The sequence below is a fragment of the Salmo trutta genome, chromosome 22 (assembly GCF_901001165.1).
Source record: "Salmo trutta chromosome 22, fSalTru1.1, whole genome shotgun sequence".
NCBI lineage: Eukaryota > Metazoa > Chordata > Actinopteri > Salmoniformes > Salmonidae > Salmo > Salmo trutta.
In genome coordinates, this window is record NC_042978.1 from 32,284,997 (window position 1) to 32,429,175 (window position 144,179).

At 43.5% G+C, this 144,179-nt stretch overlaps 2 protein-coding genes across 5 annotated transcripts; one reads left to right on the plus strand and one right to left on the minus strand.

Annotated features, from left to right (window-relative positions):
• Nucleotides 1–14,975: 14,975 nt before the first annotated feature.
• LOC115158599 (pre-B-cell leukemia transcription factor 1) lies at nt 14,976–121,463 on the plus strand. Of its 4 annotated transcripts, XM_029707757.1 has the most exons (10): nt 14,976–15,636; nt 17,024–17,097; nt 104,489–104,736; nt 105,708–105,770; nt 108,838–109,028; nt 110,501–110,636; nt 111,644–111,803; nt 112,633–112,745; nt 113,208–113,297; nt 116,470–121,463. In XM_029707757.1, exons 1-10 carry the CDS (start codon nt 15,452–15,454, stop codon nt 116,560–116,562), a joined length of 1,353 nt encoding a protein of 450 aa, XP_029563617.1. In that variant the 5' UTR covers nt 14,976–15,451; the 3' UTR covers nt 116,563–121,463. The 4 variants fall into 4 exon arrangements, with proteins under 4 accessions (XP_029563617.1, XP_029563618.1, XP_029563619.1 ...); XM_029707758.1 differs by lacking the exon at nt 105,708–105,770; XM_029707759.1 differs by lacking the exon at nt 112,633–112,745 and having other exon boundaries at nt 116,470–116,601.
• Nucleotides 121,464–130,877: 9,414 nt separating this feature from the next.
• Nucleotides 130,878–135,909, minus strand: LOC115158603 (mediator of RNA polymerase II transcription subunit 8). The gene is made up of 7 exons (XM_029707764.1): nt 135,633–135,909; nt 135,321–135,442; nt 134,696–134,840; nt 134,371–134,511; nt 133,795–133,882; nt 133,388–133,624; nt 130,878–133,159 (listed from the first exon to the last, which is right to left on the minus strand). The coding sequence occupies exons 1-7, from the start codon at nt 135,636–135,638 to the stop codon at nt 133,092–133,094; spliced, it is 807 nt and encodes a 268-aa protein (XP_029563624.1). The 5' UTR covers nt 135,639–135,909; the 3' UTR covers nt 130,878–133,091.
• Between the last annotated feature and the right edge of the window lie 8,270 nt (nt 135,910–144,179).

Genomic DNA, 144,179 nt, shown 5'->3' on the forward strand with positions numbered 1-144,179 from the left:
ATCTATTTGTTGTGCTTGTCTCTCTGTGTATCTTTCTATCTAGTGCAGTACATCTCTTGTTGAAGTGCTTGATTACTTTAAACATATGACCTCCCAAAAAACAGCAACTAATTGATGCTAAAAGATGCTATATTCAGTTTTTTTTATAAAACAAGGATTTGAAACGTTCACATTGTTTTCACTCTACTTTTGATACTATGATAGACATAACTTACAACTTCTGAGGATGCAATACAAGGATCCAAATTAGCTTGACAGTTTTTCCATGCAGATGTTGTCGCACAAGGTTCATATGTTCAATTCTTTTGTTTTATTATTTATTGATTTTAGTTTGATAAAGTGTTGTCTTTCCTTTGGGATGTTGTTCGTTATGCTAACAAAGGCAGAGTAAGTCTTAGAAGTTTAGCTGACATGCTTCACAGCACCCTTGCCCAAAAAAACAAGTTTTTTCTTTAAATATTTAAGGCCTTACAAGCAAGGAGGAACACCTTGCGCTTTGAGCTGTCTTTCTGTCTGTCTGTCTGTCTGTCTGTCCTGATTTAACACGTGTTGCTTATGGGTAAATTAATTGGTTGGATCACACATTCTCTTTGTAACCTGATTCAACAGGAGTGAAATTATAGTTCAAGGTTATGCTCTTGAAGTTCTGTTCTGTGCTCAATAGTCTAAGCATTTATGAATGTGGAAATAAATAGAAAAATTGTAGAAAAGTCTAATATCTAAGCTTGATACACACTAGGTTCGAATTATTTTTGAAGTGTGTACTGTATTTAGTTAAGGAACCATCGGAAAGGTCACACAACCGTTATTGTTCACCAGTAAAATAGGCCTACAGTGCTGCCTTTTTCTGTGCATGTAATTTCTTTACGGGACATACTGTATCTCCACATTGTGTATTTTGCCATGTGCAATTCTGACTCACCAGAGTTCTCAAATTCAAAACACAATAAACAACTGAGAATTAATATTCAAACAACAAGACAAAAGTAGATTAGTTGTGTTGAGTAAATGGCTACATTTCATCATACGCATCCTGTGCTGCTGACAAAAATATATATTATTTCCCTCTATCAGAAACATATACATGTAAATTAATGTTCACTAGTGTACAATAACTGATTTATGATTGAATTCCATTTAATACTACATGCATACTGTGCATGGTAATATTGTATGTGATATTGTATTTTACATTATTCAAATTAGCTTGCTTCAGGGAAACTGGGACAGCTTCAAATTGCACACACACACACACACACACACACACACACACACACACACACACACACACACACACACACACACAGCAGCAGCGGGGCCTGCTCAAAGGGCATATTAGTGTTTCTGTTGCATATTAATTCATAGCAGCGTCTGCAATGATTCCGATTCTGACTGGACACACCGCACCCTCCCCCCATCATGCCTTTCTCCTGCCTCAGAGGGGTGAAATATTTCAGGATTATGCGTGGCCAAAATGTACTGGATGGAATCCTTTTAAATACTGAGAAAAGCTATTTTTCTTGATCATTTATACATGATAGTGTGTAACCCACTGGTTAATCCTGTTTGCTATATTTATACGTGCTCTCTTCTTCTGTCTCTTTCTTCCCCCTCTTTACGCTCTTTACATGGGAGAGTTAGAACATCTACGGATGTCTCGAACAGGTCTCTCTTGCAAAATGGCATACCTAACTGGTATAAATGTAAAAAATATATATACAGTATATTTATTTATTTAGCCTATATTTAACCAAATAAGTTATTGAGAACATATTATTTTTTGTAATAACAACCTGAAAAAAAACGAATCTGTCTTCTAGCCCTTCATCAATCTGTCCCTCAACATGTACTAATGAAACAGTGGGATAATTGAATGTATTGACATGTCCTGTACATGTTTATTGTGGTCCTTTTAGTGGTTGTAGAATCGTAACTGCAGTCATGACAATTGTAATTGTTTTTCACAATAACCCTAAATTGGCGATTCGGTTTATGCAAGGCCACTTACAAATTTGCAGGCCACACACACACACACAACTCTACATCACAAACACACAGCTGAAGCCCAGGTGGATTGAGAGCAAGCTGTTTTCACCAGCAGCCTCCCTCCTCCCTCCTCCCCCCTTCCCCCCACCCACCCCCAGTCAGCAGAGCTGTCAGACAGGCAGCACTCATAATGAAGGGTAAAATATTTTATTCAGATTTATTAATTTGAAAATGAAGCATGCCTGTCGACAGAGGGACAGTTCTTCTCAATCTGTCATCGCGGAGCCACTCGGCACTGACACCGGAATTCATTCGTCTTGTCGGCTCTGACAGTCAGATTCTCTCGGCGCTCCGAGGAGGGAGATCGCCCAGGGATTGTGTGAGCCGGATAAAACACATTTCAACAAGGAACAGCCTCTTTATTAATGCAAATGAGACCAGAAAAATGCTGGCTACTGCAGCTCCAGCAATAGCTACTTGGCTGCACACTCCTGGATCCGTCTGTGTTATTTTGGGTGGGAGGGGAGAGGGGGGGTTGTTTTAATAAAAGAAGTCCTGGGAGGGTATGGAGAGTGGCTCTTGGTGTAGAGCAGGAGGAGCCGTCACTCTGCAACTGTGACACTCAAACACAGAAACAGACAGCAGGACAAACTTCTGGAGCCTTTTTCTACTAGTCTATTCCAAGTAGGCTAGTGTTGCTTGCATATAGAGCAGGGATGGGCAACTTTGATGGGGGTGGGGTCACAAAAAATATGAATGCATCATGAGGGGCCGCAGTTGGTCGTGGGTCTGCGTACCCACATCCATACATTTTAGTGGCCACACTCTTGACAGCGCAGATTAGATTTGCAATTTTATAACTATTTTCATGGAATTCTACTAATTTTGCCATGGGGTGGAGAGACATTTCTACAGTTTTTAATCTGATATCTGAGTGAAACTGACTAACAAAAGCAATGTGGCCAGTAATTCGACCATGATAAGTTTAGATAGGTGGCCGAGAAACTAATTTAGCAATCTAAAAATGTTTAGCTGATATAGGCCCATTGACTAGCCGTGACCAACATAACAAGAGTGTAAGAGTGCGTGCTGGTGGCAGGGAAGTCAGGAGCAGGAGATCGAACTTGGTTTAAAACGAAGCAGTTTAATAAGTGCTCAAAAACTCAGAAAACCAAAATATACAAAATAATACAAGTTGGTACAAAACCCGTCGCACACCAGAACATATCTTGCACATAGCTTACAAACAAACAATCACCGACAAGGACATGAGGGGGAACAGAGGGTTAAATACACAACATGTAATGAATGGGATTGGAACCAGGTGTGATACAAGACAAGACAAAACCAAAGGAAATTGAAAAAAGGATCAGTGATGGCTAGAAGGTCGGCGACTTCGACCGCCGAATCCCGCCCGAACAAGGAGAGGGACCAACTTCGGCGGAAGTCGTGACAAAGTGAAAACTGCTGATGCACCAGCAAATTTAAAAATTGCACCTTGTGTATTCTAATTTTCTTTCATTCTTTTTTATTATTATATATATTTTTTGTATTCTACTGTTCTAAGTTTTTACCTTCAAAAGGGCCCTTTTCTTTTTATAAAAACAGGCCCTTTCTTGAGATAAAACACATTTATATGAGAAAAAAGCTCATAGAGACATATCAACTCCATAATATAACCCTTCAGACTATGCACACATTTCTCATGTCTCCCCCTTCTTCCTAACTGGCTGCCGATCCATTTCAATTTCCTTTTTTCCCTTGATCCTTGTTTACACTGTGATTTAATGTAATGTATTGTGTAATGTGTCAAGAGTTTTCATATAGCTGTGTCTGTGTGTCTCTATCTGCACCAAAGGGTAGGAAACTCAGAGGCTGTGGGTGAGTATACCTCGCTGTACAAGGCTGGATGAGCAGAGAGCAGTGCGAGTTGTTTTATTTCGCCGAGAGTCCTTTGACATTTATCTCTCTCCACCTGCTCTGTGCTGCTGATTCTAAGTGACAGGCTCCCCTTTCTCACCCCCTCTGTCTTTCTCTTTCCATCCTCTCTGTCTCTCTGTCCTTCTCCATCCTTCTCTCTCTCTCTCTGTATTTCTCTCCATCCATCCTCTCTCCCTCTCTGTCTTTCTCTCCATCCATCCTCTTTCTCTCCCTCTGTGTTTCTCCCCATCCATCCTCTCTCTCTCCCTTTCTGTATTTATCTCCATCCATCCTCTCTCTCTCCCTCTCTGTGTTTTTCTCCATGCATCCATCTTCTCTCTCTCCCTCTCTGTGTTTATTTCCATCCATCCTCTCTCTCTCCCCCTCTGTTTCTCTCCATCCATCCTCTCTCTCTGCCTCTCCTCCTCTATCTTATTTATTTATTTAACCTTTATTTAACTATTTAACTTTCTCTCCATCATCTCTATCTCTCTGTCTTCATCTTTCTCTCTCTTCCTCTTTCGCTCTATCCTTTTCTTGCCCTCTCTGTCTTCGGTATCTCTCTCTCTTCCTTCCTCTTCCCCATGTCTTGCTCTCTACCCCTACAACTTTCCCTCTGCCCCCATGGTTCAGCCCGTGAAGCTAGTTTGTACCTCTCAACCCCCTCATGCTCAACCCCCTCCACTCCAACTAGCCACTCACGTCACAATAACGTAAATTTAAGCTGGTGGGGCAATTGGGGATCGTTAAAAAGGGAAAGCTGTCAATCAAACGTGACAGGAGACAGAGAAAGTGTGCTTCCCAAATGGCACTCTATTCCCTATATAGTGCACTACTTTTGACCAGGGCCCATACAGTGGACTAGGGAATAGGTTGCCATTTGGGATGCAACCTCAGAGAAAATTGGGGATGGTCAAGGCGAAGACGTGCATGATGGGATTGCTTGAACTTCTCTCTCTCCCTTACTAAGGTTTTAAGTGGGATGGCTTTTCCAATTACCTAAATGGAGGAGATGGGAGTGGAGCGGGCCCTGCCACTGTGGCTATCCTGTAACGCTCAGATGGGCTAATTGGTTATCTGCTCAAACAAGGCCTGAGTCTCAAATGGCACCCTATTCCCTATATAGTGCACTACTTTTGACCAGTGCCCTTGATCAAAAGTAGATCACTACATAGAGAATAGGGTACCATTTTGGAGTTGGGACACAGTCAAGGTAGAGGCAGTATTTCACTCAGAGATACACAGGGCCTACACTCAATCAGAGGCCTCTCCCTGTCAATAACACACTCACTCTGTGTGTCTGGGTGATCTGTATGTATGTAATAACCCCAGAAAACATGATATTCTCCATGTTTTTTATTACATTGTGATCAGAGCCCTTTTCCAATACAGTGGCTTTATGAACATACTGTGCATGTACAGTACACCTATGTTACATGCCAACGTCCCAAAATCTATCAACGTGCATATTTTTTAAAACACGTGAAAGGAAACATATTTTCCAACAGGTTGAGTGTTTCACTCTGTTTTCATTGTGATGTGAACTTAGTGTTGAAAAAGTCATCTTAAATGCAACGGTCCTCATGCTGCCAAAACAGCACCCAGTCCGCCCATTCAAAAACCATCTAACATCCTGCTCCTTCTTCATACATTCCCCCATAGAGCCAACGCCTCCACTGGTCACCCACTTCATCTATTGCCTTCATAATTTTAAAAGCCTTTTTTATGTTGTTGTTTTTCCTCTCATATAGTAAATGGAACCATAATTTAATATTTGAATGCATGTTAATGTGTTGTTTAACCTTTTAGCAACAATCAGACGTCTCTAAAAGGTTAATCTTGAACTTGAGCCAATGCAGGCAACGGCACAATAACGCTTCAATCTTTGAAAAACATCTCTGTCTAATGGATTGGTGGTTGATTGCCCGGACCCATCTCAATGTACAGTAGATGCTGTATATATTGGCTAGGCATTAAAACCAGCATTTCTCAATTTTCTGCCTGCCGCCACTCAGGGTCAATGGATCGCAAAGGCAACAGAAGGCTGAGTCAGCTGTTCTGTACGTTTCTGTTGCCTCTGTCACGCCCTGACCATAGAGAGCCCTTGGTTATCTATGGTATAGTAGGTCAGGGCGTGACTGGGGGTGTTCTATGTTGTTTATTTCTATGTCGGTGTGCTTGGTATGGTTCCCAAACAAAGGCAGCTGTTTAGCGTTGTCTCTGATTGGGGATCATATTTAGGCAGCCATTTCCCCACTGTGTTTTGTGGGATCTTGTTTTTGTGTAGGTGCCTATTTGCACTTCACTGTCTTCACGTTTCGTTTGATAATTTCGTTTCGTTTGATAATAACTGGTTTCTAATGGTATACAACTGGTTTCTAATTGTATATAACAGGTATCTAATGGTACCCGTTCAAAGGCACTTCAATATTTTGTCTTGCCCATTAACTCCCTGAATGGCACACACACAATCCATGCCTCAATTGTCTCAAGGCTTAAAAATCCTTCTTTAATCTGTCTCCTCCCCTTCATCTACACTGATTGAAGTGGATTTAACCAGTGACACCAATAAGAGATCATAGCTTTCACCTGGATTTAGCTGGTCAGTCTATGTCATGGAAAGAGAAGGTGTCCTTAATGTTTTGTACACTCAGTGTATAGGGTGCCATTTGGGACGCAGACTGTGTGTAATCAACGTCTATAAGGTGTGAAAGGTACATGTGAGATGCCTGTGATACACTACCTGTGACAGTGGTAGAGCTGGTTGAGCAATGAGGCCTGTCGTGTTCTGGGGCCCCTGTCCAAGCACAGTGATGTATCGATCCTTTCAGACCTCCCTTCCCCAATGTACTCCACACTCCAGTTCTCTCTCTCTTTCGTTTTCCCACTCTGCTCTAATACCAGCTTCTGTCGTGTCTCCCCTTTCAGACCTCCCTTCCCCAATGTACCCCCTCGTTCTCTCTCACTCTCTCTCGTTCTCCCACTTCGCTCCAGGTTTTATCCTTTCTCAGTTCATTCTCATTCACAGTTCACACCCCAGCAGCCTTCCCCACAAAGGAGACCCCACATGACTTAACGTCCTCAAAGGGAGGTCCCCTGCTTGGTTTGTTTTTCTGCTCCACTATGTGATTGATGTGACTGATGTGCTGTATGTGTCAAGACTCCTGACAGTATGCAACGCTAGAGGAATGGTGGGTCTTCTTGATGTTATCAACAGCAATTACTGTACAGAAACTATTACATCACAGACTGTTAGACTTTGTTAGTTTCTGGTGACAGTCTGTTAGATTTGGTTCTGTTAGTCTCTGGTGACAGACTGTTAGATTTGGTTCTGTTAGTCTCTGGTGACAGACTGTTAGATTTGGTTCTGTTAGTCTCTAGTGACAGACTGTTAGATTTGGTTCTGTTAGTCTCTAGAGACAGACTGTTAGATTTGGTTCTGTTAGTCTCTGGTGACAGACTGTTAGATTTGGTTCTGTTAGTCTCTAGTGACAGACTGTTAGATTTGGTTCTATTAGTCTCTAGAGACAGACTGTTAGATTTGGTTCTGTTAGTCTCTGGTGACAGACTGTTAGATTTGGTTCTTATAGTCTCTAGAAACAGACTGTTAGATTTGGTTCTGTTAGTTTCTGGTGACAGACTGTTAGATTTGGTTCTGTTAGTCTCTGGTGACAGACTGTTAGATTTGGTTCTGTTAGTCTTTGGTGACAGACTGTTAGATTTGGTTCTGTTAGTTTCTGGTGACAGACTGTTAGATTTAGTTCTGTTAGTCTCTGGTGACAGACTGTTAGATTTGGTTCTGTTAGTCTCTGGTGACAGACTGTTAGATTTGGTTCTGTTAGTCTCTAGAGACAGACTGTTAGATTTGGTTCTGTTAGTCTCTGGTAAAAGACTGTTAGATTTGGTTCTGTTAGTTTCTGGTGACAGACTGTTAGATTTGGTTCTGTTAGTCTCTGGTGACAGACTGTTAGATTTGGTTCTGTTAGTCTCTAGTGACAGACTGTTAGATTTGGTTCTGTTAGTCTCTGGTGACAGACTGTTAGATTTGGTTCTGTTAGTCTCTGGTGACAGACTGTTAGATTTGGTTCTGTTAGTCTCTGGTGACAGACTGTTAGATTTGGTTCTGTTAGTCTTTGGTGACAGACTGTTAGATTTGGTTCTGTTAGTCTCTAGTGACAGACTGTTAGATTTGGTTCTGTTAGTCTCTAGTGACAGACTGTTAGATTTGGTTCTGTTAGTCTCTAGAGACAGACTGTTAGATTTGGTTCTGTTAGTCTCTAGAGACAGACTGTTAGATTTGGTTCTGTTAGTCTCTGGTGACAGACTGTTAGATTTGGTTCTATTAGTCTCTAGAGACAGACTGTTAGATTTGGTTCTGTTAGTCTCTGGTGACAGACTGTTAGATTTGGTTCTTTTAGTCTCTAGTGACAGACTGTTAGATTTGGTTCTGTTAGTCTCTGGTGACAGACTGTTAGATTTGGTTCTGTTAGTCTCTGGTGACAGACTGTTAGATTTGGTTCTATTAGTCTCTAGAGACAGACTGTTAGATTTGGTTCTGTTAGTCTCTGGTGACAGACTGTTAGATTTGGTTCCTTTAGTCTCTAGTGACAGACTGTTAGATTTGGTTCTGTTAGTCTCTGGTGACAGACTGTTAGATTTGGGTCTGTTAGTTTCTGGTGACAGACTGTTAGATTTGGTTCTGTTAGTCTCTGGTGACAGACTGTTAGATTTGGTTCTGTTAGTCTCTGGTGACAGACTGTTAGATTTGGTTCTGTTAGTCTCTGGTGACAGACTGTTAGATTTGGTTCTGTTAGTCTCTGGTGACAGACTGTTAGATTTGGTTCTGTTAGTCTCTGGTGACAGACTGTTAGATTTGGTTCTGTTAGTCTCTGGTGACAGACTGTTAGATTTGGTTCTGTTAGTCTCTGGTGACAGACTGTTAGATTTGGTTCTGTTAGTCTCTGGTGACAGACTGTTAGATTTGGTTCCTTTAGTCTCTAGTGACAGACTGTTAGATTTGGTTCTGTTAGTCTCTGGTGACAGACTGTTAGATTTGGGTCTGTTAGTTTCTGGTGACAGACTGTTAGATTTGGTTCTGTTAGTCTCTGGTGACAGACTGTTAGATTTGGTTCTGTTAGTCTCTGGTGACAGACTGTTAGATTTGGTTCTATTAGTCTCTAGTGACAGACTGTTAGATTTGGTTCTGTTAGTCTCTGGTGACAGACTGTTAGATTTGGTTCTGTGTTCCGGGATTAGTGCAATAGCTATAGTTCTATGTTCAACACAGTTCCAGTAGCTGCAGGGATATAGATCTGTCTCCCTCATACTGACTGGAGATGACACTGTTCCTATTTCTTGTTATCATTGATGGATGAATTACTTTCTTTATTGGCTGATGGATTGATACGCTCAGCCCCGTCTCAGTCTTGTAAAAGAATGTATCATGTACCAATATATATCTGTTACTGCCTCAGGGGAGGGTTAGGGAAGGGCAGACATCAATGTGTTCATCTCATGCCATCTATTGTTTTGAGAAATAGGGACAGTATCTGAAATGTAGCCTACTGTACCTCTGTGTCTATACTGCAATATTCATTTTAATATTAGTGTTGTTGAAATTGATATATTTATGCTTTACAGTGTAAAAGTACTGTGCAGTCATTAGAAATCAGAGCAGTGGTATGTCATAATATCATATTATGTTTTGCTGAACACAATTCCAGAGAAGAAAAGTCACAAGTCAGACAGAATATGACTTTGAGAGTCAGCAGCATTATAAGTCAGTCGTCTCAGTAAACATAGAAGCAATGAACAGCTGAGGCCTCATTCCCACGCTCACACTGTCACATGGACTCTCTCTCTCTCTCCCATCCCATGTCATTAAAAGGACCAATTAATATGAAGAACTGTAGAGTGGCTGTTCTTTCACGCTGCCTGATTAGATGTTTCTTACATACTTTGGGTGAGATCTCAATCCTTTCCCTTTTTTTAATCTTACAGTATTCTACATGACACTCAACAAGAAAAAAGAAAAACTAAGAATGTACACACAAAAATAACTTACATAGCTAAATAATGACCATAATATACTACAGGCAGTGAGTGCGGTATTGCTGTACCAATCCCCCTGACTGAAACAAAATCAGAGCCCAGACAGGTGGAGACTGGCGTGGGTGGTAGAGCAAAAGCTTGTGCGGCCATCAGAGGATGTGTGTGTGTGCAGAACTGGTCATCTAAATAGACCGCAATGGTACTACAGCCATTTCCTGCAGTCAAATTAACAAATTGTCATCTAGTGACCTCATGGGTGGAATGTTATTCATATTTTTCATTTTTTCATATTTAGTAAACATTATTTCAAAAACCCGCTGAAAATCCGGTGATTTTATGTCAAACGTTTTTGTTATATTTCAGTCTTATGTGATGTACACTGAGTGTACAAAACATTAAGAACGACTCCTAATATTGAGTTGAACCCCCACCCCTTTTTGCCCTCAGAACAGCCTCAATTCATTGGGGCATGGACTCTACAAGGTGTCAAAAACATTCCAAAGGGATGCTGGCCCATAATGACTCCAATGCTTCTGTCACGTCCTGGCCAGTATAAGGGTTAATTAGTATTGTAGTTTGGTCAGGACGTGGCAGAGGGTATTTGTTTTATGTGGTTCAGGGTGGTGTGTTTGTTTAAAGGGTGTTTGATTTAGTATTTCCGGGGTTTTGGTTTATGGTCTAGGTTTATGTATGTCTATGTGGAGTCTAGTGAGTGTATGTCTATGGGTGATTAATTGGGGTTGGGACTCTTAATTGAAGGTAGGTGTTTTCTCTTTGCCTTTGATTGAGAGTCCCATATATTGGGGTGTGTTTGTGATTCGTGGGTGATTGTTCTGTGTTTAGCCTTGTGCCTTACCAGACTGGTTTTTGTCGATCGTTCATTCTTTGTTATTTTGGTGTTCATTTTGTATTTATTAAAAAGAAGCAAGATGAGCATACACATAGCTGCTGCGTTTTGTTCCTCCTTCACCGACGACAACCGTGACAGCTTCCCACAGTTGTGTCAAGTTGGCTGGATGTCCTTTGGGTGGTTGACCATTTTTGATACACACGTGAAACTGTTGAAAGTGAAAAACCCAGCAGCTTTGCCATTCTTGACACAAACCGGTGCACCTGGCACCTACTGTACTACCATACCCTGTTCAAAGGTACTTCAATCTTTTGTCTTACCCATTAATCCTTTGAATGGCACACACACAATCCATGCCTCAATTGTCTCAAGGCTTAACAATACTTCTTTAACCTGTCTCCTCCCCTTCATCTACAATGATTGACGTGGATTTGACAAGTGGCATCAATAGGGGATCAAAGCTTTCACCTGGATTCACCTGGTCAGTCTGTCATGGAATAAGTAGGTGTTCATAATGTTTTCTATACTCAGTGTATATAAAATGCAACATTGCAATGCAAACACAAAATATTATATATTTCAACTCTATATCTCCGACATGGTACAGGTACATGTATATTAGTATTTTTAAGCCTATAACCATGTGTATGAGGTGTATACTTTTGTTTCAAAGTTTTGTTTAAGACTACCAAGAAACACTCTGTGTGACCCTGACAGCCCACTGCAGTATTATTGTAGGGTGATGAATCTAATTGGTGCAATATCAGCTATTGCTATCAGCTGATGCAAACACTCTGGTTTCCTGTCTGAACTGGCTTCGCTTAATAAGAAGCAAAGCAAAAGCCCCTCTTCACTTTAGTGAAACAGGGCGTATTCTATCCTTAGAGAGAAGGTCCTCAGATCAACAGTTCCCATCTGATGATCTATGTTTTATGATTCTAAAAGGAGCTGTGAGGGGCCAGGCCTGCTGCTCTGCCCCCACCATGGTGTGATATTTGACAGGACTATTAGCGGCTGCTGCTGTCATTACTTTTAAGAACTGGAATTATATTACAGATTACCGTATTAGCCAGGGCAATATTGTCTCATATGAAATTAACAAATGCATTGCCATGGCAATTTATATTGTACAACTGATCACTACTGCAAATAATGTAGCTAATTGGGTTATTAGCATTTTCTATTGTATTTCAGTTGGTTTGTGCAGCATGTACGATCATGTGGTCTTTCAAGACTACGGTTTTACCTATATGGCGGATCAATAGGTAATCCATATAACACACTTTAAATCATTCATTTGATTCAATAGTAATTTCTTGTTGGTTTATGTGTTTGGTGGCCATGAATAGAATTTAATAACATAAAATAGCATCAGCACATGTTTAGATGGCTGATAAGAGAGCTCAGCAGATGTTAGTCAGTGTAAATGTCTGGTGCTGAAACACACACCCCCTCAGGTATTTTCAGTGTAGGTGTATGTGTGTGTGTGTGTGCGTGCGTGCATGTGTGCGTGCGTGCATGTGTGCGTGCGTGCATGTGTGCGTGCGTGTATGTGTGTGTATGTGTGTGTGTGTGTGCGCATGTGTGCGTGTGTGTGTGTGCGTGCGTGTGTGTGCGTGCATGTGTGTGCGTGCATGTGTGTGTGTGCGCGTGTGTGTGTGGACAGAAAGAGCTAGGACCCAGCTCTGCAGCTTGCTGCCTTCACCAGGGACTGTGGGAGAAAGAGTCTGACATGTCACTGTCAGTACAGCTCAAACTCAATATGCTAAACAGCTGTATTCCAATGGGCCCAGCTCATGTGTATATTTTTTTATGTTGTTCTTGTTATAAAAATATAACACTTGGCGTGATTATATAAAAAAAGATATATGATACAGCACATTCATCTTAGAACACTGTTGGGTTTTAGGGAACATATATGATTTGATAAAAAATGTAAGTGCATTGCTACTCTAGACAATTTTCACCTACAGTGAGGGAAAAAAGTATTTGATCCCCTGCTGATTTTGTACGTTTGCCCACTGACAAAGAAATGATCAGTCTATAATTTGAATGATAGGTTTATTTGAACAGTGAGAGACAGAATAACAACAAAAAAATCCAGAAAAACGCATGTCAAAAATTGTATAAATTGATTTGCAGACACATCACATTTCGACAGTTATGTTTAGGCATTAATTCCAAAATGGTTAAGGTAAAGGTTAATGTTTAGGATAGGGTTAAAAAAAGAAATAAAAAACGAGTGCCTAGCACTGGGATTGAACATACAGCCATTGGAGCTGGCAGGGTTAAGCCCATCCACCATCTCCATCCACAACACCCTAGAAAGCCGTAAGCCTTCTTGATGGTAATAGCGCTCACCGTTGGTCCTAGTGGATGGTTTTGAAGGCATCTTCCGATGTTCTGTGAACCTGGGCAAACATCGAATATCGCCTTGGATCTGGAGTGACCTGGCTGCTCCCTCCCCTCTCCTAGCTGTGTATGCCCACTAAAGCAACAAGAACAGTGGTACTATTGACTGAGGGCTGTGATTTGGGCTGTGTCCCAAACGGCAAACTGTTCCCCATAGGGCTCTGGTTAAAAGTCGTGCCCTATAAAGGAAATAGGGTGCCATTTGGCACACAGCCGTGTGCTGTGCTGCCTGGGCCTGAAGGGCACTTTTCAGCCTGGCCAGACACACATGGGCCTTACTGCTTGGCTGCGCACCATGGGTCACCGGCTTACATTAGGAGCACCCAGCCAAACCCAGTCATGCGCAGCCCTCCAACATACAAACAACATCTAGGCCTACCTACCTGAAATAACATAAACAATGTGAGGGCAGTGTGCATTCTCAATGCACCACAATTCAAGTGTAAATATGCACTGAAATAAGCATGGTTATAGGCTATTCTAAATCAAATGTTACATTGTATCAAACTAAATATGAATAGCCTATTATTGTAATAATGTTGTTATACAATTTTTGCCTCTAATGTAATTCAGTGTGATCATTCTACTTTAGTAACTGGATTATTCTTCTCTGGCATACATTTTTAAATAAGTACCTTATCTATCTACACTGAACAAAAATATAAACACAACATGTAAAGTGTTGTACCTATGTTCCATGAGCTGAAATAAAAGATCCTAGAAATATTCCATCGCACAAAAAGCTTATTTCTCTACGGACAATGAACACAATTGTATTTTATCAATTGCAATTTGAATGCACAGAGATATCGTGATGAGATCCTGAGGCCCATTGTTGTGCCATTCATCTGCCGCCATCACCTCATGTTTCAGCATGATAATGCAGGGCACCATGTCATAAGGATCTATACACAATTCCTGGAAGCTGAAAATGTCCAAGTTCTTCAAGAGCCTGCATACTCAACAGACATGTCACCCATTGAGCACGTTTGGGATACTCTGGATCGACGTGTACGACAGCGTGTTCCAGTTCCCGCCAATATCCAGCAACTTCTCACAGCCAATGAAGAGGAGTGGGACAACATTCCACACTCCACAATCAACAGCTTGATTAACTCTATGTGAAGGAGATGTGTCACTCTGCATGTGGCAAATGGTGGTCACACCAGATACTGACTGGTTTTCTGATCCACACCCCTAACCTTTTTTTAAGGTATCTGTGACCAACAGATGCATATCTGTATTCCCAGACATATGAAATCCATAGATTAGGGCCTAATGAATTTATTTCAATTTACTGATTTCCTTATATGAACTCTAACTCAGTAAAATATTTGAAATTGTTGCATATTGCATTTATATTTGTGTTCAGTAGATAAATGAAGGAGATGGTGGATTGTTTTGATTAGTTTGGGCTACTGCACTGGGATAAGTCTGCTTCTTGGCAACAGGCAGAGGATTAAATGGACTGGTGTGGAGAGAAAGTGTTGATGCTTGTGTGGTCAGAGGGGAAACTACCGCAGACCTCTTGTGTCAACCCACTATTATTTATTTGTAGTTCAGGTTCTATCCATCACAGGGTTGCCACTCTGAACTGTCCCACTGCTTACAGCTGGCCACATCTCCTAGCTTTGCTCCTTTATGCCTCCTTCACACAGCGCTATGATTGACGTTTCACGAGAGGCACCTCAAGGTGGGGCTAAATGGTCTCTATTCCCAATCATGTCGCGTAGGCGGAGTCTGACTTTTATACTCTCGCTATGTGCTGCCTTCCAGTGACTGCCGTTCCGTACTGTATGCAACAAAAGCAAGCGGATGGAATAAATCGAAATAGCCTGCAATTCAGCTTTCCATAACTCACCTAAGATACGGCGCTGTCTCTCGGAGAAAACGGGATTGTGTTTCGGGAAGACACAGGCTCTGACACATGAAAGGAAGAAGCGTCCAGATTCATAGTTGTAGTTGAAGTCTGCTTATCTTTTACACGCAGTCTGATCTGCACAAGGCAGCATTTCAGATCAGATTTCAGATTCACTTCAGACCAGCTGGAAGAGCAGAGAGAGCGAGAAAGAGGGCTTCCCCTCTGACTCTGTGTGTTGGAGAACTCCGGAGCGCGATAGTGCGAACCAGAACGTGGAACCCCGAACCCGGGTGGGAAGGTCGGAATTTGGTCAAGGATTCTCTTTTGCGAGATTGACACGGAGGTGAGAGCTTATAAATAGATCGGAAGAAATGGACGAGCAGCCGCGGTTGATGCACTCTCATGCGGGAGTAGGGATGGCAGGGCACCCCGGCCTGTCGCAACACATGGAAGGCACGGGAGGAACGGAAGGCGATGGGAGAAAACAGGACATTGGAGACATTTTACAGCAAATAATGACCATCACAGATCAGAGTCTGGACGAAGCTCAAGCCAGGTAAGGTGCCAGATGTGCGCAGTAGCCTACCTTGTCAACATGGACAAGGAATGCGTGGCAAACTACTGTATGCATTAAATTACGATGGAAAATAAGACACTTCAAATCAGTCAGATTTCTAGTGAAAAATATTATATTGATGAAATGGAGAAGAATTACGCATTCGAGCCCATCAGCCAATAATGATAAGCGGGGGAGCGCGCATTTGGAGAAATAATAACATCCACAGTGCAGCAGACTACATTTCAACTTTGAAGTTATCTTATTATTAGTATAGTGGACATATCACTTTTTCCTAAATTTCCAGAAATTATATAGTATTGCAGCAGTAAAACGTATAACGTAGATTCAAAGTGTTTTCACTAAAGATTCAAAGTGTTTTCACACTTCTGACAAATCAATAACGACGTACAAATCTGACATCTCAAGTTTGTGGATGCGATTTGTCATAAAAATAACCAGCATCACATTGATTGAGAACATGATAATTTCGATGAACTTTTGTGCAAGCACAGCTCGCTCTCTCTCTCTCTCTCTCTCTCGCTCTCTCTCTCTCTCTCTCTCTCTCTCTCTCTCTCTCTGTGTCACTCCAGTCAAAATACAACAACTGATAAGGCATAGCCTAAATTGAATAGAAATCTAGAATACGCTATTATAGGCTATCATTTGTTATTTACATGGGCTATACAATGGGCCATTCATAGTAATTGAAGATAAATAATTTGCATCCAGTTATTAGATATTCAGTTAACTCAGAAGCTAAAGCGAAGTGCATTGATGCGCGGAGCGCGTAGGCTGTGTTTAGCCTTCACGGTGGAGGGCGAGCAGCAGAGAGGAATCTTTTAAAATACAATGAAACTCTTTGGACAACCTTTTCCCACTGTCCTGTGTTGCATTGCGAGGAACATGACTGTAATTTATACAAATTCAACAACAAACAAGACATTTAATCATTGTTGATAATACTTAACCATTCTAAACAGCAAAAATACATATTCAAAACTGTTGTATAAATTATTGTTGGTATTGTTGCTCAATCAGTCCAGAACATAAAAATGTGTTGCATTACATTTTTAGGCAGTAACAAGTACCTATATATTCCAGTTTACTTTCTTTACTTGCTTCCAATAATAATATAAATATTAAGATGTCATTTTTAAATATTACATATGCAATCTTACTTTCGAGATTAAGCACGCATATACAAATACAGCAGGTTATCAATAAAAGGTTGACGTGATCCGCAACATTTGCATCACATATTTACCTGTCTACATAATTTGCGTCATAGGCTACATGCTTCAATAAAACCATTATAACAATGTTATTATGCTAATGCTTTTAGGATTGATGTGAATTGTTGAAGTTACTTTATTTTGTTTTATAGGAAACACGCCTTGAATTGCCACAGGATGAAGCCTGCTCTCTTCAACGTCTTGTGTGAAATCAAAGAAAAAACAGGTAGGCCCAATGCGTTTTCTAAAGTTATCTACTGGGCTATTGAATGCACGTCAAATACAGACCTACACAATTTGAACGAAAAACTATAGGCCTACTAACTACCTAGAAAAACTAAAAGTGCCTTCTTCTTCGGCTACAGAAGCCCACGTAACGGGGACGTTGTATGCGCTCTGTGTAGGACTCATTAATATCTTCAGAGAAAGCACGTTTTAGCCTAAAATTCACAGCCATTCACATAGATGGACTTGCTGCAGCCAGGGTATGCATGCATGTTTTTCAATGTGCTTTGAATTACATTCTTATCTGAGAAGAGAAATACAAATTGGCCTATTTTTCAGACCTGTGTTTTTACAATTTGCACATGTTTTGGGAGTGCAATCCATTTTGTGCTATTACACAGCCCTACAGTCAGTGCTACTTCATTGGAAATCTTTTCCAATTATAGTGTCAAACATCTAAAGGTTTGATGGTGTTGATGATGGAAAGTGTTGAAAGGTAAATGACCGTCTTCATCATAATGTTTCCCCCTTGTGTGCTAGCTGTCAAATCTCTCTGCTGTGTGTCTCATTTCATTCACTTGTGTGTGTCTCTCCATTTGTCTGTGCTGTTGTGAGAGACCTTGTCGCCAGAATAATTGCACTAAGAGCAGATGTAGTGACATCAGACTTTGAGAGAGGCGTAACAAGCCTCGTCTTTCCAGAATACAAACCCCTTTTCCCTTTGACATTTCTGAAATTGGCACAGATAGAATTCAGAGCTGCTCAGGAACGATAGTGTGTATATATCTCCTCTATTATTTTCCTGTTCTAAGATATGGCGTCGAATGAGGACTCCTTTAAATTTGTACTTGTGAGATATTGAGATGCTATCGCTGTCTGGGTTTGATGTGGAAGCGACTCCACTGTGTTTCACAGTCATTAGTGCATGAAATAAAATGGGATAGATAGAGGATAAAAGAGATATCATTTTTATTATCTCTCCGCTCTCACTTGGTCCATACTTCATGCTTCACTGTTGTGGGGCTGTGTGTGGATGTGATGTATATTTTATTCCCTGTGTGTATGTAATTCTACTTTTCCATTATGTTTTCATTTTCAATGAAGTTCAACCCCCCGCCATCCTCCACCTCCACTCCCCAACGACCCAGTCCTCCTGCCCCATGTAGCGCACCCTCAATTGGGCCAGTGTCTAAGGGGAGCAGGGGGCCTTTTGAGGCCTGCTGGCTCTCTTTCCTTTCTCTGTTGTCTTGGTAGGGTTTTGGAGGGGGAGTGAGTGACACAGTTATGCATAGTGTTTTACTCCCTGGCGTTTTTCAGAGTTCATCCAAAGTTTGTCTCCACATGGAGTACAAAGTCACTTGGATCTGGTCCTGTCTGGGAGTGCTGTGCTTTCTCTCTCATCTCTCTCAGCTGGCTACGACTCGACCATCCCAATAGCCCAGGTTTCTGTTTCTCCTGAAGGAGAATGTCTCTGAGTCTGACCACCTCTTCTCAGAGGAGGTTTAGTTACACATACCTGCTGTGTTTGGAGGAAATGAAGTTCATTACATCAATTGAATATAGATGTATGATATACTACTGTATATGCAGCACATGGTTCTGAACATCTCTACCCTTTCATGTACCGTATGAGACAGCGTTTCATCCGCCCTCTAGTGTTGCTGTATAAGGTGTTAGAATTAACTTGTCAGAGGTAGTTTTGAAAATATTTGTGAAAAGGGTCAGCTGCTGAAGCCTAAAGCACATCTCTGTTAAGTAAACCTCGACTGGGTCCTCTCGTCTGGGTGCCAAAGTATTAAACACCTTATGATGATTCTCTCAGTAAAAAGTACAGACTAGCGCCAGGGAAGCTGTGTTGAGTTGAGCACGGTTTCTGTTAGGTCTTAAAGTAAATAAAGCTCAGAGCAGAACTCACTGACTGCACAGACCTCTGCTGCTGCTACTGCTCTGGAATCTGTCTTGTTTTTAACCATTAAATATGTGTGAATTCACCAGAGACATTAAGGCTATTTCTAGACTGTTTTTTACACTACATGATATTCACTTAGGATAACTGTGTTGTTAATTGCTTATTGTAATATATAGGTTTTTCTTTCTGATAAGACTATCATTTGCCATTTTTATTTATTTTTAGAATTTTGTCATAGCAACATTTGAGAGCTGTGAATTGATATAATAACTGCATATAGTACATTCAAATATATATATCTATTTTTTATTAGTAGTATTATTTTTATTAAATGAAGTAGCTTTTATTTCAAAACCTTAATTTACAGTTTTTTGTTTTTACAAATATATATATATATTTTTTGAATTTGGTTTTAGTAAACGGGATTATATCTCCACTACGCAATTTACGTCTCTGACTGTCCCCAGTACTACAAAAACTGACATCACCTGCGGGTGTCAGGAAAGAATATAATGCCATGCTCAGGCAGGCAGGACAGGCAGGCAGGACAGGCAGGCAGGACAGGCAGGCAGGACAGGCAGGCAGGACAGGCAGGCAGGACAGGCAGGCAGCGTTGAGTAACTCCTGAACTCCTGACCCACTCTGTGTATTTGTACGGGGATACTGTGGTGTGGTGAGCGATCGGTGCCCAGCAGAACGACTACTCACTATAAACAAGCACACTGCTGTGCACTGCTCGCACCCCAGAATAAAGGAGAAGGAACACTTTATTTCCACCCAGGGTAGGCATCTTTCTTTTCTTCTTTCAGACACTGGTTTCTTTTTTCTATCCTTGACTGCTTAGTTTCATCCCGATCATATTTTGGTTGTCTTTCTCGACTTAAAGGAATGTTACTTTTCACTCAGAGGCGTACGGTGTGTGTGTGTGTGTGTACAATACTTGATAAAAAGAGATTTACACCTCACCTTTATGGATTATTACATTTAAAAACAGTTCGATTTTGACACACACTCCTAAGGTTACTGTTGGATAAGTGGATTAGTGTTCACTGTGAGAAGAATAAGAAAGAGAAGTTGAACTCAGTGTTAAAGGTCTTGTCTGTGACAGTAGGCTACAAAGTATCCACCCTGAGCCACGTTATAAGAGGTATTGGCACAGGGTGCTTTCCAAAAATACACCCAAATAATTTGACTCCAATGCTACTGCGCCATGAAACCTTAACCTTCTGCAAACTTAACGCATTACAGCATATACGAATGTGACACAACTCAATCTTACATCATGTTTATAAAAATATTTCAAACTTTATTAATCATGAGATGAATGTGGCAAAATGGGAGATAAGTGTAATTAAACCCTAACCATATCTTCAACACAACATTATAAAACTAAATGTAAAGGATTGTAAAAAAAGATCTGTTTCAATCATGCTTCTAAAAACATTTCCACAGTTTGTTTTTGGAACTGGTCTAAAGGACCTTGCTTCTCCTTTTGATGAGAAAACTGTTGACATCATCCAAAATGGTGCTTAAGAAAATTAGCTAAAATGAATTGACTTCTATAAACACCTCATCAACGTCATAAATCTCCAACAGTGTCAAACATAACCTCTCTGTGACACTGAGACACTTTCTCAGTAAATGTAGGTTGTATCCCAAATGACACCCTATTCCCTATATATTGGATATGCATTACTTTTGACCAGAGGGCTATGTGCCCTGATCAAAAGTAGTGCACTAAATAGGGAATAGGGTGCTATTTGGGATGCATTCCCGCTGCTCTGACTGGCTGTTTAGTTTCTTTTCTCTCAACCTCAACAAAAGGCCAGTTTTCTGGTGGCCTTGTTTGAATAGTGTAAAGTTTCACGCCTGGGGGATGCTCCATTTCTAAAAATGACTAGCGGAGTGATGTAATGGTTTTTTTGAATGGTGAAATGTAGTTTTTTTTCAGAGGGCAGCAGAGTAATATTTAACACGGGTGAAATTAGCCAGAGATCTGATTACAGAGGATATGTCTCAAATGCCGACCTATTCCCTATATAGTGCATTACGTTTGACCAGAACCATATGGCCTCTGGTCAAAGTAGTGCACTACACAGGGAATAGGGTGCCATTTGGGACGCAGACAGATTGGGACGCTGTCAGAGAGATACAGTACACTACACTACATTGAGTTGTCAGTCCATTCAGATGGCTTGGAATCTGCATATTTTAACTCTAGAAAGTGCCTTCATTCCCCAGAGTCCAGTCAGAACCCTACAAACCACAGCACACCATCGTAATATAAACAATTTATGTTCGCCGTCATTATCCGCAGAAGAAAACCTGTTTTTAGCTTTGAACATAAATGTGGTATAGAAACCCATAGGGATTTACAGTTTGACTGTATATACAGTATATATATAGATATCTTTTTTAGATTAGCACAGGAGTGTATTTTGAGAGTGCATTGCCAATGCCAAACTGCTGGTAGTCAAAAGGCTAATATTGACATATCAGTTCGCTCTCTATCTAAATCCCTCTGGTGTCACTTTAGTGGTATGATTTTTGTAAGTAGCAGGGAACATTTACTATATAGTGCACTATGGTCCCTATGGGTTCTGGTCAAAATAGTGCACTATAAAGGGAATAGGGTGCCATTTGGGATGTAAGCATAGGCTAGGCCAGGGCCTGTTCAGAGCTAATGTAAACTATTCATTTCATTTATCCTTTATTTAACTAGGCAAGTCATTAGACCAAATTCTTATTTACAATGACGGCCTACCCCGGCCAAACCCAGACGATGCTGGGCCAATTGTGCGCCACCCTATGGGACACCCAATCACCAGGTACTGCAGTGACACCTCTTGCACTGAGATGCAGTGCCTTAGACCACTGCGCCACTCGGGAGCTGAGTGTAACAGCTTATTTCCATCAAAACAGGAGGACGTCTACTCAGATATAGAATGTTGTGTCGCAGTGATATGCGTCCCCCTCCTGTCCTTGTCTGTTAGTGCACTGACTGGGAGTGGTGATATTAATACATGCAACACCTTTTGTCTTTTATCCAGCCTGCTCCTCTATGCTGATGCAGCAGTATTCGGAGAGAGAGAGAGAGAGTGTGTGTGTGTGTGTGTGTGTGTGTGTGTGTGTGTGTGTGTGTGTGTGTGTGTGTGTGCGTGCGTGTGCGTATCTGTGTCTCTGTGTGTGTGTGTGTGTGTGTCTCTGTGTGTGTGTCTCTGTGTGTGTATGTATGTGTGTCTCTGTGTGTGTGTGTCTGTGTGTGTGATCTCCACAGCTGTTTCCCTCCCATCTCTCTGTTTAATCATCCAAATATCTCTCTGTTTAATCATCCCCCCATACCCTTGCAACCACTGCTGAAAAAATGAAAAAAATCCTGATGGTGGTGACCGTGAAATTGATCTAGCGATTTCACGTTGAGGTGTTGTTTTTCCCCACCATGTTTTCCTGTGATGTTATCCCAGTGATGATAACAGGGAGCAAGCGTCTATGTTGCGTGTGAAAGCGAGTAAGACAGAAAGACAGAGAGGACTGAGAAATAAGAAACACAAGAGGAAAGACCCATGTAAGTCAAATTCCTCTTTCATAGGCTGGTGAGCTAGCTACTAAAATTACTGTCATTTTTCCTGTTACGGCATCAGGGCAAAGTTAAATGCTATTCATTAAAAATGAAGATTATGCGCTTGTGGTCTCCAAAATAAAGCATATCCCAGTCATTGTGGTGAATGAAATGTATAAAATGGATAACTGGTTGTATTTAGCCCTCATGCCTCACCAGACAGAATTAACAGACCACAGCATCCACTGCTGTAAGATGGGATATGGTGGCGTACATCTGGCTTGCTTTTTTGACTCCTTTTTTCAATAATGATCTCTGTAAAGATGTGGTCTGCCTTGGCTCTTTTTTTGTGTGCTGCTAGCTTCCTCTAATATTTATTCAAATCCGCAAATTTGTTATGTACATTAAATTGAACATGCAACGGCACTTTTGAATGTGGTTGCCATACCAACCCCCCAGGAGTTCATTTTCCTTAATGCAGGGCTCTGAATCTCATTTCCTACACACTCCCCTGCTGCTAAGAGCTGCTCCGAGCAGGCTCTACCTCCAGGCTTCCACTGTACCGCTGACAGAGCACCGCTCCATCGACACAGCCTTCAAACGCTAGAGCTTTTATCAAGAGAGATGGAGAGAGGGAGGGAAAGAGGGAGAGCGGGAAAGAGAGGGGGAGAAAAAGAAAGCAGAGAGAGAGAAAGAGAGCAGGAGAGAGGGAAAAAGGGAAAGAGAGAGCGCGGGAGAGAGGTAGACAGAGAGGGAGAGGCCTCTCTCTGCGTAGTGGAAATGACACAAATTCATATACACTACTTAAACCAGACTAAGATTAATGGTTGCCTTTCGCGGCAGTTTAGTCCCACTGTCAGTTGCCGGGTGCTCGTTAGATAAAATCAACACTAATCAACATTTATTCCCCTTTTGCCCTGGGCCCTCAGGATTCTGGCGGGCGGCAGGACTGTGTTACCCCCCTCCTCCTCACCCTCTCTCTTCCCCTCGCCTCCCCCCGTCTGTCTAGCTACGCTTTTCACCTCCCATCCAGCTCCTCCATACATCACCCTGCTCCCTCCTCCCTCCCTGCCTCTTTCCGGCCTGGCTCCTCACAGGGGAGAGCCCACTCCCATCAGGACACATTACAGTCATGATAGATTTTCTCTTCTCATTTGCATCTGATATTTAACACTAAAGCAGTTGCTCTGGCACTTTACAGTACAGGAGCTGCGTGTGGTCTGCGTATGGTGTGTACGGTGTGTATATTTTGTGTGTCTGGGCATTATCTGTCCTCAATCTGCTATTGCATTACCACTAACAAGATATGTGTTGTGTTGTGTGAATGCATTATGTACATATCTGAGTGGGTTTTCCTGAAAGCAGCATTATGTATGTGTGTGGCCCATTACTAGGAAACTGAGCTCTTTCTCTCCCAATAGGCTTGTATTTCCTTCAGTGGGAAAGACAAGGCAATTACCATTGTATATTTTTGTCCTCATTTCAAAGAAACATAATATATTATACATTTCTGTGAAGTTTATCAGATTATGATGCTACCTTTTAAAGGAGTGTTGACACTATTGTGTTGTACAACATATTGTACATGTGTCATGCCCTGACCTTAGAGAGCCGTTTTATTTCTCTATGTGGTTAGGTCAGGGTGTGATGTGGGGTGGGCATTCTATGTTGTTTATTTCTTTGTTTTTGGCCGAGTATGGTTCCTAATCAGAGGCAGCTGTCTATCGTTGTCTCTGATTGGGAATCATACTTAGGCAGCCCTTTTCCCACCTGTGATTGTGGGATCTTGTTTTTGTGTAGCTGCCTGTGAGCAGCCCAGAATGTCACGTTTTGTTTTTCTCCTGTTTTGTTGTTTGGTGAGTTTCATTTTCATTAAAATATGTGGAATTCCATGCACGCTGCGCCTTGGTTTATTTATGATCGGAAGTTTGAAGATAGTGATCGTGACAACGTATGTAGACCTAGACCAAAGATCTGGCCGTGTTTGACTAAACTGGAATTATTGTAAGATTATTGATTGTTTTAGCATTCATTAGATTAACCGCAACCAGACTGCCCCTCACATCGCCTGTATCATTGATAATTGTACAGATAATATTGTTACTGTTTCATCTGTGTTAATGTGGAGCAAAGATGAAGAGATTCAGCCTAAATATCCTCCTTGGAAGAACCCACCCGTCTAACGTTATGCAAATCTCATAATTATACAGTCTAATGTATGTAATCAGCTTCTGTTGCTCATTATATCTTCCTCGACTCCCACTGTGTCACTGGGAAGCATTCTCACAAGGAACATTTTATCTCTACATTTCAGTCTGTAAATATGCTGGAGGATCATTTCAGTCTCTAAATATGCTGGAGGATCATTTCAGTCTCTAAATATGCTGGAGGATCATTTCAGTCTCTAAATATGCTAGAGGAACATTTCAGTCTCTGAATATGCTAGAGGAACATTTGAGTTTCTAAATACGCTGGAGGAAAATTTTTGTCTCTGAATACGCTGGAGGATCATTTGAGTCTCTAATTAGGCTGGAGGAACATTTTTGTCTCTAAATATGCTGTATTCGCTATAGAACAGAAAGGAATCCAAATGAATTAAGGCTGATAGTACACCTGAATGTCATTTTATTTACTTACACATTCTTTGATTACAAAATACGTTTCTCTAAGAAAATGACATACAGTGAACAAAAATATAAACGCAACATGCAATGAGTTACAGTTCATATAAGAAAATGGATTTCACATTATTGGGAATACAGATATGCATACTGTATGTTGGTCACAGATACAGTACTTTAAAAAAAAGGTAGGGGCATGGATCAGGCTGTTGATTGTGGCCTGTGGAATGTTGTCCCCACTCCCATTCAATGGCTGTGTGAAGTTGCTGGATATTGGTGGAAACTGGAACATGCTGTCATACACATTGATGCAGAGTCTCCCAAACGTGCTCAATGGGTGACATGTCTGTTGAGTATGCAGGCCATAGAAGAACTGGGACATTTTCAGCTTGCAGGAATTGTGTACAGATCCTCGCGACATGGTGCCGTACATTATCATGCTGAAACATGAGGTGATGGCGGCAGATATACGGCACAACAATGGGCCTCAGGATCTCATCACGGTATCTCTGTGCATTCAAATTGCCGTCGATAAAATTAAATTGTGTTTGTTGTCCGTAGCTTATGCCTGCCCATACCACAACCCCACGCCACCATGGGGCACTCTGTTAACGTTGACATCAGCAAACCGCTCACCCACACTACGCCATACACACTGTCTGTCATCTGCCCGGTACAGTTGAAACCAGGATTCATCCGTGAAAAGCGCACTTCTCCAGCGTGCCAGTGGCCACCGAAGGTGAGCGTTTTCCCACTGAAGTCTGTTACAACGACGAGCTGCGGTCAGGTCAAGACCCTGGTGAGGACAACGGACACGCAGATGAGCTTCCCTGAGACAGTTTCTGACAGTTGGTGTGTAAATTCTTCAGTTGTGCAAACCCACAGTTTCATCAGTTATCCGGTTGGCTGATCTCAGATGGTCCCGCAGGTGAAGAAGCTGAATCTGGAGGTCCTGGGCTGGCGTGGTTACACGTGGTCTGCGGTTGTGAGGCTGGTTGGACGTACTGCCAAATTCTCTAAAATAACGTTGTAGGCGACTTATAGTAAAGAAATGAACATTTAATTCTCTGGCAACAGCTCTGGTGGACATCCCTGCAGTCAGTATGCCAATTGTACGCTCCCATTTTAGAGTTGCATTTTATTGTGTAATGATCATGCTGTTTAATCAGCTTCTTGATATGCCACACCTGTCAGGTGGATGGATTATCTTGGCAAAGGAGAAATGCTCACTAACAGGGATGTAAACAAATTTGAGAAAAATATGCTTTTTGTGCGAATGGATTTCAGCTCATGAAACATGGGCCAAAACTTTACATGCTGCGTTTATATTTTTGTTCCGTGTACATTTTTGTATATGAGCCTCCGTTTAGGATTGTTTCCATGTTTCTGACAGTGTGCTGCTGGTATCTATCATTTCTATAGTCCATCAACACTACACCATACACACTCTCAGCTGTAGTGATATGATTGAATACAACCATACTCATTGTTGTGCCACCAGTTAGGATCCTTGTAGCGACACCAACCATGCGCTTCTCTATGGATATGCGCCAAATGGTACCCTATTCGCTATATAGTGCACTACTTTTGATGATGGCCCTGGTCGAAAGTAGTGCACTATATAGAGAATAGGGTTCCATCTGGGACGGACACTGTCTCCGGTGCCAATCTTGGCACCCAGAATAGATCAGCAAGCTTCATGGCATGGCCTCCTAGCAGGCGAGACGTTTTGTGTGTGTAGAAAAGTAGAAGGCGCATGTTGGTCCCCCTGAAAGGAAACAAATGTTTCGGAGCAGAAACGCAGCGCCGTGGTGGTTTTGGATGGCTTCCCTGTAACACAGACCACAGACACAAGTTACATTGTGGGTAACTTTTAGAACTGAAAGAGGGGGAGGAGGATGGGGGGGGTGCTCAGTGGAGGACTGGATAATATGGTAAAGGAGGTTTCTGAAAAGTGTGTTTGAGGATATGTAGCTCATGTAATCATAATGTAAAAATAATGTAATAATAATATAATAATAATGTAATCATAAAGCTCACTGACCAGGGAAGGCATTTTGGGCATTTTAGGCTGACCAATTTTAATTTTAATAACATATGCATGTCATGCAAGTGTATACCAACACACAGAATTGTACTACATTTCTGATTGTGGATTTTATCCAAAAGATTTTGACTGTGAACTTGTAGCCTTATAGAATCCTCAGAGGCCTTTTAAGAGACTCTTACATGAGCTACGTATACTGTACATTAAAACCTCTCTGATACTACGTATACTGTACATTAAAACCTCTCTGATACTACGTATACTGTACATTAAAACCTCTCTGATGCTACGTATACTGTACATTAAAACCTCTCTGATACTACGTATACTGTACATTAAAACCTCTCTGATACTACGTATACTGTACATTAAAACCTCTCTGATACTACGTATACTGTACATTAAAACCTCTCTGATGCTATGTTTACTGTACATTAAAATCTCTCTGATGCTACGTATACTGTACATTAAAACCTCTCTGACGCTATGTATACTGTACATTAAAACCTCTGATGCTATGTTTACTGTACATTAAAACCTCTCTGATACTACTTATACTGTACATTAAAACCTCTCTGATACTACTTATACTGTACATTAAAACCTCTCTGATGCTATGTATACTGTACATTAAAACCTCTCTGATACTACGTATACTGTACATTAAAACCTCTCTGATACTACGTATACTGTACATTAAAACCTCTGATACTACGTTTACTGTACATTAAAACCTCTCTGATGCTATGTTTACTGTACATTAAAACCTCTCTGATGCTATGTTTACTGTACATTAAAACCTCTCTGATGCTACGTATACTGTACATTAAAATCTCTCTGATGCTATTTACTGTACATTAAAACCTCTCTGATACTACGTATACTGTACATTAAAACCTCTCTGATGCTACGTATACTGTACATTAAAATCTCTCTGATGCTGTTTACTGTACATTAAAACCTCTCTGATACTACGTATACTGTACATTAAAACCTCTCTGATGCTATGTTTACTGTACATTAAAACCTCTCTGATACTACGTATACTGTACATTAAAACCTCTGATACTACGTATACTGTACATTAAAACCTCTCTGATGCTATGTTTACTGTACATTAAAACCTCTCTGATGCTATGTTTACTGTACATTAAAACCTCTCTGATGCTATGTATACTGTACATTAAAACCTCTCTGATGCTATGTTTACTGTACATTAAAACCTCTCTGATGCTATGTTTACTGTACATTAAAACCTCTCTGATGCTATGTATACTGTACATTAAAACCTCTCTGATGCTATGTTTACTGTACATTAAAACCTCTCTGATACTACGTATACTGTACATTAAAATCTCTCTGATGCTATGTTTACTGTACATTAAAACCTCTCTGATGCTATGTATACTGTACATTAAAATCTCTCTGATTCTGTAGCTTTCTAGATTTCTCCCAGTGCTGAGGAGTAATATTTGCTTGTTTAACAGGTATTGAATGTTATGTCAGAGGCCCTATACATTTAATGACAAAACCTACAATACTTGAGACAATTCATTTCTGCAATGTAGAATTTTAAATTTTTCTCAGGGCTGTGATTAGGCTTGGTGTAAGCTCTGCTTTGTCTAGAAAGCTGTTGTCTTGTTGTATTTTTCTGAACATGAGATTTTCTGAAATCAAATCAAATGGTATTACCTTACGGTATTGGGGGGTGGGGGGTGTCAATGTAAATAGTCCTGGTGGCCATTTGATTCATTACAAGCAAACCTTGCCCCTGTTAAATTATTTGACAGGTCTTTGTTATCCACACACGGAGGGCCTTGTACAGTAATATGAATAGTTAGTTTTACTGAAGTCCTCTTTGTGTTCTATAAATGGCCATCGTTTCCTTTCTGTGATGCTGTACAGTAATACACACTAGCACCTTTGGCCCGGAAGGAGAAAGAAAAAAAGCAGATGTATGATTTGATTGATGACTGAAGTCACATTCAGTGTTCGTCCCAAATGCACCCTATTCCCTTTATAGTGCACAACTTTCAACCAGAGGCACTGGACAAAAGTAGTGCGCTGTAGGGAATAGGGTGCCATTTGGGACGCACTCCCAGACTTCCTTGTGGGAATGGTTGGGATGGTGTGTCATATTTGGAGACTATCAGTTGGCACGTCTACAAATTGCAACCACTGCGGCCTCACCTCTTTTCCCCGACATGTGGCCTTGAGCGTATGATTCCTGTTAGAATTGAGGTAGCATCCCAAATGGCACCCTATTCCCTATATAATGCACTTCTTTTGACCACGGCCCATAGGGAATACAGTAGGTTGCCACTGAAGGTACAGGGAGTCAGACTGAGGGTCTGAAATGGAGGAAGTGTAGTTCTATAGCTATATCTATAACAATGATGACCAAAGGACTAATCATACAGACAAAGGATAATACTGCTCTCTGTCCCTGGGGACAGTGTGGACTGTCTATGTACTGTACTGTATGCAACTGTACTCTATGCCACATTTCATTCTACATACATATGAACTAAAGAGCTGGTCAGGGAGGTAGACTTTTTGTTGGTATCGTATGTCATAATGTGGATTTTGTTGTTAGAGTTCAGATGGATGGATCATTGGAATTTCATCACCCCTGCATATGTCAAGACATGGCATGTGCGGGTGTGGTGAGATTCCCAATGGGTTGGACAATATTCTTTTTGTCACTTATATTGAAGAAGCTATTACTTAAATACTGGAAGTCAAATCATACTCCAACGTTAAGAGAATGGAAGAATCAAATGCTTTATGATTTAAATATTGAAAAAACACAATTTAAAGTCATATGGGCAGAGTCCTACAAGCATTAGAAACAACATTGGGTGTGGATACCATGGGAACATGTGGGTCTGAGCAAGTGTGATGTCATTCATGTTTGTGAAAATGTATGTAAACGTTAAGCTGTTTATGGTTTTTGTCTACGTATGTTTTTTGTTGTTTGTTAACAACAAAACAGTAAAAAAAGTTAAATAAAATATAATAAAATGTTTTTAAAAAAGGCATTTCATCACCCCTGTGCTGTTTGTATTAATATTGTTTCACTCAAAAGTGTTCATTGACAACACTGTCATTGGTCGCTTGCTCCTCTGAAATTCACATCACAACTCCAGTGTTTTCATTTTTCCCTCCGCTGTGTAGCAATTGTGTTGATAGCCTAATATTCTGTCAACAGAGGCAAGATAAAGAGGGTTTAGGATAACCTTGAGTTTGGAGGATAGGATAACCTTGATAAAACGTTCATCTCCATCTGTCTTCATCCGTTATGAAGTATGCAAATGACCTGTGGGATGGGAGCGGATGGGAGTACAGTACAGTGCTGTAAAATGGGCCATTTCAAGTGTTCTGTGTACCATGCTGACTTCCAGATTTACCACCATCCAATCCAGTGCATACTCATGTTTTTCCCCTCTCTCTCTCTCCTACCCCTTCACTCTCTCCTTTATCCTTTACCTCTCTCTCTCTCTCCTACCCCTTCACTCTCTCCTTTATCCTTTACCTCTCTCTCTCTCGTTCGCATGGTCCGGTCTTCTCTTCCCCATCACGCTGTCTTTCCATCTCTCCTACTTTGCCTTGCTATACAAATTAGAGATGTACGGCACAGGTTCAGAGAGGCGACTCATAAAATATTAACAGCATGTAGATGATTGTGCGTTGCCACTTAGATTTTTTAACTGTGTCAGCACAAGCTGTGGCACAGCTATTTGTGTGTTCATCTGTTTTGATACTGGCTATATATGAGTCCATTGTTTTCTTCTACATTGTATCCATTCAGTGGTAAGACATTATATGTTATCTATTCATCAAAATGTGGACTCACTTCAGCTTAGCTGTTTAGTATTTTAGCATTTGAATTGGATTCCCATTAGCTAAAGCAGCAGCTGCTCTTCCTTGGTGAAAAGATTCCAATGCTCTCTAACTTCTGAACCATAATAAGCTTTATCAACATATTGGAATGTGTTAGCTTGTCCTTTGTCATTGTACAACATCTAGTTAGCAACCAGTTGGACAAAGAGACAGCTAATGCTATATATTCTCCAGTTATACTCCATATTTCATCACTTCTATTTACACCCATCTGATGAACATAAACTATATATATATATATATATATATATATATATATACAGTTGAAGTCAGAAGTTTACATACTCTTAGGTTGGAGTCATTAAAACTCGTTTTTCAACCATTCCACAAATGTCTTGTTAACAAACTATAGTTTTGGCAAGTCGTTTAGGACATCTACTTTGTGCATGACACAAGTCATTTTTCCAACAATTGTTCACAGACAGATTATTTCACTTATAATTCACTGTATCACAATTCCAATGGGCCAAAAGTTGATATACATTAAATTGACTGTGCCTTTAAACAGCTTGGAAAATTCCAGAAAATGATGTCATGGCTTTAGAAGCTTTGGATAGGCTAATTGACATCATTTGAGTCAATTGGAGGTGTACCTGTGGATGTATTTCAAGGCCTACCTTCAAACTCTTTGCTTGACATCATGGGAAAATCAATAGAAATCAGCCAAGACCTCAGAAAAAGAATTGTGGACCTTTACAAGTCTAGTTCATCCTTGGGAGCAATTTCCAAACGCCTGAAGGTACCACGTTCATCTGTACAAAAAATAGTACGCAAGTATAAACACCGTTGGGACCACGCAGCCGCCATACCACTCAGGAAGGAGACACATTCTGTTTCATAGAGATGAACGTACTTTGGTGCGAAAAGTGCAAATCAATCCCAGAAAAACAGCAAAGGACCTAAACAGGTACAAAGTATCTATATCCACAGTAAACAAGTCCTATATCGACATAACCAGAAAGGCCGCTCAGCAAGGAAGAAGCCACTGCTCCAAAACCGCCATAAAAAAAAGCCAGACTACGGTTTGCAACTGCACATGGGGACAAAGATTGTACTTTTTTTTTGGTCTGATGAAACAAAAATAGAACTGTTTGGCCATAATGACCATCGTTATGTTTAGAGGAAAAAGGGGGAGGCTTGCAAGCCGAAGAACACAATCCCAACCTTGAAGCACGGGGGTGGCAGCATCATGTTGTGTGGGTGCTTTGCTTCAGGAGGGACTGGTGCAATTCACAAAATAGATGGCATCATGAGGATGGAAAATTAGGTGGATATATTGAAGCAACATCTCAAGACATCAGTCAGGAAGTTAAAGCTTGGTCGCAAATGGGTCTTCCAAATGGACAGTGACTCCAAGCATACTTCCAAAGTTGTGGCAAAATGTCTTAAGGACAACAAGTCAAGGTATTGGAGTGACAAACACAAAGCCCTGACCTCAATCCTATAGAAAATCTGTGGGCAGAACTGAAAAAGTGTGTGCGAGCAAGGAGGCCTACAAGCCTGACTCAGTTACACCAGCTCTGTCAGGAGGAATGGGCCAAAATTCCCCCAACTTATTGTGGGAAGCTTGTGGAAGGCTACCTGAAACGTTTGACCCAAGTTAAACAATTTAAAGGCAATGCTACCAAATACTAATTGAGTGCATGTAAACTTCTGACCCACTGGGAATGTGATGAACGAATTAAAAGCTGAAATAAATCATTCTCTCTACTATTATTCTGACATTTCACATTCTTAAAATAAAGTGGTGATCCTAACTGATCTAAGACAAGGAATTTTTACTAGGATTAAATGTCAGGAGTTGTGAAAAACTGAGTTTAAATGTATTTGGCTAAGGTGTATGTAAACTTCTGACTTCAACTGTATGTTTATGTTATGGGCCCTAATAATTTTATATTTGTGGCCATTTGTGATTTAAGATAAGTGTTTATTGGGAGTTTAATTATCTCCGTATTTATGCTTTTGTGAGAAAGGATAAGACCAGAACGTTTTAGAAACGTGTGGCTGGTAGTTGTTAAAACATCACCATGATGTGATACTGTTGAACAGATGGGATTCGACATATTATGATACACATAACCTTTAATAGCCATTATAAACAAATATATGGGCCCAATTAAAAATTGTGCACGCATAATAGGCAACAAACCTATAAGGAGGAAGATATTACACAATATAAAGGACTGTGATGGTGCTCGATGCTCGTGGATGTTTCAAGAATTGTATTGTACTGAGCTTCGGTTTAAGCTGAGTCTAAATCCCAAATGACACCCTATTCCCACAAGCCCTATTCATATAGTGCACTACTTTTGACCAGAGCTCTGAGGGCCCTATGGGCACTATAGGGAATAGGTGCCATTTGGGACGTATCCTGAGTGACTGTGAGGGAGGTTGGACTTTTATAGATTTATCTGCTCAAGCTAAGATGATTGATTCAGCGTCTCTATTTTATCTCTGGTTCATGACTGGCCTTCCAGCACATTGGCCCTGTGGGCGGGTCGAGGGGATGCGCTCTGTGTCTGACTCTGCTGCTTTGTTGGATGGTGGCCTTCTGTAAAAACGGAGCTGTCAATCAAATGAAGGGATTCCCAAATCCTAAATGCGTCCCAAATGGCACCCTATTCAGAAAATAGTGCACTATGTAGGGAGTAAGGTTGCATTTGGGACACATCCCTAGACAGGAGTGCAGCTTTGTTCTGAGGCTGTTCTGCTATAATAGAGAAAAAGACTGGAACAGAACAATGACTTGTGTTGCCACCAGTGCATATCTGTATCAGTCTGATGGCTTATATGGCCATATCAGAGGGTGCTATTAATGTATCATTTCAATTCAAATGTATCATAATATCGCAAAGACAGACAGAAAGGTTGGGGGATAGAGTTATATGGATGGAGGTGATATAGCGATGTAGATTTAGTCAATACATTAGGATGTAATGACATTCATTCGGTTTTTCATTTATGTGTTTTACGGAGGAAAAGGAATGAGGTTTTGTTTTTGGCCAAGGTGTGTTTAAAAATTCATAATAATGCTTGATGCTTGGTAATCAGTTGTGTTTGTGCCGTAAAAATGGCATGATTTATTTAGTCACTCCAATGCCTGTAGTTAGTTGATGCCTGAATGGATTGCATGGCTAGAGAAGTGACCCTTTAAGCCCAAGATGTCAGAAGACATATGACCATGGCACACAATATTGCAATGGGGATGATAGGATGAACTTTAATGTCCCCTAGGGGAAAATTGCTTAGACACACAGTACTGCTGTACACTTTTTCAAAAGTAGTGCACGATATAGGGCATATGTTTGGGTGGCGTAGATATTGGCAGCGCGGTGCAAGGGGAGGCAGTGCAACATGTCTTGCTCTCTGACCCGCCACACAGGGTCACAGGAAGAGTTGTCCTTTTAATGAATCATAGATTCCTGACAGCTACCTATGCTACACATCATCATTAGCAGAGAAGAGAGAGAGGAAGACCCGTCCACACATCCAGATAAGAGAGGAGGATACACCTCGTTAACTCATTCCTCTGTTTATTGGCTTTATTTATTATTTTACATCAACACATTAATCACAGACACAAGATTTTCTAGGGCTGCAGCGTCATTATAGCGTGTGATTTGATTAGCTTTGTTATGCATCACTGGAGAAATGTGGCTAGGTCATATGAGACCATAGCATAGCATAGCACTTACACTAATCATGGGAAAACCACACACATACGTACAGTACCAGTCCAAAGTTTGGACACACCTACTCATTCCAGGGTTTTTCTTTATTTTTATTATTTTCTACAATGTAGAATAATAGGGAAGACATCAAAACTATGAAATAACACATATGGAATCATGTAGTAACCAAAAAAGTGTTAAACAAATGAAAATCTATTTTATATTTGAGATTCTTCAAAGTAGCCACCCTTTGCCTTGATGACAGCTTTGCACGCTCTTGGTATTCTGTCAACCAGCTTCATAAGGTAGTCACCTGGAATGCATTTAAATTAACCGGTGTGCCTTCTTAAAAGTTAATTAGTAAAATGTCTTTCCTTTTTAATACGTTTGAGCTAATCAGTTGTGTTTTGACAAGGTAGGGGTGGTATACAGAAGATAGCCCTATTTGGTAAAATACCAAGTTCCTATTATGGCAAGACCAGCTCAAATAACAAAGAGAAACGACAGTCCATCATTACTTTAAGAAATTAAGATCAGTCAATCCGGAAAATGTCAAGAATTTTGAAAGTTTCTTCAAGTACAGTCGCAAAAACCATCAAGCGCTATGATGAAACTGGCTCTCATGAGGACCACCACAGGAAAGGAGGACCCAAAGTTACCTCTGCTGCAGAGGATAAGTTCATTAGAGTTAACTGCACCTCAGATTGCAGCCAAAATAAATGCTTCACAGAGTTCAAGTAACAGACACGTCTCAACATCAACTGTTCAGAGGAGACTGTGTGAATCAGGCCTTCATGGTCGAATTGCTGCAAAGAAACCACTACTAAAGGACACCAATAAGAAGAAGAGACTTGCTTGGGCCAAGAAACACGAGCAATGGACATTAGACCGGTGGAAATCTGTCCTTTGGTCTGATGAGTCCACATTTGAGATTTTTGGTTCCAACCGCCGTGTCTTTGTGAGACGCACAGTAGGTGAACGGATGATCTCTGGGTGTGTGGTTCAAACCGTGAAGCATGGAGGAGGAGGTGTGATGGTGTGGGGGTGCTTTGCTGGTAACACTGTCAGTGATTTATTTAGAATTCAAGGCACACTTAACCAGCATGGGTACCACAGCATCCTGCAGTGATACGCCATTCCATCTGGTTTGCGCTTAGTGGGACTATCATTTGTTTTTCAACAGGACAATGACCCAACACACCTCCAGGCTGTGTAAGGGCTATTTGACCAAGAAGGAGAGTGATGGAGTGCTGCATCAGATGACCTGGCCTTCTAGGCAGAGTTGCAAAGAAAAAGCCCTATCTCAGACTGGCCAATAAAAAGAACAGATTAAGATGGGCAAAAGAACACAGACACTGGACAGAGGAACTCTGCCTAGAATGACAGCATCCAGGAGTCGCCTCTTCACTTTTGACGTTGAGATGTGTTTTGCGGGTACTATTTAATGAAGCTGCCAGTTGAGGACTTTTGAGGCATCTGTTTCTCAAACTAGACACTCTAATGTACTTGTCCTCTTGCTCAGTTGTGCACCCGGGCCTCCCACTCCTCTTTCTATTCTGGTTAGGGCCAGTTTGCGCTGTTCTGTGAAGGGAGTAGTACACAACGTTGTACGAGATCTTCAGTTTCTTGGCAATTTCTCACATGGAATAGCCTTCATTTCTCAGAACAAGAATAGAATGACGAGTTTTAGAAAAAAGCTCTTTGTTTCTGGCCATTTTGAGCCTGTAATCAAACCCACAAATGCTGATGCTCCAGATACTCAACAAGTCTAAAGAAGGCCAGTTTTATTGCTTTTTTAATCAGAACAACAGTTTTCATCTGTGCTAAGATAATTGCAAAATGGTTTTCTAATGATCAATTAGCCTTTTAAAATGATTTGAATTAGAAGTTTGAAAAACTTGAATTAGCTAACACAATGTGCCATTGGAACACAGCAGTGATGGTTGCTGATAATGGGCCTCTGTACGCCTATGTAGATATTCCAGCTACAATAGTCATTTACAAAATTAACAATGTCTACACTGTGTTTCTGATCAAGTTTATGTTATTTTAATGGACATAACATGTGCTTTTTTCAAAAACAAGGACATTTCTAAGTGACCCCAAACGTTTCAACGGTAGTGTATATTTAACCTTTATTTAACTAGGCAAGTCAGTTAATCTTAAGAACAAATTATTATTTACAATATCGGCCTACCCCGGCCAAACCCGGACGACGCTGGGCCAATTGTGTGCTGCCCTGTGGGACTCCCAATTACAGCCGGATGTGATACAGCCTACATGCTGTTTCTGAAGTGGAAAACTACTGTGCATACCACAGCAGTCAAATCAGTAAGGATAGTTATCATCAGTGCCTATCGTTGACTCATCTCAACACGTACCTGATAACAATTAGTAGCCGTCCGCAGCCAGGGTCACACAGACATGGCACTGTGAAATATGTCTGCCACGTCAGGGATGTCAAAATGGAACCAGCTATCTCACAGTAGTACGGTGGGAGGAAGGGAAACACAACCAGCTGAGATGCAAGGAACCCCGCTCTGAATCCAATTTAAACTCTCTGGAGGGGGGTGGTGGAGTACACAGAGGCACAGAGGCATTGAATACAGATAGGGACTTGACATTGAAATATAGATGAATGGAATGCTAGCTAGTTATTTGTATAAATTGTTAAATTGAGTAACTGGCTAGCAAAGGCAAGATTTGGTTCTGGATTCTGAGATTAGGTATTCAAAGGGATACAAATGTTGTGATCACAGTCACTGGCTAATTTAGTCCATAAGCAACACTCAGAGCAAGGCCATCAAGCTGCACAGTTTGAAGCTAACTATCTAATGTTCAGCCAACAAAGTCAGAAGAACAAGTTGTTTTCAGCACAGTGCTCTGCAGTTTGAAGCTAGACAACGCAGAAGGAAGGAAAATACTTCAAACATCTCAGTGTTTGTCTTGGACTGCAGCGTCCTAGCTTCCCTTCTCAGCACACAGCCTGGACCCTTTCACCAGCACTGTCATATCTGTCTCAGGTCTGTTCTGATAGCCAGCGTACCGTAGGCCCCCAGCCCTCCTCCCCGGCCCCACACGTTGCAAAGGAGGACTCGTCCCAAGAGAGACAGGTGTCAGCGTGCTTGTCCCCCCCCAAATCCCACACTGGTCCAGCCAGATGCCTGCCCTGCCACAACAGTACCGCCACACCATTTGAAGCTGAGCTACTCGGAAAGAAAGGGTCATCTCTGTCGATGTTCCACGGAGTACGCCATATCAGAAGACGCCAGAGTTCCATCATTGTGTGGGACTTGCTTATGTCAAATAGGAAGATACAGAGTGTCTTGGAGATGAGAGAAGGGCTCTCTCTTCCAGTCCAAAAGCATTACGTAGCCTACATGGCAGCCATACTTGGGAACACTCTGACATTGTTTTCTTCTCCCAGACACAGACACTGTCACAGGAGAGCAGCACTGTTGGAAGAGCCAACGGATGCCATTGAAGGCTCAGAAGACAGTGAATGATGCAGATGAACTGCTGGACCTAGTGCTTGGATGGAGATTTTTTATTTTATTTCATTTCACTTTTCAACAACCTGCCTTTTTGTGAGGAAAAAAAACACCCCAAAAAGGGTGTATCATTTTAGAAGCAATTTCATCCACATCACCCCGCTGCTCCACCTGCCAGTACCTGACACGTTTATTCAAAGAGGTGACATGAAATAGTGAAAGCCAAAATGACTAATGCTATTCACCCCCTCAACCCCCTCCACAGCCACTTCATGTTTTTGATTTAACCGACCTGGAACACCAGGTGTGTTGAATTTAGGCACTGAACTGATCAATTAGCTAAGTAGCTCAGTGTGGTACCTAGTTGGGACAAAATCCTGCAATACCTGCGGCACTCCAGGAACAGGGTTGCCTACCCCTGATATAGGGAATAGGGTTCCATTTAGGCCGCAGTCATACGCTCACATTTTCTTATTCTGTGGCTACTGGTCCTCTTACCTCTCCACCTATTATTTTTGGAATCATTTGAATTGATCTTTGGTGAAGCCAGACAAAGCTTGCTATACTGTATATTTCATGTCTTTGACCAGGCAGGTATGTTGAGAGCTGTCAGTTGAATAGTGGGGTTACGGGACATTTGTGATTTAATTGCGGGCGTGTATCTGAATGCTGCTGGAGTGCAAAGTGATATTTGTTATTATTTAAATGAAGAACGAAGGCTGAGTGGATCAATGACTGCGCATGTCAACACACACGCACACACACACACACACACACACACACACACACACACACACACACACACACACACACACACACACACACACACACACACACACACACTACTATCTCCAAGAATCTATTGTTTGGGTCCGTCTGCCGTGATCTTTGGGACTGATGGTCTGAAGGTCTTCAGCTCAAATGACTGTCCCCTTAGCTGCTGCTGTCAGAAACTGACACACCTCATGTTTATTTCATCCTGCATCTGCCTGGGCTGTCTCCTTTCCCTATCCTCCCATGTCATTAACGCTGGGAGCGAAGAGGGGCAGGGTAGGAGGAGGAGGAGTGAGGAGGAGCAGGGTTTGAAGAGGAGCAGGGAGGGAGCGGAGGGGAGTAAGGAGGATTGGGGTCTCTGCAGTGGCTGGCCTAATGAATTCCACCCACCAACTAGTTAACCCGGCTCAAGGTGTCAAATTAAAACAGCCTGGGAAAAGAGAGAGAGAGAGAGAGAGTAGTGTGTGTGTCTGTGTGTTCACATTTGTATGTTCACATGTGTGTGAATGTATGCTTGTGTATACACCAAAAATGGTTGAACCAAGAAATTCCAGGGGTTAGGATTTTGATTAATAGAATGAATGGCTACAGCCCGTTGACCAGTAAATTGGTGGGAGTGACAGAGGATATACATATATGCAGGTTAGCATATATATATATTTTTTCAAACGTCTCAGTCTTACTTCCTGGTCACATGCCTGGGAGGCTGGAACACAGTCAGAGACAACATATGCAGTTTGTTATCTGTTATTTTTTGTCATGAATCTTATTCTGGAGGCAGCTCTGCAGAGTTGTCACTAGCTGACACAGCCACAAAGTCATAAAATCTGATTTTAAACCTAACCTTAACCACACTGCTAACACTAATGCCTAACCCTAACCTTAAATCAAGACCAAAAAGCACATTTTTGTTTTCATACATTTTTACATAGCCATTTTGACTTTGCAGCTGGCCTATCTAAGGGGTAATCGCTCAATTCTGCCTCCAGAACAAGACTCATGACAATAAACACCACTCTGCATAATACAGTCGTGGCCAAAAGTTTTGAGAATGATACAAATATTAATTTGCTGCCTCAGTTTGTATGATGGCAATTTGCATATACTCCAGAATGTTATGAAGAGTGATCAGATGAATTGCAATTAATTGCAAAGTCCCTCTTTGCCATCCAAATGAACTGAATCCCCAAAAAACCTTTCCGCTGCATTTCAGCCCTGCCACAAAAGGACCAGCTGAAATCATGTCAGTGAATCTCTCGTTAACACAGGTGTGAGTGTTGACAAGGACAAGGCTGGAGATCACTCTGTCATGCTGATTGAGTTTGAATAACAGACTGGAAGCTTCAAAAGGAGGTGTCACGCCCTGGCCATAGAGAGGGTTTTGTTCTCTATTTTGGTTAGGCCAGGGTGTGACTGTGGTGGGCATTCTATGTTCCTTTTTCTATGTTTTTGTATTTCTTTGTTTTGGGCCGAGTATGGTTCCTAATCAGAGGCAGCTGTCTATCGTTGTCTCTGATTAGGAATCATACTAAGGCAGCCTTTTCCCACCTGTGCTTTGTGGGATCTTGTGTTTGTGTAGCTGCCTGTGAGCAGCCCAGAACGTCACGCCTCGTTTTGGTCTGTATTGTTTTGGTGAGTTTCATATTTATTAAACATGTGGAACTCTAAGTACGCTGCGCCTTGGTCTACTCCTTTACACGATCGTGACAGAAGATCCCACCAAAGAAGGACCAAGCAGCGTGCCCAGGAGGAGCAAGGATCCTGGGCCAGGGAGAGAAAGGACTGGACATGGGAGGACATCCTGGACGGCAAGGGATCCTACACTTGGGAAGAGATCCTGGTCGGAAGGGATCGCCTCCCATGGGAACAGGTAGAGGCACTCAGAAGAGCGGAGGCAGCAGGAGAAAAGGACCAACGGCAACGGTATGAGGGAACACGGCTGGCAAGGAAGCCCGAGAGGCAGCCCCACATTTTTTTGGGGGGGGGGGGTGGCACACGGGGAGTGTGGCAGGGTCAGGTTGGAGACCTGAGCCAGCTCTCCGTGCTTACCGGAAGCAGCGTTGTACTGGTCAGGCACCGTGTTATGCTGTGAAGCGCACGGTGTATCCAGTGCGCGCTCATAGCCCAGTGCGCTATAGGCCAGCCCCCCACAAGTGCCATGCTAGAGTGGGCATCGAGCCAGGACGGGTTGTGCAGGCCGTGCGCTCCAGACCTCCAGTGCATCTCCAGGACCGGTCTATCCTGTGCCTGCTCCCAGAGGCAGGCCTCCTGCATGTTTCCCCAGCCTGGTGAGTCCTGTGCCTGCGCCCAGAGCCAGGCCTCCTGCATGTCTCCCCAGCCTGGTGAGTCCTGTGCCTGCGCCCAGAGCCAGGCCTCCTGCATGTCTCCCCTGCCTGGTGAGTCCTGTGCCTGCGCTCAGAGCCAGGCCTCCTGCAAGTCTCCCCAGCCTGGTGCGTCCTGTGCCTGCTCCCAGAGCCAGGCCTCCTGCATGTCTCCCCAGCCTGGTGCATCCTGTGCCTGCTCCCAGAGCCAGGCCTCCTGCATGTCTCCCCAGCCTGGTGAGTCCTGTGCCTGCGCCCAGAGCCAGGCCTCCTGCATGTCTCCCCAGCCTGGTGAGTCCTGTGCCTGCGCCCAGAGCCAGGCCTCCTGCATGTCTCCCCTGCCTGGTGAGTCCTGTGCCTGCGCTCAGAGCCAGGCCTCCTGCAAGTCTCCCCAGCCTGGTGCGTCCTGTGCCTGCTCCCAGAGCCAGGCCTCCTGCATGTCTCCCCAGCCTGGTGCATCCTGTGCCTGCTCCCAGAGCCAGGCCTCCTGCATGTCTCCCCAGCCTGGTGAGTCCTGTGCCTGCGCCCAGAGCCAGGCCTCCTGCAAGTCTCCCCAGCCTGGTGCGTCCTGTGCCTGCGCCCAGAGCCAGGCCTCCTGCATGTCTCCCCAGCCTGGTGAGTCCTGTGCCTGCGCCCAGAGCCAGGCCTACAGAAAGTCCCACCTGTCCGGAGCTGCCAGAGTCGCCCGCCTGTCCGGAGCTGCCAGAGTCGCCCGCCTGTCCGGAGCTGCCAGAGTCGCCCGCCTGTCCGGAGCTGCCAGAGTCGCCCGCCTGTCCGGAGCTGCCAGAGTCGCCCGCCTGTCCGGAGCTGCCAGAGTCGCCCGCCTGTCCGGAGCTGCCAGAGTTGCCTGCCTGTCCAGGGCCCGCTGCGAGGGTCCCCAGTCCAGGGTCGGCGGCGAGGGTCCCCACTCCAGAGGCGCCACCTAAGTGGGACAAGCCGAAGGTGGAGCGGGGTCCACGTCCCGCACCAGAGCCGCCGCCGTAAGGAAGGCCCACCCGGAACCTCCCCTTTAGAGTCAGGTTTTGCGGCCGGAGTCCGCACCTTTGGGGGGGGGGGGGGTACTGTCACGCCCTGGCCATAGAGAGGGTTTTGTTCTCTATTTTGGTTAGGCCAGGGTGTGACTGGGGTGGGCGTTCTATGTTCTTTTTTCTATGTTTTTGTATTTCTTTGTTTTGGGCCGAGTATGGTTCCTAATCAGAGGCAGCTGTCTATCGTTGTCTCTGATTAGGAATCATACTTAGGCAGCCTTTTCCCACCTGTGCTTTGTGGGATCTTGTGTTTGTGTAGCTGCCTGTGAGCAGCCCAGAACGTCACGCTTCCTTTTCGTCTGTATTGTTTTGGTGAGTTTCATATTTATTAAACATGTGGAACTCTAAGTACGCTGCGCCTTGGTCTACTCCTTTAGACAATCGTGACAGGAGGGTGGAGCTTGGAATCATTGTTCTTCCTCTGTCAGCCATGGTTTCCTGCAAGGAAACACGTGCCGTCATCATTGCTTTGCACAAAAAGGGCATCACAGGCAAGGATATCGCTGCCAGTAAGATTGCACCTAAATAAATACAAAATCGGATCATCAAGAACTTCAAAGAGAGTGGTTCAATTGTTGTGAAGAAGGCTTCAGGGCACCCAAGAAAGTCCAGCAAGCGCCAGGACCGTCTCCTAAAGTTGATTCAGCTGTGGGATCGGGGCACCACCAGTACAGAGCTTGCTCAGGAATGGCAGCAGGCAGGTGTGAGTGCATCTGTACGCACAGTGAGGCGAAGACTTTTGAAGGATGGCCTGGTGTCAAGGACAGCAGTGAAGCCACTTCTCTCCAGGAAAAACATCAGGGACCGACAGATATTCTTCAAAAGGTACAGGGATTGGACTGCTGACGACTGGGGTGAAGTCATTTTCTCTGAAGAATCCCCTTTCCGATTGTTTGGGGCATCCAGAAAAAAGCTTGTCTGGAGAAGACAAGGTGAGCGCTACCATCAGCCCTGTGTCATGCCAACAGTAAAGCATCCTGAGACCATTCATGTGTGGGGTTGCTTCTCAGCCAAGGGAGAGGGCTCACTCACAATTTTGCCTAAGAACACAGCCATGAATAAAGAATGGTACCAACACATCCTCCGAGAGCAAATTCTCCCAATCATTCAGGAACAGTTTGGTGACAAACAATGCCTTTTCCAGCATGATGGAACACCTTTCCATAAGGCAAAAGTGATAACTAAGTAGCTCGGAGAACAAAACATCGATATTTTGGGTCCATGGCCAGGAAACTCCCCAGACCTTAATCCCACTGAGAACTTGTGGTCAATCCTCAAGAGGCAGGTAGACAAACAAAAACCCACAAACTCCAAGCATTGATTATGCAAGATGGGCTGCCATCAGTCAGGATGTGGCCCAGAAGTTAATTGACAGCATGCCAGGGCGGATTGCAGAGGTCTTGAAAAAGAATGGTCAACACTGCAAATATTGACTCTTTGCATCAACTTCATGTAATTGTCAATAAAACCCTTTGACACTTATGAAATGCTTGTAATTATACTTCAGTAATTCATAGTAACATCTGACAAAAATATCTAAAGACACTGTGTCACGCCCTGACCTGAGAGAGAGGGTTTGTTTCTCTATGTGGTTAGGTCAGGGTGTGGGGTGGGGTGGGCATTCTATGTGTTGTATTTCTTTGTGTTGGGCTGAGTATGGTTCCTAACCAGAGGCAGCTGTCTATCGTTGTCTCTGATTAGGAACCATACTTAGGCAGCCTGTTTTTCCTTTGGGTTTTGTGGGTAGTTGTTTTCTGTTTTGTTCCTTGTAACCTGAAGGAACTGTTGACGGTGGTTTTTGTTGTTTTGATTTAGTGTTTTCATTAAAGTAAAATATGAGCACTTTACACGCCGCGCCTTGGTCCCCTTTATACCACCCTCGTTGCACACTGAGGCAGCAGACTTTGTGAAAATGTATATTTGTGTCATTCTCAAAACCTTTGGCCACGACTGTATATGTGTGCAGTGGTCAGAATACACCTAAAATGAAAGATTATGGCTCTGTACTTGGACAAAGAAAAACATCTTACAGCTGAACTGAAAAGCATGAATCTGTTGTCAGAGGCTCCTGCCATAAAATTGCACTGCTTCAGGTTATTTATGTATTTTTTTTACCTTTTATTTAACTAGGGATGTCAGTTAAGAACAAATTCTTATTTACATTGATGGCCTTCGCCGGCCAAACCTGGACGATGCTGGGCCAATTGTGCACCGCCCTATGGGACTCCCAATCGCCCTATGGGACTCCCAATCACGTTCCCTTTATTTATGCCCTGTGTGCTTACCATCAGTTTTATGATGATGAAAGCAGGGAGTTGCAACCAACAGTTCTATCTCTCAGAAAATCCCATAGATTAAATCATAAGCATTGACAGCGTCTTGATGATGATTATTTAGATGTCATTGTGATAAGCGTAACGAGGGCAGACGTGTGTTATTGAGCTGTGAGCTGCCTGCGACAGGCGGAGCATGGTTCCTCTGGCTGGGACCACCTACTACAGAATAGGGTTACTTATTGGAAGGTTGCTTGTGCTTTGTACAGTACATAAGTATTTCTACTCACATCATCATCTGCACATCTATCACTCCAGTGTTTATTTGCAAAATTATAATTTCTTGCTACTATGGCCTATTTATTGCCTTACCTCCTCACGCCATTTGCACACACTGTATATAGACTTTCTTTTTTTTCTATTGTGTTATTGACTGTACGTTTGTTTATGTGTAACTCTGTGTTGTTGTTTGTGTTGCACTGCTTTGCTTTATCTTGGCCAGTTAGCAGTTGTAAATGAGAACTTGTTCTCAACTAGCCTACCTGGTTAAATAAAGGTGAAAAAAATAGTCTGTTTAGGATAGGGGTTGCTATTGTTACAATACCAGGTAGCGCTTGCTATTCATGATATCAATCGTTCACAAGGGAGCAAAGTTGCACAATTCTAGTAACTTTCCCACAGGTTTTCCACAAATCCCGATTGGAATCAGGAGGGAAGAGGCTAACCTGGGTACCAGTCTGTTAAGATATCATAGCTCTGTGAAGTCTGTGCATTTCCCAGGCTAGCTCTGTGAAGTCTGTGCATTTCCCAGGCTAGCTCTGTGAAGTCTGTGCATTTCCCAGGCTAGCTCTGTGAAGTCTGTGCATTTCCCAGGCTAGCTCTGTGAAGTCTGTGCATTTCCTAGTCTAGCTCTGTGAAGTGTGTGCATTTCCCAGGTTAGCTCTGTGAAGTCTGTGTATTTCCCAGGCTAGCTCTGTGAAGTGTGTGCATTTCCTAGTCTAGCTCTGTGAAGTGTGTGCATTTCCTAGTCTAGCTCTGTGAAGTGTGTGCATTTCCTAGTCTAGCTCTGTGAAGTGTGTGCATTTCCTAGTCTAGCTCTGTGAAGTCTATGCATTTCCCAGGTTAGCTCTGTGAAGTCTATGCATTTCCCAGTGGACTGAGTTAGTACCCATCAGAAATGCCTGCTACTGCCATCTGAGGGGGAGGAGGCCTCCCTGTGTGTGTTTCGTTCTCTGACAGTACCAGCCGATGGACAATGGTGTCAATCAATTCAACAGAGGAGCATGGCTCTGTCTCTGTCTCTACTGGGATGTCTCTGTGCTGTGTGTGTGTGTGTGTGTGTGTGTGTGTGTGTGTGTGTGTGTGTGTGTGTGTGTGTGTGTGTGTGTGTGTGTGTGTGTGTGTGTGTGTGTGTGTGTGGGGAGGGGGTGGGGGGGGGGTCATAGGAGGTGCAGATAGGAACTGCCTGGCCTGCAGACTAGACCATGGGAAGACCACTCCAAATACAACCTCAATGACCAATCCATCCTTTAAGACTGATGATACATGTGGGACTGGGGAAATAACTATTTTCCCATGACAAGTGATAATGATTTAGAGTGATTCATTACAATGTTTTGATTGTGATCGTCACTGTTGTGACTTCACCAGTTGTATCTGATCTGAATATGTCTTTGAGGACAAACACTGGAGCTTAGATGACATACCATTATATTTTCCTCCTGTGGACTGTCTGTGAGTAAGTTAACAACAGTTGATATTCAAGAAGCACGGTAAATAGTACCAACCAGAAGAACCCATTGGCTACACATTTCCTGAGCTTTCCAGAATGAGGCTCCAGTAGGTGTGGGTGTCTGACATCCCTCCCTAGCAGTTCCCTCGTCATATTACCCAGAGTACATTGGCGTGGTGGATCACCTTGGCCATCCCATCAGCCCCACGGCTTGTTAGACTGAAAGAATGCACTGCCTTAATTAAAGATCTGTAAATATCCTTCAATGGACTGCATTTGCACATTAAGAGAGATTTGCAGAATCGGCAGTGTAATACATTTTAATTAAGGATTAATTAAAAAATGATGGGGATTTCAGTTTGCCTGGCTGGCAGTCTGGGCTGGGTGTGTACAGCTGTACTGTAGATGGGGATGCTGCCTGGCATCTGCTGTTAGAGGAATATTGAGCACCGTGGCTTTCTGCTTAATGCTTGCTGCTTGGCTTTGACAGGAGCTGAGGGAGCATCTTAAGGTCTCCCTAAAAACAAAAAGCTTTGCCCCTCTTCCTCTCTCTCTCTCTCTTACTCTCTCTCTAACTGCTCTTTCCCCTCTCTCTCCCCCTCTCGCTCTCTCCCCCTATCTCCCTCTCTCTCCTCTCCCACTCACTCTCTCACACTCCGAATGAAGAAAAAAAGATACATTTACAGGAGGTAGGAGGGTCTCTCACCTTGCTTTGGCTTGATTAAATGTTCTCATCCCTCATCCGCTCTCTCTCCTCATCTCCCCTTCCCTCTTTCCTGTCTCTTGTTCGCCTGGCGGAGCAGCGGAGTGGCTCTGAGACACGGAACACTAGTTGTGCTGGCAATTATGTTAATGGGATGCTATTAGGCCATGATTCCGTATGAGCGATCGGGGAGAGGAAGAGCCCCAGCGGCAGAAAATGATAACAGAGCGTGCGCCTTGTTGATACCGCTCCAGCAGGATCATTTGCATAATGAACCCTCCCCACTAACGAGGGGTGTGGCCTCAACAGCAGCAACGAGCTCATCAGGATGCTGAGGAGTCTCATCGCAGCATGAGGCGAGAATAGAGGAGGATAGAGAGGAATCACAATGTGACAAACAAGATGCACGATGCACTAATTATTGTGAAATGAATGGGGGTAATGTACTATACAACTGTAGTGTGTTTTGGCCTGTTTCAGGTGATACCATCCATACAGAGGATGACACACCTCACCCTTCCAATATCTTACCTAGACAACAGTGTTGGGGTCCTGTGAAAGCTCTCTAAAAGAGAGATAAAGAGAGTGAGAGAGAGAGAGATTGAGAGAGAGAGAAACAGAGAAACAGAGAAACAGAGAGAAACAGAGAGAGACATAAATACACACATGCATATTAATAATTATAGCTCCCATGGTGCTGCAGGGATATTTCTCTTCAATAATCACCTCTGGTGAATTCCAGGTATATATCTGATCCATTGGATAAATCCACAAAGCATCGTTCATCTGACTGGTATCACCCTGGGACTCTGGATGCCTGCCTAGCAGAAGTAAAAGGAAGTTGAGAGGGGAATTCTCTAATTAATGCTGCTATGTTGAGCTCCTTTTCTCCCATCGTATTAATACTGTTGGAGGTTATGTGCTGATATTATTGATCCCAACCCTCACCTTCCCAACCTTTATTAATCTGCTGGAACCAAGCGGCATCTTTATTTATGCATTGTTCATTCCTCTCTCTCTCTCCCTCTTTCTCTCTTTCTCTCTCTCTCTCTCTCTCTCTCTCTCTCTCTCCCTCCTTCTCTCCATCTCTCTCTCTCTCCCTCTTTTCTCTCTCTTTCTCCCTCTTTTCTCTCTCTTTCTCTCTCTCTCTGTCTCTTTCTCTCTCTCTCTCTCCCTCCTTCTCTCCATCTCTCTCTCTCTCCCTCTTTTCTCTCTCTTTCTCTCTCTCTCTCCCTCCTTCTCTCCATCTCTCTCTCCTCTCCCTCTTTTCTCTCTCTTTCTCTCTCTCTGTCTCTTTCTCTCTCTCTCTCTCTCTCTCTCTCTCTCTCTCTCCCTCTTTCTCTCCATCTCTCTCACTATTTTTCTCTCTCTTTCTCTCTCTGTGTCTCTGTCTCTCTCTCCCTCTTTCTTGCTGTCTTTATGTATTATTTGTGCCTTGCTGTGTGTGTGTTTCCGCAGTCTAAGGCCTGTCGTCTTTAGACCCAGCCTCAGGATTTGATCAGAATGATCCTGTGGTCCTGGGGAAGACATTAAACACCCGGAAGGCCCCAGGGCTATGCTCCTGCTTCTCTCTATCTGAACCTTTCATTTCCCCTTAATGAGAATCCCTCCTAATTATCTTAGTGGCTGGAGCAGTGTGTGCATGTGCGTGTGCAAGTGTGTATTTGTGTTTGTGTGTCTGTGCATGCGTCCATGTGTGTGTGTTTTTGTGTGTGTCTGTGCGTGTGTGTACGTGTGTGTGTGTGGGGGGGGGGGGATCTGGATCCTTAGTGCTCCCTCTGCTCCCTCTGCTCGGACGTGACTGCTATGCTGATGAAGGCGGGGGATCAATAATTTAGGCCTAGGCCTTAATGGTGGGGTGAAGAGAAACCGATACATCTGAGTCAGAGATTACATTTTAAAGGCACAGCCTCGCAACCAAGATCAAGTGAAACACTAGCGGGCGGCTGGAAGGATAGTTAACTGCAAAGGAAGCGTCTGACTGTGTTTTCCCGTAAAGGCCTGCACTCAGTACATTACACAAGGCTATGGCGGTCTTGGAAGTCAGTCTGAATAGGAGCAGCATGCAGCCAAGTCATATGCATTAAAAGTAAATGTAGTTGATTATGGAACAGTAAGATTGACTGTATATGAACATGATCATGTCCAACTCAACCCGTCTCTGTGGTAAATAACTCAACCCGTCTATGTGGTAAATAACTCAACCTGTCTATGTGGTAAATAACTCAACCCGTCTATGTGGTAAATAACTCAACCTGTCTCTGTGGTAAATAACTCAACCCGTCTCTGTGGTAAATAACTCAACCCATCTATGTGGTAAATAACTCAACCCGTCTCTGTGGTAAATAACTCAACCCGTCTCTGTGGTAAATAACTCAACCTGTCTCTGTGGTAAATAACTCAACCTGTCTCTGTGGTAAATAACTCAACCTGTCTCTGTGGTAAATAACTCAACCCGTCTCTGTGGTAAATAACTCAACCCGTCTCTGTGGTAAATAACTCAACCCGTCTATGTGGTAAATTACTCAACCTGTCTATGTGGTAAATAACTCAACCCGTCTATGTTGTAAATAACTCAACCCGTCTCTATGGTAAATTACTCAACCCGTCTTTGTGGTAGATAACTCAACCCGTCTTTGTGGTAAATAACTCAACCCGTCTCTGTGGTAAAAAACTCAACCCGTCTCTGTGGTAAATAACTGTCACGCCCTGACCATAGAGAGTCCTTGGTTCTCTATGGTGTTGAGGTCGGAGCGTGACTAGGGGGGTGTTCTAGTCATTCTATTTCTATGTTGGTGAGTTGTATGGTTCCCAGCTAGAGGCATCTGGTAATCGTTGCCTCTAATTGGGGATCATATTTAGGAAGCCCTTTCTCCCACCTGCTTTGTGGGATATTGTTTTGTGTATGTGTATGTAGCACCACTACTTTCACGTTTCATTGTTGGTTTATTGTTTGTAGAAGTTTCACTTAAATAAAAGATGTGGAACTCTAGTCACGCTGCGCCTTGGTCCGTCCATTTTCACGAGCGTGACAATAACTCAACCTGTCTCTGTGGTAAATAACTCAACCTGTCTCTGTGGTAAATAACTCAACCCGTCTATGTGGTAAAAAACTCAACCCGTCTCTGTGGTAAATAACTCAACCTGTCTCTGTGGTAAATAACTCAACCCGTCTCTGTGGTAAATAATTATCTTTAGAGACTTTTTCAGGTCATCTTCTTTTAGAGGAGCCACACATAATTTTCAAGTGTACAGAGCAGAGCCTTAGCTCTGAGCTTTGTGCAGCCCTTTACACGTCCCCCCAGGGAAACATCCATGCATCTTTTAAAGGTTCCCTCCACATCACATCAGCAGGGCCTAAGCAGAGTACCCTGTTCTGCTCTCTGCTGCAGTCACTCCCTCAATTATTCAAGAAAGCCTGGGTTCTGACGCTCTGTTTTAACTTATCCTGGAACAGAAGACAGAGGAGAAAGGAGACACATGCATAGGACAGTAGCTCCAGCCAAGCATCAGTTATATCCCCCTCTCCCCAGACCCTGAGGGAAAAGACAAAGAGAGAGATGGTGACAATTTTCCATTCCCTCTGTTTCTGTGTAGTAGGAGATCATATTTTTGTTGGAAACTTGGAACGGGTTTTGAAACATTCATATGGATTTCATATTTCAGACGTTTCCCTCTTCAAACAGAATGATGTATTGTGGGTTGTGTTACAGTTTTCCATCATTGCATGCACTGTCACTGGATGTCAGAGAAAAAAGGGCTGTATGCAAACAATTATACCAGGGACACATTTGGTCATGATGTTTTCTGTGATTGATGTGTGAGGGCTGTGGTTTTAACCCTAATGAAGTCCAAATGGTCTTGATTGAAACATTTTGTTATTGAGTTGGCTCTGACTAACACTAACACTAACAGACGTCATTGTATCTTCAATACTTCAGTCTATGGGGCTATGTCCCAAATGGCACCCTATTCCCTCTTGAGTTTTGACCTGAGCCCCATAAGTAGTTCACTATATAGGGAATAGGGTGCCATTTGGGATACAGAATATGGTAGTGAGAGAAATGAGAGAAATGAACAATAAACAAAGAAATCATGAGACAGGATTCCACGTTATTCCGGTTATAATTTGTAATATGAGGAGGATTCAGTTACAGTATATCTTCGGTGTGTTAGAGCCTTCGGGGGAAGAATCCCTCTCGGTTTGATTTGATGTGATCGTTTACTTTTTCATTAAAATACTGAAGGAAACCGACAGAAAAACTCTTCTGGCTCTAGGCAACATTATTATAAACTCCATCCATTGTCTGTCTGAATTGATGCTGTCTCGAAACTGCAATTAAATATTGATATCCATGTAAACACATGTCCCATATTGAGCAGTTTATTCAGAGTCACAGCCGTCACACTGAGTCTGCCTCCCAAATGGGACCCTATTCCCTACATAGTGCACTAGTTTTGACCTGAGCTCAAGGTTAGCCCATAGGGCTCTGGTCAAAAGTAGTGCATGATATAGGGAATAGGGTGCCATTTGGGATGTACACTGAACTGGAGTCAGGAACGACTGAGCAGCTATTAGCTTGAATAATAGGACTATTGTTGTCTCTTGACTTGGGCTTCAGTGATTTACAGTGACAAACATAAGTGTTCAAACGCCAAATTGAAATGAATATTCCTTCAATGCTGTCAATAAAACTGAATAGATCATTCTGTAAGTAGAGCTAACATACAGTATATGTTGATGTTTGGAGACGTGTATAGGAAACAATTGTTCAGTTCAGTTCAGTGAAAGTGGCAATCATTCCCTCATCCCAATAGACATGAATAATATTCCCTCGTTCAGACAGAAGACATACAGATGGATTAGCAGTGGATAGTTGATAAACAGTCACAGTTAGATTTATTCAGCTTCATCCGCAATCAATCAACACAGAACTCTGAAGTGGTTTTGTTGTTTGAAAGAAACATACATCTTTGAATGTAATACAGAATCCACATGGCTGTCATCAAAAATAATATGCTCTAGATAGTGATGCACCAATATGACATTTTTGACCGATGCCGATATCCGATATCAAAGTTTTAGCGGCCTTTTAAGCATTCTAGTACAGTTAAATAGTTAACACACACACATATGGACGCAGCGGTCTAAGGCACTGCATCTCAGTGCAAGAGGAGTCACTACAGTCCCTGGTTAGATTCCAGGCTGTATCACATCTGGCCGTGAGTCCCATAGGGCGGCGCACAATTGGTCCAGCGTCATCCGGGGTAGGCCGTCATTATAAATAAGAATTTGTTCTTAACTGACTTGCCTAGTTAAATAAAGGTTACACACACACACCACACTGACCAAAAAGTTATTTTGTTGGCATTTACGTATGTCCCCTTTACCAGTAAAACATAATCTAAACCTATTCTTTCACTTACTTGCTGTGCTGTTTGGTTGTTCATTTGTTCAGTCATTTCAGTCTCAACCAGGATTTTATCATACATGTCAAGCAGTTTCAGCTCTGTCTGTCCGTGGCTTCTCTTCCTCGGTGCGCACTGTCACTGTGTCCATTTCCATTTTGTCCAGCTGTGTATGTAACATTTCACATAAACCCTGTTTCTTGTCTGCATCAAAGTAGCAGTCCTTGTACATAGCATCGAGCATGGTGTCGACACAGTAAATAGAGAATGCCACCGAATCGCTTGTTCACAGCCTGTCGGCAGTTTTGTTGAGCAGGTGTTTCAATGCTATGACAGAGGGTATCGCGTCTGCTGCAGGCGCGGTTGATGAGCTTATTTCTCGAGTCAGTTGTTCGAATGGAGTTAGCTAGTGTGTTCATGTTTCCAAGTTTCAAACATGTTCTCAAATGCCATTGAAATGGCAGCAGCGGTATGACAACCAGCACATTCATGAGCATGAAATATGACTTTACTCAGTACGACCCACTGTGCTGTCAGACTCAGCATGCTCATGGGGCTCATATCACTGGTCCAAATGTCAGTCGTGAAGCTAATAGCAGTGACGCTATTACTGTGTAACTCCGGTAGGGCAACATCTGAAAAATAGCGCACTTGGTAGTGTGTACCAGTGCTCGACCAGTCGGCGAAAGCCAACATCACCCATGACAGAGAACGGTTGATTGTCAAGGGCAATGAATTCCATTATCTTGGCGTTAATGGATTTCGCCTTTGAGATGTCTCGCTGAAATTTTTGTAGTCTTTCAAATGACTGCTGGACTTGTTGACTGCTCGATCCACACAGCAGACATTGTGGGCTAGGTTAGGAATGCTGTGTTGCACGTGTAGCGCAACATTTTATGTGGCGTCATTACATCATGTACCTACGTTATATAGTTATGCACGGCAGCTTTGACATCGGTTTTTAACATCGGCATTAAACTAGACATCAGCCGATGCCGATGTTGGCATTTTTAGCTAATATCGTCCAATTCCGATATGTTCACCGATATATTGTGCATCCCTAGTTCTAGATTCTGATTCAGAGTTCTCAAATTCTGGTGGAAAGAGATTCTATGTACTGTCTGTGAGTCCAGTATTCTCAATCTGTCTCGTTGATAGTCTGTCAACTAGTTTTATGAGAATGGTTATTCTCTTTGCTGAATGTATTGTTGTTGCAGTAGAACTCGGCTTGTGAGATCCTCAAGAATGTGTGAACATCAGCCACATGGGGCATTGACAGTCAGTGGCTGCATGCTACAATGTACGAAGGAATTTGTGAGGGAATTCTTTGCTCAAAAAGAGATGCTTCAGTCTTTTTCTTCTCTTTTTCTCTGTCGTCCCCCCACCCCACCCCTCTCTCTCTCTCTTTCTCTTGCCCCCCTCTTGCTCTCTCTGCTTCTCTCTGAATTATACAGTATATCTCCCGGCAGCAGCCAGGGTGGTGTTTTTAATTTTTTTCATCTTCGCCTGATATCTCAGGGTCGACTCAATGGCTTTGTGGAATAGAAACATTATAGACTCTTACTGTCGGAGTGTTAAGTGCGATGCATAGAACAACCAAAGGGGAGGGGAGGTGTGTTTGTGCCTGCCTCCGTGTATGTGTGTGTGTGTTTCGGTTTCGCTTCCTGTGTGTGTTTACCGTGAGCCGTGTCTTGAAGCTTCCATGCCACCATACTCCTGGGAGAGGGGGAGCTGTCCACATATAAGAAATGAATGACGTAATGTGCCGGGAGGTAATGGGCTTATGTAACATACTGGAACAGAGGAGCTCATTAGATACTGGGGACTTAACCCCAGCGGTGCCCGACCATCCTTCCTCCTGCTTCCTTTGTCACTGCAACCCTGTGGGAAAAAGGCAGGGGATTGAAGATTTTTCCAAATTCATACCCTGTTCCTATATAGTGCACTATGTAGGGAATAGAGTACCATTTGGGACACAACCATAGACTGGAAGGACTGTGGGTGTCTGTGGCTCAGTTGGTAAGCGTGTGGTGCTAGTAACACCAAGGTTGTAAGTTCAATTCCTTCAGGGATCACTTACATACAGTACACAAATATCATAAGTTCAAGAAACATTGGGAACCGGTGGCACTCAGAAAAATGTATTTTAAAAAAGGTCAGAAAGACGTCACCTCATTTCACCTTTTTATTTTCGGTCGGACAGGCTAACATATTTGGGCAGTTATGCCTTGATCAGAGCATCAAGAGATGTGCCAAAGCCATTGTTTTTTATATACAGGTGCCTAGGTGAAAATTACAATTGCCCACACCTGTGGGAGGGTGGTACATAGTGGTAATAAAAACATTAGTGAACCAACAATTATTACAATATTCAGTGCCAGTCAAAAGTTTGGACACAGCTACTCATTCAAGGGTTTTTCTTTATTTTTACTATTTTCTACATTGTAGAATAATAGTGAAGACATCAAAACGATGAAATAGCACCTATGGAATCATGTAGTAACCAAAAAAGTGTTTAACAAATCAAAATATATTTTAGATTCATCAAAGTAGGCACCCCTTGCCTATTTGACAGCTTTGCACACTCTTGGCATTCTCTCAACCAGCTTCATGATGAATGCTTTTCCAACAGTCTTGAAGGAGTTCCCACATATGCTGAGCACTTGTTGGCTGCTTTTCCTTCACTCTGCATTCCAACTCATCCCAAACCATCTCAGTTGGGTTGAGGTCGGGTGATTGTGGAGGCCAGGTCATCTGATGCAGCACTCCATCACTCTCCTTCTTGGTCAAATAGCTCACATAGAACATTTTAGGGAGGTTACTGCCTTAATATATGTCATATATTCCAGGCCAACAAAGCCAAACACGGCCCACCGTCCTCTTTGCGCTCATCAAAACATACCATGTATCCTCTTTCATGCCTTTGTGAAGGGCAGGCTGGCAGAGACAGGCAGGCTGGCAGATAGACAGACAGGCAGACAAGCAGGCAGGCAGGCTGGTAGACAGACAGATAGGCAGGTAGTTAGACAGGCTGGAGGTCAGACAGGCTGGAGGTCAGACAGGCAGACAGACAGACAGGCTGGCAGGCAAAGGAGGCAGTGTGGAGGCTGTCAGAGTTTCCAGTCTATTTCCAGCGCTGCGCCTCGTTCTACAGTAGGTGACTGGGGGGACTGTGTGTCATTAAAGGGCCGTCCTCTGCCTCTACCCAAGTGTGAAATGCAGCGCCTTAGAGAGGCTGGTCTGCTTTGTTTTGTTCCACCAGAGTGTCGCAACATGAACATCTTGGGCAGAGAGATCAAGGATAACCATGGCAGACATTTTTATTCAACATTTCTGTCATGATTTGTTCATATTAAACCAGACTTTTCTGGACTGCAATAACGACTGTAATAATGATCAACATTGAAAACTACAATATACTGTATGTGCCAAGTGCCCAAAGTCTATACTTCATTGTAGATTAAGAGGAATAAATAGATATCATTGATAATAAGGAATCATATTTAGACAAGGACATACTACAACTTTGTGGTTTCTCTGAAGGTGACTGACTCTGAGCCAGATCGGAGCATAGAGAACAGTCTCCCAGGACCTATAACCATAACAGTAAAACAACCTAAATTATTCCCCAGTTGACCATTTTCAAACCATTTTATAGTTGATTCAAAGATATAAAACTTTATTGGGTAAAAAGAGAAGGGACAGTTGACAGTGCGTAGTATGGTTTTCCAGGCGCAGGTTTACGCTGTCTATGTTATAACCCCTCTGTTACATTTAAAACTTTATTGGACAAGACTTCTGGAGAAAGTATAGAGAATTAGGTGTTTATTAGGTTTTGTGCCCTGTATGTGTAGACTGCATGGTGATGGTAGCCTATTCCCTACATAGTGAATTACTTTTGACCAGGGCCCATAGGGTAGTGCACTAAATAGGGAATAGGGTGCCATTTGGGATGAAGCCCCAGTATGTGTGTCTATCTAATGTTCCAATGAGTAATTCATTCAGAACTACAGGCTGTAAATATAAATAGTATTTCTCAGACAGCTGCTGAAACATGATATACAGTATCAATATTTAGCACCACAGATGTTGCTTGGTATTTTACAATGCCAATAATCTCCTGATCGACCTCTCTAAGTGGCAAACAGCTGAATGATATCCTCTAGTAAATATCCAACAACACAACAAGGCCTTGATAATAAACTAATGGTGAATATCAAGATGTCTGATTATAACTATTTTATAATTGGCTAGCCTCTTCAGTTTTTGAAACATCCTGTGTGATACACTATAATTTAACATTTCATATGTACTGTAGTATGCAACATTTTTTAAATCAAATCTACTGCATTTCATCTTTTGGTGGCTCTGGTAATACATACAAAAGTCATAGTTATTAAGCACATATAGTGCTGGTAGCTGTGAGGACTGGAGCAGTTATAGAAGCCCTTTGCTAAGACATCTGTGTGTTCCTGAGGCAGGTGTGCATCCTTCCTCAGCCACGATCGGAAAGAGAATTTAAAAGGACTGGGTATATGCTCTGCTTCACTCTACCTGCTCTACGTCACTTTGCTCTACAGAGAAATGAGGAGGAAGTCAATAAGGTCAAAATCTTTTATGCTTCATGTGAATTTTAGATGATACCTTGATAGATTTCTGAGGGTTAGCAAAAACCTGCAGAATGCAAATATAGTCAGGAGAGTATGTTGAAATACAACCATACATCTCACTACACACGCTACTTATGTGGAATATGATACATAACACAGGATCATTATTTTACCATTTTAGAAACCAGAATGATAATGTTCGAACTTGACTGTCTCACTGTCAAAGTGTATTAAATGTGTGTGTGGCTGACATCTAGTCTTGTGTGTCTCATGTACTGTCCTCAGGTAAAGCAGTGAGTGGTTTGCCCCATGGTCATTCATCTTTGGGGATATATTTTTTACAGGATCCTATTTAAGCCCAGAGCCAGCCCATGAATCTAGTGCAGCAGCCACTCTCACCTCCGGTTCTGTCAAAGGCATCTTTGATCAAGTTTTTTTAAGGTAAATCCCCACAGTGTTTTCACATGGTCGGAAATAGGTTTTCAACTAGATGCAGTATGTGTGTTTGTTCACTGAAGCATCTCCCATATATGAATAACAGATTCATTTTCTCCAAGTAATTGTACAGATGTTTGGTATATTGCAGACCTTACATGAATGAATACTGTACATCTTGAGAACATAGTTGTGTGCCTCTTTGCTAAGTTCAGCATTGGGAGTGTTGTCAACTCACCTGCTATGCTACGCAGGCAGACATTGTTTATGCTGCAAGATCTGAACCTGTTCACCTTCTCTGATCCCTGTACCTCTCTACCTGTCTACCTCCTCTCACTTCTCTGATCCCTGTACCTCTCTACCTGTCTACCTCCTCTCACTTCTCTGATCCCTGTACCTCTCTACCTGTCTACCTCCTCTCACTTCTCTGATCCCTGTACCTCTCTACCTGTCTACCTCCTCTCACTTCTCTGATCCCTGTACCTCTCTACCTGTCTACCTCCTCTCACTTCTCTGATCCCTGTACCTCTCTACCTGTCTACCTCCTCTCACTTCTCTGATCCCTGTACCTCTCTACCTGTCTACCTCCTCTCACTTCTCTGATCCCTGTACCTCTCTACCTGTCTACCTCCTCTCACTTCTCTGATCCCTGTACCTCTCTACCTGTCTACCTCCTCTCACTTCTCTGATCCCTGTACCTCTCTACCTGTCTACCTCCTCTCACTTCTCTGATCCCTGTACCTCTCTACCTGTCTACCTCCTCTCACTTCTCTGATCCCTGTACCTCTCTACCTGTCTACCTCCTCTCACTTCTCTGATCCCTGTACCTCTCTACCTGTCTACCTCCTCTCACTTCTCTGATCCCTGTACCTCTCTACCTGTCTACCTCCTCTCACTTCTCTGATCCCTGTACCTCTCTACCTGTCTACCTCCTCTCACTTCAGAAATACATTTAGTGCTTCTGTCTGAAAAACCCAGAGTTTTTTTTATTTTGAGAGTGTGTCTGAGTTACTGTTGTTTACCAAGCCTGGCTCTGTGGATGTTACAGCTTGGTATTGATTAGCGAGACAGAGAGAGAGTGGCTGAGAGAGAATCTTAGATGTCGTTTCTGTGAATTGAAGCATCTGAGTAAGAGCCATCTGTCTGCCTACAGCCAAACATATACCATCACATCATCACCAGCCTAAAGTAATCCCTTCATACTCATAGGTGTCCTCCTCATCTAATTCACCATGCCGGTAACAAAACAAACACATGAAACTGACACCGGATGAAAAGAAAATACCCAATGCAGACAAAAGCCAAATAACACATGGTACTATAATTGGTGCCAGGAGGAGGTGTGACATTGAAGTGGTCCTGCTCTGCTCAGTCATGATATCTAGGAAGAGCAGGTGCAGTACAGCAGAGAGGTCAAGGTAGGTGTGGTGTCTCTGAGTGTTGTGAGGCTGAGCTGGTTTGATCCAGGGCTGCACTTCCTCTCTTCTTTGTGGGGTGTTTTTGTTTTTTTACCCAGGATGGTCTGCTCTGGTGGCTCTCCTTGCAATTAAAGGGAAGTTTCCGTCAGAGGCTACCTGTGCTGTGGTGTGCTGTGTGTGTGTGTGTGTGTGTGTGTGTGTGTGTGTGTGTGTGTGTGTGTGTGTGTGTGTGTGTGTGTGTGTGTGTGTGTGTGTGTGTGTGTGTGTGTGTGTGTGTGTGTGTGTGTGTCCGTCCGTCCGTCCGTCCGTCCGTCCGTCAGAGGGCTATCTGTGCTCTGTGTGGCCCATATGTTTGGCTGCTGATAGAGCATGGATTACTGTGTTTGGGCCTGGGATAACAGGCTGTTTATAACCTTGGCAGAGTCTAGGGCCTAATCTGGCAGCAGCATATTTCCCGTCAGCTCCTCGATAAAGCCTGTTAGCAGCTTTATCATGCGGCCAGATAGAAGCAGAGGCAGAGCAAGACGAGCAGGTTAGAGGCAGAGTACAACACGGAACCAAGCCACAATCTGGCACCGCACACACACCCTCCGCGGTTTTGCTGCATAGTTCTTTTTAGAACCCCTGTACCCCCTTCCCTAACACACACACTGCCAGAAAGAGCAATCAATTTCTACATCTGTCTTTGGAAGCAACATGGAGACCAGCAGATATCTTAAGGTGAATGCACCAATTTGTAAGTCGCTCTGGATAAGAGCGTCTGCTAAATGACTTAAATGTAAATGTAAAGCAGACAGACAAATTAAAAGGAACATGTCCTCATTTGCCATTGGGGCTTTTGTTTACAGGTTGGTAAATAATGAATCGTGGCAGTGAAGAACAATAAAATGTTTACTTTGCCATATTTAGTATGCTTTTAAGATATGTGACTTATTAATACTTACTTGGCAAAACAAAACTTGTGAAATGCAGTCACCATTTTCTTATTTACAAACTAAGCTTGTGTTTAGTGAGTCCACCAAATCAGAGGCAGTAGGGATGACCAGGGATGTTCCCTTGATAAGCGTGTGAATTAGACAATTGTCCTGTCCTACTAAGCAAGTGGAACGAGTACTTTTGGGAGTCAGGGAAAATGTATGGAGTAAAGAGTACATTATTTTCTTTAGGAATGTAGTGAAGTAAATGTAAAAGTTGTCGAAAATATAAATAGTAAAGTACAGATACCCCAAAAAATGACTTAAGTAGTACTTTAAAGTATTTCTACTTTACACCACAGGATGCAGTGGAGTTAAAGTTAACTATCATACTATTGATTTAGTTTCAGAGTCTTTGTGTTTGTACTCCATCTGAGGCTGCTAGGCATTATGGGTAAAGCGTATCTGCCTGGTATACCCCCCAAACCCAACTCTACCCCATCCCAGTCACGACAGCTCTGCCTCAGCACAATTATAAAACCCTCCTTTCAGAGGCAGGGAAGGAAAATTGTCATCCTTTATAAATTGCCTGTACTTTTCCTGTAGCTTAAAGATCTTCCCTTTCTCGTTCAATCGCTCTTTTGTGCCTGCTTTCTCCTTCTCTCTCTCCCTCTTTCAGGAAAATTGCTTTCCCGCAATCAAAAGAGTGCTTTCTGCACTTAGGGGTAAATACAGGTAGCCTGAAGCATTAACATACCATTATTCAGACAAGTGTCAAGCCTTTAGCAGTTCCCGCTGCATTGGAGCACAGTGTGAGCTACCAGGGTTATCAGGAATGGGAGGACTAAGGGGGCAAAGACTTTTACAGCAGCAAGACTTCAGTAAAGACTTTGGGAAGTTGGTGAAGAGTTTGAATTGGCTACAAATGCTGAACTGCTAAACATATGCAACCCTCACCCCCTTTCACTCCTCTCCCAGTCCCCCTCTCATCCCCTCCAAGTCCCCCATCTCACCCCCCTGCCAGTCCCCCTCCCAGGCCCCCTCTCACTCTGCTTTATTATTTAATATTCTTTAGTACCTCTCTCATCAGGGACGGGCAGGCTGCGATGCTGTGATGTGCAGCAGGTCTGATCTCTCACCCTCTCACCAGGGAGTCTTTCTTTCTCTTTCTCTCCCTCGCTCTCGCTTTCTCTCTCCCCTTAACCCATCCCTCCTTCCCCCTCTCTTTCTCTCCCAGCCCCCCTCTCACCCCCCTCCTGTCCCCTCCCCTCCCAGTCCCCCTCTCACCCCCCACCCAGTCCTCCTCAGTACCCTCTCACCCTCCTCTCACCCCCCTACCTGTCCCCCTCTTACCCCCTGCCAGTCCCCCTCCCAGCCCCCTTCTCACCCAGCTTTATTATTGAATATTATTGAGTACCCCTCTTATCAGGGACGGACGGGCGGGCTGCGATGCTGTGATGTGCAGCAAGTCTGATCTCTCACCAGGGAGTCTTTATCTCATTCTCTCTCCCCTTAACCCATCCCTCCTTCTCCTCTGACTTTATCTCTCTCTAACTTACCCCCTCCGTCCCTCGCTATCTAACTTCCTCAACCCCCCACCCCACCTCTCATTCACCCTTTCTTTTTGTCTCATGATTGACAACAGGGGTTCGTCTTGACCTACATTTTCATCTGCTCTGTGAACCAGATAGTGTTCTGTTTTGTCCTCTCCTCTCCCCTCATGTATTGAACCAGTCCACTCGGCCATTCACGATGAATCTTCACTACTTCATATTCACCTATCCGGTGTACATTATGTGACAGAACTTTTTTTTATTTTTACAAAGAGACTATCATAATATTGATTTCATATTTGTGTTTGTACTCTGAGGCTGCTAGGCACTATGGGTAAAGTGTTTCCTCCTGGTATACTGATCCCCCAACTCCAACACCACAGCTTCGCCTCAGCACTGTTATCCTTCTTTTTTATCTAACCCTTGTTTTACAGGTCCAGGTCTCCCTTGGAAAATAGGTATTTTGACCTCAGTGGTACAACACTGAGGTCAAACTACCTATTTTCCAAAGGAGACCTGGACCTGTTTGGTCATGCATGTCAGTAACAACGTCACCCAGTTTTCAAGTATATAAAATGTTGCTATTGTCATCATTTGGTTTTGTGAATATCTGGCAGAAAACTGTGCAGGTAAAATCTCCATTCTTGAGAAATAATCCAGTCAGAATGTTGTGTTACAGAGAGACAGGTCTGTAATGGCATCTTAGTGTGTTTGATGCCTTCTGTTGTTTCCCTGCAGAATGCCTGGAACAAAGTCAGCATCTTGTACACAAATGGAGGAGAGGAGGGCTCCCATGAGATCTCACTGTTAACAGACTGGCTCTCGCCTCTCACTCTCTCAATTTAATTCAATGGGCTTTACTGGCATGGGAAACATGTGTTTACATTGCCAAAGGAAGGGAAAAACACAAAAGTGAAATAAACCATCCAAAATTTACAGTAAACATTATATGCACAAACGTTTCAGAGGAATAGAGATATTTCAAATGTCATTTTATGGCTATGTACAGTGGTATAACCATGTGCAAATAGTTAATAAATGTCACGGCTGTCGTTGGAAAAAGAGGACCAAGGTGCAGCGTGTGTGTAGTTCCACATTTTATTTAATCTGTGATACTTTGCAACACATAAATAAACTGAATAGACAAAACAAACCGTGACGCAGAGGAGAAACAAACACTACTAAAAAATAATCACCCTCGAAGAAAAACCCCTACTTAAGTATGATCTCCAATTAGAGACAACGAGGACCAGCTGCATCTAATTGGAGATCATCCCAAACAATCCAACATTGAAATACAAAAACTAGAACCTAAGAACATAGAAATAGAAAACATAGAAAAATACAAAACACCCTGTCACGCCCTGACCTACTCTACCATAGAAAATAACATCTTACTATGGTCAGGACGTGACAGTACCCTCCCCCCCCAAAGGTGCGGACTCCGACCGCACCTAAGCACAACAACAAACCCCCCCCCCCCCAAAAAAAACAAAAGCGAGGGTAGGGTGGGTAACTCCTGTCTATGGCGGCTCTAGTGCAGTCCACATAACCTTATCCTCCAGCGGATTCTCCAGCAGAGGAGGCGGCTCCGGTTCGGGGCGTAACCCCCGCTCCACCCGCTGATCCCTCTGCTTCAGTACCACCGGACTGTGGATCGTCGTCGGACGAACTGGACTGTAGATCATCGCCGGAGGCTCCGAGCTGCAGGCCGTCTCAGGAGGTTCCCGGCTGCAGGCCGTCTCAGGAGGTTCCCGGCTGCAGGCCGTCTCAGGAGGTTCCCGGCTGGGGACCGTCGCTACAGGCTCCATGCCATGGATCATCACTGCAGGCTCCGCGCCATGAATCATCCCTACAGGCTTCTTGCCATGGATTATCCCTACAGGCTCCGGGCCATGGATCATCCCTACAGGCTTCTTGCCATGGAATATCTACAGGCTCCGGGCCATGGTTCATCTCTACAGGCTTCGTGCCATGGAACATCCCTACATGCTTCGGACCATGGATCATCACTGGAGCCTTCTTACGTGGAGCCGGAACAGGTCTCACCGGACTGGGGAACGTCGCTGGAGGCTCCGGACTGGGGGACGTTGTCGGAAGCTCTGGACTGGGAACTGTCGCTGGAAGCTCTGGACTGGGAAGACACACTAGAGACCTGATGCGTGGGGCTGGCACAGGTGGCGTCAGACTGGTGACACGCACCTCACGGTAAGCACGAGGAGTTGGCTCAGGTCTCCAACCTGACTCTGCCAATCTCCCCCATGTGCCCCCCCAAAAAATAATTTGGGGGCTGCCTCTCGTGCTTCCCTTGTTGCTGCGCTCTCGCTGCCTCCACCTGTTCCAATGGGAGGCGCCTTTCTCCTGCACCCAAATCCTCCAAAGCCCTGGATATACTCCTCCTTATCTCCTCAATAGTCCACTGGTCCATATCATGCTGCTTGGTCCCTTGGTGGTGGGTGATTCTGTCACGGCTGTCGTAGGAAGAAGAGGACCAAGGTGCAGCGTGTGTGTAGTTCCACATTTTATTTAATCTGTGAAACATAGCAATACATAAATAAACTGAATAGACAAAACAACAAACCATGACGCAGAGGAGAAACAAACACTACTCAAAAATAATCACCCACAAAACCCTCGAAGAAAAACCCCCACTTAAGTATGATCTCCAATTAGAGACAACGAGGACCAGCTGCCTCTAATTGGAGATCATCCCAAACAAACCAACATAGAAATACAAAAACTAGAACCTAAGAACATAGAAATAGAAAACATAGAAAAACACAAAACACCCCCTGTCACGCCCTGACCTACTCTACCATAGAAAATAACATCTTACTATGGTCAGGACGTGACAATAAATAAACAATGGTGTTTGTTCTTCACTGGTTGCCATTTTCTTGTGTTAACAGGTCACAAATATTGCTGCTGTGATAGCACACTGTGGTATTTCACCCAATAGATATGTGAGTTTATCAAACTTGATTTGTTTTCAAATTCTTTGTGGGTCTGTGTAATCTGAGGGAAATGTGTGCCTCTAATATGGTCATACATTTGACAGGAGGTTAGGAAGTATAGCTCAGTTTCCACCTCATTTTGTGGGCAGTGTGCACATATCCTGTCTTCTCTTGAGAGCCAGGTCTGCCTACGGCGGCCTCTCTCAATAGCAAGGCTGTGCTCACTGACTCTGTATAGTCAAAGCTTTCCTTAATTGTGCTTTGCTCTTCAAAGCCTACCATTGACAATGTAAAAAATAGATCAGGATCCTTTTCAGTAAATTTAGGCCAAATCTAAGAGAACCATCTGGCTTGCTCACCAAGCGACACGGGGAGGCCCAACTGGAGAATGATGGTACAGCGATATCATTAACAGGCATGTACTTAATCTCTGTGTCCAAGTGACGTAGCTTCTCCAATGACACACAATAAAAATGTTGTTCATTGGGGACAGCATCCCCAACATCAATATCGTGCACTGTCAAATGTGTACGAGAAGGTGTCACCAAACAAACTGAAAATCAGTTAACTCTGCTTGACAATCATCAGACAGGTGACCCAATTAACTCTCCAAGTTTGCAAGGGACTCAATTCAACCTACCCTGCAAAATACCATCAGAGCCCGGTACCCCCTCTTCATCACACTCTGCCACGGTATGTGAAGGTGGAGTGGCTGATCTCAGATCCATAGATTCCACCAAAAGCACATAGTTCTGATTTAGCCAATTCGGAAGACAAACAAGCATAATAGGGCTTTAACAAATTGACATGGCAGAGATGATTCGCCTTTCTGCACTCAGGGGTAGCAATCAGAGATCAGATCGGACAATTGGCGAACCACAGTCTATGGGCCGCTGAATTTGGCCTGAAAAGGAGAACCAACAATGGGAACCTGGTCCCCTGGACTAAATTGTTGCAACTTAGTTCGCCGGTCAAACAACCTTTTCATCCTCACCTGAGAGGATGCTAGTTTTTCTTTAGCCATTTCACAAGCTACAAACAACCTGTGTCGGAAACCACTAACATATAACAACAAATTTGGGGGAGGCTCAACCACCTTCAATCCTCCTTTAATACAGCAAGGGGACCACACACAGTATGACCAAAAACAAGGTCATTAGGACTGAACCCAGTGCTCTCTTGTGATACTTCTTTAACAGCGAGTAGCAACCAGGGTAACCCCTCTTCCCAGTCACATTCTAAATCAGTGCAGTACGCACGTAACAGTGACTTCAAAGACTGATGAAAAAGCTCAAGGGCCCCTTGACTCTGCACATGATAAGCACTGGCCTGATTGTTTTATATGCAATTGTCGCAAGACTTGTGCAAATATGTGCAAAGTGAAGTTGGAACCCTGATCGCTCTGAATCGCCTTAGGCATTCCAAAAATTGAGATGAACTGTGACAAAGCCTTCACAACACACTTAGTGGTAATGTTGCAAAGTGGATAGGCTGTAGGATATCTCGTAGCCTGACATCACAATTAATATGTAGGTGCTACCAGCTTTAGAATGGGGTAAGGGTCCAACACAATCAATAATCAAACGCTCAAATGGCTGGCCTGTAACAGGAATAGGTTGTAGTGGCACTGGCCTTAACATCTGATTAGGCTTCCCAGTCAGCTGACAAACATGGCATGTTTTGATGTAAGCGGAAATGTCTTTCTTTAAAAGATGCCAATAAAATGTCACAAAATTCGATCATAGGTTTTACTAACCCCCAAGTGGCCAGAAACATCATGAGATGTTTTCAAAGCTAGATCTCAAAGCTTAGAAGGAACCATGATCGGAACAAAATCATCACCCACAAAACTTCTGCTGTGAGGCGTCCATTTCCTCACCAACAACTGATCTTGAATGTAGTAACCCTGGGCAGCACTCCTTACCTCCTCAACCGGAAGTATTTGATCAAATAAACCTTTTAAGGTAGGATCAGCGGACTGCTCCATCACAAGATCGGGACATAGGCAAAGGTAAATCATTTAATGGATTATTAAACTGTTTGGCTATGTGTTGTGTAAGTTCTGTTTTGACCGTAGTGTCAGCACGGCTCATAGCACGAGTCACAGCGCATGCAGAGAATACCTCCCGAAATCTCTGTACGTTTTCATTGATAATCCCGACATGGGATGGGGTATGAGAAACCACCAGAGGAGATGCATCATGCCAAACACGACTACCGGCTAAGTTGTGACCCAAAATCACATGAACACTGTCAACGGGCAGAAAGAGACGCACCCCAGGGGAAACCTCACCTTGTGCAAGAGTACAGACAATGTATTCAAACCTATCCCTTGAATCAGGACACTGGTTCCTGTCTCCAGAGTAAAAGGCAGAACAGACTCCAAAACAAACGATTCAGAGGCACCAGTGTCTCGCAGAATCTTTACTGGCACATCACTTCCCAATAGTGAAACATAACTCTCTGTGACAAACGGCGAATAATCAGTACTTCACATGAGGAACAGGCCCAGCTAACGTAACAGGTTTTAAATTTGTACTGGCAAATCTGCTGACCTTTTTACCAGGGACAGGACAGTCGTTCTTCCAGTGGCCTTTATCTTGACAATAATTACAGATTTTACTTACATCATTCTGTCCACATGAACCAAGTTCAGATCTAGATGGAAATGTGTCATTACCAGAACCAAAATAATTTGCTGACCGAAATCCACTTGAACTGTTCCTCTGCCCCCAATCGCGCATACGGGACCCTCCAAAACTGCCTTTGTGAGTCAGTACGTACTCATCTGCCAAAAGAGCATCTTCAGATGCAGACTACTTTATGTTCATTTATATAGGTAGCAAGACGATCAGGGACAGATTCTTTAAATTGTTCAAGGACAACCAGGTTGCAAAAATCTTCAAAACTAGTGACTGCTGACGCAGTACACCAACGATTGAATTGAGTTAACAAATCCTGTGAAAACTCAACATGGGACTGTTTTTCAATTTTCTTCAAAGTTCTGAAACGCTGTCGATATGCTTCAGGGACCAACTCATAAGCATGCAGGACCGCAGTTTTAACCTTTACTCTCGGGCTTGGCCTGATGCAGACCGCACTTTGATGCTACAGTGTGTTTTGACCGGTAAGGCTCAGGAGGCGTACTCATCTTTTAGCGCTGCAGATAGCGATATAAAAAGAGATCAGGATCCTTTTCAGTAAATTTAGGCAACAACCGGAGATTACCAGCAACATCAAAAGGCGGAGAACGACCAAGGTAAGAGCGTCCCATTGGGGAGCTTGAGTAGTCATTCTCAAAAGAAAATTCACCTGAAAGCTTGCCTTCTCTGACAACTTCTAACCGCTGATGTTGCAACTGCTGTTTAGCTTGTTCCGTATCCTGCTCCAACCTTCCCAGATCTTTGTCATGATTTAGCAGCAATAAAAGTAACTCCTTTTTCTGCTCAAATGTCAAACCAGCATTAGACACAATTGGTACATTCAATACAGCTGGACTAGGTTCACTCAATTCTGCCGTCAAAATACCAGCTCAAAGCAAGTTAGCTGACAGAATAGACCTCACTGTATCCTTGAGATGTTTGTCACTAATCTCAACATGATAATACTCACTCAACTTCAAAAGCTGTTCCTTTGTAAACTGCATAAGCAACTCTTCAGAAGGAGCACGGACAAAATCCTCAATAGACGCCATAATGCTATTACCAAAAGAACAGATTAGTAGCCCAAACTTTGAACTGCCCTAATGAGCACATCGACTACAGAACAAGTACATAGCTGACTTAACAGTGAAAAAACAGATTATTACTTGAGTTTCCTCAAATCCTATTGTTAAACTTAACCCTAGTTTTTGGTAACGAAGGAGGAACCAACCAGCTCGCTGGTAACCAACTCCGAACGTGCACCCGAGACAACTGCTCTGACCGCTATCACCACACAAAAATAACAAACGGCGCACAACGTGCCCTCAGTGGGAACACACCGCTATACCTAACAGGGGGAAAGACCGTAGCTCTGGGCAATGAGTTATGTCTGCCTCAAAACTTATCACTGTCATACATTGCAAATACAACTCACCTCCATAATCCAATGACCCAACAGGGAACAGAACAAAGTGTCTCTAGACAGTACAGGAAAAGAGACTTTGTGGTCTTCTCTCCACCGATTCACCAAATCAAAACTTGTAATAAATAAACAAGTCATCAAACCAATAGCTTAGAAGGCAATTTCTCTAAACCAATTGAAGTGTGATTAAACACACAACTAACCACAAAAAGTCAACATGTAACTCCCAATAATATACAATAGCGCATACAAATGGCCAAATAGCCATACAGGCTTCTGGGACAATACCAGAACTTAGGAAACCACAAGACCCACCAAAGAGTCACCAATTAGCGCTAAGCAATTACCCTATACCATGTATACTAAGGATAACGTCAAAATAGCCAAGGCAAGATCCCGTACAAGCCCCCATTTGTCACAACCTGGCTCTTACATGGTGACAAGCAACGGAGTCCACACGTTGTCAATATATTTATTAATATAAATAACTAACAAAGTATAAAACTACAAAGGAAAACTAACCTGTGAAGTGTGAAAGTAGGCATTTAAGGAGTACAATGGAGACGCATGGATGAAGGTAAAATGTGTGTAAGTGTTGAAGGGTGCGCCTAATCAAAAAACATAATCAACCAGATCACAAAACAAAATGGTGCTTGTGGAGAGAGCGAGAGCCAGGACTGGGCACCAGGATTCCAAACCCAGGTGCAACTTGTCACCTTACCGACCCAATCAGCTCCACCAGTCTCCAATCTGCAAATAAAAACACAAACATAGAGAAGGAGGCAGGGAGAGTGAGGGTGGTGTAACAATGGGGAGTCAAGGCCTCCCGGGTGGTGTAGCGGTCTAAGGTATTGTAGTGCTTGAGGTATCACTACAGATCCGGGTTCGCACAATTGTCCCAGCTTTGTCTGGGATAGTGGAGGGTTTGGCCGGCAGGGATGTCATTGTCCCATTGCGCTCTAGGGACTCCTGTAGCAGGCCGGGCGTATGCATGCTGACACGGTTGCCAGTTGTACGGTGTTTCCTCTGACACATTGGTGCGGCAGGCTTCCGGGTTAAGCGAGCAGTGTCAAGAAGCAGTGCGGCTTGGCAGGGTCGTGTTTAGGAGGATGCATGGCTCTCGACCTTCACCTCTCCCGTGTCTGTATGGGAGTTCTAGCGATGGGACCAGACTGTAACTACCAATTGGAGAAAAAGGGGTAAAAAAAATATTTTTAAAATAAAAGTATTGGGATTCTTTTCTTTTGGGGGACTATAGGTAGCATTTTTAGACATTTATCTGAGATGATTTCCTTATTAATTTCTAGCGAGATGTAAAATGTTTCTGTTTTGACTAATTTAATAGAGTGGGATAAGTCTGCTCTATACCCAAATTAACATACCCCCTGAGTCTCTTCCCTGTTTCACACCTGGTAGTTTGGTGGATGGGACTACCAGCTCTATGTAACCTAGAGACCAACCAGTGGGTCCGTCTCCTCTATACCATGTTTCTTGTAGGATTACAATGTCTGTATTTCCAATTTCTTTGATGAAGTCTGGGTTCCTGCTCTTTAGGCCGCTGGCAGATGACCTCAGACCTTGTATATTCCAGGATGAGATATTCTCTCTCTCTCTCTCTCTCTCTCTCTCTCTCTCTCTCTCTCTCTCTCTCGGTGCCTCAGCTCAGACATGCAGTTAGTTTTATTGGAGGCAGCAGCAGCTGTCACACCCACCAGAGTTGACACAATTACCACAGCCTTAATGTGAGGAATAGTTCCCCAATAAAGATGCTCCTTAGTTAAGAAGAGTGGTACAGTAGTGAAAATGTTTGTGTGAAGGAAATATATCTCACACTTGAATCCTTTGGTATTGCACTCCTATGGATGTTACATCAAAAGGTTTAATATTTATTAAACTAGACAAGTCAGTTAAGAACAAATTCTTATTTACAATGACGGCCTATCTCGGCCAAACCCTGACCTGGACGACACTGGGCTAATTGTGTATATATGACTCCCAATCACAGCCGGTTGTGATACAGCCTTGAATCGAACCCGTGTCTGTAGTGAAACCTCTAGCACTGAGATGCAGTGCCTTAGACCGCTGCACCACTCAGGAGCCCTTTTGCATATTGGGTTGTAGAATATACTTAAGCTGGGATTCAAACACATTCAGACATGACCTGTGCACTACAATTTACTTTTAAAAGTGATTTCTGCTGCTTTGTCACAAACTTGAATAATACACTGTAACTGAGTCAAACAGTGCTGTATGAAGTCAAACTGTTACACTGAAACAATTTTTAAATGGACCACATTATCCTTACAATGATTGTTTCTTTTCATTCATCCACTCTGTAGTTCACTCCATTTCATTTCAGACTCTATGTTCATTCCTATCGACTCTGAACAATCGTTTCCAACGGCTGCACTGAACTCTCTTTCATTATCCATGGCTGCACTGAACTCTCTTTCATTATCCATGTCTGCACTGAACTCTCTTTCATTATCCATGGCTGCACTGAACTCTCTTTCATTATCCATGTCTGCACTGAACTCTCTTTCATTATCCATGTCTGCACTGAACTCTCTTTCATTATCCATGGCTGCACTGAACTCTCTTTCATTATCCATGGCTGCACTGAACTCTCTTTCATTTTCCATGGCTGCACTGAACTCTCTTTCATTTTCCATGGCTGCACTGAACTCTCTTTCATTATCCATAGCTGCACTGAACTCTCTTTCATTATCCATGGCTGCACTGAACTCTCTTTAATTGTCCATGGCTGCACTGAACTCTCTTTCATTATCCATGGCTGCACTGAACTCTCTTTCATTATCCATGGCTGCACTGAACTCTTTCATTATCCATGGCTGCACTGAACTCTCTTTCATTATCCATGGCAGCACTGAACTCTCTTTCATTATCCATGGCTGCACTGAACTCTCTTTCATTATCCATGGCAGCACTGAACTCTCTTTCATTATCAATGGCTGCACTGAACTCTCTTTCATTTTCCATGGCTGCACTGAACTCTCTTTCATTATCCATGGCTGCACTGATCTGTCTTTCATTATCCATGGCTGCACTGAACTCTTTCATTATCCATGGCTGCACTGAACTCTCTGTCATTATCCATGGCAGCACTGAACTCTCTTTCATTATCCATGGCAGCACTCAACTCTCTTTCATTTTCCATGGCTGCACTGAACTCTCTTTCATTTTCCATGGCTGCATGGGCCTGCAATCATAATGACATTGTCTGCATCCCAAATGGCACCTTATTCCCTATATATACATGTATTTGGTCAGAAATAGTTCACTATATCGGGAATAGGGTGCCATTTGGGATGCTGCCCCTGTCATGAACAATCCTCTGCTGAGTTTCCTGCAGGGGACTGTGTTGGATCTAGTACAGCTTATATGCTTTAAAATAAGGCCCGAGAGGGTGTGGTATTTTCATTTTTTCCAACGCAAAATAAGAGACCCATTAATAATGCAGCTCATTAAAGTGTGTAATTAATCCGTGGCTGTGTAACAAGGAGAGACTGGGGCGCACCAAGGGAGAAGCAGGGAAGGAACTGGAGTTGTGCTCTCCAAGGGTGCAAGAGAGGGAGAAGGGGGAGGCACAGGGGAAGAGACAGGAGCTGTGTAACAGGGAGAAACTGGGGCCTACCGGGGAGGAGGAGGCACAGGGAGGGAAGCATACCAGGGGAGACGGAAAATAGGTCCTGGGACATGTACTAGTCTGTGGCGACCTAAATGCCAGAACTGGACAAGAACCTGACACCCTCAGCACACAGGGGGACAAACACCTGCCTGGCGGTGACAGCATGTGCCCTCCTAGGCACAACTACGACAACATAACCAACAAAAACGGATCACAACTCCTGCAGCTCTGTCGCACTCTGGGTATGTACATAGTCAATGGTAGGCTTCGAGGGGACACCTATAGTAGGTACACCTATAGCTCATCTCTTGGCAGTAGTACTGTAGACTACTTTATCACTGACCTCAACCCAGAGTCTCTCAGAGCATTCACAGTCAGCCCAATGACACCCCTATCAGATCACAGCAAAATCCCTGTCTACTTGAACAGAGCAATACTCAATCATGAAGCATCAAAGCCAAAGGAACTGAATAATATTAAGAAATAATATAGATCAGTGGTTCCCGAACATTTTATAGTCCCGTACTCCTTCAAACATTCAACCTCCAGGTGCGTATCCCCTCTAGCACCAGGGTCAGTGCACTCTCAAATGTTGTTTTTTGCCATCATTGTAAGCCTGCCACACACCCACTGTCACGTCCTGACCAGTAAAGAGGTTATTTTTGTTATTATAGTATGGTCAGGGCGTGGCAGGGGGGTGTTTGTTTTGTGTGTTTTGGGATTTGATCTATGTTATCTATTTCTATGTTTTCTTTCTAGTTCTATTTCTATGTTGTGTATGTTTGGGTTGATCTCTAATTGGAGGCAGCTGATCCTCGTTGCCTCTGATTAGAGATCATATTTAAGTAGGGGTTTTTCTTCATGGGTTTTGTGGGTAGTTGATTCCTGTTTAGTCTATGCACCTTACAGGACTGTTTCGTCGTTTATTTTGTGTAAGTGTTTTGGTTTTCCTTCAATAAAAGATGTTCACTATACCCGCTGCAGTTTGGTCCACTACCTACAACGACGCTTGTGACACACGCTATACACATTTATTAAACATAAGAATGAGTGTGAGTTTTTGTCGGCTCGTGGGAAGTGACAAAGAGCTCTTACAGAACCAGGGCACAAATAATAATATAATAATAATCAATAATTTTGCTCTTTATTTAACCATCTTATGTGTAGAACCTTATTTGTTCATTGAAAATTGTGAATAACTCACCACAGGTTAATGAGAAGGGTGTGCTTGAAAGGATGCACATAACTCTGCAGTGTTGGGTTGTATTGGCGAGAGTCTCAGCATTAAATCATTTTCCACACACAGTCTGTGCCTGAGGGCCGAGAATCCACTCTCACATAGGTATGTGGTTGCAAAGGGCATCAGTGTCTTAACAGCGCGATTTGCCAAGGCAGTATACTCTGAACACAGCTCAATCCAGAAATCTGGCAGTGGCTTCTGATTAAATTCAATTTTTACAGAACCGCTTGTTGCAATTTCGATGAGGCTCTCTTGTTCAGATATCGGTAAGTGGACTGGAGGCAGGGCATGAAAGGGATAACGAATCCAGTTGTTTGTGTCATCCGTTTCGGGAAAGTACCTGCGTAATTACGCATCCAACTCACTCAGGTGCTTCGCTATGTCACATTCGACATTGTCCGTAAGCTTGAGTTCATTTGCACACAAAAAAATCATACAATGATGGAAAGACCTGTGTGTTGTCCTTGTTAATGCAGACAGAGAAGAGCTCCAACTTCTTAATCATAGCCTCAATTTTGTCCTGCACATTGAATATAGTTGCGGAGAGTCCCTGTAATCCTAGATTCAGATCATTCAGGTGAGAAAAAACATCACCCAGATAGGCCAGTCGTGGAAGAAACACGTCATCATGCAAGCGGTCAGACAAGTAAAAATTATGGTCAGTAAAGAAAACTTTAAGCTCGTCTCTCAATTAAAAAAACATGTCAATACTTTGCCCCTTGATAAACAGCGCACTTCTGTATGTTGTAAAAGCGTTACATGGTCGCTGCCCATATAATTGCATAGTGCAGAAAATACTTGAGAGTTCAGGGACCTTGCTTTAACAAAGTCAACCATTTTCACTGTAGTGTCCAAAACGTCTTTCAAGCTGTCAGGCATTCCCTTGGCAGCAAGAGCTTCTCGTGGATGCTGCAGTGTCCCAAGTGGCGTCGTGAGCAACTGATTGCACGTGCGTTACCACTCCACTATGTCTCCCTGTCATGGCTTTTGCACCATCAGTACAGATACCAACATGAGCAGCAGCTATGTTTGGCTACATACGGACCATTAGTGGAATTCCCGTGAGAGAGTAATGGTTAATGTAATTGGATGTTAATTATTTGACTAGGCTACCTGTATTTGACATTGTGTTGTTATTTTGCTGAACACTAGATGTGAAACGAGGCTACTCAGGCGAGAAAAAAAACTCACCCAAATTGTATAGCCCCGTTGGAAAATATAAATGGACTGTTTGAAAATGTGAAGAATTAAAATATATATATATATATATATAGAGTGAGAGATTTTTTAAAAAGTGAACCACATTTATATTTTACATTTTAGCAGACGCTCTTATCCAGAGCGACTTACAGTAGTGAATGCATACATTTCAATTCATACATTTTTTTTTTCTCATACTGGCCCCCCGTGGGAATCGAACCCACAACCCTGGCGTTGCAAACACCATTGCAAACACCATACTCTACCAACTGAGCCACAGGGAGGCCAACAGTATTGCTTGTTCCCCTGAAGGAATGTTGTGTGGAAACCTACCAAAAAACAATTAGGCAACAATAAATTCAATCCCTTTTAGACAACTTCCTGAACAAAACGTTCCACTGTAATAGTGAAGGTGTAAACCTGGCAGTAGAAAACCTAAACTGTGCATTTGACCTCTCAGCTTCCCTATTAAATCTAAAACTGTCAAACACAAAACCGAAGAAAATTAACAACAATGACAAATGGTTTGTTGAAGAATGCAAATACCTAAGAAAGAAATTGAGAAACCTATCCAACCAAAAACTTGGAGACCCAGAAAACCTGAGTCTACGCCTTCGCTATGGTGAATCACTAAAACAATACAGAAATACACTACAGAAAAAGAAGGAACAGCACGTCAGAAATCAGCTCTATGTAATTGAAGAATCCATAGACTAACCACTTCTTGGAAAATTGGAAAACACTAAACAAACAACACAGTTATCTATCCAAAATGGAGATGTATGGGTAAACCACTTCTACAATAATTTTGGCCCTATAACAAAGAACAAACATTAAAAACATATACATGATCAAATAAAAATCTTAGAATCAACTACTAAAGACTACCAGAACCCACTGGATTCTCCAATTACATTGAATGAACTACAGGACAAAATAAAAACCCTCCAACCCAAAAAGGCCTGTGGTGTTGATGGTATCCTCAATGAAATGATAAAATATGCAGACAACAAAGTCCAATTGGCTATACTAAAACTCTTTAACATCATCCTTAGCTCTGGCATTGTCCCCAAATATTTGGAACAAAGGACTGATCACCCCAATCCACAAAAGTGGAGACAAATTTGACCCCAATTAATACTGTGGGATATGTGCCTTCACCCTGCTCACCCGAATTGAAAAACAAGCAAACCAAAACAAATGTCTTCTCATGCTTTGTTGATTTCAAAAAAGCCTTTGACTCAAGTTGGCATGAGGGTCTGCTATACAAATTGATGGAAAGTGGTGTTGGGGGAAAAACATACGACATTATATACACAAGCAACAAGTGTGCGGTTAAAATAGGCAAAAAAAACTAATTTCTTTCCACAGGGCCGTGGGGTGAGACAGGGATGCAGCTTAAGCCCCACCTTCTTTAACATATATATCAACGAATTCGCGAGGGCACTAGAACAGTTTGCAGCACCCAGTCTCACCCTACTAGAATCTAAAGTCAAATGTCTACTGTTTGCTGATGATCTGGTGTTTCTGTTCCAACCAAGGAGGGCCTACAGCACCACCTAGATCTTCTGCACAGATTCTGTCAGACCTGGGCCCTGACAGTAAATCTCAGTAAGACCAAAATAATGGTGTTCCAAAAAATGTCCAGTTGCCAGGGCCACATATACAAATTCCATCTGGACACCGTTGCCCTGGAGCACCCAAAAAACTATACATACCTCTTCCTGAACATCAGAGCCACAGGTAACTTATAATTTTTATTTATTTAACTAGGTAAGTCAGTTAAGAACAAATTCTTATTTACTTCTTGACGGCCTACCCCGGCCAAACCAGGGGGAATTATGCGCCACTCTATGGAACTCCGAATTGAACTCGTAATCGTTATAGCATTGTATATAGACATAATATGACATTTTAAATTACTTTATTGTTGTGGAACTTCTGTGAGTGTAATGCTTACTGTTCATTTTTATTGTTTATTTTATTTTTGTTTATTATCTACTTCACTTGCTTTGGCAATGTTAACTCATTCCAATAAAGCCCTTAAATTGAATTCAATTGAAATTGAAATAAAAATAACAGGGGGGAGGAGGGGGAGGAACAGGTGGAGCTCTACCAGTCTCAGATCTACTGATTAGTCTGCAGCTTGCCCAAGCACCATGCTGTGCACATTTACATACTCACTCTTAAGGGGACTCAGGTGCAGCATGAACAGAGACAACTTCAGGCATCACAGACAATCAAGAATGCAGCATGGGCACGGCAGTGCAGAGAGCGAGGGGTGTGGTTGAAAGTCTGTGTGTGTGTGAATGCATGCATGCATGCGCACGTGTATGTGTGTGTGTCCTTTTTCAATAATGAATGTGGGGGAACATGCTTTGCTGTGTCTGTTTGTAATGCATGCTGAAGGTCAGTATATCATTTATAATGTGGATATGGATTTAAAAGTAGTTGGGTTAAGAAAATGGGATCTCTGATGTTTTCTCACTTTGGAATCTCTAGAGATATGCTCTCTTGGGACACACAATTACAACATGTTATGGATGTACTCTGAATGTACAAAACATCAGGAACATCTTCCAAATATTGAGTTGCACCCCATTTTGCTCTCAGGACAGCCTCAATTCGTCAGACATGGACTCTACAAGGTGTCGAAAGCGTTCCACAGGGATGCTGGCCTATGTTGACTCTGATGCTTCCCAAAGTTGTGTCAACTTGGCTGGATGACCTTGGTGGTGGACCATTCTTCATACACACAGCAACCTGGGGTGCCTGGCACCAACTACTATAGGTGCCAGGATTGAAGCAAAAGTAATTCCGCTACCTAAGAATGGTAAACCCCCTTAACTGGCTCAAATAGCTGACCAATCAACCTGTTACCAACCCTTAGTAAAGTTTTGGAAAAAATGGTTTTTGACAAGATACAATGCTATTTTACAGTAATCAAATTGACAACAGACAGCACACTGATAGGGAAGGACATTCAACAAGCACGGCACTTACACAAATGACTGATGATTGGCTGAGAGAAATTGATGGTAAAAAGATTGTGGGGGCTATTTTGTTAGACTTCAGTGCAGCTTTTGACAATATCAATCATAGTCTGCTGCTGGAATAATTTATGTATTAGGACTTTACACCCCCTGCTATATTGTGGATAAAGAGTTTACCTGTCTAACAGAACACAGAGGGTGTTCAACATAATCCAGGTCTAATCAGGAATTCCCCAAGGCAGATGTCTAGGCCCCTTACTTTTTTCAATCTTTACTAATGACATGACACTGGCTTTGAGTAAAGCCAGAGTGTCTATGTATGCGGATGACTCAACACTAAATCAAATCAAATCAAATGTATTTATATAGCCCTTCTTACATCAGCTGATATCTCAACGTGCTGTACAGAAACCCAGCCTAAAACCCCAAACAGCAAGCAATGCAGGTGTAGAAGCACGGTGGCTAGGAAAACTCCATAGAAAGGCCAAAACCTAGGAAGAAACCTAGAGAGGAACCAGGCTATGAGGGGTGGCCAGTCCTCTTCTGGCTGTGCCGGGTGGAAATTATAACAGCACATGGCCTAGATGTTCAAATGTTCATAAATGACCAGCATTGTCAAATAATAATAATCATAGTAGTTGTTGAGGGTGCAACAAGTCAGTAACACAAGAGTAAGTGTCAGTTGGCTTTTTCATAGCCGATCTTTGAGAGTATCTCTACCGCTCCTGCTGTCTCTAGAGAGTTGAAAACAGCAGGTCTGGGACAGGTAGCACGTCCGGTGAATAGGTCAGGGTTCCAGCAGGTCTGGGACAACAGGTCTGGGACAGGTAGCACGTCTGGTGAACAGGTCAGGGTTCCATAGCTGCAGGCAGAACAGTTGGAACTGAAGCAGCAGCACGGCCAGGTGAACTGGGGACAGCAAGGAGTCATCAAGCCAGGTAGTCCTGAGGCATGGTCCTAGGGCTCAGGTCCTCCGAGAGAGAGAAAGAAAGAAAGAAAGAGAAAGAGAGAATTAGAGAGAGCATATTTAAATTCACACAGGACACCGGAAAAGACAAGAGAAATACTCCAGATGAGACAGACTGACCTTAGCCCCCCGACACATTAACTACTGCAGCATAAATACTGGAGGCTGAGACAGGAGGGGTCAGGAGACACTGTGGCCCCATCCGATGAAACCCCCGGACAGGGCCAAACAGGTAGGATATAACCCCACCCACTTTGCCAAAGCACAGCCTCCACACCACTGGAGGGATATCTCCAACCACCAACATACCATCCCGGGACAAGGCCGAGTATAGCCCACAAAGATCTCCGCCACGGCACAGCCCAAGGGGGGGCACCAACCCAGACAGGAAGACCACGTCAGTGACTCAACCCACTCAAGTGACGCACCCCTCCCAGGGACGGCATAGAAGAACACCAGTAAGCCAGTGACTCAGCCCCCGTAATAGGGGTAGAGGCAGAGAATCCCAGTGGAAAGAGGGGAAACTGGCCAGGCAGAGAGAGCAAGGGCGGTTCGTTGCTCCAGCCTTTCCGTTCACCTTCACACCCCTGGGCCAGACTACACTTAATCATAGGACCTACTGAAGAGATGTGTCTTCAGTAAAGACTTAAAGGTTGAGACTGAGTCTGCGTCTCTCACATGGGTAGGCAGACTATTCCATAAAAATTGAGCTCTATAGGAGAAAGCCCTGCCTCCAGCTGTTTGCTTAGAAATTCTAGGAACAATTAGGAGGCCCGCGTCTTGTGACCGTAGCGTACGTGTAGGTATGTACGGCAGGACCAAATCGGAAAGATAGGTAGGAGCAAGCCCATGTAATGCTTTGTAGGTTAGCAGTAAAACCTTGAAATCAGCCCTTGCCTTAACAGGAAGCCAGTGTAGGGAGGCTAGCACTGGAGTAATATGATAACATTTTTGGGTTCTAGTCAGGATTCTAGCAGCCGAATTTAGCACTAACTGAAGTTTATTTAGTGCTTTATCCGGGTAGCCGGAAAGTAGAGCATTGCAGTAGTCCAACCTAGAAGTAACAAAGGCATGGATTAATTTTTCTGCGTCATTTTTGGACAGAAAGTTTCTGATTTTTGCAATGTTACGTAGATGGAAAAAAGCTGTTCTTGAAACAGTCTTGATATGTTCTTCAAAAGAGAGATCATGGTCCAGAGTAACGCCGAGGTCCTTCACAGTTTTATTTGAGACGACTGTACAACCATCCAGATTAATTGTCAGATTCAACAGAAGATCTCTTTGTTTCTTGGGACCTAGAACAAGCATCTCTGTTTTGTCCGAGTTTAAGAGTAGAAAGTTTGCAGACATCCACTTCCTTATGTCTGAGACACAGGCTTCTAGCGAGGGCAATTTTGGGGCTTCACCATGTTTCATTGAAATGTACAGCTGTGTGTCATCCGCATAGCAGTGAAATTTAACATTATGTTTTCAAATGACATCCCCAAGAGGTAAAATATATAGTGAAAACAATAGTTGTCCTAAAACGGAACCTTGAGGAACACCGAAATTTACAGTTGATTTGTCAGAGGACAAACCATTCACAGAGACAAACTGATATCTTTCCGACAGATAAGACCTAAACCAGGCCAGAACTTATCCATGTAGACCAATTTGGGTTTCCAATCTCTCCAAAAGAATGTGGTGATCGATGGTATCAAAAGCAGCACTAAGATCTAGGAGCACAAGGACAAACGCAGAACCTCGGTCTGACGTCATTAAAAGGTAATTTACCACCTTCACAGACTGAAGCGTTTCGTGTACATTGTTTGTCTTCAGGAAGGCAGTGAGTTGCTGCGCAACAGCTTTTTCTACAATTTTTGAGAGGAATGGAAGATTCGATATAGGCCGATAGTTTTTTTGAATTTCTGGGTCAAGATTTGGCTTTTTCAAGAGAGCCTTTATTACTGCCACTTTTAGTGAGTTTGGTACACATCCGGTGGATAGAGAGCCATTTATTATGTTCAACATAGGAGGGCCAAGCACAGAAAGCAGCTCTTTCAGTAGTTTAGTTGGAATAGGGTCCAGTATGCAGCTTGAAGGTTTAGAGGCCATGATTATTTTCATCATTGTGTCAAGAGATATAGTACTAAAGCACTTTAGTGTCTCCCTTGATCCTAGTTCCTGGCAGGGTTGTGCAGACTCAGGACAACGGAGCTTTGGAGGAATACGCAGATTTAAAGAGGAGTCCGTAATTTGCTTTCTAATGATCATGATCTTTTCCTCAAAGAAGTTCATGAATTCATCACTGCTGAAGTGAGAGCCATCCTCTCTTGGGGAATGTTGCTTTTTAGTTAACTTTGCGACGGTATCAAAAATAAATTTCGTATTGTTCTTATTTTCCTCAATTAAGTTGGAAAAATAGGATGATCGAGCAGCAGTGAGGGCTCTTCGATACTGCACGGTACTGTCTTTCCAAGCTAGTCGGAAGACTTCCAGTTTGGCGTGGCGCCTTTTCTGTTCCAATTTTCTGGAAGCTTGCTTCAGAGCTCGTGTATTTTCTGTATACCAGGGAGCTAGTTTCTTATGACAAATGTTTTTAGTTTTTAGGGGTGCAACTGCATCTAGGGTATTGCGCAAGGTTAAATTGACAAACATCAGCTACTACAGCAACTGAAATGACTGAAACATTTAACAAAGAGCTGCAGCTCGTTTCAGAATGGGTGGCAAGGATTAAATTAGTCCTAATATTTTTCTTAAAACTGCATTGTTGGTTAAGGCTTGTAAGTAAGCATTTCACGGTAAGATCTACACCTGCTGTATCCGGTGCATGTGACAATTAAAATGTGATTTGATTGATTTGATTTAGTGTATAGCCTATATATAGCTAGCAAGACAATGGGATTACCTAATGCCAAAAGCAATGTGTGTCTGATTGTGTTTGAGCATATACAGTATATGCACGATAGCTCATCAATATGCAGCAACACTTCCAGTACCTGATAGGCTTCATTTCAGTAAAGGCTGCAGGCTAGCCGGACTCAGACAGCACCTTAGTCTCCCTCTACTCTTGGACTCAGTCAGCATCCCAGCCTGCCTCTACTCTCGGACTCAGACAGCATTCCAGCTTGCCTCTACTCTTGGACTCAGACAGCATCCCAGCCTGCCTCTACTCTTGGACTCAGACAGCATCCCAGCCTGCCTCTACTCTCGGACTCAGACAGCATCCCAGCCTGTCTCTACTCTCGGACTCAGTCAGCATTCCAGCCTGCCTCTACTCTCAGACAGACAGTATCCCTGCCTGCCTCTGCTCTCTCTCACTCTCTATCACTCACAGGCCCTCATCTGCTCCAGATGTGGACTAATTTACTGCGACTTGGCTAATCATGGTGATTAAGGATTAATTACTGTTAATCACTTTTACATAAACTGGTTGGCAGTAAGAGAGCTGTGCAGGATGAGAAATGCCACCCAAGTGTACACAGGGTGCGTCCCAAATGGCACCCTATTTCCTTTATAGTGCAGTACTTTTGACCAGGGCCCATAGACATCTGGCAAAAAAATAGTGTACTATGTAACAGGAATAGGGTGCCATTTGGGACCTATCCACAGTCAGATATATGGAATGGTCTGGAACAGATGGAGGAGAGGCAGCCCTGCTCTGCCTGCTGCCGGCGTTTCAGAGAGAGGACGACGTCTTGTTTCCACTTTACCCATGAACACTCCACTCACACTCGTGTGACATCTAAAAGACCCTACCCCACACACTCAGGATATCCTTGTAAACTTTATAAGAACCCCATTACCTTGTGCAGCAGCACTGTCAGTCTGTAAGATTTTGATAATTATTCTATATCATTAGTTGCCTTCAAACCATCTATGGTGTCCTTCCTAGTATTCCTAAAGAAGGCTGATCCTTCAGTCTCTGTCATTTTGGGTGCCCAGGGTCAAAGAGACGTATACAGTGCAAGGTTTTGTGACCGTCCACTCACACTGAAGGACAGAGAGGAGAAAGAACCACTTGAGCTCCATTAACTCACACTGACAAGAGGATCACAGAGATCTGGTAGAGGCCAAACATTGGCTGAGTGCTGATCTCTCTGGTTGGTCTCTTTGCTCATGGTGGCAGTGTGCACGGTCACCTTTAGCTCTCTGGCCTGGTTTGGGGCATCAGTGACAGTGACATGCTCGTCTGATCTCCTCAAGGAATGGCTTTAATAAGGGGTGGTGGTTAGGGAGGGGTGGGGAGGCCAACATGAATGACATGGCCCAGTGACATGCCCCAGTCCTAGTCAACACACCCCCTCAGGCCCTTAGATCAGTGCAGGCGCCCCAGTCTGGTGCATGCTGCCTGGACGCTAACGTGGACAACACTACAGAGAGTTGACTGACTGGCTCCTCTATTGACTGGCAACTGGGATATGTTGACATGTAGAAGAGATTTGTTGTATTATATAATCTGTCATCATCATCGTTTGGCTGCAGAACTGTCGACCAACTGTCAATATCAGCTATTATGGCGATTGAAAAATGATTTTCTTGATGTTTTGAACAGCCCTTATTAAAGTGTACTGATCAGCCTTTAATTGCTTCTCACTCAAAACCAGTCAACAGGACTGATCAGATGGATAGAATAGATAGTGTCTCCTTGCTATTCCCTTGTTTCCTGGACAGCGTTGTCACTCTTAAACATCACTCTATAGATGTTAACATAGCAGGACTCTCCATGAAGCCTCAGGCTTCTTCTTATTGCATTAATGGTAGCCTACACCATTAACTCAATCACATCAGATCAGATCAAGCATCCTAAATCATATATTGAAGGCTTCTTCATAAAAGGAAGAGGAGGTAGACAGAAGAAATGTATTTGGCCCAAGGCCAAATATATTGTCTCTCCTTTGAATAATGAACACCATTTTTCTTATGAATGCCTTTCACTTAAGATCCCTGCTCATAGGAGCGGTGGGCCGAGTGTCTCTCCACTGCAGCAGGGACTCCATCATTACTACCCTCCCTTAGGCCTGGCTACGGCTTGTACTGATTATAATTACCATTATTAGAGGTGGCTGGGCTGTAAGGAAAGTAGAGGGGGAGCGGTCGCCCCTAACAAAGTGTAGGAATACATCCCAAATGGCACCCTATTCCCTATATAGTGCATGACCTTGGTCAAAATAAGTGCCCTATGTAGGGAATAGGGTACCATTTGGGATCCTCACAAAGTGTAGCTGGTGCTCGCTGCGATCCACTCATTTTGGAACTGCTGGTCACAAACTTGTGGGACCGCACTAAAGGACAAGAAGGCATCAAAGCTAATGGTTAATGCGACGCCTGTCACCTCCTCTGCTGCCTCCTGTCACCTTCTGAAGAGCACAGGGGATTATTCTTGTAATTGAGCCTTTATCTTATGATAAATATCACCGTCAGTTCAAGACCTTTCGTGTGTCTGATCTAACATCTTCCTGGATGTGACTAATGGGCATTGAAGTAACATGAGTAGGCTCTTTCTCTCACTGCTGTTACGTTAGGCCTACTGTACAGTATTTACAGTTTAATAAAAGGTAGGCCTTTATGAATTTTAAATCAAATGTGGTACCCTGTAAAACAAATGCTTTTGACTTAACATAATTGATCACGATCACGATCATAAATAGAAGTGTTTTATATGTCTGTGTATTTGTATTTTTCATGGATGTATTCTGATTAAATTATACTGATGATTAATGTTTTATAAACTATTATCTGCATCACCCATAAGCTGCAGCCTCACCCCTGATAACTGGCTCAGTTTACATGCTTCAGCTTTGATAAAGGCACAGAGAGGGAACATACCACACTACTAAAGGGTTGGCCTGGCCTGGTCACAACAGGCCTGTCGTTGTCCTCCCGGTGTGTGTTGGTTCCCTTTCCGTTCCACTACCCTCATGACTGTATAATGAATTATGCCGATGTTGAATTAGCATGTAGCTGTCGCTTCAGCTCTGCTGCCTCGTGACAAGCCCACCATAACACCCACTCCTCGCTGGCGTCGGGAGAGAGGGGGGGCTGCTGGGATTTATTAACTGTTAAAACCACAATGAAGTGTGCCCACTGAATCACCAATGCAAACACATGGGGCACAATGTTGTCACTTTAAATTAATCTAGACAGGCTCACCACACCACAGGCCGACCACACCACAGGCCCACCACGCCACAGGCCGACCACGCCAAAGGCCGACCACGCCACAGGCCCACCACGCCACATGCCCACCACGCCAAAGGCCGACCACGCCACAGGCCCACCACGCCACATGCCCACCACGCCACAGGCCCACCACACCACAGGCCGACCACACCACAGGCCGACCACGCCACAGGCCCACCACGCCACAGGCCCACCACGCCACAGGCCGACCACGCCACAGGCCCACCACGCCACAGGCCCACCACGCCACAGGCCCACCACGCCACAGGCCGACCACGCCACAGGCCGACCACGCCACAGGCCCACCACGCCACATGCCCACCACGCCACAGGCCCACCACGCCACAGGCCGACCACACCACAGGCCGACCACACCACAGGCCCAACACACGCCCACCACACCACACGCCGACCACACCACAGGCCCACCACACCACAGGCCGACCACACCACAGGCCGACCACACCACAGGCCCACCACACGCCCACCACACCACAGGCCCACCACACGCCCACCACACCACAGGCCGACCACACCACAGGCCCACCACACCACAGGCCCACCACACCACAGGCCGACCACACCACAGGCCCACCACACCACAGGCCCACCACACCACAGGCCCACCACACCACATGCCGACCACACCACAGGCCCACCACACCACAGGCCGACCACACCACAGGCCAACCACACCACAGGCCCACCACACCAGAGGCCCACCACACCATAGGCCCATCACACCATAGGCCCACCACACCACAGGCCCACCACACCAGAGGCCCACCACACCACAGGCCCACCACACCACAGGCCCACCACACCACAGGCCGACCACACCACAGGCCGACCACACCACAGGCCCACCACACCACAGGCCCACCACACCACAAAGGGTTAATTATGCAAAAGAACACCATGTTGTTGTTGTTGTTTGTTTTCTTATACTTGATGAAACAGTGATATTTTTATGAGTTGTCTTCAGGAGGGGGAGCAACATTAGGAAACATACACATTATGCCTGTCAATTAAACATTTTTTTATCTGATCCTACATATGTTTTTTTTTTCAAAATTATGCTGACCTTTCAAATATATTTTATATGTTTTTGATCTTATCTCTTTTAACAATTAATATTATATATTATGAAGTGGAAAAAATATTTACTCAAAATCATTTGCAGTACAGTATCACTAATGTGTATTTACTCTAGTGAACATGACCTGCTTACATTTTACATTTTAGTCATTTAGCAGATCCTCTTATCCAGAGCGACTTACAGTAGTGAGTGCATACATTTCATGCATTTTTATACTGGCCCCCCGTGGGAATCGAACCCACAACTCTGGCATTACACACACCATGCTGGCGTTGCAAACACCATGCTCTAGCAACTGAGCCACTGCTTCTTAACACATCCTCACCCTGTTCTCATAATGCTATCCTCAGTGCTATGTATGCTAACTGTAATGTGCCATACTATGCCCTAATCATTATTCAGTGTGAGTGGCAGAGCATATATGGGGGTGTGTCCAGTACATGGTGACTAGTACGGGGCGTATCTGGACCGGCCAGCCGACGGTCACCTGACTGGTGTTGGGTGTCAGTTCTGGCCGGCTCCACATGCTGCTAACCCTGATGTAACACGCATATCATGTTACAGAATCTTTATGTAAAATGGAGAGGCTCCAAAGGTGTCTGTCAGTCTGTCATTCTGTCAGTCTGTCTGCCAGCTCATGCAGCTTGAGACCGCCACACAGCGACTCATCATCTCTGTTAACAGACGCACCCTAGTCCAGGGGGGGGCCCTCTGTCACTCACACACACCCTCAGCTTGACCATGCGTCACTCTAACAGTGACTGAACGACCCAACATCATTAATTAAACATCAACGTTTCCCATATCATCAGACTGCCATGGCAGGCTTCCACGCCAACCTTCCCTGTTAACATGTCGGATAAATCTAGAATGGGATTACATATGGTAATAGCTTTTGACAGCCCCGCTCACTGTTATTGGTGTTGGTTTGCCTCCCTCCCCTAATCCGATGGATACGATATCTGGACCGCGGATGGCGGTTGGTACAGGGTGTACTGTGCTGTAACTACCAGGGCCTGGTATTGTTATGCCATTTAAAAAGAGCTGAATCAGTTGGAAAAGGACTATAGGCAGGCAGGCAGGCGCTGTCCTGGAAGAAAGCTAGCTAGAGCTTAATCCCCCTTCCAGAATGCTTTGATACACTCCCAAATATTGTCCAAACACTGACAGACACAAAGCTAGTATATTTTTGGAGGATAGAAGTTATATCCTCTAATATTCATATGTATTATATTCCCCCAGTTTGTTTATGTTTTTCAATCTAACTATTTTGGATGTCCAATAACTGTTGTAACTGTGATAAAACATGTGAAGGATATTTATTTAGTCAATTACACATACAGTGGCCTGTAATATTTCCCTTACTGTACTAGCTGCCTGGTGATATCCTGCCTCATATAGCCTCCCACAGCTGATCTCCTCCTCTCCTCTCCTCCTCTCCTCTCTGACACGCTTCAGTCTCTCAGAAAGCGGAGGGAGATTTGTTCCTTGTCCTTGTTCAATTAAGGCTGACCCCAAACTCAGGGTTAAGCTGAAATGATCTACCGCTCCATTCTAGCAGTTCAATTTATATTTCAACGTCCAACGATGGTGTCATCACAGAATGCCACTAGCCAGTCTGCACCTGGGTCATTTATAAATGGAAAATACGGGGACATGGAGAAAGTCTTACACGTCCTACAGTTCAAAACAAGGGTGAGAGAGAGAGAGAAATTAGGCCGATACCCGCTATTTATCAAAATCCAAAAAAGTGACGTTAAATTCTATAACCACCTAAAAGGAAGCGATTCCCAAACCTTCCATAACAAAGCCATCACCTACAGAGAAATGAAGCTGGAGAAGAGCCCCCTAAGCAAGTTGGTCTTGGGGCTCTGTTCACAAACACAAACACACCCCACAGAGCCCCAGGACAGCAACACAATTAGACCCAACCAAATCATGAGAAAACAAAAAGATAATTACTTGACACATTGGAAAGAATTAACAAAAAAACAGAGCAAACTAGAATGCTATTTGGCCCTAAACAGAGAGTACACAGTGGCAGAATACCTGACCACTGTGATTGACCCAAAATTAAGGAAAGCTGTGACTATGTACAGACTCAGTGAGCATAGCCTTGCTATTGAGAAAGGCCGCCGTAGGCAGACCTGGCTCTCAAGAGAAGACAGGCTATATGCACACTGCCCACAAAATGAGGTGGAAACTGAGCTGCACTTCTTAACCTCCTGCCCAATGTATGACCATATTAGAGACACATATTTCCCTCAGATTACACAGATCCACAAATAATTCGAAAACAAATACGATTTTGATAAACTCCCATATCTACTGGGTGAAATACCACAGTGTGCCATCACAGCAACACGCTTTTTGACCTGTTGCCACAAGAAAAGGTCAACCAGTGAAGAACAAACACCATTGTAAATACAACCCATAATTATGCTTATTTAGTTTCCCTCTTGTACATTAACCATTTGTACATCGTTACAACATTGTATATATACATAATATGACATTTGTAATGTCTTTATTCTTTTGAAACTTCTGTATGTGTAATGTTAACTGTTAATTTTTGTTTATTTCACTTTTATATATTATCTACCTCACTTGCTTTGGCAATGTTAACATATGTTTCTCATGCCAATAAAGCCACTTGAATTGAATTGAATTGATAGAGAGATAGAGAGAGAGAGAGAGAGAGGGAGATAGAGAGACAGATCTCGTTGCCTTCTAGGTTACAGAGAGCTGGTAGTCCCATCCACCAAATTACCAGGTGTGAAACAGGGAAGGGACTCAGGGGGTATGCTAATTTTGTATAGAGCAGACCAACAGTTGAAATCGGAAGTTTACATACACCTTAGCCAAATACATTTAAACTCAGTTTTTCACAATTCCTGACATTTAATCCAAGTAAAAATGCCCTGTCTTAGGTCAGTTAGGATCACCACTTTATTTTAAGAATGTGAAATGTCAGAATAATAGTAGAGAGAATGATTTATTTCACGGTTGGGATGGTGTTCTTCGGCTTGCAAGTGTCCCTCTTTTCCTCTAAACATAACAATGGTCATTATTGCCAAACAGTTCTGTTTTTGTTTCATCAGACCAGAGGATATTTATCCAAAAAGTACAATCTTTGTCCCCATGTGCAGTTGCAAACCGTAGTCTGGCTTTTTTGTGGCGGTTTTGGAGCAGTGGCTTCTTCCTTGCTGAGCGGCCTTTCAGGTTATGTCGATTTTGGACTTGTTTTACTGTGGATATAAATACTTTTGTACCTGTTTCCTCCAGCATCTTCACAAGGTCCTTTGCTGTTGTTCTGGGATTGATTTGCACCTTTTGCACCAAAGTACGTTCATCTCTAGGAGACAGAACGTGTCTCCTTCCTGAGCGGTATGACAGCTGCGTGGTCCATGGTGTCTATACTTGCGTACTATTGTTTGTACAGATGAACATGGTACCTTCAGGCGTTTGGAAATTGCTCCCAAGGATGAACCAGACTTGTGGAGGTATACAATAATTTTTCTGAGTTTGAAGGTAGGCCTTGAAATACATCCTCAGGTACATCTCCTATTGACTCAAATTATGTCAATTAGCCTGTCAGAAGCTTCTAAAGCTATGACATCATTTTCTGGAATTTTCCAAGCTGTTTAAAGGCACAGTCAACTTAGTGTATGTAAACTTCTGACCCACTGGAATTGTGATAAAGTGAGTTATAAGTGAAATAATCTGACTGTAAACAATTGTTGGAAAAATTACTTGTGTCATGCACAAAGTAGATGTCCTAACTGACTTGCCAAAACTATAGTTTGTTAACAAGAAATTTGTGGAGTGGTTGAAAAACGAGTTTTAATGACTCCCACCTAAGTGTATGTAAACTTCCGACTTCAACTGTAACTCACTCCATTAAATTAATCAAAACAAGAACATTTCACATTTGGCTAGAAATTCAAAAGGAAATGATCTTAACATAGAAAAATGTCCTCCTGTGTGATACCTCCCCACTAGAATCCCCATACTTTACAGTTTTTCTCAGTCGCTTTGGTGCATTTTTCACATCATCCCTAACATGTGCAAAATAATAAGTGCATTTCTCAGAACAATTTGAACAAACTGCAATATACAATTGATGTGTTTCTAAAGCTAGTCAGTCACTAAAAATCCTTAGTACATCTCTCAAAAGTAAATATTCATGCCAATGATCATGTCAGTGTCATCAGAATGATAAGTCATTTTGTCATTGTTCACAAACAAGGTCGTCAAAATATTTAGGCATGTTGTCAATGGAACTGTGTACTTTGACAGTATTACCTGATGTAACCTTAGGCTACAGTTTGGATGACAGTTACTGTATTGAAAATGCACAAGGCTGCACTTCTATGGCATATATCAATTTCAACAGTACTATTTACATATTACTGTATGTGGGTTATTGATTGAAAGAGACTGGACAACCCAAGGGGCACAAAGGAAAAAAAACGAAATTAGAAAGAAACACAGGAAACCACCCCTAAGGCACAACTTTGCCCGCAGCACTGTTCCAGTGCTGTCTCTACACATCCAGACGTTCCTGTCTGTCGGCCCACATATTCTCATCCACATCACACCGGATATTTTCCCTTCCAATGCAACGTGGAAAGAATCTTTTGGAATGCCTTATCCATCCACTGCAGGTGTCTACTGTGATGTCCTCACATGCTGCATCCATTGCAGCCAGCAGGGTCATCTGTGTGTGTGGCTGACGATCGTACACCTTCCACCTCCATGCTGAAAAGAACTCCTCAATTGGGTTAAGGAATGGTGAATAAGGTGGGAGGAATTCTATGAGCATCCTCGGGTGGGTCACAAACCATTGCCTTATGATGTTTGATCGATGGAAACTCACATTATCACAAATGACCACATACTTTGGCAAATCCTCTCTAAACAGACCCCTCTCATCATCAGGGATGAGAGCCCTGTAGAGAGTCTCTAAAAAGTTGAGTAGATGCTGGGTGTTGTATGGCCCTATAAGGGGGATATGGGTTAGGACACCATGCTCTGAAATAGCAGCACACATGGTGATATTTCCTCCCCGTTGGCCTGGCAAATCCACAGTAGCTCTGTGACCGATGATATTCCCACCCCGCCTTCTGCATCTGGTCAGGTTGAAGCCAGCCTCATCCACGTATACAACGTTGTGAGAGGGTTCACTTGATTCCAACTCCATTATACGCTATATCCCAGAACACACAGTTGAATTTGTTTTGGTAAGGAAGAGTGACATAAAATGTACATATATTGCATGTTCCTTCCACAGCAATGGAAATGTGTGCAGTTTATGCTTACTGTACTATGTATCACTATAAAATGTTGCTGTAAAGTAGTTACATAGATATATGTTTTACCTGTACATACTGGTACCGTAGCTCCTTAACTCTGTCCTCATTCCTTTGGAATGGTATACGGTACAGCTGTTTCATACTCATCTGATTTCTATGCAGCACCCTGTCGATGGTTGAGATGCTAACCGTATGGATGTTTTCAAAGACATCGTTGTCTTCTATAACGGTCCTTTGTATTTCCCTGAGTCTCATGGCATTGTTTGCTCGGACCATGGTGCAAATAGCCTCATCCTGTTGAGGTGTGAAAAGGCGTCCTCTGCCACCGGTTTGAGGTAATCTTGCAGTCCTATGTGGGGAAAAATGCAGTGATGCATCGCACACTTTCACATAGACAAACTATGCGAACACACATTTTACTGTAAAACATACAGGTGGGTGCATGTAAGGTGCAGTATGTATCTGTATAGAGTATATTTCTGTATGCTGTGAAATACAAGTGGACTACTGTAATATGAAGCATTGTAGGAAGTATACAGTATACTGCTTATATACAGTAACTGTGCACTGTACATTGGTGGACATAACTGTTCTCTCTTCGAAACGTTTGAACTATTGAGGACACGGTTGATCTCCCAATATTCGGCTGCACCCTTCGACCCGCCTCAGCCATTGTAAGGCCATGATTGACAACACGGTCTACAATAATGGCCCTTATGTCATCAGATATGCGCCTATGTCCTCTTCTGCCTCTTCCTCTGTTTTGCCTTCCACCACGCATCCTTGCTCCTCTTCTTCCTCCTCTTGGCTGTTGACCCTGTTCGTTTCCTGGTCCATCCATTATTGGAAAATTGCAACTCTGTGTTGTGGTCTGTCTATATCTGCTTGCCAATTGATTATTCATGAGATGCACCTTTGAGAAATTTAGACAACTGGCTGATTGTTGGTTGAACTAACACTTTACATTCCTTCATGAGTGAGGGTCAATTTCACCTGCACCATTCATCAATTCACGTTTTTGTACAAAAGGTCTAATAGAAATGTGTAAAACTATGCTTGACAGTTTATGACAAATAGTTCAACAATTTTGCATGTAATGGCTTATGCAAGGAACTAATGCCTAGATGTTTTGAGGGGTAAGACTATTCAACAGAGAACCATCTACTATATTTTGATCAACATGACATGAGCAATTGAAAATGTGGAAAAAAGCTGACACTTGTACATTATCAATTGCAATATGTACAAAAGCAATTGCAATTTGTTCAAAGGAATAAGAAATTGCTTTAATGATGTGCACAAGTGACTAGATGATTTGGAATTTGTACAAGTAGTATCAAGAATGGCACTTTTGATCTAAGAAATGCACAAAAGCGACTGAGAAAAACTGTAATGAAGACAGCTTCTCCATCCTGGAGGGGGAAATCAATCATTTCCAGGCTCGGGGACATGTACTAGTCTATGGTGACCTAAATGCCAGAACCGGACAAGAACCTGACACCCTCAGCACACAGGGGGACAAACACCTGTATATATACATAATATGACATTTGTAATGTCTTTATTCTTTTGAAACTTCTGTGAGTGTAATGTTTTCTGTTACTTTTTGTTTATTTCACTTTTGTATATTATCTACTTCACTTGCTTTGGCAATGTTAACATATGTTTCCCATGCCAATAAAGCCCCTTGAATTGAATTGAATTGAAATTGAGAGAGAGGGAGATAGATAGATAGATAGATAGATAGATAGATAAATAGATAAATAGATAGATAGATAGGCACAATATTATGCTGTGCAGGCATAAAGGCTGGCTTATCGCCTACCTTGTGGGAATTGCATGTCAGAGACGTCGGTGGAGAGGAATGCACACACACACACACACAGACACACACACACACACACACACACACACACACACACACACACACACACACACACACACACACACACACACACACACACACACACACACACACACACACAAAGAAGGGGGAGGAGGGGAGATAGAAGGAGGAGGGGGCGTAGATAGGAGGGGGGGCTAATTGTTTATCCCTATGAGAACCCTCAATGGTGGCTAAGTAAGTTCAGCAGCACTATTGGACAGGGAGAGGAGATGAGAGCAGAGCAGACCCGGGTTCAAATGCTATTTGAAATCTTTCAAATACTTGTAGTGTTTGCTTTAGCCTGCCGGGAGTTAGCAGTTTGTGTTGGTCTATTGCGCCTCACAAGCTCAATCAAGCCCAGCTAAATTATTTCAAATAGTATTTTAACCCAGGTCTGAAGCAGAGCAGAACAGACCCATGGCTGGGAAACATTAGGATGAATCAATTAGCCTGCCATTAGCCAATAAAGTGGCTCTCATTGACTCGTGTAATTATAACCCACAGCAAAGACGGTTTTACAGAAGCATGTTGTTCTCTCTCCCTTCTTTCTTTTCTTTATTCATTTTATTTGTTTAAGATAATCCATTCCCTGGTTTTAATGATGTGCTTTAGGTTCAGGGCGGAATAAATAAATCACAATTTGTCTCCATCAGGGCAGCATCCTCTTCAGACCAGACAGATGCAGCCAGACACAAGGCAGGTCCCAGCTCCCTGGTTCTGCCTGCTGCTCCTATGGGCTTCCTGTCTATGGAAACCAAATACCCAAATAACTCCAATATTGTAAATTATATTACACATACCTAAATATACTCCTATATCCTTTGAGGCAAACACACACTGCAGCAGGTCCTTTGGTTCTGTCTACCATACTGCCTGATAATGCTCCTCTGGGGTTCCTGGCTGTGTTAACCAAATGGCAAAATAACTCCAAGGGGAACCCAGGAGACAGATATTAAGGGGGAACTAAGGGGTGGAACAGTGACAGTTTCTTGTAGCTATTGTATTGCTCAAAAAAACAATTATGTCTTTGTAGCTAAATGAATGTTCAGATTATGCTAACTAAATTTCACATTTTGTATTTATTCATACAAAAATATTATTATTCATGTCTCCCTAGCCCATAACCTTCCACAAATAAATACTTTCTACTACAGTATCAACTGCATCTTACATTTTTCTGGTGCGTTTTGTTGCTGACCGTTTTTCTTAGTTCACTCTCTAAATGTGGATCAAGTATTTCCCCTCTCTCTTTTTTTCTACGAGCAAGATCTTAGAAGCTCTGACCTGCAGTGAAACAGTCGCTATCTTATAAGACGGGGGAGGTACTTCAGGCCAAGTAAAATAAACACTGTGAATGTTAAGCTCGAGACTTGGCAGATGAGAATCGAATCATTGCGTGAACACAGGAGGGAATTCTTGGTGTGTGTCCCAAATGGCCCCCTATTCCCTATATAGTACACTACTTGTTCTGGTCAAAAGTAGTGCCGTATAAAGTGAATAGGGTGCCATTTGGGACACACTCTTTATGTTCCATTTTCATTTGACAGTCTAGACATTTTATGACTTTGGGAAGAAATCCGTGAGCCTTAGTTTTCAGCTGCAAACATCTGAGAAGTGGCAAGGAAAAGAGGTTCCTCCCTAGCTTTTGTGTGCTCTTTGAGTCCCAAAATGCTGTTAAATGTGTGATTTAGTGGGAACTCTTTATCCCTGTCCTTTAACCAAGGGACAGGAAAGATCATGTGAACTTGCAGTAAACAAAAGACTTGGTTTAGTCATCCGGGTTTACTCATATTCCAAAATGTAGTTTACCTTGCACACAGTAAGTAGTAACGTATCTATCTGTTCTCTGAATCTTTCCCACTATTTCACAAATGTATTCCTGTGGTATGATCCTATGAACAATTATAGGTGACGATATGGTACTACACATTTTTTCACCGGGTTATAATATTTTACAGTCTTTCAACCCAGTTTCACACTCACTTTACCGATTCAGTATTTATGAGGTGGTGGTAACCACAGGAAATGTATTGTTCTAGTACACTCCTCTGTGTTACTGTAGTAGAGGAGCAGTACGCATGGTAGGGGAGTAGGACATGTGGTAGGGGAGCAGGTCCTGTGGTAGGGGAGTAGGACCTGTGGTAGGGGAGTAGGACCTGTGGTAGAGGAGCAGTACGTATGGTAGGGGAGTAGGACCTGTGGTAGGGGAGCAGGTCCTGTAGTAGACGAGCAGGTCCTGTGGTAGGGGAGTAGGACCTGTGGTAGGGGAGCAGGTCTTGTGGTAGGGGAGTAGGACCTGTGGTAGGGGAGTAGGACCTGTGGTAGGGGAGAAGGTCCTGTGGTAAGGGAGTAGGACCTGTGGTAAGGGAGTAGGACCTGTGGTAGGGGAGTAGGACCTGTGGTAGGGGAGCATGTCTTATGGTAGGGGAGTTGGACCTGTGGTAGGGGAGCAGGTCCTGTGGTAGGGGAGTAGGACCTGTGGTAAGGGAGTAGGACCTGTGGTAGGGGAGCAGGGCCTGTGGTAGGGGAGTAGGACCTGTGGTAAGGGAGTAGGACCTGTGGTAGGGGAGCAGGGCCTGTGGTAGGGGAGCAGGGCCTGTGGTAGGGGAGTATGGCCTGTGGTAAGGGAGTAGGACCTGTGGTAGGGGGGTAGGACCTGTGTTAAGAGAGTAGGACCTGTGGTAGGGGAGTAGGACCTGTGGTAAGGGAGTAGGACCTGTGGTAGGGGAGTAGGACCTGTGGTAGGGGAGCAGGGCCTGTGGTAGGAGAGTAGGACCTGTGGTAAGGGAGTAGGTCCTGTGGTGGAGAAGTAGGACCTGTGGTAGGGGAGCCAGTCCTGTAGTAGGGGAGCAGTACTTATGGTAGGGGAGTAGGACCTGTGGTAGGGGAGCAGGTCCTGTGGTAGGGGAGCAGGCCTTGTGGTAGGGGAGAAGGTCCTGTGGTAGAGGAGCAGTACTTATTGTAGGGGAGTAGGACCTGTGGTAGGGGAGCAGGTCCCGTGGTAGGGGAGCATGTCTTATGGTAGGGGAGTAGGTCCTGTGGTAGGGGAGCAGGTCCTGTGGTAAGGGAGTAGATAGTGTGGTAGGGGAGTAGGACCTGTGGTAGGTGAGCAGGACTTGTGGTAGGGGAGCAGGGCCTGTGGTAGGGGAGGAGGTCCTGTGGTAGGGGAGCAGGGCCTGTGGTAGGGGAGCAGGTCCTGTGGTAGGGGAGCAGGACCTGTGGTAGGGGAGCAGGGCTTGTGGTAAGGGAGTAGGACATGTGGTAGGGGAGCAGGTCTTGTGGTAGGGGAGCAGGCCTTGTGGTAGGGGAGTAGGACCTGTGGTAGGTGAGCAGGACTTGTGGTAGGGGAGTAGATTGTGTGGTAGGGGAGTAGGACCTGTGGTAGGTGAGCAGGACTTGTGGTAGGGGAGCAGGGCCTGTGGTAGGGGAGGAGGTCCTGTGGTAGGGGAGCAGGTCCTGTGGTAGGGGAGCAGGTCCTGTGGTAGGGGAGCAGGCCCTGTGGTAGGGGAGCAGGGCTTGTGGTAAGGGAGTAGGACATGTGGTAGGGGAGCAGGTCTTGTGGTAGGGGAGCAGGCCTTGTGGTAGGGGAGTAGGACCTGTGGTAGGTGAGCAGGACTTGTGGTAGGGGAGCAGATCGTGTGGTAGGGGAGTAGGACCTGTGGTAAGGGAGTAGGACCTGTGGTAGGGGGTAGGACCTGTGGTAGGGGAGCAGGTCCTGTGGTGGAGAAGTAGGACCTGTGGTAGGGGAGCCAGTCCTGTAGTAGGGGAGCAGTACTTATGGTAGGGGAGTAGGACCTGTGGTAGGGGAGCAGGTCCTGTGGTAGGGGAAAAGGCCTTGTGGTAGGGGAGAAGGTCCTGTGGTAGAGGAGCAGTACTTATTGTAGGGGAGTAGGACCTGTGGTAGGGGAGCAGGTCCCGTGGTAGGGGAGCATGTCTTATGGTAGGGGAGTAGGTCCTGTGGTAGGGGAGCAGGTCCTGTGGTAGGGGAGTAGATCGTGTGGTAGGGGAGTAGGACCTGTGGTAGGTGAGCAGGACTTGTGGTAGGGGAGCAGGGCCTGTGGTAGGGGAGGAGGTCCTGTGGTAGGGGAGCAGGGCCTGTGGTAGGGGAGCAGGTCCTGTGGTAGGGGAGCAGGCCCTGTGGTAGGGGAGCAGGGCTTGTGGTAAGGGAGTAGGACATGTGGTAGGGGAGCAGGTCTTGTGGTAGGGGAGCAGGCCTTGTGGTAGGGGAGTAGGACCTGTGGTAGGTGAGCAGGACTTGTGGTAGGGGAGCAGGACCTGTGGTAGGGGAGCAGGCCCTGTGGTAGGGGAGCAGGCCCTGTGGTAGGGGAGCAGGTCCTGTAGTAGACGAGCAGGTCCTGTGGTAGGGGAGTAGGACCTGTGGTAGGGGAGCAGGTCTTGTGGTAGGGGAGTAGGACCTGTGGTAGGGGAGTAGGACCTGTGGTAGGGGAGAAGGTCCTGTGGTAAGGGAGTAGGACCTGTGGTAAGGGAGTAGGACCTGTGGTAGGGGAGTAGGACCTGTGGTAGGGGAGCATGTCTTATGGTAGGGGAGTTGGACCTGTGGTAGGGGAGCAGGTCCTGTGGTAGGGGAGTAGGACCTGTGGTAAGGGAGTAGGACCTGTGGTAGGGGAGCAGGGCCTGTGGTAGGGGAGTAGGACCTGTGGTAAGGGAGTAGGACCTGTGGTAGGGGAGCAGGGCCTGTGGTAGGGGAGCAGGGCCTGTGGTAGGGGAGTATGGCCTGTGGTAAGGGAGTAGGACCTGTGGTAGGGGGGTAGGACCTGTGTTAAGAGAGTAGGACCTGTGGTAGGGGAGTAGGACCTGTGGTAAGGGAGTAGGACCTGTGGTAGGGGAGTAGGACCTGTGGTAGGGGAGCAGGGCCTGTGGTAGGAGAGTAGGACCTGTGGTAAGGGAGTAGGTCCTGTGGTGGAGAAGTAGGACCTGTGGTAGGGGAGCCAGTCCTGTAGTAGGGGAGCAGTACTTATGGTAGGGGAGTAGGACCTGTGGTAGGGGAGCAGGTCCTGTGGTAGGGGAGCAGGCCTTGTGGTAGGGGAGAAGGTCCTGTGGTAGAGGAGCAGTACTTATTGTAGGGGAGTAGGACCTGTGGTAGGGGAGCAGGTCCCGTGGTAGGGGAGCATGTCTTATGGTAGGGGAGTAGGTCCTGTGGTAGGGGAGCAGGTCCTGTGGTAAGGGAGTAGATAGTGTGGTAGGGGAGTAGGACCTGTGGTAGGTGAGCAGGACTTGTGGTAGGGGAGCAGGGCCTGTGGTAGGGGAGGAGGTCCTGTGGTAGGGGAGCAGGGCCTGTGGTAGGGGAGCAGGTCCTGTGGTAGGGGAGCAGGACCTGTGGTAGGGGAGCAGGGCTTGTGGTAAGGGAGTAGGACATGTGGTAGGGGAGCAGGTCTTGTGGTAGGGGAGCAGGCCTTGTGGTAGGGGAGTAGGACCTGTGGTAGGTGAGCAGGACTTGTGGTAGGGGAGTAGATTGTGTGGTAGGGGAGTAGGACCTGTGGTAGGTGAGCAGGACTTGTGGTAGGGGAGCAGGGCCTGTGGTAGGGGAGGAGGTCCTGTGGTAGGGGAGCAGGTCCTGTGGTAGGGGAGCAGGTCCTGTGGTAGGGGAGCAGGCCCTGTGGTAGGGGAGCAGGGCTTGTGGTAAGGGAGTAGGACATGTGGTAGGGGAGCAGGTCTTGTGGTAGGGGAGCAGGCCTTGTGGTAGGGGAGTAGGACCTGTGGTAGGTGAGCAGGACTTGTGGTAGGGGAGCAGATCGTGTGGTAGGGGAGTAGGACCTGTGGTAAGGGAGTAGGACCTGTGGTAGGGGGTAGGACCTGTGGTAGGGGAGCAGGTCCTGTGGTGGAGAAGTAGGACCTGTGGTAGGGGAGCCAGTCCTGTAGTAGGGGAGCAGTACTTATGGTAGGGGAGTAGGACCTGTGGTAGGGGAGCAGGTCCTGTGGTAGGGGAAAAGGCCTTGTGGTAGGGGAGAAGGTCCTGTGGTAGAGGAGCAGTACTTATTGTAGGGGAGTAGGACCTGTGGTAGGGGAGCAGGTCCCGTGGTAGGGGAGCATGTCTTATGGTAGGGGAGTAGGTCCTGTGGTAGGGGAGCAGGTCCTGTGGTAGGGGAGTAGATCGTGTGGTAGGGGAGTAGGACCTGTGGTAGGTGAGCAGGACTTGTGGTAGGGGAGCAGGGCCTGTGGTAGGGGAGGAGGTCCTGTGGTAGGGGAGCAGGGCCTGTGGTAGGGGAGCAGGTCCTGTGGTAGGGGAGCAGGCCCTGTGGTAGGGGAGCAGGGCTTGTGGTAAGGGAGTAGGACATGTGGTAGGGGAGCAGGTCTTGTGGTAGGGGAGCAGGCCTTGTGGTAGGGGAGTAGGACCTGTGGTAGGTGAGCAGGACTTGTGGTAGGGGAGCAGGACCTGTGGTAGGGGAGCAGGCCCTGTGGTAGGGGAGCAGGCCCTGTGGTAGGGGAGCAGGCCCTGTGGTAGGGGAGTAGGACCTGTGGTAAGGGAGTAGGACCTGTGGTAGGGGAGCAGGTCCTGTGGTAGGGGAGTAGATCGTGTGGTAGGGGAGTAGGACCTGTGGTAGATGAGCAGGACTTGTGGTAGGGGAGCAGGGCCTGTGGTAGGGGAGCAGGTCCTGTGGTAGGGGAGCAGGGCCTGTGGTAGGGGAGCAGGTCCTGTGGTAGGGGAGCAGGTCCTGTGGTAGGGGAGTAGGACATGTGGTAGGGGAGCAGGTCTTGTGGTAGGGGAGCAGGTCTTGTGGTAGGGGAGCAGGTACTGTGGTAGGGGAGTAGGACCTGTGGTAAGGGAGTAGGACCTGTTGTAGGGGAGCAGGGCCTGTGGTAGGGGAGTAGGACCTGTGGTAAGGGAGTAGGACCTGTGGTAGGGGAGCAGGACCTGTGGTAGGGGAGCAGGGCCTGTGGTAGGGGAGTATGGCCTGTGGTAAGGGAGTAGGACCTGTGGTAGGGGGGGAAGGACCTGTGTTAAGGGAGTAGGACCTGTGGTAGGGGAGTAGGACCTGTGGTAAGGGAGTAGGACCTGTGGTAGGGGAGTAGGACCTGTGGTAGGGGAGCAGGGCCTGTGGTAGGAGAGTAGGACCTGTGGTAAGGGAGTAGGACCTGTTGTAGGGGGGTAGGACCTGTGGTAGGGGAGCAGGTCCTGTGGTGGAGAAGTAGGACCTGTGGTAGGGGAGCCAGTCCTGTGGTAGAGGAGCAGTACTTATGGTAGGGGAGTAGGACCTGTGGTAGGGGAGCAGGTCCTGTGGTAGGGGAGCAGGCCTTGTGGTAGGGGAGTAGGTCCTGTGGTAGGGGAGCAGGTCCTGTGGTAGGGGAGTAGATCGTGTGGTAGGGGAGTAGGACCTGTGGTAGGTGAGCAGGACTTGTGGTAGGGAGGCAGAGCCTGTGGTAGGGGAGGAGGTCCTGTGGTAGGGGAGCAGGGCCTGTGGTAGGGGAGCAGGTCCTGTGGTAGGGGAGCAGGGCCTGTGGTAGGGGAGCAGGGCTTGTGGTAAGGGAGTAGGACATGTGGTAGGGGAGCAGGTCTTGTGGTAGGGGAGCAGGCCTTGTGGTAGGGGAGTAGGACCTGTGGTAGGTGAGCAGGACTTGTGGTAGGGGAGTAGATCGTGTGGTAGGGGAGTAGGACCTGTGGTAGGTGAGCAGGACTTGTGGTAGGGGAGCAGGGCCTGTGGTAGGGGAGGAGGTCCTGTGGTAGGGGAGCAGGGCCTGTGGTAGGGGAGCATGTCCTGTGGTAGGGGAGCAGGACCTGTGGTAGGGGAGCAGGGCTTGTGGTAAGGGAGTAGGACATGTGGTAGGGGAGCAGGTCTTGTGGTAGGGGAGCAGGCCTTGTGGTAGGGGAGCAGGGCCTGTGGTAGGGGAGGAGGTCCTGTGGTAGGGGAGCAGGGCCTGTGGTAGGGGAGCAGGTCCTGTGGTAGGGGAGCAGGCCCTGTGGTAGGGGAGCAGGGCTTGTGGTAAGGGAGTAGGACATGTGGTAGGGGAGCAGGCCTTGTGGTAGGGGAGTAGGACCTGTGGTAGGTGAGCAGGACTTGTGGTAGGGGAGCAGGGCCTGTGGTAGGGGGGTAGGACCTGTGGTAGGGGAGCAGGTCCTGTGGTGGAGAAGTAGGACCTGTGGTAGGGGAGCCAGTCCTGTAGTAGGGGAGCAGTACTTATGGTAGGGGAGTAGGACCTGTGGTAGGGGAGCAGGTCCTGTGGTGGAGAAGTAGGACCTGTGGTAGGGGAGCCAGTCCTGTAGTAGGGGAGCAGTACTTATGGTAGGGGAGTAGGACCTGTGGTAGGGGAGCAGGTCCTGTGGTAGGGGAGCAGGCCTTGTGGTAGGGGAGAAGGTCCTGTGGTAGAGGAGCAGTACTTATTGTAGGGGAGTAGGACCTGTGGTAGGGGAGCAGGTCCCGTGGTAGGGGAGCATGTCTTATGGTAGGGGAGTAGGTCCTGTGGTAGGGGAGCAGGTCCTGTGGTAGGGGAGTAGATCGTGTGGTAGGGGAGTAGGACCTGTGGTAGGTGAGCAGGACTTGTGGTAGGGGAGCAGGGCCTGTGGTAGGGGAGGAGGTCCTGTGGTAGGGGAGCAGGTCCTGTGGTAGGGGAGCAGGTCCTGTGGTAGGGGAGCAGGACCTGTGGTAGGGGAGCAGGGCTTGTGGTAAGGGAGTAGGACATGTGGTAGGGGAGCAGGTCTTGTGGTAGGGGAGCAGGCCTTGTGGTAGGGGAGTAGGACCTGTGGTAGGTGAGCAGGACTTGTGGTAGGGGAGCAGGCCCTGTGGTAGGGGAGCAGGCCCTGTGGTAGGGGAGCAGGCCCTGTGGTAGGGGAGCAGGCCCTGTGGTAGGGGAGTAGGACCTGTGGTAAGGGAGTAGGACCTGTGGTAGGGGAGCAGGTCCTGTGGTAGGGGAGTAGAGGGTGTGGTAGGGGAGTAGGACCTGTGGTAGATGAGCAGGACTTGTGGTAGGGGAGCAGGGCCTGTGGTAGGGGAGCAGGTCCTGTGGTAGGGGAGCAGGGCCTGTGGTAGGGGAGCAGGTCCTGTGGTAGGGGAGCAGGTCCTGTGGTAGGGGAGTAGGACCTGTGGTAGGGGAGCAGGTCTTGTGGTAGGGGAGCAGGTCTTGTGGTAGGGGAGCAGGTACTGTGGTAGGGGAGTAGTACCTGTGGTAGGGGAGCAGGTCTTGTGGTAGGGGAGTAGGACCTGTGGTAGGGGAGCAGGCCTTGTGGTAGGGGAGCAGGTCTTATGGTAGTGGAGCAGGTACTGTGGTAGGGGAGTAGGACCTGTGGTAGGGGAGCAGGTACTGTGGTAGGGGAGTAGTACCTGTGGTAGGGGAGTAGGTCTTCTACATATATATGAACTAGTATAGACAGGCCTATTAGAGTTTTGGATCACATCATTTGGGTTTAGAAATGCACCAGACAGGATCTGAAATGGTACGCTATTCCCTGTATAGTGCACTCCTTTTGACCAGGGCAATATGGTGCCATTCCAGATGCACACAACCAGGGGTTTCCCATTCCAGATCCCCCCCCCCCCAGCCCCTAGACCAGCGCTTCCCAATGCTCCCCCCATATACTCAATCTACTAGGCAACGCGACTCAATCTACCTCCCGCTGGGCCCACGGCCTGAACCCCTGACCTCTTCTTCTCTCTCCCACTCATCAACTATCACAGCATTTGCATTTCCAGTCTAGTTAAAGCGAGTGGATTGAGGGGGGGGGGGTGTAGGGGAGAGCGGCGGGGGTACCCTCCCTCTGGCTGTACAGCCGGCCTCTTTCTCATCCCGCTGACACCCCACACAGCCCAGCCAGTCAGCTAGCCAGCCCATCCCAGGGCAGCGGTCTAGTCTGGGGTTAATGCACCAGGCTACTCCCATTGTCTCTGGATTAATGAAGTGTTCCCTGCCTGTCCCCTTTCATTCAGAGACAATGAGACATGGAAGGAGTGTTACATTTTAAATGGCAATCGACACACATTGGCCTTAAAGTCAGTAAGTCATATACACACACTGCATAAGTGGCTGTAGCCTTGGAAGTAATGACATTGTGTTTGCTGCTTTTGATGCACTTGTCTTCCCTGTTAACCTTTTGAATTCATGGACAGTGAGAGAAGGTGTTTGTAATTGGAATGGATAGACTCATGGCTCTTGAATAGTAGGAGGACGTAGCATGTGTCATTTGTGAACAAGGAAGGTTGGTCATGTCTACCCTAAAGAACAGCAAGGGAGACCTCTAGAGGAAGGAAATGGAACAGCATGAATATACCTTGGCTCTGCCACTCCACACACACTGCCAAGTCCAGTGCTCTGTTTCTGACCTCACACTGTCTACTATCGCTCAATGACAGGCTTCAGCTCTTACACAACATCCCTGTTACGGTATTGTAGCAATAGTAACCTACCACCACTGTAAGAGCATCAATTAGTGTGTGTTTGCAACGTTAAATTTACAGACTGAACTTGAAATCAAGTACAAAACAGCCATTATCCACAGTTCATTGTGTCCCAATACTGACATATGGCGTCTAAGATACCAATGATGTCACCAACACAGAGTGTGTGTCCCACATGGCACCCTATTCCACAGGCGGCTGGTGGTACCTTAATTGGAGGGACGGTCTCGTAGTAATGGCTGGAACGGAATACATTAAATGTTATCAAACACATCAAACATGTGGTTTCCATGTGTTTGATACCATTCCATTCACTCCGTTCCAACCATTAGTATGAGCCGTCTTCCCCTCAGCAGCCTCCGGTGCCCTAGAACCTTATGGGCCCTAGCCAAAAGTAGTGCACTATAAAGTGAATGGGGTGCCATTTGGGATGCTATCTGAGTCCTCAGAGAAGATGCCTCATTCATTCTCAGAGGATAACCCCCAATTATAGTATTGGTTTATTTATTCATCCAATATCACAAATAGTTTTATTACATACTTTATTGAATATCAAACAGTGTTGGCCTCTGCTCTGGTATTTATTATTGAAGTTGCATTTTAAGTTAATGAAATGATATAAATTGAGTTTTATTATGTGCAGCCTTGCCAGAGTCTTTAGCTACATAGCCTTTGTTCTGGCATGAGCCATAAAGAGGCAGGTGATTTATCAAATGGATGAACCCCGTCCAGACAGTGAGGTCCTACTGCCAGCTACACTTCAGCTACACTACATACCTCTACTGCAAGCTACACTACACACTGTACTTCAGAAGTCTCAGTCTGAGCCTGCTCTTTACTTGTTGCCACACATACTGATGGCTTTTACAGTCCACATGGATGCACCACCAGGTGTTACTGTGGTGAAAAGAAAACAATTCTGCTGCACTGTTGCTCTTCAGGCCAGAGGAAGAGGATGTGTTAGGCGCGGTATGTGTGTGTTAGGTGTGTTAGGCGTGTTAGGCGTGGTGTGTGTGTGACAGGTGTGGAATCAGGCAGGGCGTGGAGCGCTGCCTACAGCCGACAGCTTGTTACGGTGTTACGCTGCTGTGATTGGGGACCTGCGTGACTGGCGTCTAACCTCTGACCCCTTCCTGTCGTTTGTAGTGCTGAGTATCCGTGGCGCCCAGGAGGAGGAGCCTCCAGATGCCCAGCTCATGCGATTGGACAACATGTTGCTGGCGGAGGGCGTGTCTGGACCGGAGAAGGGGGGCGGTTCTGCAGCGGCTGCAGCTGCAGCTGCAGCCTCAGGAGGCGGGGCAGGAGCGGATAACTCAGCGGAACACTCGGACTACAGAGCCAAGCTCTCTCAGATCAGACAGATCTACCACACAGAACTGGAGAAATATGAACAGGTGAGAGTGGACAGGATACACTCATCCCTCAGAGAACTACTGTCTTTGGTGCCTTTTACCATAATCACATACTCTAACCCTGTAACCCGAACACACCAGCTCCTCCATCACCATTCCCATCACAGTGATTATTTATTAACATATGACTACCTGCCATCCATATTACTACTTCAGGCTAATGATCCTTTTAAACCCATCCAAGCCCTGCTAACCCCACTGCAACACAGTGTTGTAACCCACTGACTCATGTCCATTCATGTTGATGACACGTCACCAGTCAGAAACAATAGAAAGGCAACTTCATTTCTGATATTTACATAACAAATTAGGAGACTTTCTACATTTATGGCATCCATCTAAAGATATATTTGACAGATTTTCTCTCATCCCCATTGAATCCCCATGTAATGTGCAGTTTCCTTCTCTTCTCCTCCGTGTCATTATGTACCGTGCCAATAAATCAGAGTGGATTTTACTGCATAGCGTTATGTCTACTTTCCAAACCAATATGCACACAGTCAAACATGAAGCCCTGACTGGCTGGAATGAATGCATGCCCTGTTAGATGAAATGCAGATGTATTTTCTGTATAGCTCTAGACACTGCTTACATTTTCATTCATCTTAAAAAGCAAAGCCAGAGTGTTGTGATGTTAGTCTAGTCTATAGACAGGGTTGCCATCCTGAAACATACATACGGTGGAGTAGGGTGAAGTTCCCTCTAGACGCTGATCTTGGGTCAGTTTTACATTTTCCCAACTATTGGTTAAGGTTAGGATTGGGGGAAGGGAAGCGGATCCTAGATCTGTACCTAGGGGAAACTTCACCCTGGAGCCACATACAATAGGCAGGGCTGTAGCAGTCGGGAGTAGTGTGGGAAACAGTCCTGTGACTATGCCACCATCACATGCTGACAATGTACTATATAATAATATATTATATGTAATATATATGTAATATACTGTATTTAAGATGGTATCCCATGGCGGATGGAGGGGGGAGAGTTACACAGGGAGTCATGGCAACGGAAACAAGGTACTCCTCCACTGCAGACCACTGCCCTCCCATACACTAAAGATATATACTATATTTTATAGTCATAATATGATTAATTTAACAACATTATTCTTTTTTACTTTGGTTAGGTTTTTTACCAAATAGACACATTTTATTCAGGATGTCTTGAATCAAGTACATTTTTTCACATCTGGCTAGTTTTAATAAAGCTGGATTAGGAGTAACTGAATCTATTCAGAATCCAATGTGAACTTGGCTCCTGTGATTTTATTTACAACCCAGAGCTTTCAAAACCAGAACTTTATACCACACTTCCCTCCCCTTGCAATCTCAGCGATAGTGAACAGACTCCCAGTGTCAGGGTCAGGATTAGAACTGGATGGCAACCCAGTCTTGTAAAGCAGTAGTGTTGCTTAGGGAGACAAAATACTATAACTCACTCATGATTTATTACCACAATTTATTAGTAGCTTTGCTAACAGCTTTACCAGGTTTTTAAATGTATTTTTTATTTATTTATTTTTTCAAGAAGTTTATTTGTAATTTATGCAATGCGACAGGCCAACAGGGGACAGAATGTCTGCAAGCTTATAATACTTCCAGTAGAATCCCAAGCAGAACATTGTACTACCTCAACCATGTTTGCATGCGTTTTGTTTCAGATAAGGCCCACATACTGTACACATGAACCAGGCTATACGTTTCTGTGCTAGGTCTGCGTTAACCCACATACTGTACACATGAACCAGGCTATACGTTTCTGTGCTAGGTCTGCGTTAACCCACATACTGTACACATGAACCAGGCTATACGTTTCTGTGCTAGGTCTGCGTGTGTGTTAACCAATGCTGTCATCATGACGTACAGTGCCTTCAGAAAGTATTCACACCCCTTGACTTTTTCCACATTTTGTTGTGTTACAAAATGTAAAATGTTGTTGTGTTACAGCCTGGCCTACACACAATACCCCATAAATCCAAAGTGGATTTATGTTTTTTGACATTTTTACAAAATAATTTAAGGCTGAAATGTCTTGAGTCAATAAGTATTCAACCCCTTTATTATGGAAAGTCTAAATAAGTTACGGAGTAAAATTTCACATAATAAGTTGCATAGACTCATGAGAGGAAGGAAACTGCTCAGGGATTTCACCATGAAGCCAGTGGTGACTTTAAAACAGTTACAGAGTTTAATGGCTGTGATAGGAGAAAACTGAGGATGGATCAACAAAATTGTAGTTACTCCACAATACTAATCTAATTGAAAGAGTGAAAAGAAGGAAGCCTGTATAGAATACAAATATTCCAAAACATGCATCCTGTTTTCAACAAGGCACTAAAGTAATACTGCAAAAAAATGTCTCAAAGAAATGTACTTTTTGTCCTGAATACAAAGTGTTATGTTTGGGGCAAAATCCAATACAACACATTACTGAGTACCAGCATACAGTAGTGGTGGCTGCATCATGTTATGGGTATGCTTGTAATAGTTGAGGACTGGGGAGTTTTCAGGATAAAAAAGAAACAGAATGGCGCTAAGCACAGGGAAAATCCTAGAGGAAATGTGGTTCAGGCCGCTTTCCATCAGACACTGGGAGATTAATTCACCTTTCAGCAGGACAATAACCTAAAACAAAAGGCCAAATCTACACTGGAGTTGCTTACTAAGAAGACAGTGAATTACAGTTTTTACTTAAATCTGCTTGAAAATCTATGGTAAGACCTGAAAATGGTTATCTAGCAAGTATCAACAACCAATTTGACAGAGCTTGAAGAATAAAAAAAATAACAATGTGCAAATATTGTACAATCCAGGTGTGGAAAGCTCTTAGAGACTTACCCCAAAAAACTCACAGCTGTCATCACTGCCAAGGGTGATTCTAACATGTATTGACTCAGGGGTTGAATACTTATCTAATCAACATATATTAGTGTTTTACTTGACAAATGTTATAATTTTTCTTCCATGGTATTTTGTGTCGATCATTGACAAAAAAATTACAATTGATTGAATCCCACTTTGTAACACAACAGAATGTGGAAAAAAGGGGTGTGAATTGTTTCTGAAGGCACTGTATGTCTCTAATCTATCTGGGCCTGTGCCAGATGGCTTCACTGTCATCCCCATACATCACTGTGTGACACCATGACCACTCTGCACCTTACCTCTCATATCATAACCACCTATTCACTGTAATTTACATTCATTGTACAGTCATTTTTGTGTTTATTGTCTCTCTTCATTCACATCCCTGCTGCGTTTATAACTATTGCTTTCATGTCAATAAAGACCTTTGAGAAGTGTAAAATGACAGACATTGCATAGTGACAGGGACAGAGAGAAAGAGCGAGATAAAAAAAAGAGAGCGGGAGAGAGCGATTAAAAGAAGGAGAATAGGAGAGACAAGGAAAGAGGGAGAGTTAGAGAGAAAGAGAAAAATACAGGGTCCGAAAGAGGGAGAGAGACAGAGGTATACTGGAATATCATGTCAGGTTCACGCCTGGTGCCACACAGGAGGATGAGTATAACATCATGGCATGTTCATCTCTCAAGCCTCTCGGCTGCGACTCGGCTGCGGTGAGAAGAGGAGGTGTGCTGCTCGTCAGCAGGGACTAGCAGCTGTCAGTTCCCAATGTCTCCTTTTTTTTAAAGACGACACTTCCAGTTGCCATCGCCACTTCTGTTTAATATGAAAAATGCCACCACTTATATTCCTCCTTGGCTTCCCAACGTGGAAGCATTCCCCAGAACTGCATGCATTAAACACTGCTTGATTTCCATCTCATTTTTATTTTCTGTCTATGTGCAAGACATTGATTCATTTAGAATACCATGTATAATTTCACTCTGCATGCAGACACTGGCTTTAGTCTAACAGTAAAAGATATGGCAAGGTCTTACAATAGCAATGCAGTAATTCTCCACCATCGTGAGGCTGCTATGGGCACTCTCACCAAAAACATTTATTTTGACGGTCTAGATAGAATAAACTGAAGTCACACTGGATAACAGTGTCTGCTAATTGACTAAATGACCATTTATCTGTTCACCTTCTCTCTCTGTTTGTCTCTTCCCCCCTCTGCAGGCTTGTAACGAGTTCACAACCCATGTGATGAACCTGCTGAGGGAGCAGAGTCGCACGCGGCCCATCTCTCCCAAGGAGATAGAGCGCATGGTGGGGATCATCCACCGCAAGTTCAGCTCCATCCAGATGCAGCTTAAACAAAGCACCTGCGAAGCAGTCATGATCCTACGCTCACGCTTCCTCGATGCCAGGTGTGTGTGTGTGTGTGTGTGTGTGTGTGTGTGTGTGTGTGTGTGTGTGTGTGTGTGTGTGTGTGTGTGTGTGTGTGTGTTTACAGCTGTACAAATGACCACATACAAAGTCACTGTACCACTGCAATGTTTTGTTGACTTGCGTAGCTAGCCATGTCCCTACCTGTAAGTGCAATATTCACATAAAGTTTTTTTTATAGTAGCATACAGAAAACAAGTAATGTCCACAGCAGGTTATTTTACAGCTTACCACCACTCTATACAACAACATCACAACTGATCTTCCAAAATCTTCCAAGCCTTTGAGCCTACAGACAGTACATCTCTGGGAGCCATTTGGACCAGCACATACGAGGTTGCTGCTTGGACACTGACAATCCTCTCCTCTCTCAAGGCTCCATAACGCTAAATGTTTTCCATTTTTAAATATAATCGCTTGTTTCTTTTGATGCATGTTTTGGATTTGCATACATTTCTCCAAGGATAAATCTAATTCAGAGTCGGAGTCAGACGCATAACATTTAAATTAGGCTTTTGCTCTTCTCACAAAGATCCTCAACTATTATTTTGTAAATGATTGTGGCTGTGGTGCTGGTGCAGGGAGGGAGGCAAGGGAAGGGCTTTAAGTGAGAGGGTGAGAGAGACAGCGAGAGAGAGACAGAGGGAGAGAGACAGTGAGAGAAAGAGAGAGAGACAACAAGAGAGAGTGAAACAGCGAGAGAGAGCGAGACAGTGAGAGAAAGAAAGAGAGAGAGCGAGAGAGAGAGAGAGATAGCCAGAGAGAGAGAGATAGATAGCCAGAGAGAGAGAGAGAGAGAGAGAGAGAGAGAGAGAGAGAGAGAGAGAGAGAGAGAGAGGGGCACTGCTCTACCAGTCTCAGCTCTACTGATTAATCTGCAGCCTGCCCTAACACCATGCTGTGTTCATTTACATATTCTCATGCAGGCTTTTGGAGTGCGGGGTGGAGATTTCAGCACAAATCTCTCTAACCAGTCAGTTGATCCGATGCACGGAGTCAAACATTTTACAGGGTTCCCTTCCCAGCTTATGTAAAACTCTCTCATGAGATGTGGCACATGCAGACATAACCTAATAGAGGGTGGAGATGGAGGAAGAGATGGAGGAGTCAGTGAGCTGAACGGGTCATGTTTACAGCACATTGTCTATCTTTTAATAAGAAAGTAGTGTTGTGTTGTTTGTCAGGATTTGCAGGCAGTGTTTATTTCTATTTGTGAACCTCTGAGAACATCTTTCATACCAGGTTAGGCAGCTGTATTGAATGTATTGAATTGAATTGGGTGGCAGTTGTATTGTTACTGTATGGGGTGCCCCAGTTTTGCTTTTTACCGCAAGTGGCTTTGACGCATTTACTGTATGCAGGCATTAGATTGACCAGGCCCTCTGAACGGTATGTAATGTGCACGGTGTTTCTTCTGGTCCTAACTAACCAATCTCTATCATTCTCCGTGCAGACGGAAAAGACGGAACTTCAACAAGCAGGCGACAGAGATCCTGAATGAGTACTTCTATTCCCACCTGTCTAACCCCTACCCTAGTGAGGAGGCCAAGGAAGAGCTGGCCAAGAAGTGCTCCATCACAGTTTCACAGGTACAGTACAGCACCACCTGTCTACAGGAACACCACACTACACCTAGAACAGGCCTAGAGACAGTAGTGGATTATTTATTATTCTTTTATTAATTCAAAGGATACATCTCAGGGACTACATTGATAGTGTAATATGATGATTGATAATGTTATTTAGATTGCACTAACAATACAAGGTAAACAGCAGTAATGTTCTGTGTTTTTCATCCATCGTTCGGAAATGGGTAATCTCCTCAAACGGTTTCATTAAGTTTATGTAAAATGATTTTGAGGATGCATCTGGGCATCGTTTGATGAAAACAACGTGCTTCAGTGTCTGAATGATTAGCTGAGCTTTTGTCTGTGCCCCAAATTGCATCCTATTCCCTATAATGCACTGCTTTTGACCAAAGCCCTTTCTGACCAATGCCCATAGAGAATAGGGGTCCATTTGGGACACAACCTCTGTGTTCCTGGGTCTGTAATAAAATAACCTACCTTCTGTCTGCGTTTGTTTCAAACTTTGCAACAGGATTGATTATTTTTTTCATTTTAATGTTGTTTATCGTTAGCGCTAGCTGGCTTATCCCGGTAGCTTCATCGGGGAGTCCATTAGCTGTAATGGGTGTTAGCTAGCGGGTGTTGACTGATTGGTGCTAGCGTGAGCTCTGATTATAGCTGCAGTCATACTGACATAATTAGACTGTTATTGGCAATCATTCCCTTCTGCCACTAATGTGGATTCACAGCACTGGTCTATGTAGCCAGCGGGAGCACTCACTATTACCTCAAAGGCTGTCCCAAATGGCACCCTTTTCCCTTTATACTGCACTACCTTTGACCAGGGCCCATTTGGGATGCAGGAAAAGTCTTCCTTCACTGTCATATATATGATATGCCAGACAGTGGAAGGCCACGCATGCAGAACTCATTCTGATTCTGATTTCACGCTCACAATTTGCTCATTAGAAATGTGGGAAATGATTTGTTTAACAAAATAATTGACAATTTGCACATTGTTTGTACAGGTTTCCAACTGGTTTGGAAACAAAAGAATCAGATACAAGAAAAACATTGGAAAGTTCCAGGAAGAAGCCAATATGTATGCTGCCAAAACTGCAGTCAACGCAACCAACGTATCCTCACATGGAAGCCAGGCTAATTCGCCCTCCACCCCAAATTCTGCAGGTAAAGAACAATACCAATGGGTTACCCTTTTTAAAGATAGGCTACAATATATGGAAGGCTCTGAATAAACTCTCTATATGAGACAAGGATATTTTTCTTCAAAATAGAAAAAAGAAAAAAGGCTTTGTCCAAGAGTAGGATACCTGGGCCCCATATCAATGATTTCTGCCCTGCTGTTTTTCTTTTCAATTAACACAGCTTTTCTCCTATTTTATCTCAATACTTACTCTTTTACACTGTCAGAACATTACATTTTTGTTGTACCATTTTCATTTACAAATTTAATGAATGAATTAATCTTGTTGACCATGAATAACATTTGTACAGAAACACATAACATATCATGACGCTAAGCATTTTGACTGTAGAAACATACTATCATTCTACTTTCATAGTGACAAATGGGCACAACAACAACAACCTCCCCTGATGTCGATGTTTGACTCACCTTTCCCTCAGCATTATGCTGCCGCTCTCTAATCTGTCTGCTCACTTTTGCCCTAGCCCTAACTCTATATTCTAACTCTAGCTCTATATTCTAACTTTAGCTCTATATTCTAACTCTAGCTTTATATTCTAACTCTAGCTCTATATTCTCACTCTAGCTCTATATTCTAACTCTAGCTCTATATTCTAACTCTAGCTCTATATTCTAACTCCAGCTTAAGCTCTATTAACACTTTGCATGGTGCTTCTCCGGGTCTAACCCTGGGCGGGTCTAACCCTGGATGGGGCCAACCCTGGACGGGGCAAAGTGGCTGAATCCTGCTCTGCTCGCTCCTCTTTCGCTCTGCTCTGTGATTCCAGTGCTCCCTCTTTCTTCTTCCAGGTTCTGCTGGCTCTTTTAACATGTCAAACTCTGGCGACTTGTTCATGAGCGTGCAGTCTCTCAATGGGGACTCGTACCAAGGTGCTCAGGTTGGAGCCAACGTGCAGTCACAGGTAGGGCCATATAACTAAGCAGTGCAGAAGACACTACTATAGAAACTGCCCCAGACCCACTTCCCGAAGAACAGGCCTTGTAATCTATCTTAATCGCACCACAGGAATCTCAGTACTGCTCTAGTGTCTGGTTCACTTTGGGCTCCTAATACCACCACTACATAGGGTTTTCAAGGTATTGTTATCCACAATTGTTACTAAAACATGCTTACAGTGAGTGTAGTGATGAAAATAATGTAATACTCTCTGCAGCTCTTTTTATATGCCATTAGTTCATCCTTTCGACAGTCTTCTAAATACATAATGTTTTGGTTATCTTGCTTCTTCTTGTCAATGGCTGGATGTAGTTCATGTGCGTTTTCTCTGCCTGAACTGTATTATAATACTACTTTCCTTCTGGTCTTTGTGTTTGTCTTGTCTGCTCTGACCTTGCGTTGTCTGTGTTCCTGTGTTGTGTTTCAGGTGGATACCCTTCGCCATGTTATCAGTCAGACAGGCGGATACAGTGAGGGCCTCACAGCCAGCCAGATGTACAGTCAACAGAGCATCAATGTCAGTAGAAAACAACTCTCTTCCCTACCAATTATTTCAAAGCCATAGGGCTCAGAATGACACTTAGTAGGGTTTGTCTCAGCTCCACCACAGTCACCTAGTTGATTGCTCCTGTATCGGTCATGCCAAGAGCAACGCGCTGGCCGGCAGAACAGCGTTGGGCTGGCCGGCAGAACAGCGTTGGGCTGGCCGGCAGAACAGCGTTGGGCTGGCCGGCAGAACAGCATTGGGCTGGCCGACAGAACAGCATTGGGCTGGCCGACAGAACAGCATTGGGCTGGCCACACACACACGGCACAGCCGGCTGAGCCTGACAAGTTCAATCAGCTCTCCCGCAGCACCTGCAGCCACTCACGGCCATGTAGCTGTGCAGGGACGGCACAAGCAGGTGACACCTCCTGCGACGTGCGGCTCGGGGGCCCCTCCCCCCCAACGCCCCCGCCGACCACCTGACCCTGATTATCACTGCAGGTCCAGAGGCCCGGTTAAAATCCTATCAAAGCAACCCCAGAGCAGTCACATTAAAAATACAAATAAACAAAGCGCTAACCCTAGATAAAGCACCGGGGGCGTAACATGGGGGCATATTTCCATCATGTTATATTTCATTCTTATCTTTTAGGAGATGGGGAAGGAGAGTGAGTGTGTGTGTGTGTTTTGGTTGAGGGTGGGGGAAGAGGAGGGGAAGAAGGGGGGAGGTTAGCTGGCGGCTGCAAACAGCAGGGAAATTCACAGCGACAACCCGTGTCGTAAAAGGGGAAATCGATAAGACAGACACAAGAGAGCGGAGTGTGGACTTAGGACAGCAATCCAAGCGAATTGCTCAGATCATGCTCCCACCACTCTAATGGCCCTGACAGCGAGCTGCGGCGGCGTGCTGCGGTGAAAGCTACGACGAGGACGAGAGAGGACGGTCACAGTCACACACAGCCGTGCAGCTCGGCTGCTGGCTTCCTCTCACGTCCCTAAGCCTCACTCGTCGTGCCTCAATGGCCGTATGATAATGAGATGAAATGTCTCCTGTGAAAAAAAACATGTATGTAGTGTATTCAAATACCCCTCCATGGCTCGCTCTCCGCTCGTCTCCCTCCCACAGAACAGGCTGTGATAACCCTGAGAGAGCAGTACTAAAGTTTTCAAGCGCTGTTCTCAGACAGCACTCTGACCTCATGGATATCGTTATCCTTGGACGCCTGCTTGCTCCACTATATCCTAAAATGTTACAATATGTTATTTTCCACACATGTTCATAGCCTTAAAATAGCCTCTTACTGCATAATAAGAGCAGAATATCATCTTATCTGTATGATAAGAGAAGGATATCATCTTATCTGGATGGTAAGAGAAGGATATCATCTTATCTGGATGGTAAAAGAAGGATATCATCTTATCTGAATGGTAAGAGAAGGATATCATCTTATCTGAATGGTAAGAGAAGGATATCATCTTATCTGAATGGTAAGAGAAGGATATCATCTTATCTGAATGGTAAGAGAAGAATATCATCTTATCTGAATGGTAAGAGAAGGATATCATCTTATCTGAATGGTAAGAGAAGGATATCATCTTATCTGTATGGTAAGAGAAGGATATCATCTTATCTGTATGGTAAGAGAAGGATATCATCTTATCTGAATGGTAAGCGGTTCTAACCAGTGATTTTTGGAATTAACATTTAAGAGCAGAGGACATTTTATATATATATTTTTAAATGTTCTAATAAAATAGCACATAAAATATGGTTCCCCGTTCTCAGTATAGGATTTGGGGAGATATAATAAATTATTTATACATTTTAGTATTCTGGAGTGGGTTTGATTACTATGTAGTTTATTTCCTTTGTCTCTCTGCAGCAATATACTTCAATAGTATTTGTGTTAAAAATGACAGATTTACTTCAGTATCAAACCTATTCACAAAGTAAAGCCCAGGAAAGCTGTCAGCTTAGAAACAGTGAATGACCTTTGTGCTCGTCCAGCTTTACAGACGGAGAAGAGAGAGAGAGAGAAAGACACGAGAAAGAGAGGTCGGGAATATGTCCTATCTATCTGTTACACGATGAAAAGCCTCCCCTCTGTGTTGATAATGACTGAGCAGATGCATAATGTGATTTGTGGTAGACTAGAGCAGTAATTACAGTTAGGAAATAGACAGAGTGTCACCAAAGTCAGACATTTTAAGACTTTTATTTTGCTCCATTTTTTATTACAGACTTTCTTCTGCCTGAAATAACGGGCTTTGAAATTAAAGGCTGTCGAGGACCATTTCCATTTTTTCTGATGGCATGAAATTTGCTATTAATATCCCAAATGCTCTTTAGCAGGCTCGTCTCCAGGACAGGAAATGGCCTAAAAGTCTTTCATTGTGTTTTCATTCAATCTTCCAATGTCATCATTTGCTACCATTGATTCCTCTTAGGACTGTTTTGTGACTTTTGTTTTAAGGTCCTTTTCAGATGTTGTCACTGTTATTATGTGTGTCATTAAATGTGGCAGGCGTTTTTATCAGTCCCAGTGATACAAGATTGCAATCATATTGGTTTTGAAGTGAAGACAAAAATGTTTTCATTATACTCATTTTAGCACACTGTATGTGATCTGATAGTGATATTTGTGATTTACAGAATTTTCAGTTGCTTCAAACAAGTACAATTTTTATGACAATCCCATTCTGAAATATGAGGTCTAGTTTACTGTAATTTGAGTGAATTAGATGTTCGTCCAATGCAGATTTGGCTTGAGGCTGTAGGGGATTATAGGTTGAGTAGTTTAGGAGTTGTTCCAGCATTAGGACTAAAGCTCATACCGTAGTTACTACATGTGCCCTCAGGACTTCACAGATACAGCATTCAATGCTGCAGATGAGATGATATAATAATCTTATTGAACTGCATAATGAATATGTACTCTGAAAGAAAAGAGAGACAAAAAGCATAGAAAAACGTTTTTCTTTCTTTTTTTGTCCCATCGCTGAAACTCAGCTACGGACTCGGGAGAGGCGAAGGTCGAGAGCCATGCATCCTCCGAAACATGATGCTGCCAAGCCGCACTGCTTCTTGACACATTGCTCGTTTAACCCGTAGCCAGAGAAACCCTATGTTATGGGTATATGCCTGTGTCCTATGCCTGTACTCATCTTTCCTCTCTCCTTCTGTCTCTTTTGTCTCTCTCAGGCAAACGGAGGCTGGCAGGATGCAACCACCCCCTCATCAGTGACATCACCCACAGAAGGACCTGGAAGTGTTCACTCTGACACATCCAACTGATCCCTCCACCCTCCTCCTCCACCACCATCCAGACACCCCCAACCTCCACCCTCGATCAGCCAGCCCCCAGTCAGCTCCCCGTCAGAACTGGAGGTGACACTAGACTGGTCACAGAGCAGGAGACCTCTCTCTACAGGTGGGGACTACAGGATGAAACGCCATCATCCCCACCACAGACAGTTCTTCATGTCTTATGTCCCGTCTCTACAACCAACTATGACACAGTCAGTCAGTAGCCTGAGTAGGGCTCTGTTCAACCATTTATCTACGACCTCATTCATTGTCTGTCTGTACAGTTTTCTTCACCAGATATCCATTTTGCCTCTGTGTGATCATCTGACTTATAAAACAGTAGGCAAATAGTTACAACACGTATACACAGTATTGCCCGTATCTTGTAGATTGAAATGCTTTTCTCACTACCTCTATTGAAAATAACAACAAAACAACAACTTCTAAAAAAGCATTGTTTTTTTTTCTTTGTAATTACTGACATTGACAGTAGCTCCCAATCTCCCTTGTCCTGTCTCAAGGCTTGTTTTGAGGACAGTTTTGCCTTTGTGACAAGTTTTACCCTATATAATTACTTCATTCCCAACATTTGTTTTGTCCATAGTGCCAAAGTTCAACACAGGAGGGGTATTTTTATAATATGACATTGTGCTTGTGGAAAAATACATATCCATCTGACGTTTCACATCACATACCGTAGCTTAATAACATTTCTTGTTAGTAGATAACAATGGGATGATTAGAAAGGAGAACCTTGAGATTCAAATGTTCCTCCTCATTTTAGGCATTCTGTTTCAGAGCTTCTACAATGGTCAATAAAACATGACACATTTTTTGTGCAACAATGGCGTGTGTTCTGTTCAAACTGAATGAGTGGTCAACAATGGCGTGTGTTCTGTTCATACTGAATGAGTGGTCAACAATGGCGTGTGTTCTGTTCATACTGAATGAGTGGTCAACAATGGCGTGTGTTCTGTTCATACTGAATGAGTGGTCAACAATGGCGTGTGTTCTGTTCATACTGAATGAGTGGTCAACAATGGCGTGTGTTCTGTTCATACTGAATGAGTGGTCAACAATGGCGTGTGTTCTGTTCATACTGAATGAGTGGTCAACAATGGCGTGTGTTCTGTTCAAACTGAATGAGTGGTCAACAATGGCGTGTGTTCTGTTCAAACTGAATGAGTGGTCAACAATGGCGTGTGTTCTGTTCATACTGAATGAGTGGTCAACAATGGCGTGTGTTCTGTTCATACTGAATGAGTGGTCAACAATGGCGTGTGTTCTGTTCATACTGAATGAGTGGTCAACAATGGCGTATGTTCTGTTCATACTGAATGAGTGGTCAACAATGGCGTGTGTTCTGTTCATACTGAATGAGTGGTCAACAATGGCGTATGTTCTGTTCATACTGAATGAGTGGTCAACAATGGCGTGTGTTCTGTTCATACTGAATGAGTGGTCAACAATGGCGTGTGTTCTGTTCATACTGAATGAGTGGTCAACAATGGCGTGTGTTCTGTTCAAACTGAATGAGTGGTCAACAATGGCGTGTGTTCTGTTCATACTGAATGAGTGGTCAACAATGGCGTGTGTTCTGTTCATACTGAATGAGTGGTCAACAATGGCGTGTGTTCTGTTCATACTGAATGAGTGGTCAACAATGGCGTGTGTTCTGTTCATACTGAATGAGTGGTCAACAAGGGCGTGTGTTCTGTTCATACTGAATGAGTGGTCAACAATGGCGTGTGTTCTGTTCATACTGAATGAGTGGTCAACAATGGCGTGTGTTCTGTTCAAACTGAATGAGTGGTCAACAATGGCGTGTGTTCTGTTCAAACTGAATGAGTGGTCAACAATGGCGTGTGTTCTGTTCATACTGAATGAGTGGTCAACAATGGCGTGTGTTCTGTTCATACTGAATGAGTGGTCAACAATGGCGTGTGTTCTGTTCATACTGAATGAGTGGTCAACAATGGCGTATGTTCTGTTCATACTGAATGAGTGGTCAACAATGGCGTGTGTTCTGTTCATACTGAATGAGTGGTCAACAATGGCGTGTGTTCTGTTCATACTGAATGAGTGGTCAACAATGGCGTGTGTTCTGTTCATACTGAATGAGTGGTCAACAATGGCGTGTGTTCTGTTCATACTGAATGAGTGGTCAACAATGGCGTGTGTTCTGTTCATACTGAATGAGTGGTCAACAATGGCGTGTGTTCTGTTCATACTGAATGAGTGGTCAACAATGGCGTGTGTTCTGTTCAAACTGAATGAGTGGTCAACAATGGCGTGTGTTCTGTTCATACTGAATGAGTGGTCAACAATGGCGTGTGTTCTGTTCATACTGAATGAGTGGTCAACAATGGCGTGTGTTCTGTTCAAACTGAATGAGTGGTCAACAATGGCGTGTGTTCTGTTCATACTGAATGAGTGGTCAACAATGGCGTGTGTTCTGTTCATACTGAATGAGTGGTCAACAATGGCGTGTGTTCTGTTCAAACTGAATGAGTGGTCAACACTGGCGTGTGTTCTGTTCATACTGAATGAGTGGTCAACAATGGTGTGTGTTCTGTTCATACTGAATGAGTGGTCAACAATGCATAAGCAAAACACAAAAGAGTAACGGTATGCTCCAGAATGAACGGACGGGATGGTTTGGAAGGTTATAAAGAAATGGATCATGTTTTGTCTAGCTTCATGGTGATTCTAGCTTCATGGTGATTCTAGCTTCATGGTGATTCTAGCTTCATGGTGATTCTAGCTTCATGGTGATCATAGCTTCATGGTGATTCTATCTACTGGAATTCTAATGCATTTCCTGCACTTGACATATTGTTTGTGGACTGAGTATCAGTTTAAAAAATGTACCCGGAACACTTAATCAGTGAGTACATTAGCATAAATTAAAATAAGCCAATATAATGTTTTTAAGCACAGTCACTTCCAGTGATTACCCTATGAAGGGTAACATATGTATTTGTCAAAGAGAAGAACACAGTACAGAGAACACACATTAATAATATGCTTATATCATTTTCATATTTTGAACACATGGTGTGTGTACATACACATACATACATACACTACCACTATCACTGTACATCAGTGTTATCAAAATAGCCAAATACTGCTGGTAACCAAAACCACTTGTGTAAGTGCAAAAAAGGCATTTTAATGTAAATGTTCATTCTGATGTTGTGTAACCAGGTGGTAGTCATGGAATACACAACTAAACACAATTCTGAAATCTTTCTCAAAGTTACTCTTTTCCCTCATAATTTCGTGTAATTGGTGCTAATTTGTTAATTTTTTTATTTTATTTTTTTCAATAGTATATTTCTGTCCATTTCTTATTGTCACTGAGTTTGAACATCCGGTGTATCATCCTGTTTTTACATTTTGGTTGTGAAGGTTGGTCTCTACTCACTCTTATATTACAGCTTTCTCCTAGCATTTGACTTGAGTCTAAATTATGCAAAAAAAACAAAATGGGATATTAGATTTATTCATTTTGTTGTAGCTACAGTATTTGCTTACACACAATTACACATTGCCTTCTTGTGCAATTCAACATATCTACCCTACCATTCCCTTGATACCAAAAAAGAACTGCAGAAGCTTCAGCTCTATAGATTGGATTCGGCTTAACCAATTTCTTTTACCTTTATTTAACTAGGCAAGTCAGTTAAGAACAAATTCTTATTTTCAATGACGGCCTAGGAACAGTGGGTTAACTGCTTGTTCAGGGGCAGACAGATTTGTACCTTGTCAGCTCGGGGATTTGAACTTGCAACCTTTCAGTTACTAGTCCAACACTCTAAGTATTCATCTCATAGAATTGTTCAGGTACTCTCTCTGTACTACAAAACCAAAAATACACTAGTGTTTGTTTATAGATATGACATGGAAAAGACTAACCCTGATGGCACACAGACAGATACAGAAGATGTTGGGATATATTGTTATGTCCTCATGTTGTGAATAACTTGCATCATCATTTTTTTTCTTTATCGTTTTGCTTTTATTTTGCGTGGTTACAGGATTTACAGTACGTTACATTTTATTTTCTTGCTAGCATAATGTGAATTTGCTAAAGAATGCTCTATAGAGTATAAGTAGATGTGCACCTTTATTCTTGTGTTACATTTTGGGGGGTAATTGGACAGTATCCATTTTAAAACAAAGCAGCTACAGTTGGTCGTCATTGTAAATAAGAATTTGTTCTTTACTGACTTGCCTAGTTAAATAAAGGTTACATTTAATTAAAAAGTCATGTTTGACAGACACAGACAGATAGTAGGAAAGAGTTCCTCTCACATTGCAGATATAATCCACTCACAGTTCACTTTGTACTTTCAGTCTAAAGCATGGACACACAAGCTTGCTTTTAAGATACACACAAGCTTGCTTCTAACATGTTTACTCTCTGTTAATTAAAGGTGATGTGAAAAGTTAGTGTCCATCCAAATCCGTATACCATGGTAACAGATATACATTATACAGTGTAACTACAATACCACACAGCTGAATCCACCATAGTCCTTCTTTCACAAACAGTCCATTTTATATTTGATATCATTTTTGGAGACGTGGACGTGTACTATGATAAGTGAAGCAAAATATTTTTTCAGTTGACGGACAACATGTGTACCCTATGAGTGGACTATGTTGGAGTGGTGTACCCTGGCCTTTCCATCCAGATGTTTGTTTTTTGTTGTTGATCATTTTAGCCATGTGGCCAGCAGAACAATAGCTTTTGTGATGCAGTGCCCCTAAAAAAAACCGTTACTCTACTTTTCACATTGCCTGTCCAATACCACCGTATTATTGAAAGCTTCATGTAATGATGCTTTAAGTTTTTGAATATAAAAGGAAAAAAAATACTATAAAATGAAATAAGAAACTGTAAAATTTGTCAACATAAAATGTTTTCTTTGTTGCATGTATTTTGTTCTTTAATAAAATACCGTACTGCAGTGTTTTTGAATGTTACTTATTTTTTTATAAAGATTTCAGAGTGAAATCGTGGAGCCTTTTTCTTGACAGGTTTTAACTTTTAAGATCTCTGCAAATGGAAAAAAAGGTATACAAATGGAAACCGCAAAACTATTGTCTTTTTAATTCCTATTTAAAACCGTTTTTCTGTGGAGAAAAAAATAGCTAACAAGGTGTAGGTTTTATGGTCTCTTTCTTTGTACTAGTAATGCATATTCCAAATAAATTGTTTCTTTTGCTGCATACTTTTGTATTGTCCTCATTGATTTTTCTTGTCACACACATACTATGAAGATGTCCATACTTTAAAGGCACAATCCTTAATTAATTTATCCAGCCCCATCCCTCAGCTTTATAGCAAAACCAAGTAGTGGGGCTGCAGTTGACCGAGAAACAAATCAAGGATTGTGGATTTAAGACATGTAAGACATGCCAAGAAAAAAGTTAACTGTCTTTTTATTATGTTTTTGAGCAGTTTCTCCTCCAGACTTCAGTAACAGGGTCAGGGTCATGAGTTACTGTAGGACACAAGTTTACACGTCTCAGACTTGTCAGTCCTTCACCTCTGGATAGCGTCGCACATCACACTTAAAAAACATGGAAAAGCATCGGGCATTTTCTCACTATTGACATAGCGTCAGAGCTGGGGTGAGCTAGAGAGCATGTGATGGGGACGTTTTCTCAGTTTTCTAAAATCTGTGTGCTTACGGACAGCAGACAGACACTCGCTCCCTTCCCCCACTCACTTCTCTCCTCCCCCTTCTCTCCCCCTCCACACATAGCAGAGGGAGCCTTCAAGGCACGGTTAATGTGCGTTCCCTGAGAGAGGCGGGGTGCTCACTTATCTCTCTCTTCCAGATAAATGAGACAGGATGTCTGATTCTACTCTTCCAATGCATCTGTTTCTTCTTCTACATACTGAAAAAAGGAAAGAGAGAGAAAAGGGGTTGAAATCAACTTTTGGATTAGGAGCTAGGAAGGGTTTCCAAAACAATCAGAGAGAGCAGCCAAATCGCAGAGCGTGACGGAGACTGTGGGAGTGACATATGCAAACATGATCAAATATAATTACATGTGGATGTCTCCTTGCTTCTATCAAAGGGTTTCTTGTAGGCTCTGTTAGCAGGATGAAAGAGAGGAACTGCTGGACGTGTACTGTATGCTTTAATATATTCACCATGGCTTTACAAACCTAAAAGGCATTGTGAGTTTAAGTAATTACTGTAGGTTCTCAGCAACCTCTTGAAAAGGCATAAATCCCATACTGAGTAGCAAATCAGTTGCCCTTTCAATTGAATCATTTGCAAATAGCCTGGTTAATGGTTTTCACCTGTACTAAGCCATGCATATATTTTTTTACATTTTCCTTTATTTAACTAGGCAAGTCAATTAAGAACAAATTCTTATTTACAATGACAGCCTAGGAAAAGTGGGTTAACTGCCTTGCTCAGGGGCAGAATAACAGATTTTTACCTTGCTAGCTCAGGGATTTAATCTAGCAACCTTTCGGTTACTGACCTAACACTCTAACCACTAGGCTACCTGCCGCCCCTGGACACTTCACTCATACACTTGTTGTGCAATAAAGTGTAGTAACTAAGCAAAGCCTACTGAATGAACCAGAGGTGCACATGCCTTTACAATTTCTAGTAAGAGTAACACTTCTTATAAATATTCAGTACCATAATCCCCTTGAAGATCCCTTGGTTTTGAGGTGGCAGACGCTTGTTCTAGTATCTTGGGCAAACTGAAGGGACATATAGTGTAAAAAGCATGTCATTTCTCTAGTTCTGTCAATACTGTATATACTGCTATTACCAGCTGCACTTCATGAATAAATTCCTTCTCAAACACAAACTGTTTCCGCCATATTGGCTGTTTTTCTGGAAGGTCAGCAGCCAAGGGACTGGTGTCTGGGAAACATATTAAGTAAGGAAGAAGAACAATGCAAATCAAAGATGTGCTGTTAATTGCTGGCCAGTATTTAGAATCCCTCACGGTCCATCCCAGCAATTCAGAGATAACAAATTATTAATATTTTTCCAAAAATATTTTAAATTAAATATCCTTGGAATGTTCTCCTGACATTCACTAAAATGTTGTGCACAACATTTTTAACAACCACCACAGAACATTCCCCAAAGAGTCTCATTAGGTTTACAGGTAATGTAATAACACAATGTGCCAGTAATATTTTCCCAGCATGTCACACCCTGACCGTAGAGAACCTTTTTATTTCTCTATTTGGGTAGGTCAGGGTGTGATTTGGGTGGGCATTCTAGATTATGTTTATCTAGCAAATTTTTTCTATGTTGTGTTCTAGTTTCTTTTTTCTGTGTTGGGGGTTTTGTATGATTCCCAATTAGAGGCAGTTGGTCATCGTTGTCTCTAATTGGGGATCATATTTAAGTAGTTGTTTTTCCCATCTGTGTTTGTGGGAGATTATTTTGAGTTAGTGCATGTTGCACCTCTGTTGTCACGGTTTGTTGTTTGTTTAGAGTTTATTGTTTGTTTGGCTAAGTTTCACTTTCAAATAAAAGATGTGGAACGATATTCACGCTTCGCCTTCGTCTCCTTCTTACAACGGACGTAACACAGCAAACCAAAATTGATTCTGTGAAAGTTCCCAGAACATTCGTTAGGTCGCAGCCAATGTTCTCATAACACAAAAACTCTCCATTCATGGTGGTGATTATAGAATGTTTGTATAAAAAATTTGACTGATGTTGCAAGAACATTCCAGCAAGACATTTAATCTGTTCTTTAAAGGTTCACAGAATGTTTCATTAGGTTGTGGGAACAATCTGGTGAGGAACAGGAAGGCTGTTTATGCTCCCAATTCACCGCTTTAGTGACAACGTTTTGATCCGAAACGGATCTTCGTCAGGTCAAACAGACTAAAATATACACATTTCACCTCACATGACCATTACGCACATGACCCATGGTGGGTGTGGAAAAAATTCAATTCACTTTTGTGCATAGTCAATCATAATTACCCACAGATGTATATATCATCATAAAGGATTATATACATACAAATCTAGGTTACAGATTACCTTGATAAGATTACCTTGAAAACTGTAGGAATACCCACCCATTTGACCATTACGTGCAGGACTCACGGTAGCCGTAGACATAATTACAGTGACCTACTTCAAAAACATCTAATAATTTGATATCAATGAGCAGTTACAGAAAATCTAATATATACGTACAAAATGACCAAGTGGAGACCTGGATGGCAAGACAAATAAACGTAACATATTCATGTAAGAAATTGTTTGATATCAAACTCTTGATTCAGACCTTTAGGAGACATGGCAGACAAACGGTAATCCAATGCAATTCTCTTCTCACTAATAGATGATCAGTATTTCCACACCGCCTAGGATTCTGAACATGTTCCATACCAACACCAAGAGAGCTGATGTTGTGACGAGCCTCAGTCTGGTGAGAACATTGTGGTGACATCACAAAAGATATTCCCAAAACACAAAAACTGTCCAGTTGTGCGAATGATTCTACAATGTTCCTTTTAGAGTGCAAAAAACATTCACCTGATGTTACAGGAATGTTCCAGAACACTGTTCTTTAAAGGTTTCCAGAATGTTTAATTAGGTTTTGTTAACATTGTGGGGACATGACAATAAATATTTTGGCAAAACACAGAAACTGTCCAGTTGTGCTCACATTCAAATAATGTTTGTATCAGGGTGCACAAAACATTCCTTTTATGTTGCAAGAATGTAGACAGAACAGCCTTTCAAATATATTTAAAGGTTACCAGAACATGTAATTAGGTTGTGGAAACATTGGAAGAGATAGGTTCCCAAAACACAAAATATGCTCAGTTGTGATGGCATTCATGCAATGTTTTAGTTAAGTTGCACCGAAACATTTCTTTAATGTTGTAAGAATGAAATAAGTAAGTTTTTATGATGTTCAATTTCATTGCCTATTTGTTTTAGGTTTAACATAATATTCCATTGATGTTCACGCAATATACATTTTACCTTGTCTTGGAGGTCTTCAGAACATTTCAAGAACATATATATTTAAGTTTGACCTAATATTACCACAACATTCTCAGCATAGCAAATTATAGCAGATTGGAATACATCCCCATTATTTCTCTCCAGATTTAATGGCAATTGTTATTTGAGGACTGCGCTGTAGGTGATATAGAGACATGCCATTTTAATTTCGATTATAGGACATTTGAAGAGCATTTACTCACACAAACACAACCATATATTTTATGCTTCATATGTTGACAGTCTGCACATGTGAGGTTTAGAATCTGCAATGTTTGGGTCCCAAGCCAGGTCTTTTATCCTCTGCGCCACCAGGGAAGCTTTCTTGCATACATTTTATATATATATATATATATAGCCATGGCAGTATGGTCAATAAGGAATTCCAGGATTCCCTTTTAGCCTTCTTAGACATACAATAACTAACCTAGGGAAATACTGGTAACTGGGTTATTCACCATCCTCTTTATATACTGAGAACTTTTGGGCCCATATTTACAACGTATCCAAGACAATGAGTGCTGAGCAAGGATAACTTTCGCTTTTCAGATCATGAAAATTAAGCAAGAGAGGACCGTATCACACCTCTTAAAATAGGAATTGTATCAGGTGCGTTTTTAAAAAAGCTGAAGAGTCCATTTTTACACAATGTTTTATTTTTTACAGTTAGTTGAAATTCTGCATTTGTGACTGTATTAATACATCTGGACAAAATAAAGACATCATATCTTTTAGTAGATTTTTTATTTTAAAAAATCAAACAAAACATGGCACCCACTAAGGTCGATGTCCGCACCCCGTGGAAATTAATTAGCATAATACAAAATCCCCATAAAAATCTGTCAATTTAAACTCGAGATATATCCACCGCATCTGCCTAAAAACTTCCGCATTTGCAGTGAAAGGTGACAGAGCTAGAGCTCTGTTTTGTCAGACCACGAGACATCTCGAAAATCGGGCTTCTCACTAAATCGTCTGTAGTGCCCGAAAGGTTTGGACTAACATGAACCCTCTCTGGAAAGATGAGACTCTCATGAACACGATTGTGTCTTCTGAAGTCAGTACAGCCGATCTGCCAACTTCTGTCTGTAGCGTCCGAACAGTTTGTGATACACACTAATATGACCATCATAGGATGCCACCATCATAGGATGCCACCTTTCCAACAAGTCAGTTCATCAAATTTCTGCCCTGCTAGAGCTGCCCCGGTCAACTGTAAAATTGCCAAACATTTTTTGCTTTGTCATTATTTGGTATTGTGTGTAGATTGAAGAGGAGAAAAACTATTGAATCCATTTTAGAATTATGCTGTAACGTAAAAAAATGTGGAAAAAGTGGGTCTGAATACTTTCAACATAGTATAATTCACGATGCACACAAATCTCTTGCCAATGCCCACATTGACTGTCTCAATGGCAATACAATAAACAATGCACACTCATATCAAGGTTAGTGTTATTCAGAGTGCATATTGTGTTAACAAAACCAATGTCTGCCAGCACAATTGACATACACTGTATGAATACAATAACCATCATACACCGTATGAAGGGCTGCAATGAAAGCCTGAGGAAACGGATGAGGAAGCAGAGACATGGCAGTCTCTGAGGGGCTGCGGTCTGATTACAGGGACTGAGGCGCTGAAGGGTTGTGGTCCTGGAAGGCAGGAGATAATAGAGCCCCTTTTTTTCCTAGGAGAAGAGATCGCTAAGGGAATGGCCTCTCTCTGGGTCCTGCTGGGAAGGGGGTGATATGATGATGGGCAGTTGGAGATGGACACATCATGGTGAGGGAGATACTGCAGTGTTGACCAGGGTTGGGGTCGATGCCATTTTAATTCAGTCAATTTAGGAAATAAACTGAAATTAAAAAATGTTCCTCCTGAATTACAGTTGAAGTCAGAAGTTTACATACACCTTAGCCAAATACATTTAAACTCAGTTTTTCACAATTCTTGATATTTAATCCTAGTAAAAATTCCTTGTCTTAGGTCAGTTAGGATCACCACTTTATTTTAAGAACGTGAAATGTCAGAATAATAGTATAGAGAATGATTTCTTTCAGATTTTATTTATTTCATCACATTCCCAGTGGGTCAGAAGCTACCAGATGCTACCAAATACACTCAATTAGTATTTGGTAGCATTGTCTATAAATTGTTTAACTTGGGTCAAGCATTTCGGGTAGCCTTCCACAATAAGTTGGGTGAATATTGGCCCATTCATCCTGAAAAATCTGGTGTAACTGAGTCAGGTTTGTAGGCTTCCTTGCTCGCACACGCTTTTTCAGTTCTGTCCACAAATGTTCTATAGGATTGCAGTCAGGGCTTTGTGATGGCCACTCCAATACCTTGACTTTGCTGTCCTTAAGCCATTTTGCCACAACTTTGGAATTATGCTTGGGGTCATTGTCCATTTGGAAGACCCATTTGCGACCAAGCTTTAACTTCCTGACTGATGTCTTGAGATGTTGCTTCAATATATCCACATAATTTTCCTCCCTCATGATGCCATCTATTTTGTGAAGTGCACCAGTCCCTCCTGCAGCAAAGCACCCCCACAACATGATGCTACAACCCCCGTGCTTCACGGTTGGGATGGTGCTCTTCGGCTTGCAAGCTTCCCCCTTTCTCCTCCAAACATAAAGATGGTCATTATGGCCACATTTATATTTTTGTTTTATCAGACCAGAGGACATTTCTCCAAAAATAACGATCTTTGTCCCCATGTGCAGTTACAAACCATAGTCTGGCTTTTTTTTATGGTGGTTTTGGAGCAGTGGCTTCTTCCTTGCTCAGCGGCCTTTCAGGTTATGTTGATATAGGACTCGTTTTACTGTGGATATAGATACTATTGTACCTGTTTCCTTCAGAATCTTCACAAGGTCCTTTGCTGTTGTCCTGGGATTGATTTGCACTTCTCGCACCAAAGTACGTTCATCTCTAGGAGACAGAATGCGTCTCCTTTCTGAGCGGTATGACGGCTGTGTGGTCCCATGGTGTTTATACTTGCGTACTATTGTTTGTACAGATGAACATGGTACCTTCAGGCATTTGGAAATTGCTCCCAAGGATGAACCAGACTTGTGGAGGTCTACAATTATTTTTCTGAGGTCTTGGCTGATTTCCCCATGATGTCAAGCAAAGAGGAGTTTGAAGGTAGGCCTTGAAATACATCTACAGGTACACCTCCAATTGACTCAAATGATGTCAATTAGCCTATCAGAAGCTTCTAAAGCCATGACATCATTTTCTGAAATTTTCCAAGCTGTTTGAAGGCACAGTCAACTTAGTGTATGTAAACTTCTGACCCACTGGAATTGTGATACAGTGAATGATGAAGTGAAATAATCTGTCTGTAAACAATTGTTGGAAAAATGACTTGTGTCATGCACGAAGTAGATGTCCTATCCGACTTGCCAAAAATATAGTTTGTTAACAAGAAATTTGTGGAGTGGTTGAAAAACAAGTTTTAATGACTCCAACCTAAGTGTATGTAAACTTCCGACTTCAACTGTAACTGGACTGAAATTGATTAAAATCTGTTCTAAGTGTTTATATATTCAAATTGGTTTAGGTCTACAGTTTTCATATTTGGAAACTGTTCAGTTTGGCAAAGGCACTAATTGTTGTTCGAAGGAATGCCTACGTCTTTCCTTTCCTTTTCCTCCCACATATCCGTAATAAATTCTTCTGATTCCTCTGGTACTCAGGTTCATAAAGGAGACATGTTCGTAAGCGTTTTAAATCAGATTTCACAGATCAGTGTGTCATCATGGTCTTTCATGTGACTTATACTTTTGGCCCGTTTTCTGGTGTGGGAGTTTGATGTTTTACTGTAGGCTATAATGTTGCTTTATAATGCTAGCCTAAACCTTTCGTAATGAGCCAGATATGGACCTTATCCTCTCCTTCAAAGAATGTAGAGTCTATATTTCCCTCAAACTGTGCCCAAAGAAATTATTTCAAGAGAAAATTCAAAGCCAAAATTCAAAGCCAACCCATAAGAAAAACCATCAATCTTCTCTGGAACATAAATCCAAACCGAACTGAGAAATGCTAAACATTCTCCTGTCTAGATGATCAAAGACATAGATATACTGGCATTGCAATCACCTCGCAGACAAAGCCAGAACCAAGTGAGCATTGCGAGACTATCTTGCTGGGCTAGCTACATACATTCACAAAAATGGCCTTTGTATCTAGGTGTTTTCGGGGGAATCTGGGATTTTCAGAGAGGATCATGGATATGGAGGAAGCTGTCACGTTAAGTATTCATCCACAAATCTCAGGGAGAAGACATTTGTAATTATCATGTAACATATGTAAGTATCATGATAATTGTCAGAAAAAAGGCAACAAAATCTCTAAAATATCACAGTCACAGAGTATGTTTGGACCATGAACTTGTATCCTAAAGACAGAAAGATTTGCTGTAGATTGTGGAATATTGTCACAAAAGACTCAGCTGTGAAACACTGCTGACCCCTCATGGTCAGTTCAAAATTCAACACCATGTATATGAAGACTAATCCAAAGGAAGATGGCCTGACTGACACACCAGCTACGCCACATACATTTACATATTAGTCATTTAGTAGACGCTCTTATCCAGAGCGTTTTACAGGAGCAATTAGGATGAACTGTCTTGCTCAAGGGCACAACGGATCGGGGATTCGATCCAGTGATCTTTTGGTTACTGCTTCAACACTATTAACCGCTAGCCTACATGTCACTACCTAGAGATAATGGGTTTATGTTAGGTGGCATTCAATGACATCCTGAAGCTCATTGTATCCTAGAAAATATTAAAACACTTTCTCTTAAATGGAAATTGCAGATTCCACCATATCATTAAAGATAAGAATCAATTATCGGAGGATGAATCCGAATCAGATTGAGCATGTGATTGAGGAAACACGAGCAAATTATGAATTAAAAAACAATCAATAGGAGAATGATAAGAACAATGCACCCTCTCTCTAAATTCACCACATGACCATTTCATGGCTTATTTTCCACACGAAGGCACTTCTGCTGCACCATGCAATTAATCTTGTGACAAATGTTCCATACACATTATTACTGAAATATTTAACAGGAGAATTCATCTTTACACATATTATCCTCCAGTAAGTGCTAATTGAATGTGGGTAGAGGTCAGCCAAACCCTCAGACCCACTTCATTATCGCCCCGCTTTTCAAGCTCTACTGGGACAAACAAAAAAAGGGAAAGTATAAAATATGTAATTTGACAAGGGACTCACATCTCCGGGAAACACTTTTTTTTATTGTATAAAGAGTTGTAGCCCTAAATTTCTTTCACATAGAGGGAGCTGCAATAGGGTCAAAACAAGGCAGTAACAGCCTGTTCAGGAGTCTCTTAGAGTTAGGCCAACTGGACACAGGCGGGACAATGTCCATCTGCCTATAGTCCATTGTTTATAAGACATCTATAGAAAGTCTGACCCTGTGCATCTTCTAGCTGTCTCAGCAGACTCTCCTTTCTTAACAGGGCATTGAGGCTGACACAGCGAGACGTCAGGCCGGCAGAGGACATTGTGTATGTAGGTCACCCAGCGACCTGTGTCGTATCGTGTGACAGCCACAGCGGTCATTGTCCCTGTGCTGTGGTGCCGGCCGCCCAGCGGGAGGTGGGATAGGGATTGGAGTGGACAGACCACGGTGGGGCAGAGCACAGAGGCCCCCAACACGTCAGCATGAACTTTCTCATTTCCTCCCTTAACGACTTTGACATTATCAGGCCAGGCAGTGCTATGTCCAGCCGCATTACTCTCACCAGGCCTACATTATTCATAATGGCTGGAATGGTGAAGGGATACTGTAAGAGGCAGTGCTAGGGATCACAAGACTGGAGAGACAACATGGTGAAGGGATAGGAGGCAGTGCTAGGGTTCAGATGACTGGAGAGACAACATGGTGAAGGGATAGGAGGCAGTACTAGGGTTCAGATGACTGGAGAGACAACATGGTGAAGGGATAGGAGGCAGTGCTAGGGTTCAGATGACTGGAGACAACATGGTGAAGGGATAGGAGGCAGTGCTAGGGTTCAGATGACTGGAGAGAGAACATGGTGAAGGGATAGGGGGCAGTACTAGGGTTCAGATGACTGGAGAGACAACATGGTGAAGGGATAGGGGGCAGTGCTAGGGTTCAGATGACTGGAGAGACAACATGGTGAAGGGATAGGGGGCAGTACTAGGGTTCAGATGACTGGAGAGACAACATGGTGAAGGGATAGGGGGCAGTACTAGGGTTCAGATGACTGGAGACAACATGGTGAAGGGATAGGAGGCAGTGCTAGGGTTCAGATGACTGGAGAGACAACATGGTGAAGGGATAGGAGGTAGTACTAGGGTTCAGATGACTGGAGAGACAACATGGTGAAGGGATAGGGGGCAGTACTAGGGTTCAGATGACTGGAGAGACAACATGGTGAAGGGATAGGAGGCAGTACTAGGGTTCAGATGACTAGAGACAACATGGTGAAGGGATAGGGGGCAGTACTAGGGTTCAGATGACTGGAGACAACATGGTGAAGGGATAGGAGGCAGTGCTAGGGTTCAGATGACTGGAGACAACATGGTGAAGGGATAGGAGGCAGTGCTAGGGTTCAGATGACTGGAGACAACATGGTGAAGGGATAGGGGGCAGTACTAGGGTTCAGATGACTGGAGAGACAACATGGTGAAGGGATAGGAGGCAGTACTAGGGTTCAGATGACTGGAGACAACATGGTGAAGGGATAGGAGGCAGTGCTAGGGTTCAGATGACTGGAGAGACAACATGGTGAAGGGATAGGGGGCAGTACTAGGGTTCAGATGACTGGAGATACATGGTGAAGCAGTTGAAGTAGGTTTCAAATATATTCCTTTTCTGACTGACACTAAACCCCACAATTGTATTATACATATCTGAAAGACATAACACAATGCAGACTTGTTTACATTTTTGTTATTGAGCAGACACTTATTCAGAGCGACTTACATGAGCTGTTAGGGCTAAGTGCCTTGCTCAAGGGCACAATGAGATTTTCACCTAGCTGGCTCGGGGATTCGAACCAGTGACCTTTCCGTTACTTGCCCAATGCTCTTAACCAGCAGATATTATGTGTGTGACAAATTAACATATATGGATAAAGAAATCTTAAAATAATAGCTCTAATATGCCCTTTACTCAATATTAATATAAAATCTTATTTAAATTTTCTGCAACAACGACCAAGTTCTCAAACTGTCTTGTCCCTTGAATATAAATGGAAAGACAGTGTTATCTAGTGTTCACAAATGGAAGCACATCTGACAAATTTCTGCACTTTCACAGTATGATACTTTCTTCTCAAAATGATGTATTTAATCAAAAGATAACATAGCATATATCATATGAATACTTGCATTGCTTTGCATGGCTCACTCTGTAGGCTTCCTAAAGGCTTTCTATCAGTATGGGATAGAGAGAGGATCTTATCGGTTGTAAGGATGCATTGAGGAGGCAGCCTTGATGTTTGTCTTGATGTTGCATGGCATTTTCCCTGAAAAATAAAACAAATCAGTTACAGAGCAGTCTTTTTCTCAATACCTGAATGGCCTGGTACATTTCAAGTAATTTTTTGTCCAGGACTAGGAATAATCTGTCTGAGAAACCAACTGCCCTTATTATTCAGGTCTATAGAACCTTGAGCTATGGCCTTAAAGTGAATAAAACACTTAAGTGTAGCAAAGCAAGACTCAGGTCTATATGACATTCAGGATCTTCATACCTGGCTGTCCTTGCTGCTGAGGAGCACCAGGCCCCATGCCTTGCTGCTGGCCTGAACCCCCACCGATGGTGACCTGCTGTAAGGTGGGACCTCCGCTCATCATGGGCCCTTGTCCTGTGTGTCCAGGTGCCACAGGACCAGGGGGCCTGCACTTCGAAAGCCCCTTCCCAAATCCCACCGCTGCCACCAGTGCATTGGTGTCAGCAGGGTTGAAAGATGGTTTGTTCTGCCGTATAGCTAAAACAGAGAGTAGAGTGCATAAGTATAAACTCCATGACATGAATTTTAGGTTAGACCATCTGTACATCTTGAGTACATAAGCATCAATAAACTCCATAACAGTTCTTACGTTAGCTTATCTGTAAATGTTCTCAGGTAAAAAGGGAATCTTGGTTCAATCAGTGTACCTGCACTGTCTGCATCCCTGTCATCGCGAGGATTGTTCAGTTTCTCCAGTAGATTTGAACAGAGCTTGTTCAGTGTCTGGATTTGTTTCTGTTGGGAGAAAAAAAACAAGGCATTACTTTGTTACACATTGCTTCCAACTTGAGTTGTTGGATAGATAGACTACATGACAAGCACCATTTTACTTGGAATTGTGTCTTCCCACCACACAACATGAGGTTGTGTTCATTAGGGCATATGGAACAAACTGTTATAGTACCGTAACCTCACTCCACAGCTTGAAATGTATGCAAACGTTCGCAAACAGTTACGGGTGCTTGAGAGGCAGATGACCCTGGTATGAGCCGTTGTACGGCCAGTGTGCCGAGAAAGGGAGGAAGCTCACCTGCTAAGCAAGCACAGTGACGTCCGTCACGCTGGCTTGAAGTGGCTTCAATATTTTATTATCCTTTTCAGCAACGGGTGGATGTATAATTTCACTCAGTAGTATGAAAATGATACAGGTTTCCTTATGAGAACCAGGGAGCTGCTTTCCTCTCAAACTGCGGTATGATTAGATGAAGACCAAGTCGGTTTACCTGTGCCACCTCAGGTCCTATCCGGGCAGCTTCTGCACTCAGCTGTTTCTCCTGCTCCTCCACCTCTGGATCAGGCTTGGTGCGCAGGTGATCCGGCACAATCTCATGGCTGAACACAGGCACGCGTTGCTCTGTCAGTTTCTGGAGAGTGGGGGCAGTGTGTACAGCGGTAAGCAAAGAGTAGGGTATGTGTGTCTGAAAAACTATCCTCCTCTAGCCTGGTTAAACCAGACTCAATGCTTTTCTCACCATTGTTTCACTGCCTGAGTACAGCATTCAGTCTGGTTTAACCATGCTAATCCTCATCCACAGAAAAGATACTCACAGCTAGTTCTTCATCCCTGTCTGGAGACAACAGCAGGGGGATGATGATCTGCTGGCGGAAAGATGGCGTCTTCTCATTCCTCAACAGTTTATTGATGGTGTTCAACTGACCAGACAAGAGGGCAAAGTTGTCCAACACAGAGGGCCTATTGTCCAAGTATAGAGAGACAACAACTTCATGAATTAACTATTAGAGTACATTTATTTTCATACAATTATATTAATTTATCCAAATAGGTAACCAAGTCTCGCAATTGCTTTCAGCAATGCCATCCAAAAGCAACACTGGGACCTAGCTAGCTTACTCCAAACGTATCATATGCAATTTATTTATAAAGCCCTTTTTACATCAGCCGATGTCACAAAGTGCTATACAGAAACCTAGTCTAAATCCCCAAACAGCAAACAATGCAGATGTACTCCCTAGAATGGAAGGAACCTAGGAAGAAACCAGGCAAGCATACGAACTAAAGTTAGCTAACTAATGTTAGTGTTTAGCTCGTCACTTGCTAGGTAGCAGATTGTAACCAGCTAATATGATGCTGTCAGCCATCTGGGAACAAAGCAGCTAATTGTCTGACTAGACGATATTTTTAATAGCTAGAACAGCTAAGTTAGTCACTTACCATGTCAGTCGTTCATACTCGTTTTCCAACTTGTAGATGAAACTGTGAAGAGCGTTTTTTAGATGAGCTACGCGGGAAATAAGCGATTCCACGGATGCGTCCAGCAATTTTTCTTCTCGTTGCTTGACAAAAACAAAAAGACAGATTTGATTAATAACGCTTTAACATTTAGGTCTTAGTAAGTCGCTAGCAGTAACTTGGGGCAACGTTAGCTGAATACAAATAAGCATGTCATGCGATATGAGGAACTGTATTTCATTTAAGACAATTGACTGGTTCAGAATTTAACATTTTGTAGAAAAGCCACCTTACCTGCATTTTTATTAGAGTAGCAAATCTGCTGGCTAGCGAAATAAATATCTACCGGAAGTAAATAATGAGTGCAACAGTGGGAACGCTCCGCTCAGAATCATTTTTGCTTTATGTTTTAAGTTCCAAACCTTTCTAATTAGCCAGATAACCGTGTGTTACTTTGAGTCGTTATGCCGTGAAATTCTCAATAAAATATTTTATACCACTTATCTGCACTATTTTTCAGAAAGCTGGCATATTGGAATCAAAAGTAGAACTACAAAATCGTTGAAGGCCTAGCTGTTGTACTCCGGTGGAGAGACGAAGACGGAAGCATCCAGGTAACGTGTGGTTTATAACTAAATAAACAAAATACAACAACGACTCGCCTGCAGTCGTGTATGAAAACGAAGTGAACAAGTCATTATACGTCAGCCGGGGCCTGCAGATACCCACGGACTTTCATAGAATCCGCTAACGTTAGTTATGCCATACAAGGCATGGCAGACAAACAGGACAATGAGGTAATTTACTGAGGTTCATGTTTTTGTAACTCTGAGTTGCCACTAGCTTGATAAACTAACTAACTTATCCAATTAAATTCAAACAGTCAGCAGAGTAACTTGAGCTAGGGGTGTTGCAAAGCGCTCACGCCTGAACTGACCTAGCAGACTAAACTCCACTCCTTGGTGAAGGAAGTGGAGTTTAGTCCGCTAGAAGTGAGCATACCAAAGATGTCCCCTGTATTTGCTGTCAAATACAAGGGACAATTACAACAACTAGCTAGCCATATCAAACGTATCTTATGCATTAGCTTGACAGGCCATATAAAGCTATAGACCGGTTGTTTTGCCAGTGTCATGCGTCACATGAGTCGAATTAGGATCAGATTGCTGCTCATTTAGCTTTATGTCACCCACCTTATGGCATATGATACTGTCAGGAAGACTTCACACAGAATATGCAAATTAATTTAATGTAGTTTAATGTGATTAAGCCGTGTTGTGACAAGTCAAGTATCTTGCTAATATGTAGGCTATTAAACCACATTACTGAACAAAGGACACAGAGTCCTTCCCTTGCAGACCAGATAATTGATTATTTTAGTTCATGAGGATGTCAAAGTTCATCAATATGTTGGCAGAAGCAGGGTCCAGGACAACATCCTGACTCTTCTCAAAGGGCTCTGTCATTTTGTTCACGAGACAACACCAAATGTTCTAATTCTTATTCTTTGTCTTGTTCTTTTTCAGGTGGAGGAGGCAGACCAGGTGTACCTGCTGATGAAGGAGGAGTACCGTATCTCACGCAACGTACGTCTGGCCTGGTTTCTGGGCAAGCTCAATCAGGTCATCTGGCCGGTCCCAAAGTCTGAACTGGTGGGTTAACTAGCTCTACTGGAGGAGATGTAGCTAGACTTTTGTGCTGTCGCTCTAATGATAACGAGTATAAGTGTTGGCAAAACGGCGTAAACAGATCTGCGACCAGCCCAGAAATCATGTAGTAACCAAAAAGTGTTAAACAAATCAAAATATATTTTATATGAGATTCTTCAAAGTAGCCACACTTTGCCTCTGACAGCTTTGCACACTCTTGGCATTCTGTCAGCCAGCTTCACCTGGAATGCTTTTCCAACAGTCTTAAATTGTTCCCACATATGCTGAGCACTTGGCTGCTTTTTCTTCACTCTGCAGTCCAACTCATCCCAAACCATCTCAATTGGGTTGAGGTCGGGTGATTGTGGAGGCCAGGTCATTTGATGCAGCACTCCATCACTCTCCTTGGTAAAATAGCCCTTACACAGCCTGGAGGTGTGTTGGGTCATTTTCCTGTTGAAAAAGAAATGATCATCCCACTAAGCACAAACCAGATGGGATGACGAATCACTTCAGAATGCTGTGGTAGCCATGCAGGATATGTGTGACTTGAATAAATCAAATGGTAGCCATGCAGGATATGTGTGACTTCTAAATAAATCATACAGTGTCACTAGCAAATCACCATCACACCTCCTCCATGCTTCACGGTGGGAACCAGACATGCGGAGATCATCCGTTCACCTACTCTGTGTCTCACAAAGACACGGCGGTTGCAACCAAAAATCTCAAATTTGGAATCAGACCAAAGGACAGATTTCCACCGGTCTAATGTCCATTGCTCGTGTTTCTTGGCCCAAGCAAGTCTCATATTCTTATTGGTGTCCTTTAGTAGTGGTTTCTTTGCAGCAATTCGACCATGATGGCCTGATTCACACAGTCTCCTCTGAACAGTTGATGTTGAGATGTCTGTTACTTAAACTCTTAAGCATTTATTTGCGACTGCACTTGAAGAAACTTTCAAAGTTCTTGAAGTGTTCCTGATTGACTAACCTCCATGTTTTAAAGTAATGATGAACTGTCGTTTGTCTTTGCTTATTTTAGCTGTATTGCCATAATATGGATTTGGTCTTTTACTAAATAAGGGTGGTATACAGAAGATATCCCTATCTTCTCACAACACAACTGATTGTCTCATATGCATTACGAAGGAAAGAAATTCCACAAATTAACTTTTAACAAGGCAGACCTGTTAATTGAAATGCATTCCAGGTGACTACCTCATGAAGCTGGTTGAGAGAATGCCAAGAGTGTGCAAAGCTGTCATCAAGGCAAAGGGTGGCTACTTTGAAGAATCTTAAATATAAAATATATTTTGATTTGTTTAACACTTTTTTGGTTACTACATGATTCCATATGTATTATTTCATAGTTTTGATGTCTTCTCATTCCAGGGTTCTTAATCGTGTAGGTGTGTCCAAACTTTTGACTGGTACTGTATATATGCATATTGGCTCATAACTCCACCTATACAACAACAACAACAGGCCTAGCACTATACACCCTTTTTAAGCAGGGTTCATTAAGACAAGGGCATGTCAAATTCAAGGCCTTTCAGGGCATTTTTTAATCACTTAATTGGCCTCAGTGTTATACAATTTAATAATTTATATAATTGTACATATAGGACCTAATATAGACCCCCCCCACACACACACAAAAAAAGAATGCAAAAAGTGTAAAAAACACATTCTAAAATACTGTATGTGAGAATAATGTGGACTTGACTAAATACATTGGATGCATGCATGGTGATTCTTCTGTTGCCCAAGTGGCTGACGCAGGCACACATAATAAATCCATTTGAATCACCATTTGAATCACACCATTGCTGTTTTTATAATCAGAAAGCAACCAAAAAAAGGTTCCTTTTGTAATGGAAGGATTTGTATGGAAAGCGAAGTTGAAGCCTGCACTAGATATATTGTCGTTCTCATAATAACCGCATGTGGTTTTACCGCCACAGAGTAGCGGTGGGAAACAAACAAAAGTGGCCACATCTCTCACAAAAACGGATAAATAATGAAATCACAGACAACTAAAAGTGAGCAGGAGAACTTATAAATTGGCTACAATAATTACAACTTCTCAAGCACCAAATTGAGTAAATGTCTGATTTTTATTGTAAGCCTATTCCAGTACTTGAATTTCTGAGCTCAGGATTCAATTTCAAGAAGCCTACTTCAAGCCCCTTTTATTGTTTAAAATTGCAGGTGTAACCAGGGGTGAAAGTAAGGTGTACGGTCCATTACAGCGTCCCTGCAAAATAAATAGTGGGGGTACGCCGTACTGGTAAAACATGAGCCTAATCACAAAAATGAAAACAAAATGTCAAATCTATAGGCTATTGCACCACTATTTATCATTACCGCATGCCAGAGGCATGATGAATTTGCGAATGGACTTGAAAACAGGTGGTATAACCTACACGACAAAATGTGGTGGTTCGACGAGAACACTGACATTTTGCCAAGGCAGAGATGAGTGGTCGACAATGAGACGTGCGCGGCCAGCAGTGGAGGCATAAATTCTGTGAAAGATGTTGCTTTCTATTCACCACTGTTTGGATGTAGGAAATATGTTGCGAGTGGATGAATGTGCATGGGTAGCCTAGTAAAGGAGGCCTTTGAAGTGATTGTTTGACAATCAGATGAAAACGTCATGACTGATAGTGTTTATGCCACAATAAAAGGTAATACATTTAAAAAAATGAAATATCTTTACGACTAGGTCCTATTGAATAGGGATTATTTATGTCATTCCATGATTAGGCCCATAAAAAGTGTTGTACCGGGAAGAAATTCAATCTACTTTCACCCCTGGGTGTAACATAAAAACCAAAATGTATATGTCATGTTATTTCATTACCAGATAATATTGTGAATAAATACACTAGGCTATGTAATTTGTTGTCATTATATACAGATTAATTAATAGGAATAGTGTTGGGTGTTGCACAATAGTGTATCCTACACAATTCTGTAGAGTAAACTCTGTCCAATCTGAGGCTAAAAAACATATGAAAACGTGAACTCATTACCTTGATGCTTTCTCTGTTAAATCTTACGAGACCCTGCTGTAAATCAAGCAACCAACCGATGAACATCAATTCGCTAGGGATATTAGATCCAACCTGGATCCAGGCACAACTGTCTTCACCGTCATAAAAAATGAGACACCAAAATATTCTAGACATTCCTCACCAACATTGTTTTACAGCACTTGGGCTGTTGCATCGCTTGAGCTATCACAACAGCTGTTCTTCACTTGACAGTCATTCAGAAAATTCCTTCCTGGATCAGATGATGATTTGTGAAGATATGGCATAATTAAACAGCTCGATACCAAATGGGCATCCAAAAAGTATAATGCATAATTATGGAAGAGTCAATCAATCAAATGTATTTAAAAGCCCATTTTACATCAGCAGATGCTTATATAGAAACCCAGCCTAAAACCCCAAAGAGCAAGGAAAAACTCCTTAGAAAGGTAGGAACTTAGGGCCTGGTTCCTCTCTAGGTTTCTTCCTGAGGAGTGGCCAGTCCTCTTCTGGCTGTGCCGGGTGGACAAAAGAGTACGTGGCCATTAATGCCAGATTGTTTTTTAAGATGTTCATAGATGACCAGCAGGGTCAAATAATGATCAAAATGGTTGTAGAGGGTGCAACAGGTCAGCACCTCAGGAGTAAATGTCAGTTGGCTTTTCATAGCCAAGCATTTGGAGGTTTAGACGGCAGATGCGGTGGAGGGAGAGAGTGTCGAAACAGCAGGTCCGGGACAAGTTAGCATGTCCGGTGAACAGGTCAGGGTTCCGTAGCCGCAGGCAGAACAGCAGAAACTGGATCAGGGACGGTGACAGCCAGGAGTCAGGCCATGTAGTCCTGAGGCATGGTCCTAGGGCTCTGGTCCTCCACGAGGGGAGAGAGCAAGAGAGAGATGGGAGAATGCGAGGGAGCATACTTGAGATCACACAGATACAAGACAGGAGAATTTCACCAGATAGGACAGATTGACCCCAGACTCCCGGCACACAGACTATTTCATTCATTCATGTTATAAATGCAAATCAATTTATAACATTTTTAACATGTGTTTTTCTGGATTTTTTTGTTGTTAATCTGTCTCTCACTGTTCAAATAAACCTGCCATTAAAATTATAGACTGATCATTTCTTTGTCAGTGGGCAAACGTACAAAATCAGCAGGGGATCAAATACTTTTTTCCCTCACTGTACCTTATTTAGATAAGTATTCAGACCCTTTGCTATGAGACTCAAAACTGAGCTCAGGTGAATCCTTTTTCCATTGATCACCCTTGAGATGTTTCTACTACTTGACTGGAGTCCACCTGTGGTAAATTTAATTGATTGGACCTGATTTGGAAAGGCACACACGAATCTATATAAGGTCCCACAGTTGACAGTGCATGTCAGAGCAAAAACTAAGCCGTGAGGTCGAAGGAATTGTCCTTAGAGCTCCGAGAGAGGATTGTTGATGGACAGATCTGGGGAAGGGTACCAAAACATTTTTGCAGGATTTAAGGTCCGCAAGAACACAGTCCTCAATCATTCTTAAGTTTGAAGCCACCAAAACTCTTGAGCTGGCTGGCCGGCCGGCCAAACTGAGCAATCGGGGGAGAAGGGCCTTGGTCAGGGAGGTGACCAAGTACGCGACGGTCACTCTGACAGAGCTCTAGAGTTTCTCTGTGGAGATGGGAGAACCTTCCAGAAGGACAACAATCTCTGCAGCAAATCCACCAATCAGGCTTTTATGGTAGAGTGGCCAGACGGAAGCCACCCCTCAGTAAAAGGCACATGACAGCTGACTTGGAGTTTGCCAAAAGGTATCTGAAGGACTCTCAGACCATGAGAAAAAAGATTGAACTCTTTGGCCTGAATGCCAAGCGTCATGTCTGGAGGAAACCTGGCACCAACCCTACGGTGAAGAGGAGAGGATCTGCAGAGAACAATGGGAGAAACTCCCCAAATACAGGTGTGTCAAGCTTGTAGCGTCATACCCAAGAACACTCAAGGCTGTAATCACTGCCAAAGGTGCTTCAACAAAGTACTGAGTAAAGGGTCTGAATACTCTTGTATATGTGATATTTCATTTTTTATTATTTGTAATACTTTTACAAACATTTCGAAAAATCCGGATTTCTTTGTCATTATGGGCTATTGTGTGTAGATTGATGAGGGGAAAAAACTATTTCATGCATTTTAGAATACGGCTGTAACATCAAAGTGGAAAAAGTCAAGGGGTCTGAATAATTTAAGAATGCACTGTATGTATGGCAGGACCAAATTGGAGAGATGGGTAGGAGCAAGTCCATCTAGGATAGCAGTAAACCTTGAAGCAGCCCAAGCCTTAACATGAAGCCAGTGTAGAGGCTAGCACCGGAGTAATATGATCAAACTTTTTGGTTCTAGTCAAGATTCTAGCAGCTGTATTTAGCACTAGCTGAAATGTATTTAGTGCTTTATCTGGGTAGCAGGAGAGTAGAGCATTGCAGTAGTCTAATCTAGAAGTGACAAAAGCATGGATGAGCTTTTCTGCATAATGTTTTGACAAAAAGTTAGAGATTTTTACGAAGATGATATACAGTATCTTTGTCAAGAAGAGAGATCAGGTTGCAGACTAACACCGAGGTCCTTCAGATTTATTTGAGATGGCTGTACAACCATTGAGATTAATTGTCAGATTGAACAGCACATCTCTTTGTTAAAAAGGTTTTAAATGAACTTGTGAATTTTATTGAATGTTCCCCCCTTATATCCCCCCTATGTTCCCCCTTAGATCTTAATGTAATGACATGAAAAGAATTGGCAGATTATTATCAATGATTTATCAACGGCTGGAACAAGTTGTCCAAGCACAGGAAATCCTCACTGTTACCCTAATAAGACCAACATACTGAATTTGTATCACTGGCAATGCTGACAATTTTTTAAAAGTTGCTTTGGATAAAACGTAGCATCTGTTAAATGACCATATTTCCATAGGGTTGTTGATGATTGTTGTGGTTCCACCTCCCGTGTAGCTGAACTCTGAGAATGAGCTGGACCTGCTCAGCATCCTGCCCAAGGGATGGCAGCCAGACTTCTCCCCCTCCACCTTGCCCTACCTGCTGGTACCCTCCACCCGGGTCACCTTCCTATCCCGCAGGTACCGCTTCATCATCGAGCTGGACCTCAGCCCCTCCACTGGCATTGTGGTAAGTAAAGTGGCTTCTTCAGAAAGATATCTAGTACTACACAATATACCTGGCTAAACAGTATGACCACCACATCATTGCCCTAACTGTAAGTATCGCTGGATAAGAGCGTCTGCTAAATGACCAGAATGTAAAATATAAATGTAGCACCAGATCCAAATTATGTGTGCTTTATAAGTATTTAACAATCTATGAAGAAATACTTTTATTGTGTGGATACTTTTTTTTTTTGGCAATAATTAGGCTAACAGCAATGGAAGTTTACAATCCCTTGTGACAATCATGCACTGCATATCACCTTCATAACACTGCTATTTTGCTAGATTGTCAAGAGCAGACCATATCAAGCTACTAATTGTTCTTCCTCCTGATCTGTTGTTTGATGTGTTAACTACATCAGGTTAGTTTTGCCCATAGAAATCAAATTACTAGAAAAGACATCCCCAATGTTCAGTGATGGGTAGACCGGTGTACATATTGAGTGTGCTCATGAGTGTTCCTGTTAAACTGGGGCTTCTTCCCTTATAGTAATTCCATGTACACTACTATTCAAAAGTTTGGGGTCACTTAGAAATGTCCTTGTTTTTTAAAGAAAAGCAAAAAAAAATTGTCAATTTTAAAATAACATCAATTTGGTCAGAAATACAGTGTAGACATTGTTAATGTTGTAAATGACTATTGTAGCTGGAAATGGCAGATTTTTAATGGAATATCTACGTAGGCGTACAGAGGCCCATTTTCAGCAACCATCACTCTTGTGTTCCAATGGCACGTTGTGTTAGCTAATCCAAGTTTATCATTTTAAAAGGCTAATTGAGCATTAGAAAACAATTTTGCAATTCTGTTAGCACAGCTAAAAACTGTTCTTCTGATTAAAGAAGCAATATAACTGGCCATTTTTTTTTTTAGACTAGTTAAGTATCTGGAGCATCTGCATTTGTGGGTTCGATTACAGGCTCAAAATGGGCAGAAACAAATAA

Coding starts and splice junctions, on each gene's coding strand:
- LOC115158599 (XM_029707757.1), top strand. CDS start 15,452: ATGGACGAGCAGCCGCGGTTGATGCACTCTCATGCGGGAGTAGGGATG. Junction 109,029..110,500: donor TCACGCTTCCTCGATGCCAG/GTGTGTGTGTGT, acceptor TTCTCCGTGCAG/ACGGAAAAGACGGAACTTCA. Junction 110,637..111,643: donor GCTCCATCACAGTTTCACAG/GTACAGTACAGC, acceptor TTGTTTGTACAG/GTTTCCAACTGGTTTGGAAA.
- LOC115158603 (XM_029707764.1), bottom strand. Junction 133,883..134,370: donor TAGGACCTGAGGTGGCACAG/GTAAACCGACTT, acceptor TTCTCCCAACAG/AAACAAATCCAGACACTGAA. Junction 133,625..133,794: donor CAGGGATGCAGACAGTGCAG/GTACACTGATTG, acceptor TCTCTGTTTTAG/CTATACGGCAGAACAAACCA.